General features: G+C 39.4%; 1 protein-coding gene and 1 long non-coding RNA gene across 5 annotated transcripts in view; both read right to left on the bottom strand.

Annotated features, from left to right (window-relative positions):
• Positions 1-34903: 34903 nt before the first annotated feature.
• On the bottom strand, positions 34904-117751 carry LOC121948471. The gene is made up of 3 exons (XR_006106149.1): positions 117671-117751; positions 116626-116750; positions 34904-36198 (listed from the first exon to the last, which is right to left on the bottom strand). It is a non-coding gene; the product is annotated as an uncharacterized LOC121948471 (long non-coding RNA).
• Positions 117752-140275: 22524 nt separating this feature from the next.
• The window catches only part of LOC121954181 (plexin-A1-like), a 230490-nt gene continuing 226586 nt past the window's right edge, over positions 140276-144179 (bottom strand). For all 4 annotated transcript variants that reach the window (XM_042501521.1, XM_042501533.1, XM_042501523.1 and 1 more), the window contains exons 29-32: positions 143213-143382; positions 142711-142923; positions 142470-142620; positions 140276-141105 (exon numbers count right to left, since the gene is read on the bottom strand). In XM_042501521.1, coding sequence (XP_042357455.1) covers positions 141010-141105; positions 142470-142620; positions 142711-142923; positions 143213-143382 — 630 coding nt within the window. In that variant the 3' untranslated portion in view covers positions 140276-141009. The remainder of the gene's footprint in view (positions 141106-142469; positions 142621-142710; positions 142924-143212; positions 143383-144179) is intronic.

Below are 144179 nucleotides of genomic sequence, written 5' to 3'. Positions count from 1 at the left end.
TGCAGGTATGATGCCCAGAAGACTACTCAGAGTTGTGATTTTAACTTTAGGAGTGTTGTGTATGATACAAGCCACTCTCAATATCTCCCTGCGCCTTGCATGTAAGTTGTGAGCAACTTTTTTTTTCTTATAAATACAAGATAGGTCACAGCACATGATGTAATATGTTTCCACAGTGGGATGTTTTGCAATCATAACCTGCAATTTCTCTTGTATGACAGTTTATTCCAAAGAAGATGCAGATCAGTTTCCTTTCAACGTCTCCGTAATAACAGACGTATGCCAGATTGACCAGTCTCAGCAGAATTCAACTCTGTCATGTACCTGCTACAAGAAACTGCTAAGGAGTCTACTGAGGGAATTTCAGACCCTGAAAACAGAGAGAGACAATCTACGCCGCAAGCTTCAAACAGCTGAAGATAACTCTTTCCAAGAGTCTGGATCTGGTACGGGAGGGGAATTCTCTTCTTATGAGATGAGCTGATATACACAATGTTTAGTGCAAAGCACACTCAAGCCTTCAGAACAAGAGTAGAGAGCTTCAAGCATGCAACAGCAAATTGTCCACTGATGCCATCTAAAATGACAGTATGCTATCACTAACTTGTTTTCCAAGTTGTGCTGACATCAAATGTAATCTGCATGTTCCTTTAAATCAGGGAACTTGGACTGTTTTGACATAGTGGAACCTCAGTTTCATAGAGGGCCAATACCATAATTAACTGGGATGACATATATTTTTGAAAGTGCTGCACAGTTGAATTCTATTAGACATTTTATTGCTGATTTATTTGCAGTAATAGTGAACTTCAGTGTTTAAATACAAATATTGCATATTAAAACATTCACATTGGATTTAAAAGATATTATTTAGTGAGCATTAAGTGACATACCATCTCATTCCCCTGCTATCCCACCATGGAGCTCTCCTCCTGTTTGAAGATGCTGGCTTAAAAGCTGCCACAGTGTTTTTACAGTACATTAACATGGACATGGGTGGTTAGTAACACACCACAAGTAGTTCAACATTAGTAAAAAAAAAAGAAAAGTTTTTTAAGCAACGAATACTTTTTAAATTCCATCTTTTAAAATTTACCTCTACTTTTTACTCAAGTATAATTTTGAGACAATCATTTATGCACAAATAGCACCTTTACTGCAGATGCAAAGTGGCAGCTGTGTGTAAAAAAAAAAAGAAGAACCAAGTGTCTGTAGACAGCAATGTCATGGTGGCGGAGCAAAACCCAGAACAAGAGGCAGCTTACAGCAACACTTCCTGGCCGCATCTGGCCTCACTTTTTTTAATATCAAAATCTAAAAACAATAACTGTTACAACAGTTGAAATGCATGCTGTTTCCAGAAAAACATTCAGTTCTCTGCTTTTAAAAACTCATTTTCTAACTTTGCAAGCTCATTAAAGTAAGTCGCACATACTTGAGGCAAAAATGTTGTGAGATGGCTAATAGGCTAATAGAAGCTATGTTAAAGTAAGTTCATATGTAATGTTAATCTCTGATGTTATGATAAGATAGAGAGGAAGAGGTGAGTGGGAGATTCATATCTGCTTCTGTTTTACTTCATTAAAAGAAAAAAAACAAGTGCTGTTTTTTTCATGATTTTGCACTGGCGGGCACACGCCACCAAAGTTACTTGTACTTAAAAGTAATTTATGAACCAAGCACTTTTTTTTACCTTGAGTAGGTGTCTCAAATTATAATTTTCATATTTAGTTGAGTCATTTTTAATTGGTGTAATTGTACTTTTACTTAAGTTTAGAATATGGTTAAAAGGGCAATGTGAAAGAGGTCACTTTTTTGTGAGACATCCACAGAAAATTATCAGCCAGCTCTATGCAGCTTTATTATATCTTTCACCTCATTGTTTTGGTTTCATGGGCCCAAAATTACTGATGGTTCACCCTTTAGGTTCTCAGTGTAGTTTTCAGCCAATGCATGCAGCTATTTTAGGTTTAAACGCTTTGATAAACATGCACTGACTCTATGCTATATGCCTAACACCTTATGTAAGACAAAGTTAGTAACTAACTGGATAAGAGCTAATAGTAGCACCTAAAAAGCCAGATATTTACTTCAGTTTTGGTGGAGACCCAGCGAACATTGGACTAACATTCATTATATGGGCACTAATACAACTCCAAATAAATCCTAATTTTAGTTCAATCTCTGCTGGATGTGTAAATAAGCAACCTTTAGCTACCATAACAATTTATGGTAATTTAAGGACCATGTCCGTTTTTTCTGAGACTGTGATATTCCTATGAAATTTCATGTTTTAAGTCTCTTCTATTTGTTTTTTTAAATTGAAACCTTGCAATTTAAGTTATTTTTCACTTTAGTGTGATGGTGATTTTTCACTACATCAGCAAGAGTTTCACATGAATTTCTTATTTCGAAGAGCTCTCATCACATCAATCATTGCTGCAGAAGAGAGAAGTGAAACAGATTAGTGATTTTGGACTCACATCCTCTAAAGAATTGCCCACTCAGCTCTTGGTGACCTGTATAGCTGCGTCAGTCACACAATGAAAATAAAAATACATAGCAGTTGAGCTTAATGTAGATGTAGTTGTTATAGATTGCAGCTCATTAGGCAAAGCATTGCAGAGGGCAGCTCTGCAGTTACTAAAAGTACCTTTACCAGCTCCTCATTTCATTAAGTGGTGGTGTAAAAAAATCTTCTGAGTCTGATGGTCCTCCTCTGATCCCTCTCACTAAGGTGAGATTGGATGTAGTTGTGTGACTCAGGATGGCATCTATAGACTAAGCACTTCCCCGAAAGCCTCTGCATACATAAACCCAGAGAGGTTGTTACTGAGCTAACCTTAATTGGCTTATTTGAATCATAAAATGAGGTTTTGCTATTCTCTTCCCATATCAAAGGCAACCTGCATCACATGGGAAATGGCCCTCAGTGAGTGAAGTGCAGAGGAGCTTTCATGTCATGCTTGGAGTCGTCGTTGTCTTAAATTTAAACATGCATATAGATGAGTAGTAGAATACAACTCAGGATTTTATATTGCAAATCTGATGTTTTTGATGCCATGGAAAGTGGTAATGCTAATCCAACACCACTCTGTTCAGTACCAGAGTGAGATGATTGCTTGTCAGAGTCAATTAATTCTCCTTTGTCTACAAACTTTCTTGAGATCACAGAGTCTTTCTTTGCTGATAGGTTTGTCAAAGGTAAACTGGCAGAAATGAGAGCTGCAGCACATTCACTCATCATTTCTCATTAACACTGCTGGCTTTGTTTTAATTAGCCGCTGTGACTGACACCTGTGTTCCTGTGACACTGTATTCCAGGCTGGTGTTATCCTCCTTCCCAGCTGTTGCTTGTCAATCATCCCAAAGTTGTCTCTTGTCTCTATCTCTCAAAATAGCTCCACGTGTAAAGCTGCCTGCGCTGATCGGTGGCCCTCGGTGGCAGTGAGGGACAAATGTTTGATTTGCTTCTCTTTTATAGCTTAATGATTTTGCTGCACAGAATATGTATAATGTTTCCATTTAAGGAATGCTCTGCTTGTCTTTGTATGCTCACCAACACCGCTAAACGCCATGAACACGCAACACTAAAAACATAACGAATGGATAGTGCAAGATTTTCAAATATGTCACTACAAGCGCCACAATAATTTTCTTTCTGCAGCTAAAGTTACAATGATTTATTCTTTTTGAGAGTTCCTGCTGTGCTTGAACTGTTTCTGTTTTTGCTTTTTAGATTTGACATGTGGTTAGAATGAGGGACAGTGTGGTGTGAGGTTTGGTGGCTTCACTACCTGTTTTTACTGCAGTTGTTTTGGTGCAGTAAACACCTTACTCCATTCGCTAATGTGGCTGCAAGAAAATCCTCCTCGAGAAATTTCTACATTAAATGTGATGAGTGCAACTTGGCTTGCAGCCTGTTAATATGTTTTTGCAAAACATACAAAACACATTTTTCCACATTATTTTTAGTTCTTTTTTTATTACTGTACAATATCTGCATATGGTAGATAAAGCGTGATTGTGGTCATGGGCAGATTATGATAAAATGGGCCCCTGGGCATAGATACACAAAAGGACCCACCCTGCAAGTGATGCAGACTTTGTGGTGGTCTTGTCGTTAAGCATCTTTCTGTGGTTTTGTTTCACTAGGAAGTAATTTTTTTGTCTTGTTTTTGGTTGTCTCGCTTCTTTTTGTAGTCATTATGTGCCTCTTTGCAGTTGTTTCACATCTCTTTTTATTTTTTTATGTCTCTTTTGGGTCCGTACATGTTCATTTGAGTACAATTTTGTCAGGCCAGAGGGGCCTCTTGACTCTTGGGCCCCTGTACCTGTGCCCTATAGGTCTGTTCTGTATTCTTTTCGTGATTATGGTTTGGCCACTTGTACAATTTTGGTGATCAAAGTTTATTGCATCTCCTTGCTAAAGTGTTAAGTAACAACACCATTCCAAATATAAACATTCATTTTTAGATACAGACTTTGTTTTTATATGTTATATATGTTCATATGTAACTTTCAACATTGCAAAATCAGTGAAAAAAACTCCATCACTATTTACCCACCCCAATCTTATCCTGCCCAAATCTGCTAGGCGCTCTGGGGTTGCCTCATTCCTCATTTCGTATTAACCTTTATTCTGTACTATTTATCAGAAACAAGTACAGCTTTACAGAATACTATATGTATATGCAGTAAATGAAATCTGCTACTGTCCACAAAAATTGCACAAGGAGTGCAACATAAATGATTGACACTTTAACACTCATATCACAGCAACATTTAAACAACTAAAATAGATAGAACAGATGCAGACCACACACAGAACTGCAGAACAGTGTAATACTAAGACCAGTCGTACTAAAAAATGGCTATTTGTTAAGTTGACTTACATTTGCAAATGATAGTTTCAGGTGGCAGTTTGTGGTTGCTTGTACAGAGTACAGAAAAAAAAATTAACCAACCTGAATTCTCAGCAGATTTTAAACTTTCTGTCACCTTCTACTTGCCAACTGGAAGATTAGTGGAAAATTGTGCTTGTCACAAAACTTGTCAATGCAGATGTTAAGTCTTAAAACAGAAGCAAACCAACTGCCACTCTAATCTTAAATATAGACTCTAACTTTAAACATTTTTTTTTTTTTTTAATTTTGGTTATTTTGGTTGGTGATGTAAGGGAAATAAAATATTTTTGGATTCAGGATCTACAGAAAAAGCTCATATTAGCCAACTTCTGTAATTCAGTTCCTTTAAGGCCAAACTGGGACTTAATTTGCTGAAGGACAATAACGCCACAGAAACACAATTATAGTGTATAAGAAAATCTCCACACAAAAGTCGCAGGCCCACTCCAGACTAAGACCCACACTCCTCAGCAGGGAGATACACAAAGCAGTGCCCACGTATAAACAAAGGCCATGACAGATTTCGCACCATGTTCCTGTGCAAACACAGTGGGCTTACTGTTAGCCACTGCCATTCTGTCCAAGTCCCTCTGTGGATGGAGAGAACGGCCACAGATGGTCAAGCATTTTGAAATGATGCAAGAGAGACCTACTTTAAATAGTGATGACAGGATTGTGCATATCCTTGTGTGCTCAGTACATGCACACACAAACACAGAGTCACACATGTGCTGTGCAAACATGCAAGACTCTGCTGCATATCTGAGATGTAAGATGCCAAATCAAACTCACAGCAGAACTAAATTGTTTAAAGATAAGGTGAAGAGGGGGGGAAACTTTCATCATTTTAGTCTGGCTAAAGAAATAGAAAACATAATAACACTTCCATCTCAGTTATGGTTTTATAATAAGATAATGTCATAACTCAGAGCATACTCACTGATCAAGATTTGAGTGACTTTTCCCTAAACCTGGGGATCAGCTGTCTATCACAGTATACAAAAAGTCTGTCAAGCTTTGAATTCCTCCACATGCCACAACTCCTAATTACCTCATCACAGTAGAAAGCTAGTGTTATTTCGAAGACCAAGGGGTATGCAGTTGTCTAACTACATGTTTATGTGAGGTTACATGCTACATTATGAAAATATAAAAATTCCTACAAATTAGATAGTGTTTGTGTGTTCCAGTTTTCCAAAAATCAGTTCCCCTCCCTAAAACATTTTCTTTTGTAAAACATATTGTGAACAAATAAACAGAATATAGACAGAATACATAATCACTGTGCTGCTTGTCCAAGTATGTTTATTAATAGTCGGTTTTCTATCAAAGTGTAATACAACACGTACAAATTTTTTAAAAAATATTTGAATGTAACACACAGTTTAAAGGAGAACTTAAGCCCCCAAATGACTTTGTATATCAGACACTCGTCCTGTGTTACATTAAATTTGTGAAGAAAACTTTAACTTACTTTCTTGCATGCCTCTGGTAAATAAAGACTCCAAACATGGAAATTTTTTTTGATGAATTGAGGTCATAAGTGAGCATTTTTAACAACAGCAAAACAATATTAATTACCCAGTCGTATGCACAGTACTTGCCAAAAAGACAGCCCTAACAGCTAAAGATGAAACTTATCTCTTTTCTCTTCAAAGCCAGACTCCTTCGATAGTAATTCTACCTTGCTGAACACACGAGCTGCTGATCAACAAATGCCTTGATTAGTTAGTTTTACTGAGTTATTGCGTGACTTTGTTGTTTTATAATGGTTGGTTCAGATTCACAAAAGTCACACAATAACACAAGCAAATTACAGATTGAGGCAGCTTTTGTGTTAACTGAGGTAAAATTGCTGTTTTCTACAATAGAGTCTGGCTTTGATGAAAGTATAGATAAGTTTCATTGTCAGTTAACTCATCTGTTCCAAAGAGCTGTCTGTTTTTGTGAACTGCCGAGCAAATGACTGGATAAATGAGACCTGGTCTATTCTGAACAAATTGTGTAAGAGTTTGTAAATAGATGTTTTGTAGTTTTGCGGTTGATACAGATACAAACTGCTTTAGTCCAATTCATCATTAATTTCCTCAGTTTTTAAAAACAATTCTTCACCTCAGTAATTCAAAGTAACACAGGGTGAGTAGTTCACACATACAGTATATAGTAATTTGTGGGGTGAAGTATTACTTTAATTAGCTCTACTTTGCAATACAAGACCAACGGTGCTCCTTTATTTCCATGTTTTCCACATGGACCATCACTTGGTGGGGATGCTGAGTTCAAGTGGCAAATCGATCACAACTATTATTGTGTGACAGCTGTAGCAACGGTAAGGGAGGCTTACTGAACAGTTTATTGCAGCTTTAAGTCTAGCAGATTGATTTCTGACTAAAACAATTACAGCATGAAAGTTAAATTTAATCATTGCATGAATATTGTAACTTACTGTTGAACAAAACAAACATTTTCATAATGTCACTAATGCTGATAATAAATTGAGGGGTTGTAGCACAGTTACACATGCCCACACAGTTATGTCACTATAGTTGATCTATGTCTCAGAGAGAAATACAGCAGCAAGTCACACATAATGTGTCGGGCTATTCTTGTGTTACATACAGTTTAATTTTTTATAGAAAGAACCCAACACAGTCAACTGAAAGATTCTTAAACTGCATTTTGTAGGATGAAGATAATTCAAAAAATCAAGTGGCAGCTTAATGTTCTGGAATTGCCTTTATTTACTAAACACCAGCAGTTATTTATTTATTATTTATTTATTTATTTTTCCTTTCTTGATGGGAGAAGAGACAGACAGCTTTGGGTTTGCAGGTTTTTTAATTGACACACATGCACAATAATATCCCTAAAAAAGGCTACCATTAAAAGGGAACTGATGAACAGCACCAGCTGAATTCTGTCAGGGTTTAATCAAAAGTAAGGGTCGGCTGTTTGTGTCTTTAGAGTAAACGTGTTGGTGAAGCCTTGACAAACTATTCACTTATAAGATAATATAAAATCCAACATCATATTAACCTTAAAGGAATACCTCACCTACAAAATAATCATTTGTATAGCAATTATTCATATCATGATAGGTTGAATAAGTGAATAAGATAATATCAGCCCATATCAATCGCAGGCCCCTAAGTTGAATCGAATCAAAATCGTATCATGAGAGACTTTGTGATATCGGCAAATATAGTTTTGATATAATATTGTATCGTGATGAAACCAGTGATTTACAGCCCTATTGACTGATTGATTGGGGATCACCACAATTTATATATGTTGTGGTCATATGATTTGACCACAACATTAATGAAGTCATATGATCAGTACTTCCCAGACACATGCATTTTTTGCCCAGATTGCACTACTTAAAACTTAAATGTTAGTAAAATGTATGTTTGCTCTCTTCAAAGCCAGACTCCAATAATAAGATTTTTTTTTTTTTTAGCAAATACGCATTTGTTTGGAAACTACTGAGCATATTTCTGAATAAATGAGACTTGAAATATACACCCTGTTCTCATTCTGTAGTTATCAAATATCACTGCTTTGTCAGTGATTTTGGTGTCAGACACTGATGCTAAAAGCCAGCTTTCATATGTAAGTCATTTTGTAACGTGACCGGACAGAACCTTTTCTGGTTTTATTATACACGGCTGTGGGGCCAGACGGCAACTGTCACAGCAGTGATACCCTGCTGGACGTCATCAGGTTAAAATGCCGCCAGTAATGAAGTAATGCAAGGAGCTAGAAAGTTACTATAAGGCAGGTTGGAGGGGATGAATCCAAAAAAGCCCAGACTTTCACCCAGGAACCCACTGTTTGCTTCCTGTACGAATGTAGAGCCAAACAATTATGTTTTTTTTCTAAACCTAACCACTTGCTTTTATGCTTAACCTAACTATGTGTTTTTGTTGATGTCCAGGCGTTGGTTAAAGCGTCTCAGAACCTCAACAGCAGACACAGGGGGATACCTAGCGTCTAATTGGTAGACGTCAAAGTCCACTGACAAAGTGGAAATAAGTGACGACTTGGGATGAGAATGAGTTGATTATACTGCATGAGTTGTTGAGAGTTTGAAAATAGATATTTTGATGTAGTTTGCTATTATTAAACATGGTCTCCAGTCTGTCAATAAATGTTTGCTGCTTTCTGTAGTGGTTTGGGGGGAAAGCAATTTTTCTCCACAAATTCAAACAAAAACAGCATGACTAATCGTTTAAAATCACACAAATCATAACCTGTCAATATGATAATAATTTTGGACCACAGAGGGGAAAAGTTTACAAGATGCCCATAGAGTTGTACGGATTTTTGTCTTTCTAAGAGAATGTACTCTCATGTTATTTCTTCTGTACAAACTCTCTTCTCTCTCCCTCTCTTCTAAATGTCAAAATGCCGAGTGAAATTGTAATTGGACCATTTGTGGCCCTACCCTGCCTCTGATGCTTGTGTAATAGCAAGCTGTAGACAGCAGAGAATATACCACACTGGACCTAATGAACAAAATCAGATCTCTCTGTAGAATGAAAGTACAGCAGGCAGGGTCAGAGTTCAACACTAGCCTTTCAGTGGCTAATTGGCTGAGCTTGTGATCTCTCCCAGAAGGTCTCATCATCAGAGCCTTCAACTTCCTGCTTTTGACTCTCTTCTTGTGACAGCTTAAAGCCAGCAGCTGACCCAAATCTACCGTACGACTGGCCATAACTGATCTTTTAACAGAACATATTTCCCTGTATTGTATTTTTATTAGAGCCTGACATCAGAAATCTCTATGAAATATACATTAGGGATGGTCTGAGCTTCAGCTGAGGAGAAAGGAATTACAAGTAGGATATATGGAGGTCTATAAGGACGCGCCGTATGTTCCCAGGTGAACTTTCTTCCTGCTCCTCCCTGTGTAATTACTCTGTAAAAGCGAAGGCTTAAACTAAAGAGGTTCGACCTTTACCCTAGCCACCACTGCTCCAGAGGACCTCCAGAAAAAACATGGTTAGCACATCCACAGTACTAGCTTAATCTTGGCTTATGTTGGGCTCCTTTCTGTCTTCACTGAAGAAAAAAATCAGGAGCTGACAAGAGGTGCAGAGCTAATCTTCCCGCAGTCAGGTTGCAGGGACAAGCTAGAGATAAGACGGGGCTGCAGATAAGGCTGGGGACCCCTACAGCAGAACCGCGAGCTGCAAGGGCCTAGATCCTTGGGCCTGATATAAAATGAAAGGAAAAGGCTCTCGAGCTCTGGGGCCAAAGCTCCCAGAAAATTAATTACACTAACACCCTCACACCACCATCTTCAGCACCCACTGACATTCTGCTCGCCTTCATTGAGTGCCTTAGTTGGAGACCACAACAAGCTGTCGGGGAGATTCTTGTGTCAACAGACAGGGTTAATCTCTTGTTAGAGAAATCAAGTTGGCAGGGACTCACACAACATGAATGTAAAAATGGACTTTGGACATCACTGAATCTCTCTCATGTTTTTCTTACAGAGCTCATCCCTTAATCACATCAATGTACATACATCAGAATAATACTTTTAGTGTGTGTAGAATTAAATAAATTTAATTAAATTTAGTGGCAACCTCATATGGTTGAAGTTAAGATTGCAACCAACTGAAACTTCTCCCATGTGCCAAGCATTTGTGGCATAAAAATAACGTAAAAATGCATAAGTCCCCATCAAGAGCCTCTGTTTGGATATGAACAGGTCATTCTAATGTAACAAAAGAATGAAATTATTCTCAGTTTCAAACTATTATACACTAATGAAAACATCATTATCAGTCAGTCATCAGTCAAATTTAATTTATATGGCATTTTTCAAGCAAATCCAATGCAGTTCAAAGTGCTTTACAGTTTGAAGAAACAAAAACAAGTACAACATAGGAAATAAGTGAAAATGGATCTTTAATAAAAATGGATCTTAAAAAATAGAACAAGTATATACCATAAAATAGTGATAGAAAGACACTACATGAAAGCTGGGCTAAAAAAATACGATTTTAGTTTACGTTTAAAAGTATGGCACATGGGACAGATAATCTGTGAAAAAAATCATGTTCCTCTGTCTCCTTTTAGATCTTTTAATGGCTTCTGCTATTTGGAGGGAAACCAGCCAATCACAGCAGAGTAGTGTGTAACTTAGCTGTCAGTCACTACTCATAAACTTTGCTATTTCAAATATGAGTCAAGATTTCATTACTATGTGGCCTGTTTCTTGACTGAAATGTGTTTTTATAAGAAACATATTTAAGTGTACTGTTAAAATGAGTCAAAAGGAAGCCTTTGCCCACTCTCCGGACCAAACATTCCCAGTTTAAGACTAAAAACTACAAAAACGTGTTTCTGAAAACGTTTGAGGCTAGAAAGAGGAAATGCAGTAACACAATCTTGATTCATGTTTGATCAGCACTGCCTAGTTTGACAGCACTTCACAAGCAGTGATTAATGATTTGTTTTTTTCACAGAATATCTCATGCACTGTGTGGACTTTAAGTTATTTTTAGAAAAGTAACCCTAGCTTTACTGAAAACTAACTCTTTAAAGAAATTAACCATCTACTTCCACCTAAACAAAAGACCCAGCATACAGTATGTACCATTTAGCTGCTCTAGAGAAGAACTGCATACTAAACCAGCAACTTCCAATATCCTTACATCACACACGTGATGTAAAACAAAATGTCACCAGCTCAAGTAAAGCCAAGTGTAGTGAGTGATGAACCATTATTGAATCCGCCGTCTTATTGCAACCCACTGCATTTGGCAATAACATGTCACAGAGAAGACTGCATTATATTAGTGATATTAGGTCATTATATTATAACTGTGAATGTTCACACTAGCTTATGCAGCACCCCAAGCCCCCCACCCCCACACTCAATAAAAAGTAGCTACTAGCGCTCTCACTTTGCAAACGGCTTGCGTGTACTTGCAGCAATATTCAGGCAGGTCCCACAGGGGCTTATTAGAAGGAATGGTAGAGCTTCTCACAACCTCTGCTCACAACAGCCAGTAGAGAAAGGGGAGAAAGGTTCACTGTTACCAGGCTCATGTCACCCAGACTTCAGACACATTCTCATTGCAGTGGTTCTGAAGCAATGAGCAAAAAGGTCATCGTTTAAAATTGTACTTTTGAAGGTTTGAAACATAAAGTGAACTCTCCATTTATTTTACAGCTATATGAAGAAAGAGAAACCTGTCAGCATCTTATTAGACTTAACTGATGGCAAAATCTGTGGATGTTTGCCATAGTTGATAAAAGAAATGACATACAATGTAACAGATTTTGGTGGCATTTTTGGGGCATTATTTAACCACATCAGGAAAGATTAGAAAGATGATAACAAGAAGGATTGCATACAACGAAGGTCCTGAAGCCACAGAGAGACCCAAAGCAATGATTGGCAAAGAAGGGGCTTGAACCAGCAATTAATACTTGCGTCTATGTCTTATGACATTATTATAGCATACTGTGATTTGGCAGTTTATTGCTAAATTATTGACTAAAATCAGTTTAGAAGCATTGAAGTCAACATACTATACTATGATGTTTTTTTTAATGCCATTTGGAACGACATTCTGTACTATAAAATTTTTAATTAATTTTGGACGACACACTATACTATGGCGTTTTTCATACCTTTTTGCATAACATACTTCACTATGTTGTTTTTATGCCACTTCGGACAACATACTTTACTATGATGTTTTGATGCCATTTTGGACAACATACTATACTATGAGGTTTTTATGCAGTTTTTGACGACATACTGTACTATAATGTTTTTGTGTTTTTTTGGTTGATTTGGGACTACTTACTATACTATGACTTTTTTGTGCGATTTTGGACAACATACAATATTATGATGACATAGTATACTATGACGTTTTTTTAAGATTTTGGATGACATGCTATCCTATAACGTCTTTTTTGCGATCTAGCATGATACACTATACTATAATGTTTTTTGTGCAATTTTGGACAACATGCTATAAAATGACTTTTGGTGCAGTTTGGCACGACTGATATACTATGATGTTTTCTGTGCAAGTATAGATGACATGCTATACTATGACGTTTTCTGTGAAATTTTGGACGACATACTATACTATGATGTTTTCGGTGTGATTTTGGACGACCTGCTATACTATGACGATTTTGTGCGATTTTGGATGACATATGTTTTGTTTTGATTTCAGACTATGACGTTTCCAGTCATTTTTTCAACATGCTCTTTCATGGCTTTTTAGGCCATTTTGGAATGTTTTTCAACACTGTATACTATAACTTGCCTCTACAGGCTATACTAAGTGGTTTCAGCTGTTTTTTGGACATGTCAAATTTTGACATTTTTGCCATACTATAACTTTGCTTTTTGGTCATTTTTTCAACATGCAATTTTATGGCTTTTTAGGCCATTTTGGGATGTTTTTTTTCAACACTGTATAATATAACATGCCTCCATGGGCTACACCAAGTGCTTTTCAAGTGTTTTTTGGACATGTCATGGACATTTTCGCCTTACTATAGCCTTGCGTTTTTCTCATTTTTTCAACTTGAGATTTTTGGGATGTTTTTTCAACACTGTATACCATAACATGCCTCTACATGCTATACTAAGTGGTTTTCAGCTTTTTTTTTTGGACATGTCAAACTTTGACATTTTCGCCTTGCTTTTTGGTCAATTTTTCAACATGCTATTTTATGATTTTTTAGGCCCTAGCTCGGTCCGCATTGCCAGCAGCAAGTCAGACTTGTTTCCGGTGAGGGTTGGACTCTGCCAGGGCTGCCCTTTGTCACCGATTCTGTTCATAACTTTTATGGACAGAATTTCTAGGCGCAGCAGGGGCGTTGAGGGGGTCCGGTTTGGTGACCTCAGGATTGAGTCGATGCTTTTTTCAGATTGCTGTGGTCCTTATGGCTGCATCAGGCCTTGACCTTCAGCTCTCACTGGATATGTTCGCAGCCGAGTGTGAAGCGACCGGGAAGAGAATCAGCACCTCCACATCCGAGGCCATGGTTCTCAGCCGGTGGAGTGCCCTCTCCAGATTGGGGAGGAGATCCTGACCCAATTTGAGAAGCTTAAGTACCTTGGGGTCTTGTTAATGAGTGAGGAAAGGATCGACAGGCAGATTGGCACAGCGTCTGCAGTAAAGAAGACTCTGCACCAATCTGTCGTGGTGAAGAGGGAGCTGAGCCGAAAGGCAAAGCTCTCGATTTACCGGTCGATCTTCAGTCCTACCCTCACCTATGGTCACAAGCTTTGGATAGTGGCTGAAAGAACAAGATTGTGGGTACAAGCGACTGAAATGAGCTTCCTATGTAGGGTGGCTGGGCTCTCCCTTAGAGATAGGGTGAGAAGCTCGGTCATCCAAGAGGAGCTCCGAGTAAAGCCGCTGTTCCTCTGTGTTGAGAAGAGCCAGATGAGGTGGCTTGGGCATCTAATTAGGAATGCCTCCTCGACACCTCCCTGGTGAGGTGTTCAGGGCACGTCCCACCAGTAGGAGATGTCAGGGAAGACCCAGGACAAGCCGGAGAGACTATGTCTCCCAGCTGGCCTGGGAAGGCCTCGGGATTCCCTGGGAAGAGCTGGACAAAGTGGCCAGGGAAAGGGAAGTTTGGGCTTCCCTGCTTAGGCTGCTGCCCCTGAGACCCGACCCCGGATAAGCGGTAGAAAATGGATGGATGGATGGAGAGATGCTATTTTATGACCTTTTAGGCCAGTTTGGATTGCTTTTTCAACAATGTATACGACAACATGTCTCCACAGGCTAAACTGAGTGGTTTTAAGCTGTTTCTTGGACATGTCAAATTTTGAAATTTTTGCCTTGTCTTGTCTTGCTTTTTTGGTCATTTTTTCAACATGCGATTTTATGGGGTTTTGGGCCGTTTTGGCTTTAAAACCCAAAAAACAGCATGTTGAAAAAATGACGGAAAAAAGCAAGACAAAAATGTCAAAATTTGACATGTCCAAAAAACACTTGAAAAGCACTTATTGTAGCTCATAGAGGCATGTTGCAGTATCCAGTGTTGAAAAAACACCCCAAAATGGCCTTAAAAGCCAAAAAACAGCATGTTGAAAAAATGACGAAAAAAAGCAAGGCTATAGTAAGGCAAAAATGTCAAAATTTGACATGTCCAAAAAACACTTGAAAAGCACTTATTGTGGCCCGTAGAGGCATGTTACAGTATCCAGTGTTGAAAAAACACCCCAAAATGGCCTTAAAAGCCAAAAAACAGCATGTTGAAAAAATGACGAAAAAAAGCAAGGCTATAGTAAGGCAAAAATGTCAAAATTTGACATGTCCAAAAAACACTTGAAAAGCACTTATTGTGGCCCGTAGAGGCATGTTACAGTATCCAGTGTTGAAAAAACACCCCAAAATGGCCTTAAAAGCCAAAAAACAGCATGTTGAAAAAATGACGAAAAAAAGCAAGGCTATAGTAAGGCAAAAATGTCAAAATTTGACATGTCCAAAAAACACTTGAAAAGCACTTATTGTGGCCCGTAGAGGCATGTTACAGTATCCAGTGTTGAAAAAACACCCCAAAATGGCCTTAAAAGCCAAAAAACAGCATGTTGAAAAAATGACGAAAAAAAGCAAGGCTATAGTAAGGCAAAAATGTCAAAATTTGACATGTCCAAAAAACACTTGAAAAGCACTTATTGTGGCCCGTAGAGGCATGTTACAGTATCCAGTGTTGAAAAAACACCCCAAAATGGCCTTAAAAGCCAAAAAACAGCATGTTGAAAAAATGACGAAAAAAAGCAAGGCTATAGTAAGGCAAAAATGTCAAAATTTGACATGTCCAAAAAACACTTGAAAAGCACTTATTGTGGCCCGTAGAGGCATGTTACAGTATCCAGTGTTGAAAAAACACCCCAAAATGGCCTTAAAAGCCAAAAAACAGCATGTTGAAAAAATGACGAAAAAAAGCAAGGCTATAGTAAGGCAAAAATGTCAAAATTTGACATGTCCAAAAAACACTTGAAAAGCACTTATTGTGGCCCGTAGAGGCATGTTACAGTATCCAGTGTTGAAAAAACACCCCAAAATGGCCTTAAAAGCCAAAAAACAGCATGTTGAAAAAATGACGAAAAAAAGCAAGGCTATAGTAAGGCAAAAATGTCAAAATTTGACATGTCCAAAAAACACTTGAAAAGCACTTATTGTGGCCCGTAGAGGCATGTTACAGTATCCAGTGTTGAAAAAACACCCCAAAATGGCCTTAAAAGCCAAAAAACAGCATGTTGAAAAAATGACGAAAAAAAGCAAGGCTATAGTAAGGCAAAAATGTCAAAATTTGACATGTCCAAAAAACACTTGAAAAGCACTTATTGTGGCCCGTAGAGGCATGTTACAGTATCCAGTGTTGAAAAAACACCCCAAAATGGCCTTAAAAGCCAAAAAACAGCATGTTGAAAAAATGACGAAAAAAAGCAAGGCTATAGTAAGGCAAAAATGTCAAAATTTGACATGTCCAAAAAACACTTGAAAAGCACTTATTGTGGCCCGTAGAGGCATGTTACAGTATCCAGTGTTGAAAAAACACCCCAAAATGGCCTTAAAAGCCAAAAAACAGCATGTTGAAAAAATGACGAAAAAAAGCAAGGCTATAGTAAGGCAAAAATGTCAAAATTTGACATGTCCAAAAAACACTTGAAAAGCACTTATTGTGGCCCGTAGAGGCATGTTACAGTATCCAGTGTTGAAAAAACACCCCAAAATGGCCTTAAAAGCCAAAAAACAGCATGTTGAAAAAATGACGAAAAAAAGCAAGGCTATAGTAAGGCAAAAATGTCAAAATTTGACATGTCCAAAAAACACTTGAAAAGCACTTATTGTGGCCCGTAGAGGCATGTTACAGTATCCAGTGTTGAAAAAACACCCCAAAATGGCCTTAAAAGCCAAAAAACAGCATGTTGAAAAAATGACGAAAAAAAGCAAGGCTATAGTAAGGCAAAAATGTCAAAATTTGACATGTCCAAAAAACACTTGAAAAGCACTTATTGTGGCCCGTAGAGGCATGTTACAGTATCCAGTGTTGAAAAAACACCCCAAAATGGCCTTAAAAGCCAAAAAACAGCATGTTGAAAAAATGACGAAAAAAAGCAAGGCTATAGTAAGGCAAAAATGTCAAAATTTGACATGTCCAAAAAACACTTGAAAAGCACTTATTGTGGCCCGTAGAGGCATGTTACAGTATCCAGTGTTGAAAAAACACCCCAAAATGGCCTTAAAAGCCAAAAAACAGCATGTTGAAAAAATGACGAAAAAAAGCAAGGCTATAGTAAGGCAAAAATGTCAAAATTTGACATGTCCAAAAAACACTTGAAAAGCACTTATTGTGGCCCGTAGAGGCATGTTACAGTATCCAGTGTTGAAAAAACACCCCAAAATGGCCTTAAAAGCCAAAAAACAGCATGTTGAAAAAATGACGAAAAAAAGCAAGGCTATAGTAAGGCAAAAATGTCAAAATTTGACATGTCCAAAAAACACTTGAAAAGCACTTATTGTGGCCCGTAGAGGCATGTTACAGTATCCAGTGTTGAAAAAACACCCCAAAATGGCCTTAAAAGCCAAAAAACAGCATGTTGAAAAAATGACGAAAAAAAGCAAGGCTATAGTAAGGCAAAAATGTCAAAATTTGACATGTCCAAAAAACACTTGAAAAGCACTTATTGTGGCCCGTAGAGGCATGTTACAGTATCCAGTGTTGAAAAAACACCCCAAAATGGCCTTAAAAGCCAAAAAACAGCATGTTGAAAAAATGACGAAAAAAAGCAAGGCTATAGTAAGGCAAAAATGTCAAAATTTGACATGTCCAAAAAACACTTGAAAAGCACTTATTGTGGCCCGTAGAGGCATGTTACAGTATCCAGTGTTGAAAAAACACCCCAAAATGGCCTTAAAAGCCAAAAAACAGCATGTTGAAAAAATGACGAAAAAAAGCAAGGCTATAGTAAGGCAAAAATGTCAAAATTTGACATGTCCAAAAAACACTTGAAAAGCACTTATTGTGGCCCGTAGAGGCATGTTACAGTATCCAGTGTTGAAAAAACACCCCAAAATGGCCTTAAAAGCCAAAAAACAGCATGTTGAAAAAATGACGAAAAAAAGCAAGGCTATAGTAAGGCAAAAATGTCAAAATTTGACATGTCCAAAAAACACTTGAAAAGCACTTATTGTGGCCCGTAGAGGCATGTTACAGTATCCAGTGTTGAAAAAACACCCCAAAATGGCCTTAAAAGCCAAAAAACAGCATGTTGAAAAAATGACGAAAAAAAGCAAGGCTATAGTAAGGCAAAAATGTCAAAATTTGACATGTCCAAAAAACACTTGAAAAGCACTTATTGTGGCCCGTAGAGGCATGTTACAGTATCCAGTGTTGAAAAAACACCCCAAAATGGCCTTAAAAGCCAAAAAACAGCATGTTGAAAAAATGACGAAAAAAAGCAAGGCTATAGTAAGGCAAAAATGTCAAAATTTGACATGTCCAAAAAACACTTGAAAAGCACTTATTGTGGCCCGTAGAGGCATGTTACAGTATCCAGTGTTGAAAAAACACCCCAAAATGGCCTTAAAAGCCAAAAAACAGCATGTTGAAAAAATGACGAAAAAAAGCAAGGCTATAGTAAGGCAAAAATGTCAAAATTTGACATGTCCAAAAAACACTTGAAAAGCACTTATTGTGGCCCGTAGAGGCATGTTACAGTATCCAGTGTTGAAAAAACACCCCAAAATGGCCTTAAAAGCCAAAAAACAGCATGTTGAAAAAATGACGAAAAAAAGCAAGGCTATAGTAAGGCAAAAATGTCAAAATTTGACATGTCCAAAAAACACTTGAAAAGCACTTATTGTGGCCCGTAGAGGCATGTTACAGTATCCAGTGTTGAAAAAACACCCCAAAATGGCCTTAAAAGCCAAAAAACAGCATGTTGAAAAAATGACGAAAAAAAGCAAGGCTATAGTAAGGCAAAAATGTCAAAATTTGACATGTCCAAAAAACACTTGAAAAGCACTTATTGTGGCCCGTAGAGGCATGTTACAGTATCCAGTGTTGAAAAAACACCCCAAAATGGCCTTAAAAGCCAAAAAACAGCATGTTGAAAAAATGACGAAAAAAAGCAAGGCTATAGTAAGGCAAAAATGTCAAAATTTGACATGTCCAAAAAACACTTGAAAAGCACTTATTGTGGCCCGTAGAGGCATGTTACAGTATCCAGTGTTGAAAAAACACCCCAAAATGGCCTTAAAAGCCAAAAAACAGCATGTTGAAAAAATGACGAAAAAAAGCAAGGCTATAGTAAGGCAAAAATGTCAAAATTTGACATGTCCAAAAAACACTTGAAAAGCACTTATTGTGGCCCGTAGAGGCATGTTACAGTATCCAGTGTTGAAAAAACACCCCAAAATGGCCTTAAAAGCCAAAAAACAGCATGTTGAAAAAATGACGAAAAAAAGCAAGGCTATAGTAAGGCAAAAATGTCAAAATTTGACATGTCCAAAAAACACTTGAAAAGCACTTATTGTGGCCCGTAGAGGCATGTTACAGTATCCAGTGTTGAAAAAACACCCCAAAATGGCCTTAAAAGCCAAAAAACAGCATGTTGAAAAAATGACGAAAAAAAGCAAGGCTATAGTAAGGCAAAAATGTCAAAATTTGACATGTCCAAAAAACACTTGAAAAGCACTTATTGTGGCCCGTAGAGGCATGTTACAGTATCCAGTGTTGAAAAAACACCCCAAAATGGCCTTAAAAGCCAAAAAACAGCATGTTGAAAAAATGACGAAAAAAAGCAAGGCTATAGTAAGGCAAAAATGTCAAAATTTGACATGTCCAAAAAACACTTGAAAAGCACTTATTGTGGCCCGTAGAGGCATGTTACAGTATCCAGTGTTGAAAAAACACCCCAAAATGGCCTTAAAAGCCAAAAAACAGCATGTTGAAAAAATGACGAAAAAAAGCAAGGCTATAGTAAGGCAAAAATGTCAAAATTTGACATGTCCAAAAAACACTTGAAAAGCACTTATTGTGGCCCGTAGAGGCATGTTACAGTATCCAGTGTTGAAAAAACACCCCAAAATGGCCTTAAAAGCCAAAAAACAGCATGTTGAAAAAATGACGAAAAAAAGCAAGGCTATAGTAAGGCAAAAATGTCAAAATTTGACATGTCCAAAAAACACTTGAAAAGCACTTATTGTGGCCCGTAGAGGCATGTTACAGTATCCAGTGTTGAAAAAACACCCCAAAATGGCCTTAAAAGCCAAAAAACAGCATGTTGAAAAAATGACGAAAAAAAGCAAGGCTATAGTAAGGCAAAAATGTCAAAATTTGACATGTCCAAAAAACACTTGAAAAGCACTTATTGTGGCCCGTAGAGGCATGTTACAGTATCCAGTGTTGAAAAAACACCCCAAAATGGCCTTAAAAGCCAAAAAACAGCATGTTGAAAAAATGACGAAAAAAAGCAAGGCTATAGTAAGGCAAAAATGTCAAAATTTGACATGTCCAAAAAACACTTGAAAAGCACTTATTGTGGCCCGTAGAGGCATGTTACAGTATCCAGTGTTGAAAAAACACCCCAAAATGGCCTTAAAAGCCAAAAAACAGCATGTTGAAAAAATGACGAAAAAAAGCAAGGCTATAGTAAGGCAAAAATGTCAAAATTTGACATGTCCAAAAAACACTTGAAAAGCACTTATTGTGGCCCGTAGAGGCATGTTACAGTATCCAGTGTTGAAAAAACACCCCAAAATGGCCTTAAAAGCCAAAAAACAGCATGTTGAAAAAATGACGAAAAAAAGCAAGGCTATAGTAAGGCAAAAATGTCAAAATTTGACATGTCCAAAAAACACTTGAAAAGCACTTATTGTGGCCCGTAGAGGCATGTTACAGTATCCAGTGTTGAAAAAACACCCCAAAATGGCCTTAAAAGCCAAAAAACAGCATGTTGAAAAAATGACGAAAAAAAGCAAGGCTATAGTAAGGCAAAAATGTCAAAATTTGACATGTCCAAAAAACACTTGAAAAGCACTTATTGTGGCCCGTAGAGGCATGTTACAGTATCCAGTGTTGAAAAAACACCCCAAAATGGCCTTAAAAGCCAAAAAACAGCATGTTGAAAAAATGACGAAAAAAAGCAAGGCTATAGTAAGGCAAAAATGTCAAAATTTGACATGTCCAAAAAACACTTGAAAAGCACTTATTGTGGCCCGTAGAGGCATGTTACAGTATCCAGTGTTGAAAAAACACCCCAAAATGGCCTTAAAAGCCAAAAAACAGCATGTTGAAAAAATGACGAAAAAAAGCAAGGCTATAGTAAGGCAAAAATGTCAAAATTTGACATGTCCAAAAAACACTTGAAAAGCACTTATTGTGGCCCGTAGAGGCATGTTACAGTATCCAGTGTTGAAAAAACACCCCAAAATGGCCTTAAAAGCCAAAAAACAGCATGTTGAAAAAATGACGAAAAAAAGCAAGGCTATAGTAAGGCAAAAATGTCAAAATTTGACATGTCCAAAAAACACTTGAAAAGCACTTATTGTGGCCCGTAGAGGCATGTTACAGTATCCAGTGTTGAAAAAACACCCCAAAATGGCCTTAAAAGCCAAAAAACAGCATGTTGAAAAAATGACGAAAAAAAGCAAGGCTATAGTAAGGCAAAAATGTCAAAATTTGACATGTCCAAAAAACACTTGAAAAGCACTTATTGTGGCCCGTAGAGGCATGTTACAGTATCCAGTGTTGAAAAAACACCCCAAAATGGCCTTAAAAGCCAAAAAACAGCATGTTGAAAAAATGACGAAAAAAAGCAAGGCTATAGTAAGGCAAAAATGTCAAAATTTGACATGTCCAAAAAACACTTGAAAAGCACTTATTGTGGCCCGTAGAGGCATGTTACAGTATCCAGTGTTGAAAAAACACCCCAAAATGGCCTTAAAAGCCAAAAAACAGCATGTTGAAAAAATGACGAAAAAAAGCAAGGCTATAGTAAGGCAAAAATGTCAAAATTTGACATGTCCAAAAAACACTTGAAAAGCACTTATTGTGGCCCGTAGAGGCATGTTACAGTATCCAGTGTTGAAAAAACACCCCAAAATGGCCTTAAAAGCCAAAAAACAGCATGTTGAAAAAATGACGAAAAAAAGCAAGGCTATAGTAAGGCAAAAATGTCAAAATTTGACATGTCCAAAAAACACTTGAAAAGCACTTATTGTGGCCCGTAGAGGCATGTTACAGTATCCAGTGTTGAAAAAACACCCCAAAATGGCCTTAAAAGCCAAAAAACAGCATGTTGAAAAAATGACGAAAAAAAGCAAGGCTATAGTAAGGCAAAAATGTCAAAATTTGACATGTCCAAAAAACACTTGAAAAGCACTTATTGTGGCCCGTAGAGGCATGTTACAGTATCCAGTGTTGAAAAAACACCCCAAAATGGCCTTAAAAGCCAAAAAACAGCATGTTGAAAAAATGACGAAAAAAAGCAAGGCTATAGTAAGGCAAAAATGTCAAAATTTGACATGTCCAAAAAACACTTGAAAAGCACTTATTGTGGCCCGTAGAGGCATGTTACAGTATCCAGTGTTGAAAAAACACCCCAAAATGGCCTTAAAAGCCAAAAAACAGCATGTTGAAAAAATGACGAAAAAAAGCAAGGCTATAGTAAGGCAAAAATGTCAAAATTTGACATGTCCAAAAAACACTTGAAAAGCACTTATTGTGGCCCGTAGAGGCATGTTACAGTATCCAGTGTTGAAAAAACACCCCAAAATGGCCTTAAAAGCCAAAAAACAGCATGTTGAAAAAATGACGAAAAAAAGCAAGGCTATAGTAAGGCAAAAATGTCAAAATTTGACATGTCCAAAAAACACTTGAAAAGCACTTATTGTGGCCCGTAGAGGCATGTTACAGTATCCAGTGTTGAAAAAACACCCCAAAATGGCCTTAAAAGCCAAAAAACAGCATGTTGAAAAAATGACGAAAAAAAGCAAGGCTATAGTAAGGCAAAAATGTCAAAATTTGACATGTCCAAAAAACACTTGAAAAGCACTTATTGTGGCCCGTAGAGGCATGTTACAGTATCCAGTGTTGAAAAAACACCCCAAAATGGCCTTAAAAGCCAAAAAACAGCATGTTGAAAAAATGACGAAAAAAAGCAAGGCTATAGTAAGGCAAAAATGTCAAAATTTGACATGTCCAAAAAACACTTGAAAAGCACTTATTGTGGCCCGTAGAGGCATGTTACAGTATCCAGTGTTGAAAAAACACCCCAAAATGGCCTTAAAAGCCAAAAAACAGCATGTTGAAAAAATGACGAAAAAAAGCAAGGCTATAGTAAGGCAAAAATGTCAAAATTTGACATGTCCAAAAAACACTTGAAAAGCACTTATTGTGGCCCGTAGAGGCATGTTACAGTATCCAGTGTTGAAAAAACACCCCAAAATGGCCTTAAAAGCCAAAAAACAGCATGTTGAAAAAATGACGAAAAAAAGCAAGGCTATAGTAAGGCAAAAATGTCAAAATTTGACATGTCCAAAAAACACTTGAAAAGCACTTATTGTGGCCCGTAGAGGCATGTTACAGTATCCAGTGTTGAAAAAACACCCCAAAATGGCCTTAAAAGCCAAAAAACAGCATGTTGAAAAAATGACGAAAAAAAGCAAGGCTATAGTAAGGCAAAAATGTCAAAATTTGACATGTCCAAAAAACACTTGAAAAGCACTTATTGTGGCCCGTAGAGGCATGTTACAGTATCCAGTGTTGAAAAAACACCCCAAAATGGCCTTAAAAGCCAAAAAACAGCATGTTGAAAAAATGACGAAAAAAAGCAAGGCTATAGTAAGGCAAAAATGTCAAAATTTGACATGTCCAAAAAACACTTGAAAAGCACTTATTGTGGCCCGTAGAGGCATGTTACAGTATCCAGTGTTGAAAAAACACCCCAAAATGGCCTTAAAAGCCAAAAAACAGCATGTTGAAAAAATGACGAAAAAAAGCAAGGCTATAGTAAGGCAAAAATGTCAAAATTTGACATGTCCAAAAAACACTTGAAAAGCACTTATTGTGGCCCGTAGAGGCATGTTACAGTATCCAGTGTTGAAAAAACACCCCAAAATGGCCTTAAAAGCCAAAAAACAGCATGTTGAAAAAATGACGAAAAAAAGCAAGGCTATAGTAAGGCAAAAATGTCAAAATTTGACATGTCCAAAAAACACTTGAAAAGCACTTATTGTGGCCCGTAGAGGCATGTTACAGTATCCAGTGTTGAAAAAACACCCCAAAATGGCCTTAAAAGCCAAAAAACAGCATGTTGAAAAAATGACGAAAAAAAGCAAGGCTATAGTAAGGCAAAAATGTCAAAATTTGACATGTCCAAAAAACACTTGAAAAGCACTTATTGTGGCCCGTAGAGGCATGTTACAGTATCCAGTGTTGAAAAAACACCCCAAAATGGCCTTAAAAGCCAAAAAACAGCATGTTGAAAAAATGACGAAAAAAAGCAAGGCTATAGTAAGGCAAAAATGTCAAAATTTGACATGTCCAAAAAACACTTGAAAAGCACTTATTGTGGCCCGTAGAGGCATGTTACAGTATCCAGTGTTGAAAAAACACCCCAAAATGGCCTTAAAAGCCAAAAAACAGCATGTTGAAAAAATGACGAAAAAAAGCAAGGCTATAGTAAGGCAAAAATGTCAAAATTTGACATGTCCAAAAAACACTTGAAAAGCACTTATTGTGGCCCGTAGAGGCATGTTACAGTATCCAGTGTTGAAAAAACACCCCAAAATGGCCTTAAAAGCCAAAAAACAGCATGTTGAAAAAATGACGAAAAAAAGCAAGGCTATAGTAAGGCAAAAATGTCAAAATTTGACATGTCCAAAAAACACTTGAAAAGCACTTATTGTGGCCCGTAGAGGCATGTTACAGTATCCAGTGTTGAAAAAACACCCCAAAATGGCCTTAAAAGCCAAAAAACAGCATGTTGAAAAAATGACGAAAAAAAGCAAGGCTATAGTAAGGCAAAAATGTCAAAATTTGACATGTCCAAAAAACACTTGAAAAGCACTTATTGTGGCCCGTAGAGGCATGTTACAGTATCCAGTGTTGAAAAAACACCCCAAAATGGCCTTAAAAGCCAAAAAACAGCATGTTGAAAAAATGACGAAAAAAAGCAAGGCTATAGTAAGGCAAAAATGTCAAAATTTGACATGTCCAAAAAACACTTGAAAAGCACTTATTGTGGCCCGTAGAGGCATGTTACAGTATCCAGTGTTGAAAAAACACCCCAAAATGGCCTTAAAAGCCAAAAAACAGCATGTTGAAAAAATGACGAAAAAAAGCAAGGCTATAGTAAGGCAAAAATGTCAAAATTTGACATGTCCAAAAAACACTTGAAAAGCACTTATTGTGGCCCGTAGAGGCATGTTACAGTATCCAGTGTTGAAAAAACACCCCAAAATGGCCTTAAAAGCCAAAAAACAGCATGTTGAAAAAATGACGAAAAAAAGCAAGGCTATAGTAAGGCAAAAATGTCAAAATTTGACATGTCCAAAAAACACTTGAAAAGCACTTATTGTGGCCCGTAGAGGCATGTTACAGTATCCAGTGTTGAAAAAACACCCCAAAATGGCCTTAAAAGCCAAAAAACAGCATGTTGAAAAAATGACGAAAAAAAGCAAGGCTATAGTAAGGCAAAAATGTCAAAATTTGACATGTCCAAAAAACACTTGAAAAGCACTTATTGTGGCCCGTAGAGGCATGTTACAGTATCCAGTGTTGAAAAAACACCCCAAAATGGCCTTAAAAGCCAAAAAACAGCATGTTGAAAAAATGACGAAAAAAAGCAAGGCTATAGTAAGGCAAAAATGTCAAAATTTGACATGTCCAAAAAACACTTGAAAAGCACTTATTGTGGCCCGTAGAGGCATGTTACAGTATCCAGTGTTGAAAAAACACCCCAAAATGGCCTTAAAAGCCAAAAAACAGCATGTTGAAAAAATGACGAAAAAAAGCAAGGCTATAGTAAGGCAAAAATGTCAAAATTTGACATGTCCAAAAAACACTTGAAAAGCACTTATTGTGGCCCGTAGAGGCATGTTACAGTATCCAGTGTTGAAAAAACACCCCAAAATGGCCTTAAAAGCCAAAAAACAGCATGTTGAAAAAATGACGAAAAAAAGCAAGGCTATAGTAAGGCAAAAATGTCAAAATTTGACATGTCCAAAAAACACTTGAAAAGCACTTATTGTGGCCCGTAGAGGCATGTTACAGTATCCAGTGTTGAAAAAACACCCCAAAATGGCCTTAAAAGCCAAAAAACAGCATGTTGAAAAAATGACGAAAAAAAGCAAGGCTATAGTAAGGCAAAAATGTCAAAATTTGACATGTCCAAAAAACACTTGAAAAGCACTTATTGTGGCCCGTAGAGGCATGTTACAGTATCCAGTGTTGAAAAAACACCCCAAAATGGCCTTAAAAGCCAAAAAACAGCATGTTGAAAAAATGACGAAAAAAAGCAAGGCTATAGTAAGGCAAAAATGTCAAAATTTGACATGTCCAAAAAACACTTGAAAAGCACTTATTGTGGCCCGTAGAGGCATGTTACAGTATCCAGTGTTGAAAAAACACCCCAAAATGGCCTTAAAAGCCAAAAAACAGCATGTTGAAAAAATGACGAAAAAAAGCAAGGCTATAGTAAGGCAAAAATGTCAAAATTTGACATGTCCAAAAAACACTTGAAAAGCACTTATTGTGGCCCGTAGAGGCATGTTACAGTATCCAGTGTTGAAAAAACACCCCAAAATGGCCTTAAAAGCCAAAAAACAGCATGTTGAAAAAATGACGAAAAAAAGCAAGGCTATAGTAAGGCAAAAATGTCAAAATTTGACATGTCCAAAAAACACTTGAAAAGCACTTATTGTGGCCCGTAGAGGCATGTTACAGTATCCAGTGTTGAAAAAACACCCCAAAATGGCCTTAAAAGCCAAAAAACAGCATGTTGAAAAAATGACGAAAAAAAGCAAGGCTATAGTAAGGCAAAAATGTCAAAATTTGACATGTCCAAAAAACACTTGAAAAGCACTTATTGTGGCCCGTAGAGGCATGTTACAGTATCCAGTGTTGAAAAAACACCCCAAAATGGCCTTAAAAGCCAAAAAACAGCATGTTGAAAAAATGACGAAAAAAAGCAAGGCTATAGTAAGGCAAAAATGTCAAAATTTGACATGTCCAAAAAACACTTGAAAAGCACTTATTGTGGCCCGTAGAGGCATGTTACAGTATCCAGTGTTGAAAAAACACCCCAAAATGGCCTTAAAAGCCAAAAAACAGCATGTTGAAAAAATGACGAAAAAAAGCAAGGCTATAGTAAGGCAAAAATGTCAAAATTTGACATGTCCAAAAAACACTTGAAAAGCACTTATTGTGGCCCGTAGAGGCATGTTACAGTATCCAGTGTTGAAAAAACACCCCAAAATGGCCTTAAAAGCCAAAAAACAGCATGTTGAAAAAATGACGAAAAAAAGCAAGGCTATAGTAAGGCAAAAATGTCAAAATTTGACATGTCCAAAAAACACTTGAAAAGCACTTATTGTGGCCCGTAGAGGCATGTTACAGTATCCAGTGTTGAAAAAACACCCCAAAATGGCCTTAAAAGCCAAAAAACAGCATGTTGAAAAAATGACGAAAAAAAGCAAGGCTATAGTAAGGCAAAAATGTCAAAATTTGACATGTCCAAAAAACACTTGAAAAGCACTTATTGTGGCCCGTAGAGGCATGTTACAGTATCCAGTGTTGAAAAAACACCCCAAAATGGCCTTAAAAGCCAAAAAACAGCATGTTGAAAAAATGACGAAAAAAAGCAAGGCTATAGTAAGGCAAAAATGTCAAAATTTGACATGTCCAAAAAACACTTGAAAAGCACTTATTGTGGCCCGTAGAGGCATGTTACAGTATCCAGTGTTGAAAAAACACCCCAAAATGGCCTTAAAAGCCAAAAAACAGCATGTTGAAAAAATGACGAAAAAAAGCAAGGCTATAGTAAGGCAAAAATGTCAAAATTTGACATGTCCAAAAAACACTTGAAAAGCACTTATTGTGGCCCGTAGAGGCATGTTACAGTATCCAGTGTTGAAAAAACACCCCAAAATGGCCTTAAAAGCCAAAAAACAGCATGTTGAAAAAATGACGAAAAAAAGCAAGGCTATAGTAAGGCAAAAATGTCAAAATTTGACATGTCCAAAAAACACTTGAAAAGCACTTATTGTGGCCCGTAGAGGCATGTTACAGTATCCAGTGTTGAAAAAACACCCCAAAATGGCCTTAAAAGCCAAAAAACAGCATGTTGAAAAAATGACGAAAAAAAGCAAGGCTATAGTAAGGCAAAAATGTCAAAATTTGACATGTCCAAAAAACACTTGAAAAGCACTTATTGTGGCCCGTAGAGGCATGTTACAGTATCCAGTGTTGAAAAAACACCCCAAAATGGCCTTAAAAGCCAAAAAACAGCATGTTGAAAAAATGACGAAAAAAAGCAAGGCTATAGTAAGGCAAAAATGTCAAAATTTGACATGTCCAAAAAACACTTGAAAAGCACTTATTGTGGCCCGTAGAGGCATGTTACAGTATCCAGTGTTGAAAAAACACCCCAAAATGGCCTTAAAAGCCAAAAAACAGCATGTTGAAAAAATGACGAAAAAAAGCAAGGCTATAGTAAGGCAAAAATGTCAAAATTTGACATGTCCAAAAAACACTTGAAAAGCACTTATTGTGGCCCGTAGAGGCATGTTACAGTATCCAGTGTTGAAAAAACACCCCAAAATGGCCTTAAAAGCCAAAAAACAGCATGTTGAAAAAATGACGAAAAAAAGCAAGGCTATAGTAAGGCAAAAATGTCAAAATTTGACATGTCCAAAAAACACTTGAAAAGCACTTATTGTGGCCCGTAGAGGCATGTTACAGTATCCAGTGTTGAAAAAACACCCCAAAATGGCCTTAAAAGCCAAAAAACAGCATGTTGAAAAAATGACGAAAAAAAGCAAGGCTATAGTAAGGCAAAAATGTCAAAATTTGACATGTCCAAAAAACACTTGAAAAGCACTTATTGTGGCCCGTAGAGGCATGTTACAGTATCCAGTGTTGAAAAAACACCCCAAAATGGCCTTAAAAGCCAAAAAACAGCATGTTGAAAAAATGACGAAAAAAAGCAAGGCTATAGTAAGGCAAAAATGTCAAAATTTGACATGTCCAAAAAACACTTGAAAAGCACTTATTGTGGCCCGTAGAGGCATGTTACAGTATCCAGTGTTGAAAAAACACCCCAAAATGGCCTTAAAAGCCAAAAAACAGCATGTTGAAAAAATGACGAAAAAAAGCAAGGCTATAGTAAGGCAAAAATGTCAAAATTTGACATGTCCAAAAAACACTTGAAAAGCACTTATTGTGGCCCGTAGAGGCATGTTACAGTATCCAGTGTTGAAAAAACACCCCAAAATGGCCTTAAAAGCCAAAAAACAGCATGTTGAAAAAATGACGAAAAAAAGCAAGGCTATAGTAAGGCAAAAATGTCAAAATTTGACATGTCCAAAAAACACTTGAAAAGCACTTATTGTGGCCCGTAGAGGCATGTTACAGTATCCAGTGTTGAAAAAACACCCCAAAATGGCCTTAAAAGCCAAAAAACAGCATGTTGAAAAAATGACGAAAAAAAGCAAGGCTATAGTAAGGCAAAAATGTCAAAATTTGACATGTCCAAAAAACACTTGAAAAGCACTTATTGTGGCCCGTAGAGGCATGTTACAGTATCCAGTGTTGAAAAAACACCCCAAAATGGCCTTAAAAGCCAAAAAACAGCATGTTGAAAAAATGACGAAAAAAAGCAAGGCTATAGTAAGGCAAAAATGTCAAAATTTGACATGTCCAAAAAACACTTGAAAAGCACTTATTGTGGCCCGTAGAGGCATGTTACAGTATCCAGTGTTGAAAAAACACCCCAAAATGGCCTTAAAAGCCAAAAAACAGCATGTTGAAAAAATGACGAAAAAAAGCAAGGCTATAGTAAGGCAAAAATGTCAAAATTTGACGTCTCAAATAAACAGCTGAAAACCACTTAATATAGCCTGTATAGGCCAGTAATCGTGTACAGTATTGAAAAAACATTCCAAAATTGTGTGAAAACCCATAAAATTGCATGTTTAAAAAATCACGAGAAAAAGCAAGGCTATAGTAAGGCAAAAATGTCAAAATTTGACATGTCCAAAAAACACTTGAAAAGCACTTATTGTGGCCCGTAGAGGCATGTTAAAGTATCCAGTGTTGAAAAAACACCCCAAAATGGCCTTAAAAGCCAAAAAACAGCATGTTGAAAAAATGATGAAAAAAGCAAGGCTATAGTAAGGCAAAAATGTCAAAATTTGACATGTCCAAAAAACACTTGAAAAGCACTTATAGTGGCCCGTAGAGGCATGTTACAGTATCCAGTGTTGAAAAAACACCCCCAAATGGCCTTAAAACCCAAACAACAGCATGTTGAAAAAATGACGAAAAAGAGCACGGCTATAGTAAGGCAAAAATGTCAAAATTTGACATGTCCAAAAAACACTTGAAAAGCACTCATTGTGGCCCGTAGAGGCATGTTAGAGCATCCAGTGTTGAAAAAACACCCCAAAATGGCATTAAAACCCATAAAAGAGCATGTTGAAAAAATGACGAAATAAAGCAAGGCTATAGTAAGGCAAAAATGTCAAAATTTGACATGTCCAAGAAACACTTGAAAAGCACTTAGTATAGCCCTTAGAGGCATGTTATAGTATACAGTGTTGAATAAGTATCCCCAAATGGCCGAAAAAACCCATAAAATCGCATATTGAAAAAATGACCAAAAAAAGCAACGTTATAGTAAGGCAAAAATGTCAAAATTTGACATGTCCAAAAAACACTTCAAAAGCACTCATTGTGGCCCGTAGAGGCATGTTGCAGTATACATGGTTGAAAAAACGTCCTAAAATGGCCTTAATACCCCTAAAAGAGCATGTTGAAAAAATGACGAAAAAAAGCAAGGCTATAGTAAGGCAAAAATGTCAAAATTTGACATGTCCAAAAAACAGCTGACAACCACTTAGCATAGCCTGGAGAGGCCAGTAATTGTGTACAGTACTGAAAAAACATTCCAAAATTGTCTAAAAACCCATAAAATCGCATGTTCAAAAAATGACGAAAAAAGCAAGGCTATAGTACGGCAAAAATGTCAAAATTTGACTTGTCCAAAAAACACTCGAAAAGCACTTCTTGTCGCCGGTAGAGGCACGTTACAGTATACAGTGTTGAAAAAACATCTCAAAGTGGCCCAAAACCCCATAAAAGAGCATGTTGAAAAAATGACGAAAAAAAGCAAGGCTATAGTAAGTCAAAAATGTCAAAATTTGACATGTCAAAAAAACAGCTGAAAACCATTTAGTATAGCACATGGAGGCATATCATGGCATACAGTGTTGAAAAAACATCCCAAAACTGCCCAAAAAACAATTAAAGAGCATGTTGGAAGAATGACCAAAAAAGCAAGGCTATAGTAAGGCAAAAAATGTTGAAATTTGACATGTCCAATAAACACTTGAAAAGCACCTATTATAGCCTGTAGAGGCATGTTATGGTATACAGTGTTGCAAATACATCCCAAAATGGCCCAAAAAAACATAAAATAGCATGTTTAAAAAATGACCAAAGAAGAAAGGCTATAGTATGGCGATAATTGTCAAAACATGTCATGTCCAAAAAACACCTTACAACCACATGAAATAACATGTCGAGACATGCAATAGTGTTGTAAAAACAGTCAAAAAGATCATAGCATCGCAGGTCAAAAAAACGTGACACGCCTTTGCATAAAATGTTGCAAAAACTTCCAAAAACACCATAAGATAGCACGTTGAAAGACAGACTGAAAATGCAGTAATATACTATGGCGAAAAATGTTAAAATATGACATGTCCAAATAACAGCTTAAACCCACATAAAATAGCATGCCAAGAGCCACAGCATAGGATGTTACAAAAAAGGCCAGAAACAACATAATATTGCATGAAGAAACAACTGAAAATGCCATAGTATGGCGAAAAGTGTCTAAATATGACATGTTTAAAAAACAGCTGAAAATTACATAAAACCACATGAAACAACATGCCGAGGCATGCCATAGCATAGGATGTTGAAGAAACAGCCAAAAAAACACCATAAAATAGTATGTTTAAAAAATTACAGAAATTGCCATACTATAGTTAGGCGCACAATGTCAAAATATGACGTCCAAAATACACCCGAAAACCACAAAAACCCACATAAAATAGCGTGTCGAGAGCCAGACAGCCAAAAACACCATAATATCGCAGGTCAAATAAACGGCCTAAAATGCCATACTATAGTATGGTGAAAAAAATCAAAATATGACATTTGCAAAAAACAGCATGGCAACATGGCTGAAAACGACATGTGTAGTATGTTGACAAATCTCAAATTTGTCCAAAAAATGGCCGAAAAAGACATTTTATAGCTTTTAAAGAGAAATCATAATATGTAATGTCAAAAAAGGGACAAAAACGTCCGAATGTAGTATGTCAAAAAAAAATGGCCGAAAATGACATATCATGGCTTGTAGAGATATTACATAATAGAGCATGTAAAAAAAAAAAACTCCCAAAATGACACAATATAGCACGTTGAAAAAGTGGCCCAAAAACAACAGTATAGTATGTCTAAAAACAGCAAATTTTGACATGTCAAAAAATGGCTGAAAACTGCATATAATAGATTGTAGATACACTTCAAAGTAAGCATGTTGAAAAAAGGCAAAAGACATCCTAACACAGCATGCTGAAAAAGTGGCTGAAAATGACATAGTGTTGTATGTGGAAAAAAAGTCAAATTTTGACATGCCAAAAAAAATGGCTGAAAAAGACAACTTGAAGAGACATGTCATAGTATACCATGTCAAAAATGAGGCCAAAAACATCATAATATAGTATGTTGAAGAAATGGCTGAAAACTACATGTTTTGATGGGACTCTGTCCAAATGCCCCTGAATTCTGCAAATTCAAAAAATGCAGGAATTGAACGATGCCATCAGCAGCAACATCACCAAGCAACCGAATGTAATCTTCATAGTAGCTGCTGGTTTTAATCAGAGCCCTTAGAGAGAATAGTTTATTTTAGTGTGCTAGTTTTAATCAACTCGGCCTTCAATTTCAGGATGTAGAAGTACCAAAGAAAAATGTAATTTTGTTTTTTAAACTTTGTTTATAAAATGACCAATACATCCACGTTCTACCTTCTATCTTCTAACTTCTATTCTATGAATTTTTCATAATGTTTTGGATGACATAGTTTACTATGACTTTTTTGTAATATTTCTGGAAGACATTTTATTCTATGACTTCTTCATGGCGTTTTGTACAACATGCTATTGTATGACCTTTTGATGCCACCTCAACAACAAACTATACTTTGAATTTTTTTTTACAAAGTTTTTTTTTTCAAATTTCACATTATAGTATGACTTTTTATGAGTCACTATATTTTTAATTATTTTTACATATAAAATTCTCATTTCTAAATGCATATCATACTATGATTTTCTTTTTAAAATTAAATTCATTATGGCATGCTATACTATGACTCCTATTGTGACATTAGGTATTATGAAATTCATTATGGCATTCTCTGCCATGATTTAATTTTTTTTTTTTTAAACTATAATACTATGGCCTTTTTTAAAAAAAAACAACAAAAAAACAATACGACCCTCATCACCCTTGTGACCTTTTTATGGCATACTATACTATATTACTATACTATGACACTTTGCCTTTTTGGGCATACTAGTCATTGATTTTTTAAAATGTTTTTTTATGGCATACCATACCAGGGGTTTTCAAAGATTTGATAACTGAGTGCCAATTAAGTGAGACAGCATGTGATTGAGGGTTGAAGAAAAATATCTATTCCATCTTACTTTCCCATGAAACTACTGAGTTTTCAGCTCACTTAAGACACTCATGAGCCATCACTAGTTGCTGTGCAGAAAGCAGCTTTCTACAAGTTGTCATCCCTAACCTCGTAGGGGCATGAAGTATATAAGTATAGAAATGAACTGCAGATGATCAAAATATAATGAGGGGTATTCAGCTATGGTTTAACAAGATAAAAACAGCAGTAAGAATATGAGGATAATAACAAAATGCAAGGAATTAAAAAAAAGATTTACCATTTCACTTGAAAATTCTGATTTTCTCATGCAGCAACATAAAGTTTTTGGTTGTCTGTTTGTATTAGTTCACGAACTGTGAACCCTTAATTATTTTTGTTTGAATAGGTAATTTTTATGTAAATCTGTAACTGCCAGCGATATTTTCTCTCCTTACAACGCCCCCTTATCTCTTCTTTAAGTCTAGAAATAGCTGGCGTTATTGAAAATACAGATCATGGGCATTTTGACAGGAAACTCTGTGGTAGCTGTGAGCATTTCCCCTGTCTAGATAATGGGGTTTAAATGGGATATTCAGTTGTGTGCATTCTGGTTAATTGGACATCAAACACTGCATGTACGTGAGAGATTAGACTTCTGAGGATATGTCAGAATAGAAGAGAGAATACCGTATTTGCTCTCTATCTGATACTTTGTTCTAAATCTGTATTATTGGACAAGAAAAGCTTCTAATTCAATTTCTCACTTTAATTTACTAGGGGAGGCTTAAAAAGAAGTCCTGAGAGATGTTGCAGGATTATGCTATGGCACTTTCCTGCTGGTAAGTTTTTACTTGTTCGAAGAATGGGCCATGCTGACAGCTCTTACAGCTGTGGGAAGGTGTAAAGGAGACCAATACCCAAACAATGTTGTTGATTTTAATTTATATACTGGTGTATAAAGTTTACAAATACCAAACGTTTAAACTTATTTAGGAACAATTAGAGTTTTATTGATGGCTCACTGATTGTTATGACATTTATAAATGCTACATAATGTCATATCCATGCATTGTGTAAGTAAAGGATATTGGGCACACATATACAATGTTCAAGGTTGACATTTGGGCCTGATGGCTGTGCTAGAGGAGGGCCAATGGACAGTCCAAAATAAAGAATGAATGAAAAGTCTGTCCTCTGGAGAGCATGAATATGCTCAGTGCCTCTCGATGCAATCTGCCCATTAGATTTTGAAACTTAAGTGGAAAAACCACATAATATAAGGAGCGAAAGTGCTTTTTTGGGGCAGGCAGGTGGGGAGGTGGATGGATCCCACAAAAAACTGACTTTTGTGTGGGACTGTGGAGTTTGGTTCCCGTGTGGATATGTGTGTGTGTGGTTTTTTTTCAACACCTTACCATGTGCCTCTTTTGCCTGAACCTAACCATCCGTGGCTTTGGTGCCTAATCACAGGCTTCGTGACAGTCCGTGCTGTTGTGTAAACATCGGGACCATGCAGCTTGAGAGACGTCACGATAATCGGCTGTGTCATCTCACCACGTGCATTCGTTGACATCACCATAACGGCACCCCGTAGCATAAACAGCTGAGGTACAGGGATACCTAAAGCATCAGAGGTTGATGCAGGAGGTCCTGAAAGAGCAGCACAGCAGGTCAGAGTAAGAAAATGTTGGCTTGTCTCACAAGCAAGTTGACATTTTTGGCTTTAGTTTTTCAGTGAAATGTCTCAACCATTTTGGAATTTTTGTTCACTATGTTGGTTTTTGACCAAATACCTGCAAAACTAATAAGTTATGTCAGTTGTACTTTGTGTTTAGAATTAATTAGCAAATGGCAGAATGCTAACTTGGAATTAAAAACAAATTTGCATTTTACCGCGCATGTGCGGAGAGGACGCTGGCTGTTCACCGCTTCTCTGTCTGCTACTACCTATGTGTTCTTGTGAGACTCATTCTTAATGAAAAAAATAATCACTCCCGAAAAAAAAGGGGGATCCCTCTTCCAGGACAGACAGACATGCAATAGATGTCAATATAACAATAAGATAACATGTGTGCATGACTATGAGAAATGTTAAGTCTTTTAGATCCCATAATGATGGTATATAGGTGCAGAAGGTGTTGAAGCCGCAGTAGAAAAGGGTACCCCCCATGGAGTCTAGACGCTGCTGGTGGTACAGTTGGTGATGGGATGAAGAGGGGGCTGAAGCTCTGGATGTAAAGAGGAGCTTTTGATGAGCTTGTCCTGGAATACCATGACTGGAGGTGAATGGGGTGGAGAAGGGTGTGATGATTCTGCCTGAAATGACAGCGGCAGACAGGAGAAAAGATTTAAGATTTGACAGCAGCAACATGATTGGCGGCTACAGACTGGACAAAAATTGGTTGGTTTACTGAGAGAGCAAACATCCATGATTAGCTGATTGGAGTAAACAGGGGTAGTGAGATAGAGAGAGAATTGTGAATGAATGAAGAACTTGCATGAAGAAAGTCTTCCTGATTGACCTTGCGCTGAGCTTTAGCTAACCTAAGTACAGTTTTCCATGAGAACAGCCTCACAGGGCTGCTGGCATGGCTGCTACTCTTGTACGCTCAAAATAATCATACATACATACATATTGTGTACACACACACACACACACACAGACTATATGTACAGACATGTACAAACACGTATATACAGATGGTGGATACAATAATGGGAACACAGACAATATGACACCACCTCAAAAATACTAAAAAGTCAAATCAGCATCTTTTAAAGCACAAGCCTCAACAAATATTCAACATAAAAAATATACAACCCATAAGCTTCATGAAGGCAGACTTTTTTAGGACTTCTGTATTGGGTTGCATTATATTATAAGAGTTTTTATATTATTGTGTCCACCCCCAGTAGAGGCTTCTTTATTTGATAAAAACACTGTGCCAGCCCTGCACATATACACACTCCCTCATTTCTAAAGTATATTGTTCAGCCTTCCATAACAAGCAAACACAATTGTGTGCACGAACACACACACACAAAAACGCACACCTTTGTTTGCTGATCCTTTCTAGAAAAGTGTCTAAACTTTCCCCATTCCCATTTCCACAGGGCCCCATATCTCACTGTGGGAAGGGAGAGAAATAAGCAGCAGCGTGCTGCCTCTGCCAGCCTGTCGGATTTGAAGTTTATTAAGTATATCAAACCAGGGCCGGCCCCCTCAGGGAACATTTGCAATCCAAAGCTCTGCTTGCTGTTGCTTCCGCCAGCATCAAGCTGTCACAAACACTCCACTTAATTTGCAAAGCAGTGCACAGAGGGGGGAAAAATAAGAAAATAGGAAACAAGTGTCATTTTCCACCACGTGTGAGTACACCATTTGCATCTAAATCAATCTGATGAAAGTTGTTGGTTTTTGCTCTTGGGGAGAGGTGATGCATTGGGTTGTTAAACAGCACTGGGTTTTACAGTTTGTTGTGCTGTATAAAGTAGCCTCAATATGAGGACTCTGTGTATCTAGAAGAGCTATATTTACTCTGAGATTACATTTACCAGCAAAAATGCACAATTCAGTGGTTACCTGCACTGTGTGTCAGACCCAATACATGTTACTCATACCCATCCCATAAAAAAGAGCTCAGCTTAGTGTATATAGTGTGTTTAATTTGTGGTACTGTATTGAGGTTTATTGACTGATTGATTTTGAGCCTCTCATGACCAACCAAGCAAACATCAGCAGCAAGTGAATAAGTGAATTTTGAGCCGACACCCCCACAGCCACCAACAGCATCGCCACCATCCTACACGCTCACAAGCTGAGCGCCTCTCAACTCAAAAAACTGACGGACCGTCCCCACTCCACAGTCCCAGACCAGATATGCAATTTATCAGCTGGAAAACATGCAGGAGGGCTAAAGGTGGAAGAGCCTTCTATCTGGTCTCGCTACACCAGCCACTGCTCAGTATGCTCTACCTGGGCTCATTTCACCCTCCAGCGGACAGGAGAGTCTATATGGGCCCCTCTGTAAAAGACCTGAGGCACTCCCACCCAGAGTCCCTCCACCTCTGCGCCCCCCCTCCCATTGCCTGAGGGGGAGAGCAGACTGACAGGGCCAACAGGACAGAGAGTTATGATGCTCCTAGCTTGTGTGCATGTGCATGATTGTGTGACTGTTATTACCACTGTGCATTCATGTGTTAATGTAGGATTTGTCCATCACAGTGCGCGTTACATACACTTACAATGTTCAACAAGCAAGTCTAACATCTTCTCTCAGAGAGGATGTGTTACAGTGAGATAATGGAACTTTTAAGCAGGAAAACGGATTACTCTCGCTCCAGAATTAAACAATTCATTACCGCCTTTCTTTTTATAACTATAGACTAATTACATTAGCCACGATGGTTATGTCATAAGTCTGTCGTGCTGCTTGCACAGTGAAAATGGATGGACTTACTGGGGAATATTTGAACCATTTTTAATTGGTTCCGGGAACCTATAAAGCAAATGTATAAGCCTATAGAGCATACGCTATGCTACGGCTCGAGGTTATGACACCGACACAGGCGATGAACATACAGACTGGTTCCACTACTAATACATTAGTCATGTGAAAGAATAAATGTCCTACCAACACATTTCTGGTGTCTTTTATCACCTGCCAATTCAACTTCTGTGTTTTTTTCTCCTTACTGATTTTGCTGTTTTTGCTATCCTTTTTTCCATTAGGATACTGTCTTTTGTGAGCCACACAGGACTCAGTAGACAGAGTGTTTTTACTGGAGTGTGGCATTGTCCTAAGCTGCTCCTAACAGCCTCCATCAGGAGGGACAAATTGTGTGTTCTTCCTCTAATGCTGTATAACATTTAGCATGATGACATATGACGTAGTATGATTTCTTTTTTCTGTTGTGTTCTCTCAGAGGAGAAATGCTCTAGGGATGGCAATGACAGTCTTTCAGTCAGCTGGTCCACCACTGTGGTCTGAAATAATTCCACAACTGTTGGATGGATTGCCATGAAATTTAGCACAGACATTAAGGATGTCTCGAGGTATATGAGGACAAAGTCTACTGACTTTGCTGATCCCCTGACTTTTCTTTAAGTGCCAACAAGATGTTGACATTTATGGTTTTGAGTGAAATGTCTTGATGGCTGTTGGATGATGAATTGCCATGGAATTAGGCATGGGCACTCTTGTCCTCCACAGGATGAATTGAAAATACTTTGGTGCCTTTTAAATTGACAGTTCACCCCCAAATCAAAAATGTATAACTTTCCTCATACCTATAGTGCTATTTATAAAAAAAATTTTGGTGTGACTTGCTGAAATTGTCAGAGATATCTGCCATGCAGGTGTCTGCCTTCAGTCAAATATAATGGAACTAGATGGCACTCAGCTTGTGGTGCTCAAAGTGCCTTTACAAAATATTTATGTAATACTCTACAGACCTTGTTGCGAGCAGTTTTATGTAGGAACTATTTCAATTATATATTTTATTTTATACCATACTAGCTTACAACTAGGCTACCAATTAAATTGCCATGTAGAAAGAGGCATGCATCTACAGCTAACGCACCTTGCTGTAACTTTAGCTAGTGAATGGTCCAGCTCAACTGAGGAAGATGCAATAAATGCTTACATCTCACACTGCCATGAGCATGAGCCTCTCATCCATTATAAGATGCACTTGACCAAGAAAATAAAAAATTGCAGTTTTGTTTTGGGGGGGGGGTGAAGTGTCATGCTAACACATTAAACTAAGATGTTGAACTTGGTAGGGTAGCCTACCTGAGAAACATCAGCATGTTAGCATCATTAGTGCGAGTATGTTGCTAGCATTAGCATTTAGCTCAAAGTCAAAAAGGCACTAGCATTGCTGTAGAATTTTAATCTTGATAAAAAAGCAAATGCAAATTATCTGTTTTAACTTCTTTGTTTGGATCAGCCACTCACTTTTGTTCATGTCATGCCTGGGCAGTATACCAAAAATAAACAAGAAAATGATGACACCCTGTTCAAAGGTCACATTGATTTTTTACATTTGGAATTTCTTCTGTGATTGTCTGCTTGCTTAGAGAGAGTTGATTTGGTGAAAGTCATTTTTGTGAACTAGGTGGTGGAATTGGGAACTTGGCAAAGAGCTTGCATTTTGTGGGATGCTTGGCATGATTCCTTCTTTGGTTGTCTCTGTCTCTCTTACACATACAAAACATACATTTTTTGCAGTTCAAGCTCAAAGTAGCATTCAATAGACCACAGTATCAGTCTGCATATTGGCTTCAATGGCAAAGAGATGTAAGAATTCACACAGACATGCCTCCCTTTGATCTCTCAATGACACAAGTGTATTCTTATTGTCACACAATGTCAGACCCTTAACCAGGTTCTGAAAAACACACGCACATGTATGCACACACACACACAAAAGATCTGAAAATGTACAAAGTCTCACTGGAGCTGTGCATGTAATGAAGAGAGTGTGTGCCTGAAGCCAACACCAGCAATGGATAAAAAATAGAAAGAGGAAACTGTCTACTTCGCTGGATAGTCCTTTGGTTCTATTTTATTTCAGAAATGTTGAATGGAGTACGGCAATGTAGAAAATCTGGCACTATATTAAAGGGAGTGCTGAAGATGTGGACAAATGCATCTGCATTTAAATACGGGGAATTTTAATGGTTTTGTTGCATGCTTTGGGGTAAAAACAAGGCGGGCATAACAGTTTAGGGTCATCAAAGAAGATTAGAACAGGTGCACTGCAATGATTTTACTTGCTTCAAGCTTTGATGTGCTAAAATGAGCAATTTTTAGTTGCAAAAAATGTTTCATATATAATACATCTCTCATATTATGTGATGTGCATGTTAAACATTTTGAAATTCATATATTAACAGTGCTATTCCAATTGATCTACACAGCAAGATGAGAGGGGCTATTTGCATAAGGCAACATGTGTACTGCACTCATACATAAGTAAATATCTGTTGCTTTTCTTTTAGTTAGCAACCTAAGGCAAGGGTTAGCCCCTCAGCAGGTTTATACATGCAGATGAATGCTAATGCTTTTGAAGCCAAATTATGCATTGCTTTAAAATTTTAACACCTACAAAGCTACAACAGCATACGGTATGCAGCAACATGTGGTGGAGTGTTGACTTCGGAGAGGTTTGAGTATAATTTTTCCTCACAGCTGGGAACGGCAGAGGTTAATTAACCTTCAGTGAGCAACATTCACTTAATGACACATTCATTTTCATATTTTTCAGCAGTTAAAAATAGAATAACTATGAATGTGTTTCTGATTGATTTTTTTTAAAAATATCATTAAGGACTGCTATTATGACTGCATAAACAATAATGACAATTGAAACATAACATATCAAAATGTAACCACATGCTCAAGTACACATTTTAGTTATTTATTCAAATATTTCATGCTTTTGTATACATTTCCCCTAATACAATTCAGAGGGAAACGTTGCAGTTTGCTCCATAGCATTTATCTGACAGCTTGTGTTTATAGTTTCATTACAGATTAAACATTTATCTTATAAAACACAATAAATGTTTTGTTCCTTACAGTCAATGGACTTCTTCAGTTTAAAGCTGCATAACTGTCTTTTTTTACAAAAAGGACAACCAGCCAATTTGAAGGACAATAACTCGCCTTACAAATGTGTTTACACATTAAAATAGAACAGTATGCATATCAGATAATTAGTACCATTAAACAGGAAACCAATGTATATCAGCAAGCAACCTCTTTACATTCATACTGACTGTATAATACAAAACTATAATCAAACTCCTGATATTCAGTTATGGCCAAGGTTTTCAGAGGCCCCATCTGGCCACCCTTTTAAATACAGAATCTGGGAATTCTGGGAGCGCAAATGCATGTATCTAGAACAGATAAGAGGAGACATGTACAGAAATTATAGAACCTGTAAGACTCATTTACCCCTAAGTGGCCCATACTAAACCCAGTAAATGCTAGTTCCTATGAACTTGTAATATTAAAATGTCATCAATAGGCCTGGTAGATAAAATTCAACTTAATTGCTAAAAGCTGCATGTTGGGCAATACGTGTAATTAGCATTAAAAAGAAATGGCTATCATTTTACCTCTGATTAACTTTGTAAGTTCATCTAAGGGTCCCTGTCCATGTTTATGATGCCAAGAAATTTATCTGTTATCATTGTGTAGTCATGTAACCTTTCCTTAACATAATTTCCATACATTTTCTGAAAAAATATAGGTAAAAATTAGGAAATGGCTGTATTTTTTTGCTTTTTGTCAACTAAAAAAGGGGATCTTGGAGTCTTTGTTTTTTTTCACCTTCAGAAAAAAAATTTAGCTGAGGTGACCATCACTACCACGAAGACCCCAGTTCTTTCGCTACAAAGTGCCTTTTTTATATTGATTTTGTAAGTAGCTGTTTTGCACAAATGGTTCAGTCCAGTAAATCATTTCTATCAGCTCTCAGCATCATCATTACAATCTTGCTCAGCATTAAACTGTTGGCAATATCCCCAGTGTTTTGACCCACACTGATGTTAGTCCAGGACCTCCATTCCACAATGCCATTATCACCTCACCAGATGTCCACAAACACTCTCAACCATCATGCACCATTGGAAAACCCTTGACCCCTTCTGGGGAAAAAAAACAACTGTGTTGACTTGAGAGGGGAGACATCTCTTACCACCCTGCTGTTTGGAGCAGCACGCCATGCCGTCTGCTTAGAGCCGAGGCTCGCATTGGCAACACCAACACTTGTATTAATGCGCAACCATCACTCTCCCCTGCATCTAAATGTTTCATTACAGACTAGGCGCAGACACAATTTCGCGGCCTATATGGAGCCGCTCACCAGCAAGCGTGCTCTCTTAAGGGAAAAGTAAAGCATGACAAATTGAAATAAATGAGAGAGGGAGAGAGGAGAAGAGATGCGGAGGAGGAGGAGGAGGACAAGGCCTTTACTCCATATGGCCTTGCAGGGAGGATAACTCATGTATTTTTCTAACATCACCCTCTTTCTGTCTCTAACAGTCAGTAGTCTTCCACTCTTCTTCTCTGTCTTTTATTCATCTATACTAGAGGTGACAAGGCTATTTTTATCAGCTGTCTTGCGACTGATGCAGTGATTTTTTTTGACAAGATTGGAGGTGAAAAACTGAAAATGGTTTTAAAAAATTAAATTCATGTGCCCCCAGGATTCTTTTAAGATTTCTAAAATGTGATCACTTTCTGCATCATACATGGAAGCAGTCTACCAAGGTTATCTTCCACCATACAGTCAGAATAATAAATTTCTATGACGGTTGATCTTATCTTTTCATACAGTACATATGATGCTAGTGTGCCGGGAAATTGAAAAATGGCTGCTGTAAAAAGCCAAACAAATATATTATTCCCTTATCAGTTGTAAACCATGTGGGATTTACTGTATGATAAGTCGTATTATACATCCTTGATCAGTGCTATCTGTGTTTCTTTATCAGTTAAAGAGCTACGACCCTTGGAGCATCAAGGAAATGACAACTCAATTCTGATAATCCAACCAATTATTTAGCAGACTCGTGACCATGAGAGGACGATCTGTTCAGCCCTCAGGTCAGTCTTTAGAGACAGTCTGATGAAACAGGACTTGTGAGACTGTGTGAGCATCTGTAATGTTTTTATAATGTTTTCATGAATGTAAATGCTATGTCATAAAATAAGACTGATGATATTATGTCATGATACTTCCAAAAAGATGGCAGATATTTTACTGTCAGATATATGGATTGAAGAAAGAAAAGAGAGGGATAAAAAAATAATGTGTTTGGTTCCTTACATCAGAAGCAAAGAGGTTGCAGAGAAAGTGATAGATGCAGTGTTTTCACAGGTGCATTTCAATTCAGTAGGTGGCAGGGTGTTTGCACACATGTACAAGTACACACAAACACACACAAATGTGCGTGAGCTCTCCACCCAACCTCACTCAAACCCCCATGGCCTAAAACCCTGTAGCCCTCATATCAATGAAACCACACCGATATTCCACCACGGCAGGTGTGTTGCCATGGCAACAAGGCCCTTTCATCTTCTGATTCCTCATTGGGTATGCATATTCCGTTTGGCGCCCTCATCCCCCCACTTGGCCGCCCAATCGCCCCACCACAAGCCAGTCAATCACAGTTTCGTCTCATCTCTCCCCTCTGATTGGCTTGTTCCTCTCGTGCCCTCCTTCAAAGTATTGACCTTCATTCACAGCTGACTGCTGCATGGCAATGAGGAGAGAATCACCTGTACTGCTCTCAGTGCACAAAAAAGAAACAGTGAGAGAGGGAGGAGTGCAAGAGAAAGCACACCTGTTGCATGTTTGAGTACCAAACCGTCGAGGCTCAGGAGGCGCTTGAAGCTGGCTCTTCTTGAAAATAATGCTTTAGCTGAGAACGGAGATCAAAAACAGAGAGGCTTAAGGATTTTTCTCTATGCTTCTCTTTCCATCCTTAGTTAAAAATATATATATATATACACAGCTTTTTCTGTACCTGAAAGACATGGTATACTGTAGAGATGAGACGGTGACGAGACAAGGACAAAGAAATGGTCCGAGTACTTCTAAAAATCACACTGGATTTTTGACTGATGTTTTTGATGGAAATGAAAAGCAATGCTGTAAATTTATTGATTGATTTATCATGTCTCAGAGTGCACATCTGTATGTAGGTTTCATACCATCTCTGGATCTGTTTTTGTTTTTTCTGCTTCTTTGGGGGTTCCCAAGGCAGTCAGATGTATTGACTTTCTCTTCTCTCTTCTCCCAACCTGTGAGCTCAGGTTGTCTGCTCCGCTGAGCTCCAAAGGCCAGCTGCTGCAGTGTGGGAGGGGAACAATGCGGAAAAACTAAGTCCTGATTATCTGGTCAGTTAGCTCCTCTTATCTCCCCACTCGCCTCATCGCTGACAGCAACCTTGGTGTGTGGATAGTCAGCCGGAAGATCTTTTAGCGGCTTCTATTGGAAATCCTTCTGCTGATAACTACGTGCTCTGAAGGCAGCAGGTCGGTTAGAGAGGCTGCTTATTAGTTCAATAACCTTGTCTGACGTAAGATGTTGTAAGACAGTGATTGACACTTGCAAATCAGGTAGCAATTTGATCAAATCTAATGACTATAGAGCTACAGCAGGTTACCAGCTGATTTTTTTTCCTCAGGCTTTTGGGGTGCCAATACATACTCACCCCAAGTCATCACATATTACCACTTTGTCAGTGGACTTCCTCATCTATATACTACGCTCTAGGTATCCACATCTGCTGGTGACACTGGTTAGGGGACCAATGCTGGGATGTTAGCCTAAGCCCATGGTTAAGATTAGGCTACAAAGGCACAGGTTGTTAGGTACAGAAAAAAAACATCATGGTTTGGCTCTACATGCATATGGAAAGGAAATGTTGGGCCTCCTGGAGAACGTTCAGGGTTTGTTGGACCCATCCACCACTCCTGCTGCTCGCCCTATAAGTTGGTACCAGCAGTGGTTCAACCTGACGCCATCAAGTGACATATCATATGGCCATGCCATCTTCCATCTGTCCATGTTAACAACTAACACCGCCCGTCCGCGTATCATATAGCCATGTTTAGTGCCAGCAGCCTGACTGGTGGTGCATCATAACACAACAAAATCATACTGCTACAACAGATGGCTGTTGGCGTCGGTATCATGCGCTGATGTTACTGACAAAGCGGTGGTATTTGACAGCTTCAGAATGCAAATGGTTGGGGCACATATCAAACTGATGCACTTGGTAATTTTGCCAAAAATAATAAGGTTTATGTTTAAGTCTTTAGGAGCAAATTTGTAAAATGTTACCACACCTGCGTTGGTCTGTCTTTACCAACCTGGCACTTCAATTTAAGACACGGCTGAAGTCAAATTAAATAAGAAATGTGTCTGTAGAGGTTGAGAAGCGACAAGCTCATAGACTTCACCTCAACTTATAAAGAAGAAAAAGGAAGGGAAAAAAATTAAAAGAAAAGAATTTAATTTAAAAAAACACAAAAAAAGATAAATGATAGCTGGAGGCACTGAGCTGAAAGCAGAAAAACTAAACTCAATTTCTTCCATGTGGACTGTTAAACCTTAAGGTTTCTGTTTCATTGTTTGTCATAATGCACCTCACCTTAACCACAAGCCACAAACGGCAACCATGTAACTTCTATAGAGTTGTTTTTATTTGTATGTTTGCTACCAACTGATTACTACTTTGTGTAATGACCAAAACATTACATTAAACATTTAAATTCATTTAAAACTAATCTAATCAATATTTCTGTGCTAACAAGGGGTCTAATGTGCAATATGAAAGGGGTCACTGGTAGCAACAAACACACAAATAATTAGAACTCTGCAGTTTCCCTCAGATTCATTTTATTATCTTCAACTCTTTGCTTTGGTTTCACAGCCTGCAACTTTACTGTTTTGTTTCACTCCAGTGCTCTCATATGCCTCATTTCCAGCCACAGCAGACAGCTGTCAAACTACAGACTAAGTTAATAACTAACCAGTAAACATAACAACCAAAAAGTCAAATACTGTATTTCCCTCAGGAGTTGGCAGAGAACAAAACAGAGATAAATCAAGAATGAACATTGAAGTTAAATTCATCAGGTAGACACAAACATGACAGCTTGTTGCACTACTTTTAAATGGGGAATAAATAATGCCGGTTCAAAGTGCAATGGATTTATGCAGGGTATGTATTAAATTAATTAATTAAATGTGATTGGATTCACAGCCTCGGATTTATTTTTAGACATAGAGGTGTTAACTACTGCCAGTTTTCCATGCATTGTTATTTTTATAGTGACACATACAAAGAATTTTAGGCAACAGTGTTATTACACAAGGTTAATATAATTAATTCAAACTAAACTAAAAACTAAAACTTGGTAAGAAAAAAGTTTAGAATAATAAAATAAAAATATGACTATAAAAAAAATTAGCAAAACAAAAAATGACATAAAATAAAATATGCAGGGAATGTAATTAGTTTTAGTCTTTCTCAATCTGGTCAAATTTGTCAACACAACAAGCATCAAGAGGTATGGGTGGATTTGACTGGGATGTCTACAAAGGTCTGAGTTTTACCACAAAGCAAAAATATAAAAATATACAACTAATAAAAATGCAAAACTATAATAACTCTGGTTCGGGCATACCAGTTTTCATAGAAGGTTGCTAGTATGCAGGAGACCATCTGTTGCCAGTGGGTGCATACATTTTTTATGATTCATACATTCGTCCAGTTTTAAACGATGTTAAAATGTTCTTGCAGATTTGATGTTGGCTATGGCACGTACAATATTAGAGCCCATTCTCCTAACTCGTTGGACCTCAGTGTCAGTAGACCTTGGCGTCAGACACAACATACAGCGTCACCCTTAGTGTCAGTATGAAACATATTGGGTGGAAGCTGTGATGCAGTGGGAAACCGTAATTTAAAGAACAACAAAATCTGTATATGGTGGGTTGGAGATGACATGGATGACTCAGACAAACTCCAAACTTTGAGCCCTAGGCCAGCTGTTTGTTTCCAATGCCAAACCAAAGGTCAATTGAATTATTTCATTAACAATGTTGTGTGCTAGTATTTGTAACATGTAATTCTAGTGACGTGTCACATGATATTACGTCAAATAAGTAACAAATGAACTTATTTTGTGCTAAACTATTGTTGTTATTGTTTTTTAAACCTAACCACATACTTTTGTTGCTTAGACCTAAGGAAGTACAGCTTAAAAACGTGTTTTACCAACATTATGAGTTTATTTTTGAAAAGACTCTAGACATTTAACAAGAGGAAACTGAACAATTCCTGATGAAACTGAAAGTATACCTTGAAAGGCACAATGCATGTAGTAAGGATACATTGACACGTTGTCCCCGAACATCTAAAGCTAACGCAGGAGTGTAGATATCGCATCATTTTTTAATGTGTAGGGCACTGGCAGAGCGTCGATATTTGAAGAGCTGGGATGAGAACATGTCTTGCTTTTTACAAGGAACTTCCTCTTTCACTTTATTGTCAAAAATTATATTCCCCATTTTTGGCCAGTGTGCAGCAAGATAGCAGTACAACCTGCGCCAACATGGGCACCTTTATTTTTTTTAAATCAGTAAGAAAGGAGATTCCAAAAATATACAGTAATGACACTAGTCTGTCTAAATAACAATACTCCAAAGTAGTAATAGGTTTGGCATTTAGTAATTAATCTACACATGAAACACATAGTACTTGTAAATACAAATAAATTCAGATGGATTTTGCATCAGTATAAATCATTAACATCATGTACTGCAGATAAAAAAAAACAAATCCCCAAGTTTATACTAGTTTGGCATACACAACATAAAGAACTATTTATGTGTTTGTTGTGCATGCTTCTATTTCTTGCAAAAATGCTAAACTGCATGGACTGATAATGTATTTAAATGATCTAATTTGTCCCTGACTTACTTTCTCATTACTTTGCAAACTCACCACATTGCAACAGAATTCAATTAGTGGAGACGTATTTATCAAGAAGCTTGTGTTGCCTTTGATACGGAGGCTAATAAACTTTGTATTTACATCGTGAGTCAACATGCCTCCATTACTGATGTTTGACTATTTGAACCCAGTATTTTAGTCACATCTGTCTTCATAAAACCTTAACAACAGTGCTGTTATCTCTGTCCACATTCCCTTCATCTTCACCCAATTCATTACCAAAAGAGAAAGGCACCTCAAACACCTCTCTCTATCCACAGTCCCCCACTCCCACTGATCTGACTACAGATGTATCTGGTTTGAATCACAGAAGGAAAAAACTGGATTTGTCGACACACTGGCTCTGGCATTTTGAGACAACAAGAGACAAAGATATATCAGAGATGGGAAGAAGTGCTTTGTTCCATCTATCTCTGGTCCAAATAATCTGATCAAAAGCAAAACAGAAAAAGAGCCTGTTGGTTCTGTCATAGACAAGCTAAATTTGATTCACAGCAGGGTTTCTGAAACTTAAAAACAAAGGATGAGCTAATTTGTAGAGCTTTAGAGGTGTGTTTGTGAAATGTAGACATAAATTGAAACTGTATTAAAGGTTTTAAGCGTCACATTATATTTTTCTAATTTATGTTAAAATTTTAACTTTGCAGTTTGCACCTTTAAAAACCGTCTCTCTTTTTCTTTTTTCTTGCTCTGTCTCTTTCCCTCCCTCTCTCTTTGCACCACCTGGCTCCTTGCTGTTGATGGATGGGTCAATTTGGCCAAAACTGAGTAGATCATAACATGTTAGTCTATGTGATGTGACATGGCATCTCTTTATGAGATCTCCAGGATTACCTCTCCCCACCCATCCACATGCAGAGAGACACATATTTGCTGGTTTGCTCGAGAACCTGTCAGCTGCAAAAACTAATGAGACTACAATAGCTGTCTTTCTCCCTCCAACCTTTCCCCTCCCCCTACCCTGAATGACATTTAGGTCTCACCTAGTCAGGCAGTTCTCTAAACTCTACATTTTAGACTGAAATATTCACACATTTTCAAATAGTTTCTGTTCAGATCAGCATGGAAGTGACCAGACGCAGAGTCAAATTGGTTGTGTTTGCTGGGAGATTTTGAATTATTTCTCGTCCCTCAGCATACAATCACTTGCCATGATGTAAACATGCATGGGCCAAAGCAGTATGCCTTCCTGTATACATTTTGTTTGCACAGTAGTGATGCATGTAGCTGTTAAAGGAATAGTCAGATATCCTATAGCCAGGGACTTTTTTTCCATAGTTGTAGCTAATAAAGCTTTTGGTTAGCAAAAAAAAGAATCAAATAAATGCAATCTTTGTAGATTTAAAGTGAATTCTGGGAACCATCCTCATTCACTTTCTTGAATGAGTGAGATTTTTCGATTGACACAACTCCCCATGCCATTGTGTTACGTATGGAGCTAGAGCCAGGAAGTGATTAGCTTAGCTTAGCAAGACGATGAAAGCTGGCGGAAAAAAAGGAAAAATAAATATGCCAACCTCTAAAGCTCACTAATAGAGTGATGATGCGCATGAATGATACATTTTCGGAGGCCGACCCAGAAGTTAGCATCGCCCTGGTTCCCTTGTCAGACGGCCAACAGGATTTTTCCATTTGTTGTAAGATTATGGCAGAAAATAAGTTTTGTGGCAAACAAAAATTTATGACACCTAAATGTTTCATTCAGCAAAATCATCTTCACATATAGACACCATTTCTATGACATCACTTCTAAACCACAGTCACATAACTTCAATGTCACCACCACTATGAGGCTGTAAAGTCAGGAGTGCTAAAATGCTAACTCATGTCTACGTTTTTGGACTCATTCCTGCAAAACTCTTTTGAAATGGTGTATCTCATTTGTTTATTCCAACTGAGAAGTTAAAAAAAGACCAGTTATGGTTTTACAGAAAATTACTTGCTCAACTAGGCACAAAGTGGCCATTCTCCAAAAACATGTTTCATGTCATTTTTAAATTTCTCTTTGTGAATTGCAACATGATAATTATTGAGCCAGAGATGCCGTTTCTTCTCTATTTGTTACAATATGCTAATCACAGTCTGCCTCATACTGTGGTAATAACTTATAATGTTCACCTTTATGTAGATCAACAAATACCTGCTCAGGATGTCTTTTGGTTCAGGTAGGACTTCTTTAATAGCTGCCAGGAGCTCTTACAGTCTTGCTAAGGCAAAAGGTAATTATAGGTAATGAAATATCAATTTTTAGTATCTATGTTGCAAGATATTGCAGTCGAGAATGTCGTTCAAAGTGTCCATTTATGCTATTTTTGCAGGAAAATGTTGTCTCTGCCCTTTTTATGACTGACACATTTGAACTTCTGTCTTCCGGTCTGGCTGTAATTATTAGGATGTTCCCTAAAAAAAGCGTCGGAGATGCAAAGAAAGAGAAGCGAGATTTGAAACATTTACTCACAGAGGGTGCCATGGTAACCATTTGGTTATAATTTAATGTCTCTTTATTGTGCAGCTGCTGAATGGAAAGAGGAACTCGCCGCTGAAAGGCCGTTCATTGCACCGCTGGATGAATTCTAATAATCTGTCATTTTTCTCTGTTCTTTATCCTGTATCCTTCAAACCCCCACGCACTCAGTTCGGCTTTGTAAAAAGGGTCAAAGAGCAGCCTCATCAAAGGGTCATTTGTGAGTCTCAATGGGGAAGTAGGTTTGCTCCTTTCCCTAATGGGTCCCGGCTCTACAGAAGCATTTCGGAGGGACCATGGAAAGGGTTTTATTCCCAAATGGAGCTTTATGAAAGAGTACAATGAAATCAGGGAACTTTGTTTCCTACTGGTGGGTGGTGCCTATAGAGGGGACTGAACTGGATATGTCACCACAAAAGTGTGCTAAGAGGCACTTCAGAGCAGAAATGTGTTCACTTATGGAGAAAAATTAACTACAGGAAGGCTGGCTCTTACAAGTACTGTGTACAGAAAATATTTGCCACAATGTATGAAAATACAAATTCAAAAGGAAACACCACCTAAATTAAGAATTCCAATTTGGCCTGTTAAGTTCAATTAATATCTGTGAACATTAGCTATTCTCTATCAAAGCCAAAAACCAGAGAAAAAAGTGTCAAACTTGTAATGTCACGGGGTATAAAGTCTGGAGCTCCATAAACAATGAAGGGGATCCTGATTTTGTGGACCCAAAAAATGTTTGTTGTCTTTTTTATACCCAAATGAGCTTTACTTTACTGAAGAGGTATTATAGACTGAATTCCAGTGCTTGTTTGCAATGATTTCCAGGTAGAAACCCCCTGCATATTGTGCAGAGCAGACGCTGCCTTAACTGGTTAGTTTTAAGCCACCTAAACAAATCAATATCAGTTTAAGTGTACACTAATACTTTTAAGGCTTTACCATGCAATCAGACAGTCTTTTGCGATAGGAAACTGAAGCTATTATCTCAAAGCCACCACACTCCAGCAATCTAAGTCTACCAATGCCTTCACTGGGCTGTGTGTAAGGTGTGTAAGTGGTGAAAATATAGCATACACTTGATATTGCTATTTCTAGGTGGGTCTTCTTAGGTAGCGAAAATACTTTTTGCAGTGACAGCCATCCACAGCAATGCATAGCTTCTGTGTCGGTAAGTATGACCACCATGTTTAACTAACTTTAAAGTTTATGGTTACAGCAAAGAACAGAATTAAACAAAAAGGCTAATTAATGACTCAAATCAATTGTCAGTTGTCTACCTGGGAGTGATTGTAGTTGGTAGTGTGTCATCTGTAACATCTTTCCCAATTAACTGTCTGTAGAGTACCCCAAGAATGAGTATTTAGCATTTTACCACTCCAGATTCCTTTGGGTTTTTTTTATTGTTGTTTGTGTGTATGTTTGTTTGTTTTTTTTTAATGGGTTTTTGGTTAAATGTCTGAAATAAGGTCCATGGTTAACAAGCTTAAGAGATTTTCACTTTTTTTTCATGAAATACGTCTGTAAATACCACACTCGCAAATTTTGAAGTTGTGGTTGCTACCAAGCAGTTAATGAAACTACAAAGTGTCTAAATTGTGATCACAGCTTTACAGCTCCACTGTGGTAGGGATGTTAAGTCACGTGCCTGTAGTGTAGTATATTTGTAGCCTAACGTTAGCTTTTTACTTGTGGTGATTGCATTTATGTTTAAAAACTCATGAAAGTGGTGTTCATATGTGAAGATTATCTTGCTGAACAAAATGTGTAAGTACCATAAATGTTTGCTTACCACAAAGGTGATTTTCTGTAATGATTCAAAACTCAATGGAGAAATTTCAATAGCTTTTTGACAAGGGAAAAAGGGGGATTATAACTTCCACGACAGCCTACAGTGCCTGGAGCACACTATAGAGTGACTACAGGCCTACACTTGATGACATCACAAATTTGACTTTCAGCACTCTAGTTTGTGGATTTGGCAGAGAGTTGTTCATGTCTGGACTGTCTTAGAACACGTATGAATTTTGAAAATGGGCGTAGTTCCCTTTAAATAGCACATAACCATTAAAAAGAGACACTGTAAGTAGGCTGATTTTACATTGTTGTACATGGGTCCGTGATCACAGCAATCAGCGCAGTGATAAAGTTTATTTCCTTATATCATTACCACAAAGTCATTGACTCATTTACAAGAATACACACACACGCAAGCACATCCGCACACGCCAACAGCACCTCAGGCAACAATAATCAATTAGAATATCCTGGCAAAGGCTGGCTGCACCATGTAAATGATTTGATACAAATGAGCTTTTCCTAATTAAACGGTCTAATTTGCTAAAAGGGGTATGAGAGGGAGGCTGGCGCTGGAGCCAGCTGAAATGCAGAGCAACAACAAAACGCCCCAGGTGCAGTTGAAGATGATAAATGTGAGCAAAGCTGTGTGTTTTTGAAATGAGCTGTTACGGGGAACATGACACATGTGCTTTATGTTTCATAGGGGATGATTTATTTCCTGCAATCTATTGTATGGCTGAAAGAGATGCTTTCATTATTGCTTACAAAACCAGCAACAGACAGTTCAAACATTGTTTATTGTTTAAGTCGTGAGATTCAGTGTGCTCGCAAAAACATCAAGACAATTCCAACTGATGTATTTGAAAATCACTTTGCCAATTTAATATATTTTCTTCTACAAATGCTTATAATTAAAGATAGTTGGAATTTTTGGAAGTGGTTCTTTAATTTTTGACTTTGAAATATTTCTCTTCTTCTCTGAAGCTTTGTGTTATGCCAGGCTAATATTGTATGTCCCCCACCGACACACAGTGACTGAATATGTCAATTTTTGTGTGCATGTTTTTTCATAGAGTACAAATACCATAAAGAGTTTGCTTACCTTTGAGTTTAAATTTTTCCCAAAGCATATAACAGCACACCTGCCACATGAACTCTTCTCTTCTTTTCATCCCCTAAAAAAACCCAAATGTTGTTGAGTGGAACACTACTGTATCTTTAATCTTCAGGCTGAAACATACTGAATCTTTGATTGATAAGATTTGTGCTGTCTATTTTTATGTTTGGTTGAAACAGTATCTAGCATCTGTACTGTTCTGTCTATAACATGCTTTAAAGGGGCTATTTGTAATTTCCAGCCACCCAGTCCAGCTGATTCTAAAAGTAACATTACGAGTTCAGTATAAAACTGCATCTTTTTACTCTACTAGAGCTGTTTCCAGGGTTGAAAAGCCATACCAATATTGCTGCTTGTGATGGGGATAACGTCGTTTTCCCAGAGCTTATGAAATCGCTGTGTTTTTTTACACACTAACTTACACCTGGCTTGACATAGTTGCACCTTCTCATCCTGGTTTAGCAAATGTGCAACGAATTAAGCCGGGAGGCAATGATGAGACTAGGTCAAGCCCCCCGGTCCAATATATAACTCCTTTAAGCTCTGGTTAAAAACACTTTCTTTTAAAGTACTGAATTTTTACAAATCAATTAAAAAAAAAGTCTAAACCTGCATTATTTTCCCTAAATCTCAATCATATTTCAGCTAATGATAGATATCTCAAAGTTAATGATATTTCATTAAAAAAAAAAGTCACAAATGGTTTATTGTGAAGTAAACCTAGCAGCTACAATAAAATAATGACACAAAAATAGCCTAATCATACGCGAAATGGCTCCTAATATTCTGGGACATCAATAACATGAGGGGCAGTTAACAGTAGGTAGACATGCACAGTTTAGTTTGTGTCATTTCCTTCTAAAAATTGTTATTTGTACATACGCATAATAAAAATCAATAGCAAACCACAAAACAACAGGCTTTTTTTGTTTTGTTTTTTAACTGAAAACATTCTTCCATGCATGTCAAACTGTCATTGTTAATGTTGTTAGTAACACTTGTACTTTTCCTACAAATTAGTAAGAAAAACATGTTGATTCCAAATGTCTGCTGTTTAGGCTTATGGAGAGATATTTGACAAGCAAATGCAAAACCATAACAGATTAAACTGTTACAAGAGCACAGTCAGAAATATGACAATTATAATAGTAGGAAGGAAATAATGATAAGCGCTTATGAGGATTTAAATATTAATATTTTGTTTCGCAATCTGTGTTTTGGCTGAAATAAGCAGATCATGTCAGATACATTAGATCAAAACATAACCCAGACACCAGATCTATACCAGGTGTAAAGTGGGCGCTGGTCTCTCGAAGGTAATTAATGTTCCGCCAGTGAGCTTTTAGCAGCAGTATGTTTTAGCATATCAATCAGCAAGAGATACACAGCACCAGCAGAGCATACACACTATGTCCAGTTGCCCAAAAGAGAAAGAGTGTGAGTGTGTGTGTTTGGTATATTAGAACAACTAATGAGGACTAGTCAAAGTAGCCGGGGTGTGAGGGTGCCGGCTGCCAGGTGATGTGATGGAGAAGGGCCTAGAGGGCACTGGCAGGCATTTTAATAATAAAGAGATCCCCACTGTGAATGATGCATATGTGCGTATGCATGCGTGTGTGTGTGTGTGTGTGTGTGTGTGTGTGTGTGTGTGTGTGTGTATAGAGTCTGGAATAAATTCTATATCAGGTGGTGTTAGTGCACTGGGCTCCTGCTCATGCGCTTCTTTCTCATTTCTCCCCATCTGTCCAACATCCCTCCTTCCCTCTGCTCCTCTCCACTTCAAGACCAATGGATGAAAATAACAGGAAGGGATATTTTAAAAAAAAATCAAGATAGAAAGGCACATTAAAAAGGACATGGAAATGTGTTTGTAATGTACATATTCATAATGGACATCTTTGAAGATGATGCATGCAGGTGCCCTTTGTGTGTATGCGTGTGGTCTCCTGGGAGCTACGATGCAATATCACAATGTGATAAAAATATCTCTTCAGAGGAAAAAATAACACTGGCGACATAATTACAGGATCACTGTCTGATAATTTCTCCTATTAAACAATGTCTTTTCCCCACAAGCACCATTGTTTTGTATTTGTTGTAGAAAGGAGACTGTGCATATTTTTTTTTCTAACCCTCCAAAACAAATTTAAAAATAGACTAAAAAACTAGTTTATATGTCTGAAAAGACATATAAACTAGTGAACACGACATTGGCATACCCACACCTTTTATGTTGAAATTGTTTCTGTGCCATTTCCTGTTAAATCACCTCTGAGGTGTTTGGAGTTATGGTCATACACAAGCTACTGGAGAAGTTTCTGGATCATCTGTCTATTCAGCTGTTCAAAGTTTTACTGCACTCCTCATTCCTTCAGTTGCAGCCTACATCTTCCCAGCCACTCAGATTCTCTTTTTGACTTGCTTTAAAAGCCCGTCTCTGCTCTCCACAATGAAGTCAGCTGACAGAAGTCAGCATGGCAGGATGAGGCCCTGAGAGGTGTGCGCACCTACATGTGCTCCATTCATCCTTCCCCATCATACCTTTTCTGCTCTGTTCACCCTGAAGGCGCATGGAATGATGGGTAATGCGTGTATATATGACAGATCTGGGTTGACTTCTTCCAGTCACCTCCTCTGGGGCCCCTGTGTCTCCTGCTGTAGAAGAGCAAGGAGTGGCCTCCTTCGTCTTACAAACACCAACAAATGAACACATCTGTCCTCTGACTTTGCAACCACAGACTTCAGAAATGCTCCTCCAGCTGTTTTATAGGATCTCTCTTCTTATGTCTCTGACACGCAGATACACCTGAGTTTCCCTTTCCTCTCTCTGTGGCTCTTTATATCCTCTACATCACACTTTCTAATACTCTCCCCATCTCCCTCAATATCAATAAATCATTCCTGGGCAGCTCCAGCCGACTAAATCAGCCACTATGTAAACATGGCTGCTAATCCATCGGCAGCCAGTCTAACTCCCACTCCCTTATATCCTCCTCTTCACTTTATCTAGCAGCATCCACCAGGGAGTTTCTGATCAGTCAAGCTGGGAGAGGAGCGATCTCTATGTGTTTTCACTGTCTGCAGTCTTCAGTAACCGGCTACACACAGAGAGACGTGTGAGACTCACAAGCACAGAGGAAGACAGACAGAATATGGACGCATGTCTCTAACAGTACATGCAAACTGTGGTTATTTTACACATATGAGTGATGTCTATCTAGCGCTGGAAGAGGAGGCTGGGTGAGACAGTTGATAACTACAGGGAATAAGAGGATACCCGCTGTACAGCTTGGCGCCACAGTAATAAGGGTTTAAGGGTCACACCAGAGAACAGTCATGCAGTAACTAACTACATTCAGTGCTTGAAGTACTTAAAGTCCCTCTCAAGACAGAAAATACTCATAATATATTTTGTTTAACAAAAAATCTAAGCTTTCTCCCCTGAGAAATCTGGCACGCAGTAAGTTTCACTTTCTGCTTTCTACAGTGCGGCTTGCGCTTGGTCGACCAGTGACTCAGGTGAGGAGACCTTTGTACACCTCGATAGGTGACCAGACATATCAGAATACTAAATGTAATTAGCATCTTTTATTTATGCTGTTTGTCAGCTTGATAGTTTCAAACTTACTGGCGGAGGCTGACAGATCATTAGTGTTTCCAAAGAACACAATACTATCTGCTACTGTATACTTTGTGGTAGATAGTGGAAGTAACCTTCAGCTAATATTAATGCAAACTCTGTGCTAGAGGTTTCAGGTTTCATTGCCGGTGTTGTGTTGAAGTCTGTTCCCCCGTCCACACGTGTTTCCCGTATAAGACGGAGATTGACTTTTGTATTGGTGAATAGTGTGTATATTCGGATCTCAGATTTTTGGGTGGTACACAGACATCGCTCTCCTCAGCAGAGCAATGTGAAAGCAACTCTCTGTAGGAATAAAAGTCAGTATAGTAACGGTCAGACATTCTGTGGGACATAAACATAAGAGAAACACCTTTTTGTGTGGAGCTGGACTTTAAGTAAGGTACTTGAGTATTTCAGTGTAATGCTATACTTTTACTTCGTTTAAAAACAGATGCAGTACTGTGACCCCAATAGATAATTTCTTCATATATTAAGATTTTGAAACCTGCAGTGACCTTAATTGTAAATATAACAATCAATATCAATATAATCTGCATTATGATACATGATAAACACCATATATTATTTTACAAGTGAAGTCATTATTTTAAAAAAAACTATTTTATTTTTCATTATGAAATAAAATATCTGAATACCCAGTCAGACAACCATACTAAAATGGTTTATTATTGGTCAAAACTAATGTCAAAGTTAATCCTAGTTTCAACTTTGTTTAGTTTAACTTGTGCCTATTCTCATACTGTGGATGAATCAGTTCTATTACAACAATTCCATTCACATTAATTGAATTTAGTGTGAAATTGTGCCGTCTGTAAATGCCCGCATGACTAGGTCAGAGAACAATGTGACTGCTGTGGCTGCTCTGATAAAATGTCCTTGAGCATGACATTTCCTTCTAACTTTTGGTGTGTTGTTTAGTAGTGAACCTGACCTCGATGTACATGATAAAAGTAAAATGTCTAAACAGCTCTGATGCATGGTATCAAAAGAGGTCTAGAATTATAAAGTGACAAAAAGTGACATTATAAAGTGTTAACTTAGAAAATTACATTATCTGTTTAGAAAAATGCAAACCTTAAAGCAACAAATGAAACTTTCTCCAATACAATGTTAAACATGTTATCCTCTACATTCAGGACTTATTGAACATTATACCACAGAGCTACAGACATCAACTGAGTAACATACCATATTTCTGTACACATACGGCTACCTATAAAATGATTTTTGTTTTCCGATTTTTCGCCCCTCAGTCCCAAGACTGCAACATTTTCCCTGCTGGGTCTCCCAAGGCTTGTATTGATTTTCCACAGGCTTTATCTTAACCAGGCCCACTGGACAGCACAAAGAGACCAACAGGACAAAAAGTTTAAAATAGATGATCCCAAAGAAACTGAGCTAACACTACTGTGGATTTATCTTAGCTACACAAATTGCAGCATGCCCGTGGACACATACACATGCAGACTGAGCCTATAATGTCATGGTGAATCAAACCTATTAAATTGCATTAGTTGCAGTGAGGAAAGGACAGAGGAAAGAGGGTCAAAGTACACTGCTTTCATTTTTTTGCCACTATTCTTCCTCTGTATTAAGAGGGAGGGGTAGATGAATTAAAAGGAGAGGAGTAGTAGGCTATGTGCTGGATCAGAGGAGAAGCAATTAAAACACAATTGCTTAATTTTCAAGGGACTCATCTTCAGCAGCCGCCTTCATTCAAAACATGTTTTTGTCTAAAGAAACGGTAACAATTGCATATCTGATTGCACAGTGGGATCAGCAGAGAGAGATAAAGTGAAAGGACAGAAATGAGAGGAGAGATACATGCTGAGAAACAAAACTGAGCTCTACTCTAATATGCTCCTCAGAGAGACGGGGAGCTTTGCAAATATGACAATGATATTCTCCTCTGCATCTTCAAACGTTTTCTGAAACTGTTGGAGCAATGTTTTTTTGTATTAAGTTATGGATTATTTAAGCAATAGTTCACGCCAGGCCAAGGTATGTTTGCGCCAGCTTGCTCTCATTCCGCAGTCATCAAATACTGCTGTTTGCAGTGCTTTCGGTACAAGATCTTCATGCCAAAAGCCATGTCCACATGATATACCGCTGGATGGCGTTAGCTGAGAACGCAGCTGGGCAGAATCGTTCACAGCATTATTATGCGCCAGCATACGGCACCTGCCAGAGCAGCATGATACATGGACAGCAGGCTTCATATGAAAATGTGGCCAGATGGAACCTGTCGTGTGCGCATGATGTGCAGCTGGACAGCATCAGGTTGTACCATACCGGTACTGACATAACATAAGGAGTGCTAAGGTCCCAAAAGAGTGGGCGGAAGGGGTGGTGGATAGGTCCAACAAACCCCAGACTTTCATGCAGGAGTTTGGAGTTGACTTTTTCTGGCTGAAAGTTGTGTTTTTTTCCCTTTACCTTACCATGCACCCCCTTCTCCTCATTCTAACCAGCCTTGCCTATGTTGCCTAATCCTAACCATTGTGCCAGCATGTGTGTTTGTTGACATCCAAGCATTGGCCATATGCTTGTGGTACCTAAACATAACCACGTGCAGCATAATCCCACCATGTGCTGATGTTGACATCATGGTAGCAGCATCCTGGAACGCCAACAAAGAAGGATTACCTAGAACGTAATGTGTAGATGCAGAAGTCCACTGTAAAGTTTGTGTCAGCTTAGGACAACAACGTGCTGATTATGCCTATATCACAGCTAAGGGGTGTTGTTTGGCCAGATGCAAAGTGTAGGGCTGATAATACTGCCTGGAGTGAGCTATTGCTTTTATAAAATTGTTACAAATGGCAATATGAGAGTTAAAGACATATTTTAATTTAAAATGCATGATAATTAATATGTTCATAAAGCATTCATAAAGCACTGTTCTTACAAAGAAACAGGCCCTCCTGGCTGACTGTCCATACTACAAGACGGTTGTAATGCAATGCACTGGCTTATTTTATTTATCACCACGCGTCCCTCCTCACCAGCAGGATAGCGGAAGGCAGTTCCGCAGAAGTAACTTCTGTTAACGGGTGTAAATTACAGATGAGGAAGACACCCAAGTAGGGTGGGCATTAGATGAAAGAGTTGCATCTTATGTCCCACAGCTTCAGTGTCAGTTTAATAAGAGAACAGCTTGACAGCAGTTATGACACTCTATGGTTAATAATTTTAAAAGCTCCCACAGTTACTCAATATATTAATCTGTGTCCAGAGTATTCTAACTATAGCCTCATTCCCACTGCACAAAAAACCCACTAACACCTGCTAACATCGGGCTTTTTAATGCAATGGGAATGCGTACGATCAGCATTTACACCCAGGTCAAATGACTCATATTTAGTGGGTTTACCCATGTTTAAAAAGAAAGAAAGATATTGAAATTTGCCTGTTCTGTGCTGCAGGAAAGTTTTCAATGTTGATGCTAACTGTTTCCATTTCATTGCAATAGCTAACTAGTTTGTTAGGTTGTGAGTAAACTTGAACCCCTCATTTCACTTTTTGAATGTCCGAAGGGCATTATCAATTGGTGTAGACCAAAATGCCTCTGGACACAATTAGACAGACCTATAACTAGTCAGAGTAATAATGTAATATAGCACTGCAACAGACAAAGGCATACAGACTACAGCGTACAAGATGAAATGTAAAGGTGTAGCGTCAATATGTCCGTGACAGTATTGGAGTTTGACACAATAGCGGTTTTAACACAAAGTTCCAGACCAGCTGCGACCATCTTGATAGTTTTTGAAAATGTCTCAACGGTGCTCCTCTTTCCAAGCTAGATTTATGCTCGCTGTCATGTCCCTGGAGCAGGGGTGTGCAAGCCAAACAATACATCATCATATAATTTTCATAAAGTGCACAAGTTGTCAGCCATTGTCTTAAACACACCTCATATTAGATAAACTCCCATGATGGTCGGAAATAAGTCTGAACAGGAAGGAACCTGATGCATCAAAGCAGATAAAACCTGAGCTCACAGATTCACTGATTCCCAAAGTGTAACTGGTAAAACAAATGAGTAGTGTGAAGTAGTAACTGGAACAAGGTTGAAGAAATTTCTATCAAAGATGAGAGGCAGTTATCTGAAATCAACACACCATAATATGCAGCATAATATGTAATACATACCTCATTTGGTAACTGAGCGCTACAGGATACAACAAAGCAAAACTACGGATGTTATTGTATTCCAAAAACTGCTTTCCCACGAGAGGCCAAACTTGAAAGGAACTTGTTTAAATTAAGTGAGTCAGGTGCAGTGGAAAGAGAAGCCTGGTTTATAGAAAAATGTGTATGTGTGTGTGTTTGTGTGAAGACAAAAGAGTGAGAATGCATGTGCTAAAAGCAACAAGGCGCATCTCTGAGTTATGAAATTCAAACGAGAGGGCAGACGAATATGTCTCCTTTTCATTAGCGGACTGTTTTGGAGCTCTCATATCATCCAGCGTGGAAACAGTCCAGACTCTCTCTCTGTCTCTAACTCTAAATAACCAAATGCATTATTCAACAACGCCCTGTGCTCTCTCTTCTCTTAAATATTAAACTTTGGAAATTGATTTATCTTTCAAAATTCATCCCAATCACAAAAGTCATTCCTGCGCAAACACTTGATTACTCGCACAGATGAATGGGTCTTGGGGGGGGGGGGGGGGGGGGGGGGGGGGGGGGCTGGCTGGCTGAGTGTAAGAAGTACCTGAGGGCAGATGTAGGGCATTTCTAAGGGTTGGCATTAAAACAGAGAGGCTGCAGTGGTAGCAAGGGACGTAAACTGACAGGTGTTGGAAATACATATTCACTTCAATGATTGGAAAGGGAACATGCATATCATATCAAATGTCAGAGTAGAGAGGGAGATCTGGAGAGGAATAGAAAATCTTTCAGTTTCCAATCCAAGTCTGATTTTTCTACTGCTGGCATAAATAATATGGTAGAATCCACCAGGCCTGAAGCACTGTTTAATGAAAGGTGTAATGCAAATGCTGCGTTCTTGGCATCTCACCTTGAGTAAGCTATCTGTCTGTGTTGTCTCACTGGCTCTAACTGGCCTTTTGCTTGTTTACAACTGATTTATGTTTACATGATTTATCAATTAGCTAAATTCTGCTGTTGATAGATGTATTAATATCATTACCTTGAAAGTGGATAACTTTAGGTGGGTATTTTAACCTACTGATATATAATTATAGTTTTCATGTGATGTTATAGAGCTTAACTGTTCTTCTATAATTAAAAGTGAGATGAGTATGTTTTAGTTTCATGATGGTGCTAGGCAGATAGTATACAGGGTTTAAAAAAAAAAAAATCTAAAAGAAATCTGAAAACAGCCGCCTGCTGCATCTAAAAAAAAAATGCTGAAGAGAGCAATAAGAGTGAATCAACGCAGTAAAGTTGCTGTAATAAAAAGGCGTTTCCAACAAGAATACGGAACGTTCGTAGTTAGAATGCCATTTTTGGGGACTTTTTTAGCCCCTTTTGTGAGCAGGTACTTATCCAGCAAAAGAGGAAGCTTGAGTTGCAAAAGCGCCAATCCATATTTTCTGCCTCCGCGTGACTTAATTGTAGTCATCCCAAAAGTCCACAAGTATCCACACAGACCCTATGTTGACATGCCTGCACACCCCATTTTCTGTGACTGCATGGACCTCACGCACCACAAGCCCCACACTGTACATGGTCCAATCTCTTGTTCCACAGTCGTGTCCATTCCAAAACATTGTGGCAAAGCCAGCCGCATCACCACGGTAAAGTTAGTCTTAAGTTGAATATTTGACAAACATTTACTCCAGACCCACTTGTGTCTTCCTTGTCTCAGTTTCACAATGTGGCAGTCGGATGGTAAACTCACCTCCCTGCCAACTAGTTTACTGCTGAGGGTGGACTTGGACCCTAAATTGCACTATGAATAGTCTGAGCGCAGCTGTCAATGGTTGTTCATTGCGGAAAGTATGTAGTTCTCAGGGGAAATTCATAAGCATTTTCTTTTAGGAGGTCACAGAACTTGTTGGTCTCTGTGATTTAGTCACCACAAGCACACTAAAAAAAACTGACGAGAGCACCTTTTAGAGTGAGGACGCACAAGCATAAATTCATGCATTATCAGATCAAATTGAGAAGTCTAATGGAAAACTGCACTATAAATTATCATAATGCTGTAAGTATAATTTTGTCAGGTGCCATTTCTGCATTACATATGGCAAGTTTTCCAATGTATGTTGTTCTTCAAAAATTGAATTGGCAAACTTTTCTATTTCATATGAGAGCAGAACGGAGGACTGAGAGGAGACAAAGGATATTACTGTTCTTTCAATAAGAGCTATCAAGTGAACAGACTAGGGCTTGTTAGTGAGGCTGTGTAATCTCAAATAGTGAAAATGTACAACAAAAAACAGAACTGGAGGTCCTAAAAAAAGCATCACAATGGTCTTGTTTTTGTCTCTCTGCAGGATAGCAATGACTTTGTCATCTCCCATCTGTAATCACTGCCTCAATGTTGGACACAACAGTTTTCATCTCGTCAAACAATGTTTTCATGTTTGCAAAACACTGTTTTGGAGTCTGGTTTAGTTTAAGATGGTTAATGCAAACCATACTAAGCAGAGACAAATTATTTTAAACTGCGATAGTGTTAAAGCTAAAACTGCATGATGCTCCTTCAGGGATATGATCCACCTAGATTTACAGAGACTCTCTGCCGCTTTTGGCTGAATCAGATATTTGGCCAATCTTCAAACAAATTACACTGATGTTACCTTGGAGAGCCTTAAAGAGAGACTGGAGATACGGCTAATTTTCATTTGAGCATTTACTAAGGATACACTGCGTTTATTTCATTATCTTCACAATGACAGCATCCGTCTTTGTAGTGGATTGTCACTAACATGACTGAGAATGAAAAGAAAATGTATTATCTATGGTCACTCTACCATAGCAGCATTCATCCCTCTTTTGTTATTTGGAGTTGGTGTAAATAATGACCAAAATACCCATGCTCTTCTTTCTTCATTTCCTCTGTCTCTCTCTGCCTCTCTCACTGGCTTCCTCTATCTGATTCCATGCGCTGATGATGATAGTGAGATTAGCTTTTCCCTTTGTCTGCCTCCTCACTCAGACAAATGCACTCATCAGCTCAGACCTTGAGGTCAGGCTCTGTAAGCTGCTATTTATTAAGCACATTGATTCCAGAGCAGCTGGTATTAAGAATACTGGGACCAACTGAACGATTTACATCCACGTCTCTAATGAAATACTTCTGTATGAACTCATCTGTTTGTGTCTGCAAGGGTAAATACTGTATCCCTCGGCAGGCTAAAGTCAAACTCAAGTCAATACCATCCCCCAGGTGTGTCTCTAGTTAAGGTACTGTCATTTGAAACGCAGGTTGGGCGTTTAGTAATAGAGTTGTCCTCTAGTAGCCGGGTACGAGGAATTTTTAAAAATTACAGCGACGTTTAGTTTGAATAATGCCACAAGTGCAAGGATATTTTTACAGTTATGTTCACTGCAAAGTTGTTGTTGTTTTGTTTTTTTTAAAACAGACCTCAGTCAGTTTGCCTCAACTTTGTTATATTTGGCTAAAGCAACATTATATAGCAATTTAGTTCAGTGCGCTTTTGGCACCCACCGAAGATCTCTGAGTGTACTGTTGAATAACACTCATAGTGCTGTTATGCCGTCTCACTCATAGACAACATGCATTTGATGACAATCTTAGGGATGCGGAGTGGGCAAAGATCTTGTGAGATGCCAAAGAACTATGTCGACTGACAAGGTACAGTAATATTACCAGACTTTTCTGGCTATGCAACATTAAAGGTCTGCGCAACTGCTGCACAAAACTCTTATAGGAAGCATGCATAGACAGTAACGTTATACTGCCGACATCAGGCTGTAACATGCAACTTAATAAACCTCTTTCCAGATTGGCTGAATGGGTATATATATATATATATATATACTGGCTTAATAATTAGGATTACAGAGCCGTACCGTACCGTAAAGCTGCATGCACTTCTCACCAGAGAACTGCGGCCCGCTGGCCAAGTTACATAGTGCTGTGGGAGCATGATAGATGCCATTCTCCATGCTGAAAGTTAGTGTACCATTAGATCAACTTAGAAATTGCTATTTTTCAAGGTGGAAAAACTACATAATGCTGCTTTAAGGGAAGAAGCTGTTGTAAAATTCAGGTGGGAGTCTTTGGCTTGTTTCTGCAGAACCTAGTACAATCTGGCATCTGCACCAAATGTGAAAGGCATCCTCTCCTCACACTTAAGGCTGATGTGTGGGTGAATGTGTTACATTGAGACTGTACATCACGACAGTATGAATCATGGTGGCACCATGCTCAAATAGTAAAACAAAATTTCAGAGGATAACTGAGATAAAATTAAGTCAAATTAAGAACTGTTTTTCAACTCAATTTCTTGAATAAATGTTAGCAGTGTACACTTGCAAAAACCAACAATACATTTCATATGTCACTTTATGTTTTACTTTTTAGTTTTGTTTTATGACACTGTGAGTAATGTATGATAAGATTTAAGCACAAAAACCAATACCGCGAGGATTGGGAAACATGATGTTTTGGCCTAAAATACCCAGACCCTATTTCAGAACGCAGGATTATGTTTCACGAAGCCAGTTCAGCGCAACCCTGAGTCAGTTACTATGGCAACATGCTCTGCCAGTCAGCAGGTTTGCTTCCTCTAAGAAGCAAACCTGCTTCTTCCTCTAAGCCTGAGGCCAATCGCCTGCTAAGCGTGAAGCAGACTGTTGCAACAGGAGAGGGTGACTAGACCCCATTTGGATGTCCTATCAATCTGGGAATTTTATTAAACGACTATGGTCACTGGGGAAATGACATTCAGAATTCCAAAGTGATTTTTAGGCCATAATTTAGCTGGCTTTGCAATGGTGATATTTCCATCCTCTGAAATGTGCAAATAAAAGCCTTTAATTTAGAGCCTTAAAATCATAAGACCTAAATCAGTTTCAAAGCCCACACGCCCAATAACGGACACACTGTCTGATTGTCTACACCACAGCGTCTTTAGGGTACTGTTGCTGTCTTTGTCATAATCTATACTTTGCACCTGTAAGTGGGTATGTGAATGAGGCTACAGTGAAAAGCGTTATGTCTTTATTTGACATTGACAACTTCTCCCTTTACAATATCCTGAAGCTTCTTGTTGGCAGCTTACAGCATATAGAGCTTGTATTGTATGACATATTAACAAACATTACATGCATTGAAATTGTGCCTTTGTGTAGTAACTTTGAGGAAATGTTGAAAGAAAATGATAAAATTTTTGATTTGTGACTCTAAGGTGTTGTGATTGCATTTTAGGTGGTTGAAAAGAGGGTAAAAAGGCGTTGAAAAGATGGTGACAAGACGTCTATTCATACTGAATTAATATAGATAAACGGAATATTCATGCTTAATAACAGCCAGTTTTTGACTAGAAAGTAGTGTCTCAGTTGGTTCTGAATGGGATGTCAGACACGTCACCCACTTGCCATCATTTTGTGAAAGTGATTGACGAATGAGTGGACTTTAGAAACTCATAGTATTGAAAACATTAAACATAGTCAGCAGTCTTTCGCCATGCTATCTCACTCTATTTAGCTACAGCTGCCTTATTAGGTTTTTTTTAAAGATATGTTCATGTTCTGCATACGCAGTCATTAAAGTCTTCAATTCAGTTGGGGTGAAATAAGTACGCTTTCTGCCATTGTGAATCATGTTATCTGCACTCCACTGATGATGGCTTTTTGTGCTCACCGTGAACGCGCCTCCCTCAGGCTGAACCTACTCAGAGTTGATTTAGCTCATTCTGATGAGCTGTTCTGGAACCGAAAACTTGATGTTTCCCTGTTCAGGCTCAATCAAGTCTGAGGTTGGGATTAGGCTCAGAGTTTGTTAATCCTGCTTTCTTATGTAGGGCCCAATTTGGTAGCTACAAACATGGCTGGACATGTCACAAACTGTTGTCAAAATGCACAACACAATTTGTCATTACAAACACAGCTGTATACGTCCCAAACTGCTGTTAAAAAACACCTGCTCTTGTCACAACAAACACGGCTGGACATGTTTCAGCTGTTGTTAAAAAAACACCTGCTTTTGTGGCTACAAACTGGGCTGGACGAATCCCGCTTTTGTTGCTACATTGTCTGCTGGAAATGTTTCGAACTGTCATTAAAAAACACTTGCTTTTGTTGCTTCAAAATCAGCTGAAACATAGCTTGACATGTCCCAAACTGTTGTTAAAATGCACCCACTTTTGTTGCCACACATTGGGTTGGACATGTCCTAAACTTTCGTCAAAAAAACACTTGCTTTTTGTTGCGACAAACACTGCTTGAAATGTCCCGAACTGCAATGTTTGTTAGTCTTCTGCTGTCTGCTGATTGTTAGTTGTTTTGCATAGATGTCACCCCATCCACCATTCCTATCCTCCTCCTGATGACAAACTCAGTTCATATTCGTGTAATCTGAACGTGATATGTATGAAACAAACAAATGTATACCCATGGTTTACAGAAACATACAATGCCAAGAATTTAGTCTGTGATTGGGCTGCTTTTTTAAGGATTATTTTTAGCATGTGTCATGAGATTTCTTAAGCCTAGTTTAAAAAATGCATTAGGGGATTTGTAAGTGTGTACCTTCAGTTTGAAAATTAGTATTCACAAATAGCTGAATGTTGGTGTAAGTGTGTGTGTGTGTGTGTGTGTGTGCGGTGGGGGGGGGGGGTTATAGATTTTTAATATTTGGATTTTATGCTCTTGCAAAAGTAGGTAAAACTACAGGATCTGACAGTAGATTCTGAATTTAATATGACATTTTGAAATCTCTACCTTTGCTCTCTCATCTCATCTCTTTCCATTTTCTCCCACCATGACTGGAAACACTACATCAGAGCCTTAATTAAAAGCAAAACCACCCAGATGATTGTACTTGATTCATGTACCAAAGAAAAACAATGAGTCATCATTGCATTTTCTTATAGTGGGCATATGTAAGGGCATTGATGAGCACATCTGTGACTGGCCATCACAGAGACCACAGCTCAGTAAAGTGCTGTTGAAACAACCATTAACCTATCTATCACTCCGTCACGCTCAAACAGAAAACTTCCCCAACTTTGACTCCCTGTAGATGTTTCAAAAATTGTGCTTACATAACTGGCACACACACACACACACACACACACACACACACACACACACACACACACACTTGCTGTATCTCTCTGTTGCTCACCCTCTTCTCTCTCTGGAGCGCCAGTGTATTTTCTCTTTGATAAAAGCACCTAAATGATGAATCGTACAGCATTCCTACGTCTCCCAGCACCACTCCAACTGACAAAACATCAAGTGCCTCGTCCTGCACCATTCTGTCACCGCACATCTTTTGATTAGTACACACAGCGAGACACCTGAGTGCATAAAGGATTTCTGCCTTTTCCATAAATTACACATCAGGGGTTGAGACACCAGTTTTGTGTGTCACCCAATCACAGCACACCAGGATTTCAGCTCAGGAAGGAGTCACGTTTGAAGGAATCATGTTTGAAATGGCATTGCTGTGCTTTTCAAAAGTGTCACAGACAGGCGGGCATTCTATGGAGAAGGAGAGAGGGGTATGGCAAAACACATTATTGCATTTTTAATCTTAAATTACTTGACACTCAGTGGAAGATGACATGTTTTCATTCTAAAATGTTTTCATTATGTAATTCTTTCAGGAGTTTGTTAGGCAACATCAAGAGCGGTTTGACTTTTAACTCTGTTCCACTTATTCAAGATGTTACCATGAAAACAGAATAAAAGTATAAAAAGCCTGACAACTGATGACAACTATGCTGACAATTGAAACTGCTTTGCCCTTGGAGGAAATCATGTTCTGCAACAAACACATGGGATTAAATGATAATGATGAACCAATGCTGCCTACACAGAAATCGGCATTTGTGTGATACATGCGGTCACGATGTACAATATTGGATTTAAGGTGACACCAGATGTAGTTAGAGGGGCGGCTTGTGAGATAAGATAGCAAAGAAGGGCTGAGATATTTAATTTCTCCCTGAGGGTCAGACTGTTGAAATGCTTTTTCCTCCTCTGAAACTGTGACATTAGAGCTTCAACGGGTTTTGCTAAGACAACATAAACATCTCCTAGAGAGGTTTTACACTAACTAGGACTTAGGTCCAGAGGGATATACTGTAAGAAATGGCATTTAAAATATTAAGTATGTTTCCTTAAGTGGATAACAAGTAAAAAACAAGAATCGTTGTGTTTTTGTTACTGTAGAATAAATTGTGTGCATCTACATAAGGAGCAGGTCCTTATCATTGGAGATCACCATGCTGCCACTTTTCTACAGAAGCCTAGAATAAACAAACCAAATATTGGCTCTAGGTAGGGCCGTTTATGTTTGTGTCAGCCGCCATAGTTAGTAGCCACTCTATGACAACCTAGGTCAGAAAACACTAATATTTTTCTGTCTGAAATGGCTTTTTTCAGTGTTTTTCCCAGATTAAATCATCCGGTCCGTTTTTTAGAGGAAGAGAGACCTCTGTGGATAATTACATTCATTGTAAAAACCTCATCTGGTTCTAAAGTCATTAGAGAAAAAAGGTGAACACACATTAGCAGGTGCTAGGCTAGTGGCGTGTCTCCATTGTACCAAACAGCTGTGGAGAAACACTGATTTTACCAGTTTTTATCACAGGGTGCATTTGTTTTTTGAGAGGAAGAGACCTTTGCAAATAATTTGGCTCACAGTAAAAACCTCCTGAACAATGAACACTGAAGAAACTCTGAGAGAAATTTCAGCTGGTCTAATCCTCACCACAATACGTCACTGAATCACCCTAAATTTTATACACTTCTCCTGTAAAGTATGAGAAGCTGAAGTGTAGCTGTCAGCTGTAAAAGAGAACCATTCAGCTAGCTGATATAGATTTTAAAGGCAATCAGTGACAACAAACAGAAATACAATGCCAAATTATGTGTACATAATGCAGACGCACAGTAGATCGCAAAGCTAGCTTTGCAAGTTGTGGTCTGGCACAACTCAAAAGGCATTTGCTTGGAGCAGACATCATTTTGCATACACATTGCAGCAAATGACTGGCAGTGCTCTTCCCTGAAACACTGAGTTAAACTTAGTTTTAATCCTTTGCAGGAAATTCTTCTGCAGCAGGAGAAAACCTTGGCCTCCATTCTTGAAATGTTGTCAACACTCTTCTTAAACTGTCCATCCAAATCTTCTGAATAAATCTGAAGCAACACATGCAGTTTTAGAGTCATGGTTTATCCTAAATTTGCATACTGTCTTTATATAGATGTAAGGAGGCCCAAGGGTTTGAAGAGGTGGAGAGTCACGTCATCACCTTTACCAGGCCCAATAGTTTGTTGATTAGACCAACTTTAAGCTGCCAGGCTCAATATGCTCTTAGAGAAAGTTCTTTAGACTATCCATCCTAACCATACAGGCTGTTTTGCAAGGAAAGTTTATTACTCAAAAAAACTGCGGGTAACTGAATATATCATCTCAAAATGGAGAAAGAGAAACAGCAGCTACAATTTCATATTTGTCAACAATGCTGTGGTCGATTTGCGGTAAGGTTAAGGCACAAAAGCCACTTGGTTATGGTTTGGAAAAGATCAAGTTTTTGCTTAAAACACACACAAAAAATGTTGGAAAAGTAGGGAGGGGTCGGAACTGCTGCAGAGGGTCAGGAAAAGCAGCCAGGATTGGTGGCTCACGCACTGCTGGAAACTGAAACTGACTGCAGGAAGAGTGTATTTTTGGAGAAGCTGGACTTCTGAGCCATAGGCGTTTGTTTGCAGTCGGAGAAACAGTCTTCTGGTCCACTTGGACATTTTTTGAACTAATGGGGCTTCAGCATTTTGGACCATCAGAACAATTTAGCGAAGAGCCAGATATTTGTTGGTTGGTTGGGACCAAAAACAGAGCTAAAAGAAGAGTGAAAGTTGGACTTGCATTCAGACTCACACACACGACTCCAGATGAATGCTAATGTTGCTGTGTATCTGTATAAGTTTATGTTTGAAGCTTTTTTTTCTGATGCCTCCACATGGCCTAAAATCAGTTGATTTAAAGTCGTTATTTCATGGTTTTCTTATTTATTCCTATGCACTGTATAAAGTGGTTGTAGATAGACAAATACAGTCACACACACACACACACACACACACACACACACACACACACTGCAGACCATGAAGTGAACCTTGAAGAGCCAGTGCAGGTTTGCTCATCTATATTTTATCAATTATACAATCCACATCACATTACTGCTGAGCTGAACAGCTGGTATCCTCCACCATTAACACAGACATAAATAACAGTATAAACATAAATGAATATTAATGCACATCTATTAGCATTAGCTTTGTTGCTACGGTCCCTGTGGGCAGTCCTATTAGCTTCAGCCACACAGTGGGCTTCAGCATCGACACCCATCATTGCAGCCTCAGCAGACGCAGGTGAAGCGCAGGTTTTCCTCTGAGAAAACAGCCTCTGCTGTCTGAGTTGTGACAACAGCTTGTTAGTCTTGACGGAACAGCTTGTGCGAGACTGTTTTAAACGCTTTGTAAAAGTAGTTTTTGTGTAAGTTGCCACCTTTCTTAAAGGCTACGGATGAAAAGCAAGCCATCATGAGTACTTGTTGGCAGGTACTTAAAATGCTTAGATGATCTAAAGCTTGATATTTTGTGTTGCTTTGTCACTCTACAGAATAGAAGTCAAAACAGTAAGTTATTGATGTTCCACAGAGTTTGACCACTTGTACTATATAGTGCATCTAAGTTTTCATGAGATAAGAAGATGAGGTGCAATCAGGCTGCAGAGACAGATTTATTGGTTGTTAACTAATTTTGCTACATTGTTTTGTTTCTTTGATTATAGCAGCCAAAGTCTTCGTCATAACATCACCCAAACTGTTCTTCACTGCACTCAATCATTTGTGGTAAGTTTCTTAAATGCCTAGTGATTAATTCAAATCATTATGAGTGTGCTTTATGTACACGATTTGATTGAAACATGCATTGCATTTGCATAATTACAGCGCTGTAGAGTAGGGCTTATTGTTGCGATCCAATCTAAACCACTCAGACTTGGAGCTTTGTGCATTCAAGAGGACTAATATGAAATCACACAAATGTATTGTGTACAGTGTTCTCAATTATGCACAATTACAGACTGGCCTTTCAGAGCCACAAAAGCCTATTTTAGGGTAACATTGTTCAGCAGAAATGGTTTGTGGTTGTTTTATAGAGCTAACTGGGAGAATAATGACGAGGATACACTGACTGATGAGCAGGAGAAGATAAACATGGAGAAAAATAGAATAATCTTGCTACAAAAAAAGAAAACTTATGATAAGTGTAGGAGAGACTGTGTTAAGTGTATACTTTAAAGAAAAGGCAAGAAAGTTAGGTCTTAGTATAGGCTAAATGACATAGCACAAATGCTATAATAAAGGACACTGGCAATTTTGTTGTTTTAGCACAACTATCAAGTTGTGTCACCGTCAGCCATTGTGTAAACCATATTTCTGGATTAAGAGATGCTAAAGAACTTTATTAGCATTCCACACAGCTGTTTGTTTCCATTCATTTCTATAAAGAATGGAAATCAATAAGCAAACTCTTTAAACTTGCTTGAGTTGAGTGATAACACCAACTCAGCATAATTTTGTGTTTTTAAGTTTTCAAGTTTTCAATTCAATCTGTACCTTAACTACATTACCACATAGGGATGGATGATATCAATTAAGATATTGTCAGTTGATAAAAGTGCCAGACAATGATGTTTTTAGCTCATCCTGAAAATACCTTCAAAGTACTTTGGTAGATTATGCAAAAATCCAATATTACCTTAATTAAGTCATTCTCATGGATTTATAACATGGTTCACAATGGCGAAATACACTGTATTTATGAATACTATGGTATAAACAATATGGTAAACTCTCTGATGGTAGTCCCCTTTTTTGTCTTTAATGCCAATTCAAAAACACATACACAAATCCAAAACAATTTCAACTTTAGAAATGTGTTGAAACTGTGTGCTGCAGAAGTCAAAACAAATACATTATCAGCAAACACACTGCAAATATAGAAATTATGCAAAGTCAAAAACACACATACACAAAAAATACGCAACAGGAAAACGATGCATACCCAGCTAACACAACAGAAGTTCTCCATGCCTCTAGGGGGAGTGCTAAATAGATTGATTAAGATTTAGTAGCTTGATTGTCTTCCCGAGACAGATTGAGTGACCAGACAACAAAGTGGAGTTATTTTTGAAGCAAGTACAAAAGTGGAGTGAAGAGGCGGTCATATTCTTTTTTATATTTACCTTAGTCTTAAATATTTTAAAAGAGCAACAGATTCATCTAGCTCCCCCTTAACTGGATATGCAGCATTTTTCTTCGGCATATGTTTTTGTCTGGGTTTGTGGATTTTTGACTTGGCATCGTTTTTTTATTTGCAGCATTTTCGCTGTTAATGAGGTTTTTTTTTTGGCTTTCTGCAGAACGTTTTGTCATCTGTAGCATGTTTCCATCACATTTGTTTTTGACATCTACTCTGAAGTTGTGGCATTTTTATCTTAACTGAAATGAAAAACCCAAAAAACACTGGAATTGTCCTTCACTATAGGTTTCACACTTTCTGATTAGATTGCCAGAACAAGCAGTGCAAATACCATTCTAACTGTACCTACATACTAAATAACTGTCTTACACACTGAGGGATCTTAAATAGTGAAAGCTTAAAAATACTCAAACCCTTCAAGGAATTTCGATGCTTCCAGTCTGCACTGACACCTTTACTAGCTGTTAATCTGTCTCAAATCCTTCGATTGACGGCCGACAGATGCAGCATGCACTGATAACATGTTTTTGAAGTCCTTATCTAGTTTCCACACCATCAAAGCAGTGTCTGGTTCAGTGTGAGATGCAGCTCAGGAACCACAGAGTCCCAGAGTTAGTCAGGGAGCGGCAACCAGCCTGCTGAAACATTCCCCATCCTGAACACTGGAGTGGAGCCCAGCGTTTTGGTCTTGCATGGGGAGATAAAAAGGTAGAATGTCCATAGTGTCATACACTTGCAGGCATTATCAGCCCTACTGGTGCAACATGATTTTTCATCCATGTGCTAATCAGTGACGATACATGAGAGGCAACAGGAGACGACACTTGAGAGGTAGAGAGGGAGGTCTTGGTCTTACAAATTTCTAAACAGCATTGTAGCTGACAATTGTTTAAATGCCAAACCACTCCACCTTTCTTTCTCCACTTAGAGCAGTGGTTTTAAAAAGACGCAGACAATGTTGCCCTCAAGGTGGAAATGCAAAGGTTTATCTACAGGCAACTCATCAAAACCAACCTTTTTATCATCTAGATCAGAAGCAGAGAATGATATCACCCCAGCTTATCTTTCATTTGAGACAGGATATCAGTTGACCCTGATACAGAGCCTTTTTCTCATCACACACAATGTCTCTAGGTCTCTTCTCCAATTCCACATATATCCTGAGCTACGGTCAGAGATGACTCAAATTCTCCAGAGACACGTGATGATTGAGAATTTTGTGGCAAAACATCAACTGATAGTTGAAGTATTTTTCTTATTTTGCTAAATCAATTAATATTACATACATTAAAAGGCATTGTCTTTTGTGTCTCCATCTGCTGCTGGGCCATCACTTTTAAAGGATGCATAATATGATGTCAATTCCACATGATGATCACTAAAATTAGGTGGGAAAAAAGTGAATATATATATATATATATATATATATATATATATATATATATGTAATCAGCCAAATGAGTTGTTTTTTAAAATGGATATCAGCAAAACATCCAATATCGTGTATCCCTACTTAATTCATACCAGACTTTCCTAACCCTATTACCCGCATGCATTGTAATTTGTGATTAATACTGCTCCTCTTTGTAGACTGTTTTGTTCTGTCTATTTTCCTCTTACTTTTTATCATTGTCTGCTCTGGCTTGTAATGCTCCCTCTCTTATATGTCTTTTTTTTTTTTGCAAACCAAATGGCATCTTCAGCATGCATAGATGAATTCCTCCATTATTTTGAAAGTGAGCGCAAACAGCGTTTTCTTCTCTTCCTCTCTCTCGCTATTACTTCTCATCTGTGCTCTCTCCTCTTTCCGTCTAATGCTGTTGAATAATGGAGAGACTGCATGCAGTAGTCATGCTGTCACTCAGCCAGTGAGAGGCACGGGGCCTGCACTGAATACATACATGTGTGCCTCTGCTGTGTGTTTGTGTGTGTCTGCTGTGTGTTTGTCGGCCTATCTGTCTGTGCCGAAGATTAGCCTCGAGGGCACAGCCCCCCCTTTAGGCGCACACACACACACACACACGCATACACAGCACATACACTCATATACATGCACACAGATCATGCAATCAGTTGTAACACTTCATATCTTCGGTATCTGAGTGTTGTGATTTCCCATTTATTTCATTAATGTTAAGGTTCGCAACAGAGACCACTCCATGATGAAATAAAATGCACTGCCTGATACCTCATTGAATAGTAATGTAAGTATTGAATATGGTAGCACTACATAATATATGAGTGTGTCCCTATAGCAAGAACACAAAGATCACAAATCAGGGTCAGAAAAGAAGACAAGAAAGAGAGCCACGAGCAGTGTACAGGATGATGAAATCCATGGTACTGTGGAGCAGACATGCAATTATTTTGCATCCGATACTGCTGTCCTTGTGGCAAGGCTGGGGGGCCCCCTGCTGCCAAAAACAGCTGGTAGGTGGACTTGAGACATCCAATCCCTATCTTCAAATTGATAGACTGGCAGAAATACATGCTGCAATAACCAGTGCAGGCCTCTCCACACGGTCCTCCTATTTAGTTGGCCAGATTGCCTGGTTGTTGGTAGTCTCTAGACAGACTTTAAACTCAGAGAGAGCAACCAGGCGAACGCAACATCTGGGGTTCCCTACCAGCTGAGCCAATAAAACAGGTTGTGCATACAGAATGGAGAGAATGTCAAAAAAAAGGGGGGGAATACAAAATGGTATTGATCCAATGGGGGTTCATGTAAATTGATGGTGGGGTGGGGGTGGGGTGTAATCTCTCTCTGTCTCTCTCTTCTTCCTCCTCTCCATCCCTCTCTTTTCTCAGTCCAGTGCCCGTCACAGCTGGGAAGGGGCTTTTGCTTGCCTTTGGCCCAATTAGCCTGGGCTTAAAGCGCAAAGCATGTTGAGCGGAGTGGGTCCAAGCTTGGTTTAGTCTAGTTCAGCATGGCTTGGCTTGGGCTTGGCTCGAGTTCCTGCTTTGAGCTGCTATGCAATTATAATTAAGGTTGTCCTCTGACACGTACACACAAAGAGGAATTATTTTCCCTCAAAAATGTCTGCGTCTTACATTTTCACATAGACTTTCTCTCCCTCTCTTTTGCTCGTGCCATCTTTTCCACATACACACAAACTTGCCCCCACAGCACATGGTTCGGGCTCAGCGATCTGGCATAGCTTCACAAAGACACAAAAACTCCCAAAAGGAAAGGGGGAACAATACCATTTCATCCTTCTCTTTAATAGCCCCATCCTTTCTGCTCCCATAAACCTCCCTGACTCCCCCCACCTCTCTCTCTCCATTTTTTATCTCTCTCTTACTGTCTCTCTGTTTCCCTCTCTTTGCTCTCTAATCTCAATCACTTTGTTCTGTGAATTCATTAAGCCCCTATTCTATATCGCCAGTGTCAAGGATCAATGGTTGCCATCGGAACAGCTCCCAGCATGCACTGCCACGCGTGGCCATTTTTAATGAAGCGCGGTTCCATCTGTCCTGCATAAAGAAATAGAAAAACTCAATTTTCAGTACCAAAGTCTCACAGAGATGTTAATCCTAAGGGTCCTTTATCTGTCTACAAATGTGATAAATTTAATTAAATACCAAAAACATGTACTTATTATCACATTATATCTGCTTCAGGTCGCTTTGGGGTGAACCTGTACTCCTGCTGTTTCATACCTATATTTGCACCTTTATTCCGCCATAAATTTGGGAGCAAATGCTCCAGGCATGTCTAATATTTTTTTTATGATGGGAAGGCCCATCCTAAGTCTTGGTTGGATTATGGGAAAGGGCTAAAGGGGGTCTTGTGCATCAGAATTTAACCAAGCATGCTAAAAATATGACCTCAAACTAACTAAACAGAGGCAGTAATTTAAAAAATGGCACTGTGCTTCTAAACACTAAAGTCCCAGCTTCAGACTGTGTGGAGCTGCTGGTTCACATCCAGGAGGCAGCAAATAGAGGAGGAGAAACGACACCTGCATAGACGATAGGCTTGGGCAATATCTATTTTTTCATACCTTCCTAGAATTTCATCGGGTGTGACGATGTCAGTGTGTGGCGCTTGCAGTTCTGCAGGTTTGCCATTTCTAGTTGACCTAATAGGCAATACAATCATCAGATGTCAACAAAAGGTCATATTTTTAACCCATTATCCTTAGTAATTAGAGAAAAACAACCATACACCTTCTGAATTAATGTTTCTCTCTTTCATCAAACCTAGGCTAAGACTTTCACGTTGTGAAACCTGTTTGGGGGGGGGGGTTCCAGAGAAACAGGGTCTCACTGATTTTTTTACGCATGGCGCGTGGTTTCCAGCAAAAGTAGGCAGTGAAAATGGTCCTTTTATAATCATATTGACTCTATACTACCTCTTACTACAGTTACAATGTTTTATCTGTCAAAGACATGAGGAAATACAAATACATTAAATTTACTCAATGTTTATGTTATTGACACAAGGCATTTTACTGTGAAATATTTGCAGGACCCCGCTGCTGAATGTGCAGTAGCTTGCATGGCTTCATAAATGCACGGAGTATTTTAAATCTGGAAATACAGTAGTTATAACAGTAGGCATTTATGTAGCAGTGCCGCAAAAACTAATGCTTCCAGCATGAATACACACTGCTCACACATGAAGTGAGGCTTGCGCTTAACCTCCAGTGCACGTGATGCGCACTGCATGCAGAATCCTCAATACAGCTGTTGCAGTATGACCTTAATAGAAAGATCAGGGTCTTTATTTTTAGGGGTATTTTATATCACACCGTTTGTAAATTAAATATACTGGTATACCATAATACATAAGCATGATAGCATGATTGCCACATCCAGGTCACTACCGCTGACCTGGTAAAGATTATGGGTCAGTCTATTGTCACCACTGCACATGAAGTTCAAAATCCAGGGTCTCTAATGGCTTGGCTAATTTCTGCACACACAGACACACAAAAAGACACATGCAAAGACAACTTCAAGCACACACACACACACAGAACCAACAGATAATTGGGACGGAAACCTTCATCTAAATCAAAGATTCTGTGCCAGCTGAATTCAAGCCTAGTCCACCAATGAGCCTCCGGATTGTGAAAAATGTATGAAAGAAAACAGGAAAGAAAAAATAAAAGCCACAATGACAAATCACCAACGTTCGGTCCAAGGAGAGAGAAAGATTTGTTGGAGACGCAACGTGATGCATAATGAAAATAGATGCCTGTGCCGAGGCTTTCCGGGCACGCTGTTGGTCTCCATTTAAAATCAATCCTGTCAATGCATCATAAGTTATTTTGACAGGGAGCAAGAGGCACTTCAGGAAACACCAGTTTAATGATGTCTTTAACCTGCCTGTAATTGACCTCCGAATTGAAAGGGAGAAACAGTATTAAAAGCCTGGGGCAGGCGATTATAGTTCTCTGCTAGTTGCGCCTGCTATACATCATTTCTGATCAGACCTGGGTCAGCATAAACCACAGCGTTTTTCTTTCCCTTGTATAGAAAAAAAAAGAGGTCTGTGTACAGTAGAGAATGGCTCCGCTGCAGGATGGAGCTTGGTGCTAGATTGGATTTATGTAGTGTGTATACTGCTGCCGTGTGTTTTCATACCCTGCTGTACATCAGACAGTCACAGCGTGAGCCAGGTTGGGTCGTTTCTACCTGAGATATAAAGAAAAAAATAAAGAACGAAGAATAAGAAGCCAGAATATTTTGTGAATTTTGAGATAGCTGGATCTTCGGAGATGTATTAAAATTCTTGTAGCATGCCATCCAAACTACATCTTCTGCATGAAGAAGCACTGGAGAGGCTTTCAAAGTGAAACTTACTGTACTTGTCTTGCATTTTCTTCTAGTCAAATGAAGGAAAACACAAACACACAAACACACACACACATGCACAGTGCACATGCCGGCTTACAATCACCATCAGATGGCAGAACACAGCGACTTAAACACATACCATCTGGCTGCATTAGGAATCCAAATGACATCTGATTTATGCGTGAGCTCAGGGAGCAAGGCATTACCCCGCTATCAATTTACTATCAATTTGTCAAGTTGTTCAAATTTTCACCATAAATCTAATCATATTCATTCACATTTGTGTTGGGAGCAACCGCCAGAGCTCCACATACAGCACTGTATCTCACAGTGCCAATTATATCAACACCCTGCACAGCCAGCACCATACAGACATCAGCTGCTCATGTACGCTGACCATAGCCAGCAGCAGCTTGCAGCAGCATCCGTGCTAGCTAATGTCCACAGATTATAGAACCTGCTCCAGTTTAATTAATACTGGAGCGCTACATCCCGCCATCCTGAGCCACCAACCTTCCTTTCTGTCGTCTCCAGATGCCTTAAACCCCTACATCCCTGCTCCGTTCTGCCAGCCCGCTAGATGGAGGTAGAATCAGCCGCGGGTGGATGTGAGCGTGTCATTGAATTTTTTAATATGCTGCAGGAAGAGATCAATCTAGGGCAGCCAGAAAATGAATGAAGACGCCTGTGTGTGGGGACTCTGGTGCTCAGGCTAGGGCGGTGTGTGACAGAGCAAAGGGTGTGTGTTTGATTGTAATTACAGTCGTGCTTTGAGCCCTCCTCGAGAGTCAGATGGTGGAGGTAGGAGGGGTGTGGGGGTTTGATTGAGGATGGAGTGGAATGAGGGATGATGGGAGAGGTGGAGTGTAAGCATGTGTCCATATGCTGCTGGGATGGAGGGAATCTCCAAAAGGAATTTTCACCTTGGCCAAGTCTCCCCGAAGCCTCAGGATGTTGTCCAAGGTTGAGCGGAGTGACGAAGACCGACATACAGACGCAGAGGGATAGTAGCAGAGGCATCACGGCTGCCTGACTTTGTATGCCAGAAAACAAATCAGAAATTAAGTAGTTGTGAACACTGACAAAAATATGACAACCTAATCAACCACCCAATGATACAGACTGCTGTGTGGTGATGGTGTAACTTTCTCCTCTACATCGTCTTCCTCCAACGAGTGAAAGTGGAGTAAACATTGTGACGCTGCACTCACTCAGTGGTGCTAATGCTTCTGATAATCACATCAAACTAATGACATCCGGATATATCGAGGGGATTTTAGCATCTTGACATTCAAAAGCACACTTGACATTTCCTTCAATGTGACAAACTGCTTCATGTAATGAGTCAATGCCATTTCAGAGACATTAGAGATAAGTAAAGTTAAAAAGGGTATTTGACCAGACACAATCAAGTAAGTAATCAAACACACTACTGATACAAAAGTTTCAGAAAAAAGACTCCAGGGCTATTGTCATAGGTGGCAAGATTCATTACATTTACTAATATTACACTATTATTCTGAATATGACAATATTAGGAATATGATTCAGAACATATAAACAGCCAACACGTTCTCATCCCAAACTGTCAAATGTTGCTGCTTTATCAGTGGACTACCAAGTCTACATATTACAAGTTAGGTATCCTTCTGCGTCTGCTATTTATATTCTGGGATGCCGCGAACATGATGTCAACAAATATGCACGGTGGGATGAGGCAGCATGTGCTTATGTTTAAGCAGCAAAAGAACATGGCAAACAAGGCCAGAACATCAACAAATGCACATGCTGGCACAGATCATTAGGTTTGGGCAACAAGGGCACAGATGGGAAGATTGAGGGGAAGGGGGCACAAAGTGTGGAAAAAAACACAAACACTGGACTCCTGCATGAAAATAATGAAGACGCTAATGTAATCAGGGAGAATAGATGAATCAAACAAGCACCAGTTTGACCCAGGAGACTTCTGTTTGTGTGCCATGTTAAATCCAAAGTGCACATTAATTTATTTTGACGTTATGCAAGTAATGTAACCATGACATGTCACATATTTATGTTACATTATGTTATATATCTAACCATAACCCCGTAACAAACACTTACTTTAACCCAAACCGTTAGATATTTTTCTTAATCTTACCAAGTAGTTCCATTTCTAACTGCAACCATTTCACAACATTAACCAAACATTACATTTCACCCAGGAGACAGCTGTGCATCACACAGAGACGCTAAAGGGTGCCTTGTACATTGGTGCAGGGGGGGGGCTGACAAGCGTTGTTATTTGACGACCTGGGAATGAGAAAGTGTTGGCTGATTAGACCTCTAACACTTCATTTGAATAGTCCGCCTATAGATAATTTAGAGAGTACCTGTAACATTTCAACAGCTCATTAGTTGTGATTCAGCAATTCAGCAGACCTTCGCTCAAGTTTAAGTTGGGTGGAAGCTGGTCACCAAAATCTACATCCTAATGAAGCTGATAAGGTGTTGTCACGCCTGAACAGATGCTAGAAAACTAACAGGGAAGTGAGCAAGCTGTCAATCAAGCACACAGTCCTGAGGAAAGGACTAATAAGGCATTATACGTGAAAGCACCTGTGTGGGTGGAATGAGGGTGTGCAGGGCTTTTTAATAGCTGAGTAACCAGCTGTCTGGAACAGTTGGGGCATTCACCGCCTTTTAGAAACTTTTAACCAGGTTTAACACACTGTATATCATGACAGTCCTGACAATGGCACTCACCAGTGAGAATACAAAAAGCTAATAAGTGACACTAATTAATGGAATGTAAAATTAATGTAATGTTAAGTTATTCAGTGCTATTCAAATTGTGGTGGTTTAGCAATATCATATGTTTCCCACTTGGGGGCAGTGCAACAACTTGTAGCACATAGATACAGTATATAATAACCTTGTTAACTGTTATAGAAAACATGTTAGCTCACAGTATATTTACACATATAGCAGACACTGAGCAACATGAGAGTTTGGAGTCCTTTTTCTGGCCACCTGAGAATTGTAAGTCCACGTACTTATGGCATATGGCCTATATTCACTATACATTTAGCTCTGTTTTTGGTCTCCACCAACTGCTGAGAGTTTTGTCTGACTCCTTAGGCATGAATGGAAAACTAAACAGGCCTATTGGGCACAAACCTAAAGGGCCAAAAGTATCATTTATGAATAGCTACTGTTGTCAAGAGTAGTAGGGGCGTAGGTCAGTCTGTCAGGAACAAATATCGATCAGAATGGATTACTTAGGTCATTCTGATAGGTAAAAATATACATCAAAATGGATTACAACAAGTATAAAGAGGGCCGGAGGTCATTTTAACAGGTAAAAATATCTACCAAAATGGACTACATATAAAAAAAAAAAAAAACTCTACATAAATAGACAGAGCTCTTCTGCAAAAATCCTGATAATAACAGAACAAGTAAATACAGACATTGTTCTGCCAACGGCTGTCCAATCTGTTATTAGTGCCTAATGCCCAGTGAAAGGCATTCTAGCCAATACCAACACGGCTGGCTCGATACTGTACAAACACAGTCTTCCTGTCGGCAATGCTGAGAGCAACAGAAGGGACAACACAGGACAGGTGGCGGCTACATGTGATTCATTGTTCCCTTAAGAAAGCACAAGTCCCACTGGTGGCCAGTCTCTCCTCCCTCTCTTCTTCTCCCTCCTTCACTTTCTCTCTTTCTTCTCTCATCTGTCTCTCCTTCTTCTCCTTCTCAGATTAGGTGTGAAGAATAATTAGCGGGTACTGAAGAGCCCCGGGTGGACGGGATACTCATGGGAGCCTGGTCACTTTCTCCACCACCAAATGTCCCTGGCAGCACAGCAGAAAGTGGGCCGTGCTGTATTGGTAATTAGAGTGCTGCAGTCACGTATGTGTGTGTCTCCATCACTGATGTGTGTGCGTGTGTGTGGTCACTGTATGGAACAGGTTTTTGGCCCATCTCAGATCTGTTTGTTTCTTGCCACCATTTAGAAAAATACAAAGCTCCATCGGAAAAGCATTAGATGACTGATAAACACATTTACATGGTTTGACACAAAGGGGCTCGCAGATTCTATCACCATGTCCTCAAAGGGAAACACGCTCAATAAGAGGAGTCAATTAGTGCTATAAAAAAAAAAAAAGACAGGCACTTCATAATAGTGGCAATTAGTTTGCTCATCTCCTTTTGGCTTCTTTCAATTTCTGCTGTTCGATATAATTACATGTGACATGGCTGTCATAACAATTTGATGACAAAATTGTCTGCAAGAAATGGCGGGAACAACTAACAATGCCTCATAATTTTGTGAGAACTAGTGCTAATTTTGATGAGAATTTTAAATTTTGTTTCACTCAGTCGCTTACTGAATATTATAATATAAACAGTTGGTTTAAAGTCACTTTTTGTGTTTTATTTAGTTTGGTCAGTGGAACTTTAATTTTAACATAGTTTTAGTCAGCATTTTAATCATAAAGACATTTCTCCTGGCTTTAAAATTTTCAATTAGAAGTAATACCATGAACTATGTTTTTAGTATGACAATGTGTTAATAACTTACCGTAAAGTTATGCCCAAAGTTATTTATATTACGACTAGGCTAATTTATATTACTGGTATAACATATCTTCCGCTAAATTCAGCATCATCAAATATAAACTGTGTCATTCAGGCAGATAAGCATCATCTGGTAAACATTCTGTTTATTCACTCTGGGTGGAGCTAAAAGTTCACCAAATGAGCCAATATCTGTTGATGAGTTGCAAAGAAATCATAAATAATCTTTCAGGAGTAGATGTTTACTGTAAGCTTACTTAACTCTATTTAAGTTAACTACATTTTAACAGAGCATGGTAAGCTGATGGCTAACACAATTGATTTAAAAGAAAAGCATTCATTGGTTTGAAATAACTACTGTGAACTTACTTCAGTTTTCTGCCCAATCAGTGCACACTATTTTGTCTCATCTTTACTTGTCAGAGCATAATGAACAGAGAGATTTTGCCCTAATTTTAGTTGTGATTTTTTTTTTTCATGAAATAACAGGAGGTCAACTTATCGTCAAATTTATTGTTAACAAATTAACACTAGTAAGAAACCTTTGATATCCATTTTTTGAACTGGACACATTATAAACTGAGAAGGAATGCAGACAAAGTAAAAACTTTACTTGATAGTTGTATTACTCATTCTATTAGTAAGACAACTTTACATGAAGTGAGCTGTGTCATGAAAAACTAATATTAACTTTATTATGGAGCATTGTAGCACTCTCTAGTATTTTAGATAGAGACAGCTATATTGGAGGGACATGTTGAGATAGAAGAATAAAATGTTTCCCATGCTTGGAGGCTTTCTCTCAGGAATCCATCCAGTACAAATATGCCTGTCTCTTGCCAGCAAAGTTCCTCAAAGTAAGGGCCCTGTCATATCCTTGAATTAAACCACATTTATGTCTTTCAATATGGTCATTATGTCAGATTAGGTGATAATCGTTCCTAAAATTACTGTGGTTAGATGAACAAGAGAAATATCAAACTACATGTTGATACCCCACCAATCACAGCTTGAGGGCTCTCTCTTTGCATAATTTGCAAAGTTGAAAGATATAGAGAGACATTTCTGGGATCAGAGTAGTTGAAATACTTGCTAGCAGCTCTATGAGACTGCACCATGAACAATCAGGCTTTTAGTTAATGTAATGTCAGCATGCTGATGTTTAGAAGGTACAGTATAATGTTACCATGTCCATCTTCATAGTTTATCTTATTAGCATGCTAACATTTGCTAATTAGCACTAAACCCAAAGTCTGATGGGATTGTCGTTAGTTTTGCAGGTATTTGGCCTCAAACTAAAGTAGTAAGCAAAGTGAAAGTTCAATCTGATGCTGACACTATGTGAGAAATCGGTGGGTAACAAAATGGAAATCCATCCCATATTGTCATTAATCTCATTGTCTACCTGCTGGTGGTGCAAGAGGACAGTTGGGATCTCCCAAGTCAATAGGATACATCATACATACATACCTCTGAAGAGCTACTGAGATAGTTCACTCAAAACCAAAACAACCAAAATCATGGTGTCATTACAAGATGCTGATATTTAGTTAAATTTAGGTTGTGATGTCGGGAGAGTCAATGTCAGGATGTCTGATGCCAACATCAATTTGGCAAAAAATACTTATGACCAATGACGTCGATATTTTGTTGGTCTTAAGTTGTATTTAAGCAACCAAATGGAACGTCTCCCAGACATCTCATGCCAACATCATCTTAACATAAAATAACAACATTTAGTTATAAGGTATGGGCAACAAAACCCAATATCTGCAAAATGTCTTATTGTTAACATCAACACATGAAATTCCAGCACGTTCTCATCCCAAGTCATCACATACTGCCACTTTGTCAGTGGACTTCCAAGTCTACATATCACACTCTAGGTATCCTTCTGCATCTGCGTTCGATGTTCCAGGATGTCAACAAAAGCACACGGTGGGATTATGCTACAAACACACATGGTTATATTTAAGCAACAAAAGCGCATACCAAGGTGCAGGCAAAAAGGCACATGGCTAGGTGCAGAAAAAAACCATCACATTAAGACAGGAAGCAAACACCGGACTCCTGCATGAATGTCCAGGATTTCTTGCCAGCTGGGAGAGTTCATGTCAATCCATCTGGTAGTTTCTGAGAAACTTCAGTCTGGACTACTGTTGCTGCAAATTTTGAAGCCACACTGTTAACACTCCAACAATTATGACATGACAGTCTTTCTTTCTTTTGCAATTGGGGAATTACACCATAAAAACTGTCTCTTTTTTTCAACTAATTTTCTTTCAAAAGGCTCTAAGTGTGTTGGATTTAACCATGATCAAGGTACTATGATTACATTTTATTTCAGCTTTCCAATCTATTGAACCCAAGGGAGTCCAGTTCTGATTTTAGTTAACCCAGTTTTAGCTTCCTACCAGCCTGTTAGGTGCCATTCAATATCCAACAAACAGTAGTAAACCAGGCTATGAAATATGAGGGCAACAACCATTTAATTTCATATCAAGCTGAGGAGGAAGCACTTGGCCTGGTCTCCAGATGGCAGGAGGAAGCAGAGGAGACGCAGCTTTGCAGTTGCATCCATACAGATGAGTGGAAAGCTGTGAGTCTGTATAACGTTGGTGGGGGGTGTTCCTGACACCCTGGCACGTCCCATAATCGGCTTTCCTCTGTGACAGCATGGAGCCCATAGGAGAGTCCTGTCTGTCTGTTTCTTTCTCCCCACACACACACACGCACACACACACACACACACACACACACACACACACACACACACACAAACGTATGGATACAAATACATGTGCACATGCACACCTGGCTGGAAGCGCAGGGGGTCTTACACCGCCAGCTGTAGAGCGGGATACACACTGAGCCAGAGAGGAACACACACAAACACATGTGCATGCATGAAGCAGCTTCTAATCCACATGAGAAACTGTAATTTTTACTGCAGGCAGGATATTTCACACACTCAGATTCAACAAGTCGTAATGTGAGAATCATCATATACACACACACACACACACACACACACACACACACACACACACACACACACACACACGGTTGAAAAATGAAGCATTGAAAAACAAAAACATATATTCCCAGTCTCACACTGTGAGGCTTCATTACACCACCTGCACACCAACGCCAGCAGGCAGCACTCAGAGTTATGAAGGGGACAAGCATACACGTATTCACATTCACCTCACACACAAAGTAATCTGGGCATCACATAGAGGTGTAGACACTTGCCGCAGACAGTGAGGCCTGCCATTCATACAGCCATGGGGAGTGCGGCTGGGCAGAGACCTGGAGCCATGCAGGGAAAAGCTATTGAACAGAACAGCAAGGAGTGAAAGCTCTCAGATGCCGCCACAGCCCCTGACCTTTCTCACCAGCTTACATCACCAGAGGCTCCCTAACCTGCAATTGCAGGATTAGTTCTACAATGCTATTTATAGTATGTCACAAGGAAAATGCCATTTTACTTTTTACAAGAATTAGGAATTTCTTGTTCTACCAGCTTGAATACACATACCCTGTGAAAGTCACAGAACCTTTTTTTTTATTTCCTGCGGCGACCTGTGGAAGTCACAAGTCACTGTGTGCGACAGCCCCATGAATAACTGAGGACCGTTATCTGTCCCAACTCACCCGGGGACACTGCAGGGAGGAAACAAATGTGAAGGCCAGCATGCATCAATAATGGCCAAAAATGTGAAAGACTTTTGAGAGGAGACAGAGGTGAAACTACTTTGGCCTTTTAACATCCAAAGCAGGCACTGAAGGAGACACTGATGGTCTGAGAAATATGAGAATTGATTAGTGAATACTGAAGAAAAGACATTTATTTCTCTTTAATGTTGGGAGCTTTGTGCGAAATTCAGAGCATAGCTATGATTCAGAGTCTGAGCCAGGATTGCATGCACAAAGCTCTCACCATAGGGGTGGCTGAACCAGCGGCTAGCAGTTAACTATGCTAATAGTGTGAACACTGCTAGCAGAACTAACAGTTTACCTGAGGGGGAACAAGTGGGTGGGTGCTTTGCAACAGTGCTGTTGTTATCAGTGATAACAGCGCACAACTGCTGTATGAGAGCAGTGCAGAGCGGCGGTGATTAGCTAACCAGTGGGATACACACTCAGGGACACACACAGACTAACATGCACGCTCAGCCAGACCATCTACCAAAACAAACAACAGAGAAGCTTGGATTACAACACACAGAGGTAGCATTGCTTCATTCTCTGTTCAGGACGCCATTACTGCCCTTTATCTTTACATAGAAAATTGGGTTTTGCTGCTATAGTAACAGTGTTAATGTTAATACAGAACCTTTAAAGTCCTTATTCGACAAAAAAATAACTGTAGGCTTTCAAGTTTCTTTTCCATCATTGACAACACATTTTTAATCTTCTACTCACGTTGCAGAGATTTGATCAGTCTCACCTCTCTGCGCTATGATCTTGTCACATGCTTTCTTTCTTCCCGAACCACCCCTTTAAGCTAAAAATACAGTCAAGTAAACAGCTTCAGATGGGTGAGTGAGATCTTGTAGGCTTCATGCACTAAAATTCAAACGCAAAGCTTGAATGGATCTACCAATTGTGCTGACATGCTTTGTGAGTCATCACATTTACATGCACAAAGGCAATGGGGTTACTGTAATCAGGTTGTAATCAAGTTTAAGCAACAGATGTCTTAGGAAATGCACATTATTTGCTTTCTTTTCAAGAGTTAGATGAGAAGATTGATACCACTTTCCTGTTTATATGGTAATAATATCCATCCAAATATCCATCAGCTGTTTAGCTTAGCTTATCTTAAATACTGGTAACAGGGAAATAACTCGACTGGCTGTGACCTCATATTCTCCATTAACTGCAAGTCATTGTTTTGAATTAGATTTTTTTGTACAAAATAAACATATAAGATGTAATATTTGAATTACTGAGATTTCAGCGCATTGTCACTCCGAAGTTGTCAGTTACCGCCGCCAAAAGCAGCCTTTTGCGTCATCATGATACACTGCTGAATCTTGTCAGCTGAGAACGCAGTCGGACAGAACTGTCTGCTGTGTTATTATGCACTGCTGCATGGCCAGACTGAACCTGTCTGCTCACATGATACAGCGTCAGGTTGAAACACTGCCAGTAATAATGAAATATAAGAAGCACGGCAGTCCCTAAAGTGTGGGTGCGAGGGGTGGTGGATGGATCTAACAAACCCCAGACTTTCATGTGGGAGTCCAGTGTTCACTCCCCATCTCAACTGAATTTTCTTTTCTCCACCTTACCATGTATTCCTTTTGCCTAAATATAACCATCCATGCCCTTGTTGCCTTATCCTAACCGTTGGTGCCAACATGTGCATTTGTTGACGTTCCTGCATTGGTTGCCGTGTGCTTGTGTTGTGTAAACATAAATGTATGCAGCACAATCGCACCATGTGCTTGTGTTGATATCATGGTTTGCGGCATGCCACAACATTAACAACAGATGCAGAGGGATGTGGAATGCGTGGAAATCCACTGCAAAGTAGTGACAATTTGGGATGAGAACATGGGGCTTTAGAGGTGCTGGTAGTCAGCTGGTAGTATTTTAAAACTTGGTAAAAGCCAAGCTAGTTATATCCCCCGTTTTCACTGCATAAGCTTATCTAGACTAACTTGCCGTTGATGCCGTTGCCGGTAGAGATTGGTATTCATCCTCACAACTTTCTTCAACTAAGCAAAATAACGCAATTCCCAAAATGTCAAACTATTACATGAAGGCAGGTTACCCTCACTTATTTTCTAATTATTCAGGACAGGAGGATACATTGCTGCTAAATTATGCTGCTGCACTGATGTCACAGCCACACTTTAATTGTCTAAAGTGCCCATGGATGATGCACTCAGTGCATGTTAAAACCTTTTTAGAAATCCAGTTAAATGTATTCATGGCCAAGAAATCAGGCTTCTCCAGCAGCAAAACGGTAACTTTGATTTCTCTCATCCTTTACCCCAATTAAGGAAAACACCTTTTGCTCTAAAAGTGCCAAATATGTAAAATTACCAAGATACTACAGTGAACTGAGAAAAACACTGTTCAATTTGTGTAATCAGTTAAGCTGTAGGCTACATCTGACATACACAAATCTTGGTGTGTGTTTTTCTATTGTGTAAGACTTTGAACATATCTATTTTCTATACATTCCCCAAATAACCTGTATATCTAGTGACAATAACAATAAGTGCACATGCAAACTGTCTCCCCTTTGCAGCCAAACCAAAGCCTTAACAAACAACCTCAACAGATAAGTTCAAAGTACTTGTTTTTCATTAGAGAAGCTCTCTTGAAAGCAAAATATAAAAAAGGTAAATAGTCATGGCGGGTGTATGCGTTTTACATTTGTGTGTGTGAGTGTGTGTGTGTGTGTGTCCGTGTGTACGTTGAGCTCATCCATCCTGAATGAGTTTGCTCTGTCAGGTCTGTATTCTTAATGAACCGTAGGGGGACCACATCGCAGGCACTCGCTCGCACTCCAGTCACTGCTGTGCAAACGTCCTCTAGTTGCTGCTGCCAATGACTCAAGGTAGAAACCAAACACACACTGACTTGCGCTCATACCTGCTCTACATGATGTGTGTGTTTGTGCGTCTGTGTTATGATTGGCCCACAGAGCAGTTCGGTGGATACAAATGTACACTCGCTCATGCACTCAAGAGGTAATTGCCTGCCTGGTGGTGACACTGGTATCCCTCAATCCTTGTGGTGATTAGTCTTATAGAAATAGGTAAACAAAGCTGTGTCTATGTCCTTTAAAGCAGTCTATCTGCCCTTGTTAAGAGGCACAGCTCCTTTAAATGGACAAATGAGGGAAAAAAGAAAACGCAGCTGACTTGGGAATAGATTCATATTGACCAAAAGCAGAGCATTCTTTCCCTTTTGCTCCACAGCGGAGTAGCCATCCACAGCTAACTAATGCGTCATACATCAAGCCTATCATGTCTGACTGGAGATTGCTTGTTACAGATATGATGAAGAGTTGCAGTGTAGCCACATTAATTAGGCCCCCATCACTGGCAAACACTGAGGACTGAATCAGTGAGGTGCTTTTTTTGTGTACGCCTGACTGTGTTCCTCTGTTAGTGTGTGTGTACTCATTCGCACACGAGTTATGAATATAGATTTGTGTGTGCGTGGCTGTTGAGATCCAAGAGTTTGTGTATGTGTGTGCGCAAGCGCCACATGGAGGGAGAGACACACCGAGAGTAAAGCCATGACTTTGGTTAACAGTAAACACACCACTGAGAGCTCATTAGAGGAGCTCTCTCCTCTCCTCGCTGCACTGCTCCGGTGACGGGGCTTTAACTCCAGCCATATCTGGCATCCAGCAACAAGCTAATTAGCGGCTAGCACTCATTACAGTCAGGCTAGTGAGCGCAGCCCCTCTCCAACACATCATCTGTATCCTGTCAGAAACACAGCATGCACGTTACAGTTCCAAACTGACTCAGATTGGAAGAGGCTAAGTAAAGTGCTTTGCTAAATAGACAGTGTTCACCCCCATTTATTCCAGGCTCATCAAAATGACATCCATGGGTTGTAATGGTTCATGTTGCGTCAGTTATTAAAGTTGTCTGACATCCTAAGAGGGTCAGGAGCTTTTTTATTGGGTTACTATCAACTTAATCACTTGAAAAATACTTTAAATTAAGGACTGCACCATTGTTGCATCAACTGGGAATACCTATGTAGGAACATTAAGTGGTTTTGCCTCATAGATATTGTTACCAGGACTTGACTGAGGAAAGCAAAAAGTTACACCTTTAATTAGACTATGCTCTACCACCTAGAGAGCTGCTTTCACTCTCCAAAAAAATGACAGAATTGGTAATATGTTTAAACAAACAACAGTGTTGGCATTCAGAGCCAAGTCAGATAGTACAATGTTCTTATAGGGCAGCAACGGTCTGGATGTAAAGACTTGAGGTCATTTTCTTTCTCTTACTAACAGTCAGTATTGGTTTCCTTTAACCGTGACAGTGATCTTCAACATTAATGGGTCGTTTTGCCTCAGTTGCTCTCTCCTTACTTAAACCCTACTTAAGATATAAAGGCAGTATATCACAAAACCTGTCCTTGGGATGCTGCAGCATTACATACTAAGTGCTTGAGACTGCATTTAAAGGCCCAGAGACACCAAACCAAAATCAAAGAACCAGTGGCGATGAAGGCCGACAGTTGCCTTGCCTCATGTGGCTTGTGTCCAAAAAGTTGCACTTGAACACACTGGGAAGACTACAGCAACGGCCAATTAGCACAGTGCATTCTGCACCTGGCAGTCTGTATTTGTCATTATAAAAGGGAAACCAGGAGAAAGGATGGATTCAACATGCTAGTTAGGGAAAAAACAACAACAACAAAAACAATTATGCACCATTTCTGCTAAAGCGCTCAGTGGCTAAAAACATAATCTTAGCTAATATAATGCATTTGTTTGGATCTCGAGTCCTCGTAACTTTAGCCATCTGTTGGCTTTCTCCTGCACTCAGCTGAATGAAAATCTGAGTGCTTTCATTCACCACTGTGCTCTGCCTGCTCCAATGCAGATTCAAAATGCTGAATCAGCCAAAAAACAGGTAATAAAGGCTGATAGGTGCGTATGGTGCAGGACACACCGCAAAAACGAGGGCACCAACACTGAGCAACAGCTGAGTGTCAGTGTGGTGTGTCAGGGCCCTTGCACAAACTGGCATTGGTAGAAGAGGCATTTGGATCTTTTACTTAAGTAGAAGTATTAATACCAAAGTATAATAATACTCTATTACAAGTGAAAGTCCTGCATTCAAAAGCACTCCATAATTCTAAGTAATATACTGTAATGTAGTTTAATTTATAAGCATACATAATTTAAACTTTAAACAGATCATACATTTAACATGTTACATGTTCACCTCAAAATAAACCAATAACTAAAGTTGTCAAATAAATTTGGTGGAGGAAAAATACAATATATCTCCCTGAAATGTAATGTAGCAGAAATATAAAGTAGTAGAAAATAGAACTACTTTAATAAAGTAAAAGTACATGAAATTTGTACAATACTTAAGTACAGTACTTGAGTAAATGTATTTAGTTACACTCATCCACTGCAAAAGGGGGTTACTTAGATGATCCGTATTTTCAGTGAGCATATTTCTCTCTGAATAACACCCAGTTTCGAGGTATGCAGCCACCCGGCTGTTGCACTTTTCATTCGGTCTTAAAACCGCTCAGCAGCAGCAGCTCACATTACTTTTGTTGCATTTTTTGTTGCATGGGCGCTCCCTGTGTAACATGAAATACCGTTCATAGGAAAAGCTTCAGCAAAATGCTAATCTGTAACTGAGTGCTTATTAACCTTTGTCTGAGCACCAACATTCATTTTAATAAACCCCCATGCAGTCATTTGTCAATACGCAGTAAAATGTGCCAAACGTGTATTGATAATTTGTCAGTGTCTGATGTCTTTTCTTTCATTAAATACAGTATTGTGCACTAAAGTATGAGCTCCAGGAAACAAATATACTGTTAACTGCAGGGAAAAGTAAGAAAATGGAAAGGAATTCTGATGAATTTTAATCATGTGGTGTGGCATCAGATGAATCAGAGACTGAAATTTGTTTCATGTGAGACTACAAAGCACTCACGGGAAGTTGGAGAGGCAGACGGCTCAGGCATTTCCTGGTGATGAGGACAAAACATGTGGCACCAACATGGCCGCCGCAGCCAGACTATTTTTACTGGATCCAGACACTTGTGTCCTGATCACACTTTTCATTGTTTTTAACCCTCTAACTAAGCAGTACTATGACTTTTCATCTGCTGTAATTTCACCCCTCATTAAGAACGTTGCACACCAGGTGAGTAACATTAACCGAGCCCCAGCAGCTAGATACATTTTCCTGAAACAAAGATTTAATAAACACTAAACAAGACAGCTGAAGATGCAATCAAAATTGCTAGGTAAGACTGCTAATAGCTTATTAAAGGGAGTAACTCATTGGAAATAAGCAAAACAGTCTCCAAATAACTGCTCCACAAGGTTAAAGATCACACAATTAATATACATTATCATGCAGCTGCTGTTAGAAGCTGGAGTGCAGCGGCAGACGCAAGGCTCGCACCATATGTTAAACGAAAGGAATCATGCATCCTTAATCAAAAAGGCTATTCATCACACAGGCTACATCCACCATAATGATGCGCATAGATAAGGAGATAATAAGGTAAATGAGAGGGAGAGTTAAAATAATACCGTAGCCAGCACGGTTCACGCACTGTTGCACAGCTGATGAATGATACAGGTCCCTCTCCTCCTTCTGCAACTCCTTCCTCTTTTCTCCCTTTTCCCTGCTGCGGCCCCTCTTACCTTTTTTTCAGATAATGAAGGAAAATAGGAAGATACAGTCGCACAGGAAAGTTCCCGCATTTTATGTTGCAAATGCATTTTTTCAAAAGCATATTGATTTTTAAAAAGCAGGCGTAATCGTGCCAGTGCCGATAAATATACAAAGACCTTAAGACAGATGCAGACAGACACATGAGTCTCTCACGACTCACCTGTTGGAGCTGGCAGATGGTCCTGCCCTGGAGAACTGGTAATAACAGAACAATAGCCAATTAAGGAGTGACGGAGAAGCTGAGGGGGCCAAGACAGTTCACGGATAGATTCAGTCAATTAGTCAAACGCTCCATTAGGAGACTGTCCAGAGACACCATGTTGATTGCCTTCCATTATCCACACTGATCCACAGTTTTTGATTGGTATTATGTGATTATAGCGTGTATAAAACTCCTAATGTCACATTGAGAGGTATTTCGAAAACTAACAATGGCGTCTGTTCCCTTCATGATCTGTTTGACAATCACTTTGAGTCAACCTTGGCAAACTGAATTATAGGTTTTCATTGAAGAGTATAAGAAAGAGCAATTGTGCGACATCCATGAGAACCTGTAACCTTGTGACTACACCCTATTAGGCATCGTCTGCACCATATCCTGACACCTATGCACAGACACACATGTCTACACACACACACTGAGAACTCTTCCAAAAGCTTGGAGAAAAAAAAATGGCTTCCCTCTTCCTCTCACACGTACACACAGAGATGTAATACAAACATGTTCATGCATTAAACATGCACACGCATGCATGCCAAACCGCATAAACACACCCACACACACAGCTTGCTGACTCTGCCATCTATCTCCTCTACGAACAGCGCATGCCGGTTCATACACACCATCACACATTCCTTGTGTTGAGATCAAAGATACACTGTCTTCAGTTGTGCCCTTCCCCTTCTTCATGACCTTAAGCTGTCAGTGTTATCTGCTCCAGACATAAACACAGACACACACAGAGCATCCCCATAAACTCACTTTGCCTCAAACACACACACATACACACATGCATACTAACGAATCTCATGGAGGCAATTACGGAGCCGAGTCCTTCATGTTGGCTGGCTATCAAATGTTTCCCCCCTCTCACAATACTGTGTCCTTTTTATTTTTTTTCAGCAGAGCTAGCAATATTTTTACCTCCACAGCCCTGTGTTCGTATGAATGACTAACACAAACCCAACAATTTGCTTGTTTAACTGCTGTTTTAATGTGTTTTCAACACTTTTTATACCCTTAAGTGTCCATAACTGTGCAACGTTAATGTTTTTTGTCCCTCTCTGTCTACATCTCTATTGTTCCTCCTTCCATTGTGTGCCGACTTGCGTCGTATTATTGCCTCTTCAGCGCTATACCTTCCCACCCTGAAACCTTTACAATGTCACAAATGAGAAGTAAAGCAACTTGCTGCTTCTTGTCACATAACCTGGTAACAGCAACCATAGCAACCCATCACAGCCAGCCACTTTGCATACAAATGATTGTGACAGAAGTGTGTATGCATGTGTGAGTATGCATGAGAACAGCCGGTGCCAGTTTGCTGGTGGGTGGCAATACAAATTTAGTTGTGTGTCAGTGTGTGCATGTGTTTATGCGTGTGTTCTCGCCTGCACACATACGTAGACATGCATATGAAGGGGGAGAGAGAAAGAAATAGGGAACTGGTGAGAAAGAGAAGCCAGTGAGAGCACAGAGACCAATTAAATTTTTACTCTCCTTTTGATTTCAGTGTGAATACACTGTGAGTGGAGGCCAGCACTTGATCTGTGCATCAGATGGTACTTACGTTCCAGGCTTTTATGTACAAAAAGGTGTAAGAGATGGGAAGCCTCTTTGCTTTCTCCTGAAGTTTAAAATAAAGGCCTGTTTGATTTTTAATGTGCTTTAATAATTAAAATCATCACTACATCAAGCCATATAATCTGGATAACAATTAGAAACATGGAGGAGGGAAGGTACTTTGTGACCTCCTGTAGTTTTCATAAAATAAAGTCTGGATTCATTACATGTACCAGTACCTGCCTACTCCATATTGTTGCTGCCTGGCAAAACCCCAGAGGGGATCATGTGTTTGTGTGCGAGTGTGTGTGTATCTGTCTGTCTGCAGCTAATCTTGAATACTACTGGACCAATCAGCCTAATATTTTGTGTGTACATGTATGGTTGTATGTTCAAAGAGCCCTTGTGGTAGTGGTGATTCACCGTTGTTTAAAAAAACAGTTTTATTCACTGTTTTATATAGTCTGACTGCTGCCATTGCCAAAGGGCTCCAAAACAATGTAAATCCCCTAGACCCCCAGTGTTGAAATGCCCAAATTTACAGCAGAAATAAACATGTTAACAGCCTAGTACAGAAAAGGGTTATGCTCTCTCTGGATAATTTCTACATTTATTACAACTGTAGGGGGGGTGAATTTTTTTCATAACTCACTAGTTTGTCATTTTAACAAGGCCCAAAGTCAAGCATATTTAAGGGCGGGACAATTTGAGTGACAGGCTGTCTGGAAATTAAATCCTGTCCTTGTACATCCACAGCTCCAACCTCTTGCCCAAATATGGATACTTTTTGCTCCAAAAAACCAAGGCCACAACAGCTGAAATGACGAACTCAAGGCTTCAAATTGGCAGTCCACAAACCAATGGGTGATGTCACATTAGCTACATCCATTATACAGTCTATATTTTTAAGAATAGGCAGGTGAATTCCATAGTCAGTTTTTTAGGATCCACTAACGTTAGGCATGAGTCAAGATGAATGATTCCTAATTTTTGTCATCTTTTGCACCAGCAGTTTCCATCCTACGCATGGCCTCATACCACACTGAGAGCATTCCAGAAGCGGAGCATTTTGTGTGTTTGATTTGCAGAATTAAAGATTTTGTTGATTTAGTCAATTTTTCTTAATATTTATGTTTCTACCATAAACATGTAAGCAAGTAATGTAGTAAAACATTTTTTTGGCTGTTTTAATTGGGGTCATTGTTGTTATTTCCAACCTTGTTGTGTTGTTGCCTATAGACAAATCATCCTTCAAAAATAGACAAATAGTTTTCTTAGCATCTTTTGAAATAAGTCTGCTGTAATAACAAGAATTGACCAGGATAACCAGGATAACCCCGGGAGGCTACTTGGCCACCTGGTGAAGATCTGAACTCTACTGAGTGCACTTTTCCAGCTATATCATAAAATCACGTAGAAAAACTACACAAGAAAAAAAGAACACATCATCTTCACCATCTGCTGCATCACAGTGCAAATTTTAAATTCGTCATAAGAGCTTTTGATGTGTCAAGTTGCCTGAAAAACGATGCAGTTTGGCAGCTAATGGAGTTCTAAATAGTTCTAAGTAATCTCGCCTAATTTATAGCAGAAAGTGACCCAGCATTGTTACAGGGCAAACTAACAACGCATAATAAAGACACATCTGTGATCGTCAGCTTGCATATCTCGAGGATGAGTTTATGTGTGAAGGCATGCACATGTGCCTGTAAGGGTTTATTGTGTGCGTATATGTGTGTGACCATAATCAAGTCTGCGCGTGCATGTGATTTGCATCTGCCTGTGTGTGTTTGATTGTGTGTAAGAGAGCGGGGAGGCGGCAGCATTTGTTAAGCAGTGGGGGGAGATTGTGTGTATCGTCTCTGCCTCCTCTGGTCCTGGCAGCGTGCCCAACATCGGCAGGCCTGTGTTGTAGCTCCGCTGTGATACCAGGGTGGCACAGCCCATGATGGATTATAGTCATTGCACAGGTACCCATGCAAAACTAATGTGTATATAAGCAGGTGTTAACAGCTACAGTGGTGTGTGTGTTTACATGCAGTGTGTGTGTATTGGGGGGAAATTTGGTGTTTGTGAACATGTGGAAGGCTGTAGAAATGGGCTGTTTGTAGTATGGATGTAAATTAATATAGATATATTATTTGTGTATGAACAGCTAATAAACTACAAACAGGTACTGTATGAATAGTGTCCAAACTGAGTATTGGTATATACATTTTTCTTTTTTGTTTTTCTTTTTACTTTCTCCACTGCATGGACAACTAGTGCCAACAGTTACATACACTCCTACGCAGAATTATCTCATAATGATGCAAAATGCATAGCTATTATTTATTGACTATAAAGGAGCAGTCCTCTGATGTTACACATAAAGGCCAGTTTACTCATCATTGGGAATACTACTCAGCCAGTGGTGAAAAAAGTTGTATAATGTCTTTATTGTTCTTGGAGGAGCTTTCCATTGTCTGAGGAACCTTGTTAATGACATCAGTAATCTTGAGCAAAGAAACACTTTCTTTACATACTGCCAGCATGGGGCTTTAAAGATGAAGACATTTACTAACAGGCAGGGAATGCCTTCTGCAAGATGCTTTTAAGTTGCATTACGGGATTATAGGATCCAGCATATTTAAAGCTGAGCTCATACTTGGGACTAAAAGTAAGGATATCTGCTTCACTGATTTTAACCACTTTTTTGAATCTCTCCTCCAACTTTATTAATGTTATTGAAAATGCTGGATTTTGAGTAATAATAATAAAAAGAGTAGAATAGTCAATGGTGAGACACAAATAATTTTTCTATCCTGTTTGAGTTGTGCAATGGATTATACATGTTTGTCAATTTAAAAGATACATTTGCAAGAAGAGTGGCAGTCTGACATAGTACCACTTTTTTTGTGCGTGAACACTGCTCAGTGAACTACATCTCTCGACTTGAACAATGTATGTCACCTACACCAGCTAGGTAACTTAGTTATGTTTCAAACACAATTACAATGTTATCTTAGCTCATGTGTTGGATCCATTATCAATTGGGAATCAAAAGAATGAGCAAAACCTGCTGCTTGTGTGAGCATATCTCTGTATGAAACATAGACAATTTAACTTCAGCGAGAGCGAAAGCTATGATGTCACTTAAGTGACTTGTGTAGTCGTTCTAGTTACATCTTTCACAGTCTCATATGTGTAATTCAAAGATCAAATCAAACAGGATCAGAAAAAATCATTTGTCTCCCGTGTCTGTCTGTCTGTGTGTGTGTGTATGATGCAGTCATGACACTTTACAGCTGTGTAGACGGAATCTAAATGAAGGCCGCAATCAAAGACGGGTGTGGTCCAAGAAAGGGGACTGGAAGTGGGGGTTAGGAAGCACCGAAGAGGTCATTGCCCCCCAACTTTACGCCCCTGATCCACATTGGTTTAACTTGCAGACTGCTGTGCTGCGTGTCGAGTAATCCCATCACAAGATGTTTTCTAGTTCTTTCTTGCCTCCAGTTTTTGCCCTACCTACAACTTGTTTGCATCTAACTAGAGATACAAATAGACTACTTTGAAGTTTTGGGAAACATGCTTATCTACGATCTTGCCAAGAGTTGTGTGTGTAGATCGATGACACTTTGATATCTGAACACTATAAGTATGGAGCTGGACGAACAAATTTGGCAACATGTAAGAGAAATAGTCTGCATCTGAGCATCTGCATTCATGAGTTTTCTCCATATATGCCAGTGGTACCCACCCAAATTCCTCTTATCAACCACAACATATAGTGAGCGAAACAGGCCACCGACAGTCCTAAAACACTAGAAAGTACAACCTTTTCAAGCCCCATCTTGAAGCTTTTTCTGTCAGACTTCTGGCTGTTTGAGTGTGTTTGGTTTTCCCCTTGGCTCTCCTTTCTCTTGATATCACATGCATTGCACTCCGAGTAGCCCAACCGGCAGTGCCTGTCTATGAAAAATGGATTTCTCCCAGTCCGCATTGCCATGGCGATGCACAGCTTACCCGCCAGTTCTGCCCTTTTAAGGATTTGCATCAAAGTTCCTGCAACGATGGGGAGGTGAGGAGTGTGGGTAGAGAATGATTTCTCCCCTCACTTGGCGTCTATGAAAAAAAGCTTAATTTAATATTTTATAATGATATGATATACAGTAGTGTTCTGGAAGCGATGTAGTTCTGTGTATGCGCATGTGTGTTTGACAGAGAGAGATACTGTAGTTACTACGGGATAGGTATTATCAAACAAACACTCATATAGCAGCACAGTACACAAATATTTAAAACTCAGTGGATGTTATTCACTCAAACAAAAGGGGTAAAAAAAATTTAAAAAATTTAAAAAAAAAAAAAAAAAAACGATGCAGGAGGATGAAAAGGGAAAACTGCAGTAATGTTTCAGAACCTGTCCAAAAGAGGGAGCACTCTGCCACAAGCAACAAAATCTGATTTAACTTGAGGTCAAAAATAGAGTTTTGCAAAACTGGGGCAACATCATCCTGAATTATGCAGATGCTGGGGCAAGTTTCAAGCCAAAGCCAGTCAATAACATTTCATCTGATTTCATCTTGCACCGCTCAAATAAGATCTCAGGCATTCTAAATTTTGCCACATGCTTCAAGAAATGTTGAGGTCTGATGTTTCACTGAAAAAAAACAAAGACCCACAATTCTTTGTGGATATCTGCCATTCTATCAAGACAAGGCTGCGACTTTCTTTTTCATGAGCAACACAAGACACATTGTAAATCGCTGTGAAGTGTGTCGCTGGTGGGTTAAGATGGATTTGCCGAGCCCTTATCTTACCTTTGAACACAGCTCTGATTAAGACAGAGATTTCTGATGGCTTGGATAAACAACCTGAGGTATTGTGGAAATTGTAAACAAGTGTTTGAACAAAAAGTGCAACAAAAAAAAAAAAAAACATCACAAGGTCTCGAATTCTGTTGAGGGTTGAGAAATCGACTGGGTCCTCAAAAATCTCATCTGTGTTTTTGATAATGAAGTTGTCTTTTATTACGCTGAGACAGGGGGAAAGGAGACAAAAAGGAATCAAAAGTAGTTTTGATCAATATTTCAAATGCTTCCATTTTTTAGCGGTGCCTGTATGAAAGAGTTGCTGAGACTGTGTAACTATTTTAGGGTCATGTTTTAATGAGGCGATGGCAAGACAGTGTTGATCAGACACATTAATTGTCACTGTCTGTCTTTGAAGAAGAACATCTGCATATAGCTGTGCACTCCATAAAGTGCAATTTAGCCAACTGTGTTAATAGATAGCATTTTTCACTGCTAATTATTCTGTCCTAATTGTTGTGTCATTTGGGTTATTCAAAGCTTTTTTGGGGGGGAGCATGGGGTGATGATGGTGCATGGTAGGGATGTCAATGGTTAAGAATAGTTTTGATCAGTTATTCATGTCAATCTATAGATTCATTTTGCTATTCTTCAGTTTATTGCACTGCACCCCACTTGGGTCTGGCTGGAACTAGCAAGCTACTGACACTGCTAATTTAGCGATAAGCTCTAGCAGTGACACCCTGACTCAGTGTTGATGTGGAAACATTGTGCCCACCCTCCAGTCACTCCCAAACAGCAACCTCTGAGGCTACATGGAAAATTAAACCAATGGGAAAGTACCAAAAACTGTAGTTCATCAAATGGCCACTTGAGGGGGAGAGTTATAACTCAACCATTAACATTTTATTGAGGCCAAAAGTTATGCATATTTAAGGACGGGGCTGCTTAAATGACATGGCTGTCATTTAACCCCCTCAACTCCTCCACATATCCACCCTCTTGTCCAAACATGGTCTTTTTTGGCTCCAAAAAAAAAAAAAAAAGCCAAATATGGCGAAGGCCAAAATGGCAAACCTGAAGCTTCAAAACAGAAATTCACAAACACCTGGGTGACGTCACACTGCATCCATTATTTATACATTTTATGGTCACTCCTTAGCCCGCCTCAGTGAGTAAGAAGCTCAGATTTGAGCAGTAAGACCCCTTCAGCACTATTAACTTTTTTATCACTGTTAGCTCTGTTACCACCATTAGCTAAAAGGGATCTGGAATCAAAATTACTTCACTTACTCACCAGGGTGACCAGAGAATGGGCATAATGTCCTGCTGCTGGATGGCGTTACCAGCTGTTATCACAGAATGACCGGCACCACTAGCAAGCTAATGTTAGCTCCCACCTGACCCAGGTGTGCGTAGTACTGAGCAGTCGAGGAGCCAGTGGAGACCAAAGGCTGGGTGATGGGCATGCTTCCACATGTTGAAGCACCTGGCTGTTTGTTAGTAAAGCCAACAGAAAATAAATGTCAAGACATCTACATCACAAAACATTCAAATTTTACAACCTCTATATAGAAAGATGCACTAAAACTCACAGAGGCAAAGGATCACTGGACTAAAAGAAAAGGCCGTTTTGTATTTCATGACAGTTTTTCCTAAGAATTAAGCACGTAGTTACAGGTTAATGGGTGTTAGCCTATTGAAAGTGAAGTTAGCCAAAACTGACATCCCTAGCATATCACTTTCCATTTACTTGACAGTCTGCTCTCTTCCATACACTTTACATTCAGGAGGGAGTGCAGTGATCTCCATGGACTGTATATGAACTCAATATATTATATAAACAGAGACAGCATCTACATCTTACGGGCTCGTAAAAGTCTACAACAATCCCTCCTTCCCTTCCTCTCTTGGATGCAGATGTAGATGGAAATGAGCACAATGATGCAGTCCAACAGTCTGTCACCTGCTCAGCCAGCCAGTTAGTCCTCCTGCAGCACCTCTGGGTGCCTAGAACTGGACTCCCAGGACTGATACCAAGCTAAGGACGTGGTCACCGGTGTGAGCACTCTCTCCGTCTGTTCCCTTCCACACCTCATTTCTCCTCTTTCATCTTGCTATTGTGTTTGTCTTTTTATGCAAAGCTTATCCCTCCCTCCCTCTCTGCATCCCTCCACCGCTGTCCTAGCGCATTGTTTCTCTCCTCTGTCCCACATCACTCCTGCCTTCCCCTACATCTTCCCTCCTCCCCATCCTTCTCTCTTTCCCTCTTGCATCTGTTTGGTGTATTCCCAAGGGCCGTGAGGGGCCAGAAGGGTCCATGAATAAGTCATTAACACTAGCCCCTCAGACTCTGTGATCATCTCCAACCTGTTCAAAAACATGGTTCCCCGCCACCTCTCTCTCTCCCTCTGCATCACTCTTTCCGCATCCATAAGCAATGAAAATATAAATAAATAAAGCATTAGGAGCTCTGTGTGGGTGTGCATGTGTGCTTTGTGTGTGTGTATTCCCACTTCAAGTTCATTCAGTTCAGTTCAGACGTTCATTGGCCAGGTGAGCTGACATTCCTATTGGTTAAGGACGACTTTGACTTTGCCAACAAGCTGCAAATTAAACATTGGTTCTCAAAATCACTGCTAACACATGTTTGAGATGAGTACTGAGTGTCAAACTTAAAAAAAACTACGTCAAGTTATAGCAAGAAAGAAATAGGAATTTTCATTATCCAACCTACTTTTCTGAGAATTCAGTGGTCTGGATTGGGCTAAAGCCGCTATTGAAAATAATTTAGGTTTATGCTTGATGTCCTTTCTACATTCTTACAAATTAATTTCAAACTTATCTGGTTGCACAATTACAACTAATCAAGACTTAAGTAATGTGTGAATTAACATCTGGGAAGCATCTGTTGCAAACAATAGAGTCTGGTTAAACAGAAGGTAACCGTGGCATCACAAGAGGTAGCTTGTAATTCACAATTTTCGCTCCACAAACAATTTATTAAACTGCAAATCCTTTGTAAAAAGTTTCACAATATAGATTTACTTGTTTTATTCATGCATGTCTGGATATGTTAGTTAAAATCTTCCCAGTTTGCAATGTTGCTAAATAGCATTTTATGAAATGTTGGTTCACATGTGCCAAACATATTCCATATTATCTCTTTTGTTTTTCACTCTAGACATAAAGTAATATATGTAGTATCTAGCTACAAATAGTAGCAAGCTAATGTTAGCATCAACTAGGTAAGTTAGTTATGCAACAACTGACAATTACAACTTTGCTCCTTTTAAACACTGCCCCCAATGACTTAAGTTCATCAAGACTTTTCTGGGTTTTTCGATGGCATGGAGGTACATGAGAAAACAAAGTTTTCCTCTTGATTCAATATAACATGGGGGGAGTAATTAATATACAAATGGTTATTCTTAAGCACATCTGATTCAGTTATAACACCCAGCTGTTGATGAAGAGAAAGTGAATCATTTTTACACATCACACAACTTAACGGTTGGTGCCTATGATTAAAAATCTGTAGACTCAAAACAAGCAAGGAATCCCTTACATGTCCTCTCTTTATTCAATAACAAATACATTTTATCATCGGGTTGGACTGAATTGAATAAAATGAATACTGGCAGAGGAAGACAGTGAGTGAGATTCATTGCTTCTATTGGAAGTTTTGGTACTACACAACTATCACTCAGACCTGCTGGTGTAAAAAAACTTTTTACTGTTTCATTGCACGTTAAAATATGTCTTGAACCTGTGACTTTCTGCTTAACAGTGTATCTGAGTAAGTGATAAGTGAAATATGTGCCCAAAGCACAGTCTCTCTGCACAACACTTAGGGACCAAAGCACTGACTCATTCATGACCTAAAATGTGATGGTGGAGCGTTCACCTGAAACAACCCCCAAAAACAGTGTTTCTCACAGGCAGCAGTAGGCTGGAAAGTTCCTAGAAGTTATTGCTGATTACGAATTAAAAAAACAGGTCGATGGGCAGTTCGTAAGGTCAGCCAAAACCAAAAGCTTGTAGTATGATGAGAATTCTAGATGTATTCAATCAATAAAAACACAGTTAATTAGTCTTCGGCTAATGAAAGAAACTAAACCTTTGAATTTCAATGTGTTGCATTGTAAATAGAAGCAAAGAGAAAAAATGTCTGCCTCTATGTGACCTCAAACTTTTGTTCTGACTACCCATGTAGTGGAGTCTGGCGGTTTTACAGAGAAATGAACATGTATAATGTGTGTAGCATGTTTTCAATGAGGTGACAGGAGACAAAATGGACAAAAATAAAGGAAGAGTTTTTAAAAAACTTTTAAAAAACTCTTTTGGTAAGTAAGTAATTTTGGTGAATTGGATGGATGCCCCATGCAGCTACACAACCTCTGCAGATAAATCAGTCCCTACAGGATCTGCAAATTCAAACAGTTCCAGTGTAATTTGCATGAGCTTGCTACTGTGTCCAGTCTTCATATTAGGCAAGACATGGTCATATCAAGGAAAAACATTCAACGTCTGTCTGCACAGACTGCTGGCTGCTACAGAAATGCCTACAAACTGCATAGTTTCTACAAAAAAAAAACACCTTCAGTTTGTGCACTAAAAGTTTTAAAGATTAATGTTTACTCTTTTTGAAATATATTGGGGTAAATATTGTGATTACTACAGGGTTAAAACTGAAATCCTTGAAGGGCTGATGAATGAAGAAGGTGGAATAAAGGTCACATGTGTGACAATTATGCTCTGTAAATATGATTTATAGGTTGAAATTCAATCAAATTTCCACAGCAGTCACAGGGCCTCTTTGGCTCATGTTGGCGGGTCACCCCATGAATTATGGATTTCTCCCCCATTTGTTAGCTATTGGACGGTGTTAAATATGAATTTGCATTACATGTTTAAAGGATAGAAAGGTGAGAGGGATGGCAAATCGTGGTGGAATTCCCAAGAGATGCATTCTGTAGCTTTTTCATGCCCCATACATTATTTGTTATTTCTATTAACAATAACACAGTTCATTTCTGAAATAATCTGTATGGAGACATATTTCATATAGGCCTTAAAGCTCATCTGGAACAATACCATTAATGTTACAGCAATATGTGAAGATAGCAATCACACACAGTTTTAACTTTTTTGAAAGTTCACCTTTTTAGAATAAATATTTTTAATTAATTAATTAAAAGAGAACATTTTCTCTCTCCTCTAGATGGGGCGAGGGTGAGCCAGGACATTTGACAGCCGTAGAACAGGGCGGGGTCAGGTATCTGACTGAGGGACTCAGCGGACCTCAGCGTATTTGTGAGAACAGGATAATGAACCTGGATCTATCAGGTGAGGGACAATCTCAGACTACCCGAGGCTCTCCTGCTGCTCCCGGTGGGGTGCTCATATATCAGATAAGCCTGCTCATCACAAGTTTCACAAGGTGCATCTCCTCCAACAGAGCTCACCTTGTTTTTATAGCTGCTGCCTTTGTGTTTGTTCATCCACGCATGAAATTGTGCATATTATCAAAGCCTCCTTTGTTATGCATGATGTTAACAACTTTATCAAAGCATTCTGATAATCAAATTAAGATTATGATTACATTATTGTATGCATATAACATGGATTTATAATTTTAATCAATGTCAGGTGGCTCTGACATTAGCTCTCTCACCTCAAAGCAAAAAAGATCCCAGGTCTAATTAACAGCACAGTCATTAATGTGTGCAAAACTTGCTGCTGAAGTTTGTGTTTGCATTTAAATAACTTCAAAAAAGAAGAGGAAAAGTATATCATAGATCTGCGAGCAAGATTTAAAAACAGGCTCCTCTATATTCTATATGTTTGGTGAGGGCAAGAACAGACTTTATCCATTGTGAATGAAAAGATCTATTGGCAGTTGTATAAAACGCTGTTATTGTGCAAGAGGCCCCCAAAAAATGTCTTCCACTACACCCATGTGAACACATGTCTAAGTGAGGAAAGGCCAAGGCAATAAATTGCATTTTTCAGATTTTTTTTTTGCTTTTTTGTTGGTGATAGGACAGCTATAGAATGAAAGGGGGAGAAAGAGGGGAAGAAATACAGCACAGAGCCCAGGCTGGAATCAAACCTGCAGCCTCTGCGGCGAGGACATAGCCTCTGTATGTGGGGCGCCCGCTCAACCAACTGAACCACCAGACACCCCACATTTTTCAGATTTAAAGTCTGGGTTAAGGAAGATCTGAGACTTACATCTTAACAGGTTATACGTGTTAGAAAACACAGGATTTTTGGGTGAGGCTAAAATCTTGACATAATGGAGCTACCTTTAGCATAACCCCTGCACCTACACAATATAAGAGCTAGAGCTGTTGATTTGAACCACTGAACTGTAAAGTTCAGTAGCTTGCCATGTCTCCCTCATTTTCCCGCAAATGCATCCTCCCTGGATATCTGAATTTGCAAAAAAGACTCAGTTGCCCCATTTAAGGAAAAGGAAAAGAAGAAGAGGTGGATTCATTTTGTGAAAAGCTATGTTTATGGAGAGCCGAGGATCACCAACAACACTCGCCTATGCAGTGAACATTTTAACACGGCGTAGCTTCACAAACTTCCGGAGACAACTCAGATTCATGGATAATAAAAAATGTGTTTTGCATTGTAGCTGAATGCAGAAAGGGTTGGCAATAAGATGGGCCTGGTGGTTAAAGCTTAGGCACCAGAGCTACTCCGTTATGGTTAGGAAAAGATTGCGGATATCACGAAGACATCTGATGTTGTCCAGGGTTTGTTGGACACTTCCACCCTGCTCTCCCACCCCAAACGAACTTGCACAGTCTTTCAACTACATCTGTTGCCTCTTATAACGCCACAGATGGGTTTACATTGAAGTTGGTGGAAAGCACAGTGCTAAATAGTGTCCCCAACATTACTGTAACAAGGGACACTGGGACACTGCCCAAGGGGTGTGTTTTGAAATTTCTGACACCAAGAGTGAGACCACGCTTGTTGCCTAACTTCCCACAAATGCTACACATTTTTTCTCTTAGTCCTTTTATTTCATCCTGAATTTCCTTGGTGACAACGCAGCTGTGGTGACACCTTAATTTAGACACTTAAATGGGGCAAGAACATGCACTCCTCTGATCAGTAAAAACATCACAGAAAACATATGAAAAGTAATTTCCATTTTTGTCCTTTCTACTCTCCTCCGCCATGTGGCTCTAAAGCTTTTAACCTTCCTCGTTTCACCTCTCCCTTTCAACTTGATTCTGACATGACCTCTCTTCTGTGCCTCATTCAGTCTGTCATGACTCTGTGTTTTTGGTCTCTTAACTCACGTCTACCTGTTAAAAAATTAACTCTTGTATTATATAACACTGACAAGTAATGGGATGCTGCAAAACAGCGCACACTCTGCTGTGGAGGGTGAATAATGACATCACTTACCCATTTTCAACCTCCTCTCTCTCTCACGCACACAAACAAACACACACACACACACACACACACACACACACACACACACAGGAAATGGAGCTTGTGGTTTATTGCAGATGATGTCTTTGACATTTTAAAGTGAAGTAAAGCACTTTTCAATTCTCCAATCATGTCTTCTGTGTTTCTTTCAACAAATCACAGCAAACTGCATTTACAAATTTCATTTAAATCTTAAGCAGGATAAAAAGCATCCACATTTACTTTAGATTTCTAGCAATAGCCTTGACTTTCTGTGGCCCCAAACGGCAGAATGACCCAGGTTACTACAAAAACACTGCACGCTGGCAAATAATTCACCAGTTTTTGAGAACCCCACAAATAATGGAATCTCAAATATACATCATTCCTCTTACTCAGAGGAGCAAAATGGTCCTTATCTCTATGCAGCAACCTATCTGTTAAGGGAATTACAGAAACAACATGTGACTTTTGTACATTTAAAACTCAGTAAGCCTAATTTGCAATTCTGTGGTCCCAAGTGGCAGCGAGAGATAACAGTTTCTCAAAAGTTTGAATGGCTTCATTACTCAGAAATGATGTAATATGGTGTTGTTAAACTCTCTGAACTAAATTCCCTCCTTTTTTACAGTCTGATAAGACTGGCTACAAAAATAAATAGCATGGCAGAAGTTTTAGTTGTTAGTGGGTCCAGCCATATATAAACTGAGAACCAAATATCCAATGTTGGGATGATTGTGAAGTTTTCATTCATCACTTGGAACCTGAAACACACGATTTCTCACCAGTGAGTAGTATAAAATCATATTTTATTAGGAGGCATTATTATTCAATAGATGTAGATGCATAAAAACAAATCTTTCACTGTCACATCACTTTCTTGTGCTGAGCTTTTACAAGGATTCAAACCTTTGAACCCCGAGCAAATTTGGTTTGAATTCTTTCAGAAACATGGGATGAAAGGCAATAAGCAACTTGTCACGAAATCTCCCACAAATTGAAAGAAATTAGTTGGTTTTAAAAAAATATTTTAAAAGATAAAAATGTCTGGAAAACCATATTTGTAAGTATATTATACATTTAAGTTAAGTTTTTTTTTGTTGTTTCTAATTTTCAGTTAATTTTCATGTACTTTTTGCTAATTTCTTGCAGATTTTGTGTCATTTCTTCTTAAGTTGCTAATTGCCTTCTTATCATGTTTTTAAAAGAAAACAAACCAACTTGCTCAGGTTTCAAAGGGTTAAGCCATTTTTAAAAACAATTCTGCCCTTTATGGGTAAGAAATATAGATTGGCCAACACTAGTGAAATGTGTGACATATGTTGTGTATTAGTTAGCACTCTAGTGGCTGCATTTTGGAACAACAGGAGCCAAGACACAGAGGAGCGACTCAGATTGGTGAACTTTCCATTACAATAGTCAAGACAGGAGGAGACACAAACACTAATCATTTTTTTTCCCAATCTTGAAAGGGTAACACAGCTTCGTTTATCAATGCTTTTTAGTTAAAGATAATAGAACTGGACCATTTGTACGCTAATGTTTCCAAAAATACAGCACAGGGGCTCTGGAAGGTGGATGCTGAGGATGCTGCAGAACCACCTATTGACAAAGCTTGTAACAACACAATCTGTAAATAGTTGTCAATTTTACCATAACTAACAGCTAGCTGAACATTTGTTTTCACTTTTAAACAGAATATGATGGACTGCCTGTAATGTATGGGAAAAGAAGATGTTACAATGTGCAATTCTTAATTCATTCCTCTGACCTGATGTGATAACGTCATCGTGTCAGGTCAAACTTTAACCATCAGGACCAGCTCATTTGTTTACTAAAACCTAGGGCGAGACATGCAAAAGTGGGAGAAAATCAAAAGTGCCAGCAGGGTCGACAGGCTGAAAATGACCAGATAATTTCCTAGGCAGTTTTGAATCTGCTTTTTAGAATTTTTAGAAGCATAAAATTCAGATTCAAAATTCAGACAGATGAAACTTCCACTACTAGGGCAAAGCCATCAGAATGAAGTTTTATGGCAGCTAATGATGGAGTGAATGTCCTGCAGATATATAATTTGCACAGGACACCCGAGTGGCTTCAGAGATAAGAGAGACAACTTGACATGTGACACCAACAAAAATGAAATAATAATAAAACTTGGCAGATGCAGTCCGATGAGGAGGGAGCACACATTCTTTGGACTAACAGCTGATATTACCACCACATAGGTGCATGCGGTCACCTGCTCAATTCATGGGTTAGATTACTCAACGAGGGGTGTTTTCACATGGAGTGTATTGCTCGCTGCAGCTTAAATGCACTCTTGAGACAAGCTAGTTGCATATTGCAGGGTTCTTTCAGGACACAGTCATAGCAGATGAGGCCTAATGCATGGGGAGTGGATGAGCAGCTGTGTGCCATACAGGACAGAGGAGGAGGATCGCGAGAGGACGGTGGGAGGATAAAGGGAGGGGAAGCAGGTGGGGCGGACGGGGTGGAGAAGGAGACGTTTGCCAGGAAGGCTGGCTTGGCTCTACATTGGAGGGAACAGAAGGAAGAAAGAAAGTCTCTCAGGCATTCCTCATTTCTCTCTACCAATTTATCAGTCTCTGCCTTTTCCTCTCCCCCGTTTTCACACCACATCTGGACTCACTCTGTTTTTTTTTCTTTTTAACACCACTGTTGGATTCCTCACATTGCCTCTCTTTCTCCTTCCTGTCCAGGCTCTATATGTCCTCTAGTCTTTTATGCTTTTCTTTTATTGCTTTCATGGTTCTGTATCTCTCCTCGGCACCTTCTTTCCACTTTTGCCTCTTTGTGTGTCTTAACCATCTTCTGGATGCTCCATCTTTTCACAGCGAAAGAGCTTGGCGCGAGATCTGTGCCAGTGCAGTCTAGATTGTGCCACCCTATCGAGAGAGTGGGTGTCAAACACAGACATTGCCACAGCTTGCCAGGGAGATGGCACCACACTGAAGCCAATGGCTGCAGAGAAACATGAATATATGTCTGCTGCCACCCACTCATCCAGGACCTGATCCCTTTGGTTCCCTGGAAGCTGAAGGAATACCTCCAATTCAAATAAAACCTCCTGAAGCTCTGTCCTTTTTCTGCCACAATAACATAGCAGCAGTTCTGCAGCTAACACCTTTCAGTCCTAAGCCCCTCCCATCATGTAACCACGGGCATATACACACGCTTCATACAGTAACCCAGTGTTTCCCATACATTGCTTTATTTCATCGTAGAGCTGCATGCAGCACATTCGCTCAGCTCTTCCTTTCTCCACTCTCTGTCTATCAGACCACAAATAATGAGGAGAATTTGCTCGCTAGCCACCACACAGTCTCACTCCTCGCTGCTGTGGACTGAATTTGCGGGAGGACAGCTGGCAGCAGCTCAGGAGACGGACCTTCAGTCGGCAGCTTTAGTGGCTCTAATTCAGCTAGTTCAAACCTCCAAGTGCTGGGTGTAATGGCAGCAACAGAAAGTTTGCTAGTTTGGCAGAGAGTCAGAGCTGTCTGGTCTCCTGATCTGGTGTTTTCACTGGCTGGATTCAGGTAGCTGAGGCTGCTGACTGGGAGTCCATTTCCTGTGCTACTTCCCGTTCTCCTCCCGCTAAAGTGGTCTGTGTTGTGGCAGGAAGTGAGGCTGAAGACACCATTAAGGACTCATCTAAATAGCTAAATTTCTGTATGAACAAACTTGAAGCTGCAGTCATGAGCCTTTAGCTCTGGTTAGCAGAAGGCTGAACTATTAGCAACATTTTTTTTCCATCTCTGAAATACCAATACTGACAGGTGTTTTATTTTGTTTATTGTCAGACTTTCTTTCAGACTCTGTCTTCTTTTTTTGGGGGGAGGTTGCATTGCAGCTTTCTCTACAGGAATTCCTGCCATTAAATAAGGCTTCCATCAAAGGGATGCACACACACATCTGCACATTTGCTCTAACAGTGCTACACCAGTGGGATCAGAACGTGTTGGTATCAGCACATACACTGACTGATAATGTACATGTAAAACTGCAGTATCGAAAGGACAAAGTTGTGTTTGAGGATATTTAGAAAAGGTCACACGATTACATAGTTTATCCACAAAAGAACGCTGATAAATTTATTTTTTTGTATTTATTTTGGTCACAAAATAGTCTAAAAAATAATTTAAGTAAAAGATTTGTTCACCTATGCTTTGTATTTGTGTAAGAAAAATTAACGTTGGCTGATAAATTGTCACTTCATATTTAAAACTCTCCAATTTCAATACTGCTATTGGTAAAAGTAAAAATCCAATATCATTCAGGCCATTGCTTTTACAGACTGAAACCCTCTGAGCCTGCTAGTAATTTATCCAATTGCAGCTGCTATTGTTTGCAAAGAGGCAAGTTGCAAACTTTTCAGAGCCAGCTTTTCAAGCCTACAGGCAGTGAGTATTTGTTACTTTAAAGACTGATTCATTGGAATATTCCTTTAAATCATCTCCAATACCTCTGCTCGTCTGCTACCTGTGTGCAGAGCTGCTGTTCGCAGCGTTTTATTCATAGCTCGCTTTTTTGATTCTATATCAAGCCTTATTGTGGCAAGCAACCAGAGAGCTTGCTCACAAACATGAACACTGCCAGAAACACTCCAGGTAATTCAAAGTAAAAAAATACAGACATTAGTTCCCCTATTAACAGGAAAAATTCACAACACGTTTAAAACACAAAGGCAACCTGCTAAATGTCAGTGCTGCAGTTCCGGAATTTGTGTGACAACAAATGAGCAAATGAGGAGAAACTTTGTGAAACAGAGAAAAGACAGAATGCGTAAGAGGTGTGAAAGATTAAAAAACAGATGACGTGAATGACAAGGGAGAGGTGAGAGATTTAAGACATTAGATGGGTGAGAAATAGTGGGGGGGGACTTGAGACATACGCCAACACATGAACACAGTTAATTCTGGAAACACAGAGAGGAAAATGATGCAATAAGACAAAGGATTTTGAAGCTGAAGGTACGGCTGATGCACATCATGTGAACTCTGTTCGTTGTGAAAAGGCTTTTAGTAACACTGATGAACAAATTTTGAAACAAATCAGACGATTTAAGTCAAGCAAATGATGTCATGTCTTTTAAGTTATGATGGAGGTGACCGTAAAGTCAATACTGCTTTGAAAAAAGGCAAATAAAGCGCTGGGAGTCAAAGTCAGTGGCAAAACACCTAGCAACATGCTCCACTACAAGAGATGTCACAAGAACCACATTTTGCCATGATGACACACACAGACTCACAAGTAGAAAACAAAACCAGCCATCAGGACATTGTCGCTGCTGGTAAAAGATACATGAACCGTACCATATTCAGAAAAAAAAAGGATGCCATGATGAATGATTATTTTATCTCACAACCATTTGCAGAAGCTTCGAGGCAACAGGTTTCAAAAGATAAACACACCATCACAACAATCATCAGCGCAAAGACAAGACAGCTGCCGTTAGTATTGTAATTTCCACCCCGAGGTCTCTCCAGCGACCCAGAATGAAAGTCTTATCCCATCTGAACAGAAATCACAAACGCTGGGTGTACACTCCAACACACACACAAAAGAACACAGCGAACACCCCAACACAGACACACCAGAAGGGACCCCTCCTGACCTCCTCAATCCCAGTGGAAGCACCCTGAGATCAGCAGCGCGACCACAGGGTGGCGAGTGGCCCGAGCCGGTGTGACGACCCTGCTCTGACAGAGTGTCAATACAAAGCAATTTACAAGCGCATGAAAAATCGACCCTCGATAACAGGCAATTTCTCTGCTCTGCTGCCTCAAGAGGCGTGACCCGCCCGCGAAAGTGAGGGAGGAAAAGAGGGGGGAGGAAAGAAGACAAAGAGGACGAGGAAGAGGAAGAGGAGGAGGAGGAGGAGAGGGGTGATTATGGTCCAGTGGATGTGATTACAGCCCACTGTGCTGTAAAGGGGGGGGTCAAAAAAATTGGACAGTAATAGGGCAGGGAAGGGAATTGGTGCAAACGATTGTAATAGTGATGTGAGGAGCGGAGAAATCACTGTGATGAATGTGATGGTTGGATTCCACTTGTGGGAGAAACAGAGATGGAGGGATGAGGGAGAAGTGAGTTTTAAAGCTCAGAATTATGCAGGTCTGACAAAAGGAAGAAGAAGAAGAAATCAGCATATGTGAAGACAGAAAAAGAGTTAGGACAAAGTAGAGAAAGAGGGAAGGAAGGTGGATTGAGGAGAGGTAGGGAGGGGCAGAGTTGTTGTTGTTGTTGATGAAATGTGGATTGAGTGTGTGTTTGCCTGTGTGGACTAGAGGCCACAGGTGAGGACAGAGATAATGACCTCATTCCTCTTCTCTTTTGCCCAGACACTTTCTTCCACACCACTCTATTCATCAAGCCCCTCTATCCATCTCTCCATCCCTTGCTTCCTCTCTTTCCTCTAATTCTCCCTCCTCTCTGTCGAAGAAGCCAGGGGTCACACCTTCATCCAAACAGACAGGAACCCACACAAAGGAGGATGTAGCGCTATGTGTCTGTGAAATGTGTGTGTCTTTCTTGTCACAAAAAACACACACACACATACGCAGCGTGGAGGCAGATGTCATGGACTTAAAGAGAAAACGAATTTCTATTAAAACAACACTTCATCATGAGTTCAGCTGTGTCGGAATCAAAAGCTCGCCTCTGTCATTCAGCGACAGGAGGGGTCGTGTAAAATTAACCACCGCCAGCCTAAATAAAGGTTTTGGACAAAGGTAAATGACTTTTAAACTTTTTTAAAGTTTCTTTTTCAACTAAAATAAATGAGGTTCCTCAGTAGAGGAGCTGTTGTCATATTAATTCCAGGTTTCTTTGTTATGCTCTTCTTTACATTGAAAGACTTTAAGATTGGTTGTGAGCGCTGCATTAATATAGTGTGTGTGTATGAGATCGATTGTGTATTTTTATGCATACACTTATACAAGTGTGGACTACATGTGCTGACATGATGTAAATTGATACAATTCGTTCTATTTAAACTCAGCATGACCTATGACTTGATTCAATTTCAGCCTAAATCTAATACTTAACTTGAGCTGGATCAGTGCTGCATTCAGTGGGTTTATTTTTAATTTAAGCGTCTAACAACATCATGTGGCTTGTGTCCTTTTTTCTCTCCTTGCTCATTTCTGGCACTACGCTCTAAACGGTCAAATCAGGACCCTCCACCTCCTGCTCTGGGGACACATATCCTCTCTTTCTCCCGCTTCCTGTGTTTGAACAAAGGACAAAGTAGAAAAAGAAAGAAGGAAGGTGGATTGGGGAGAAGTAGGGAGGGGCAGAGGTTTTGTTGTTGTTGATGAAATGTGGATTTTGTGTGTGCTGACTGGAGGCCACAGGTGTTTGATCAAAGAATTGACATATGGCGTCATGGTGCCTCAGTGCTTAGCACTAACACCTCACAGCAACTTGGATCAATAAAATGATTATTGCCATTAAAATTATTTGCTGTTAATTTCATCAACAAACCATTTTCCCCTTTAAAAATCAGACTACAATTAAATAAAATGAGACAAAACTCAGACCATTCGATAAAAGCCACATACGCCGAATAAAGAGCTGTTGACACCACGGCGGATGCAACCATCATTATAAACATACATGCATTAAATTGGCTGCAGCTTCTTATAGATTCAACAGTGAATTAAACTTCAACAAAGCAGACAAGATGGACATGTACAATAAAAACAATATAAAATGGCTGCAGCAACAAACACACATATTAGGCCTGCAGCCATACAAAGACTGTGCAGATTTGACACACCACATAAGAACACACAAAACACAGCACTACTAAGCAATGCAGTGGATGTTGAAGTTCTCATCTGGAGAGTGAGAAAGTAAGTGTGTTGTTGTACTCACCAGTCTGGGGGTCGTTTTGAGAGATTTAAGCACGGCAAAGTCCTCCTCACTCTTCTCTGGCTGAAACTTCTCTACCTCTGTCTCAGTATGACCAGCCCACTCAGCCTCTCAGTCCAACTGTGCTCCTGAAATGCAAAAGGTTTTGAGCTGAATGAGGCTTTGCATTCACACACATCAGTGAAGGCAAAAGATCCTCATTACACAAAGGCATCACTGCTAGCAGATCACAATTAGCATTTTAGCATTTAGCATGTTAGCCTGAGCCAGCATTTAGCATGTTAGCCTGAGCCAGCATTAGCATGTTAACCTGACCCATCATTAGCATGTTAACCTGACCCATCATTAGCATGTTAACCTGACCCAGCATTCAGCATGTTAACCTGACCCATCATTAGCATGTTAACCTGACCCAGCATTTAGCATGTTAGCCTGAGCCAGCATTTAGCATGTTAACCTGACCCACCATTAGCATGTTAACCTGACCCAGCATTTAGCATGTTAGCCTGAGCCAGCATTTAGCATGTTAACCTGACCCACCATTAGCATGTTAACCTGACCCATCATTAGCATGTTAACCTGACCCAGCATTTAGCATGTTAGCCTGAACCAGCATTTAGCATGTTAGCCTGAGCCAGCATTTAGCATGTTAGCCTGACCCATCATTAGCATGTTAAACTGACCCATCATTAGCATGTTAAACTGACCCATCATTAGCATGTTAACCTGACATAGCATTTAGCATGTTAGCTTGACCCAGCATTTGGCATGTTAGCCTAACCACATGGACAGCCTGTCTCAGACATTGTGGATGGGTAGTGGGCAGGCTGAATGTACTGTAAAGACCCATGGATGTGGTTTAAGTCTAAGGTTAAAATGCTGAGCAGTTTCATTGTCTTTTTTTGAATGAGTTGTTTTTAATTTTATTGTTTTTTTTGTTTGTTTTTGTCTTTGCTGTTGTTTGTGTGTGTCATATAACAAACCAACAAAAATAGAGTGTGATGATGAAAGTAAATCAAATATGAAATATGGAAGGACATGTACTTACAGGGTGCACATAACATGGCTGGGGTCAAAAGAAAAGAGCAAAGCAGGGAAGCTGCAAATGCAGCCTCTCAGGAAGCTGAAATGTTTGAATGAGAAAGGGGTGGGGCCTTTCAGGCAGGAGTGTTTGTGCTCTACTTCCTGACTCAGGTGTGGTCATGTGATCTCCTTAAAGGGGACACTTGACAATGGGTGTTTGGTTTGCCTACCTTAGTATGTTCACAGGGTGGTGCATTAAATCAGTCATTTAGATAATGTAGAAAAATGTAAGCTAATGTTAATTATGGGAGGTTTTGCATGTAATGTTATCAGTCTATTTTGTGTTTGCTAAATATTCACAGAAAGGTTCCCTAAAGGAAATGTTTAGTTTTATTATCTGAAGTTTTAGTGGCTAGTCTCAAGCCAAACCCAGACAACAAACTGTATTTTAGAAAATAAGTAAATATGGCTTCTGCTCTACAGTAGAGAGCACAGATTCTCCTGAGAATTGTTTATTTATTTATTCATTTGTATTACATCATTTAAGTAATTTCTCAAAAATGTTATTTGTGAATTATTGTAAGCTGGCCCTAGTATACTGAGAACATGGGTGGGCTGATTCTGTTGTACAGTGCACTACATTTACATTATGCAATTAAAACCACTTGTAGAAATGAAATGTAGAATAAAAGTATTGTGCATTTTTTAACTGGTTTGTGTATGTGCATGTGTGTGTTTATGCATAATAATCTACATCTGACTCTTCCTCAATAATTTTCAACAATATGTTTCCTATCTCACGCGTTGCTCTGATTCCTGAAGTATAGAAAATGGTAAAAATATGTGAAGAAGCAAGTCTCGCTGTCCTCAACCAAGGACATAAGTTAAAATGATTATTTTAAAAGGCTTAAATATAACATATACTTCTGAAAATCTTACTATAATATAATTAAGACTAAAACAACTCTATTAACAGAAACTATACATCCTTATACATTTGATTACTTCCTAACTGGCTTAAAACATGCTTGCTGCAACTCTCTTCATTTTAAAAAGCCAAGAGATATGTTCTGCTGGTCTCATGTGCGTCACATCACTATGAATCACAGGATGTGCTTTTCACAGTTCACCAGGACTCAAATAGACTGCATGCATGGTATTTAAAATAAAGGCCTCAGTGCCATGACCAACACAGAGAGAAAATATAAATTGCTGGACTGCAGGAGGAGGTATGTGCAATAAAAGAATGACAGTAAGTGGGCATCTCTAATGACATCTGTATTTTTTGAGGACAAGCTGTTGTATTGCAGATATTGGTGAAATGTAAGGAGTACTGCCTGATACTGACAAAACCTAGACTAGAGACACGTAACAAAGTCAAGTCATCAGATGCCAAAATTGCAGTCTCCTTTCAAACACCCATTCTCTTGTTTTATCAGTAAGGAACAGCTACCTTCTGAGCTGTTCTGTAAAACAAGTCCCTCACACAAACTCACCAGGAGTTAGCCCATCATTGTGCATATCAGAGTTCAATGCTGTGATAACAAGCTGTGGGACTTATTACGTTGTATTCTGGTCTTGCTGGGATGGGAGAGTTTGAGTTTCCTGTGCACCTGCCTTGTTCTGCACCCCCCGTGAACAAAGACCCCCTGCGTGGCACACCTGCAGTATCCTCATAAAAACTCTCTAGCTTAAATATTCAGCGTGTGGGAGTGCAACACAGAGAGAGACTTTGGCCTGTATTGTCTCCTCTACACATCGTCTCTGCTCGCTCAGATCTCTGAAGACAAAAGAGGGAAGGAAAGTACTTGAGCTATTAAAGTGCAGCCTCGTCTGTGCACACATTCTGCGAATGTTTTGATCAAAACTAAAACCACTGCTCAAAACTCAAGTAGAGGTAAAGTGCATTTTTAAGGTGCATCTCAGAGGGATTGTCACATCAACATTATTACAAAAATGTCTCAAAGAGATGCAGAAAACAAAAAAAAAAAAGGGGTGTGGCTGAGTCTCTAAATGTGACATGAATTATGTGAAAGCCGAGTACAATCCCTCGTTATTACACAGGCTATTTTGTTCAATGATTTAAGACACTCATGCGTCGTGTATATCGAATGTCAGCCTGTATGACAGCTTGTTCTCTTTCCCTCTTGCCTTCCAAAGCTTTTTCCCCCATGTTCCTCATTCAATAGTAATTCTCTCTTTCTCTCTGACTCTTCTCCTCCTCCCTACGTACTCATCTTTTCGCTTGTCACTTTCCCTTCATGTCAATTAGCATCTCCCTCCATTCCTCCTCCGTCTGGCACACCGCTCGCCCTCTCTAACACCCTCTCCATTTGTATCCCACTATTTCCCCATCTCTCTTTCCTGTGCTCCCCTCCCTTCTTCTTTTCTTTTAATTCCACAATCTTCTTCTCTGCATGCAAAGCATCCTCATGTTCATCTTTTGTCCCCTCTTTCTCATTCACTGTATTGACACTTCATTTTTGTCATTCGCTTCTTCATCCATCACACTGCTCCTCTCCACTTTGTCTGTTTCCGCATTCTCTCTCTTCTTCCAAAACATCACCATGTACATTTCATCTTCCTACAGGATGCTCCTGCCTTTACCTCCTCGGTTTTTTCGTCCTTCTCATCCCACACATTTGTCTTTCCCTCCAACATGCAGCATCTTCTCTCCTTCTCCTTCTATATTCATCCCAGCGATGAGTGAGTGACCTGAATCTGTCTCTTTGCATTACAGCCCCTCCCTTCTGCAGCTCAGGAACACCTCCAAAAACCAATACTATGGCTGCCACCTTGCCTCGTGCACCCTCATTTGTGTGTGTGAGTGTAAGTGTGTGTAATTGAACCTGGAGTGATAAGGAAGCTGGCTTTTGTGTGCTAGTGCTACAAGTGCACTGGACTTGGCTGTGCTTCATCAGTGTTTGCATGTGGGAGCCAGTTTGTTGGAGGCAATGAGAGTGCGAGTGTGTGTGTGTGTACATTTTCTGTACAGCACTGTATGTTTATCAGTATGCCAAGCAGGGAGCCTTAAATGGTGTGTGGAATGGAATGTTTTGCGTTTTCCAGAAAGAAAGAAACTCAAGATTATCTCACATTGCCAGTGTCTTGAACGTATGTGCATATATTGTTGAGTGCATGCATGTGTGTGTGTGTGTGCTATCTTCAATGTGCACAGTGTCTGGTATGTTGTCTGTAATTGCCTGTGCCTTACCATCCATCACAGGGCTGTTTTTCTCACGCTTTCTTTACTCTTCAGTCACAAACTTGTTCTTTCTTCTGCAGCGAGAAAAAGCAAAAAACTTTTTTCAAAATCATTCTGACAAGTGTTTTTTTGTTGGGTTTTTTTTTTTCCAACAGAATAAAAGCATACATAACAAACTTTCTAGAAAGAGATTGCGTGGGGGGCTGGATGGGGGAGGAAGAAACATCATATCTGCCAAGCAGGAAAACAATCAAGGCAGATAGCACCGAGTTGTCAAAGAGTGTGACACCACCAAAACACTGAGGTCCCACCCTGGGAAAATGAAAAACATTGCGCTGACACAAAACACAGCATTCTCTACAAACTTTGCTTTTACGCTCATCTTCTCTCACGCTCTACTTCAACTTTAACTTTTATTTTTGCAGCTAATGTTTCCAAGATGCTGCAACACCTAACTTTTCTGGCAAATTTACTTGATGCCGGCAGACTAACGGATGCATTTACTTGAAGTTTGGTCTTGTAATTTGTTACAAGTACGAAAAAGTACGAACAACAACATACATTAAGGAGACTTGGATTCAAACTTTGAAAAGGTGAGTGCAAGTTGGGAATGTCAAAAATGTGGTACATGACAGTCAGACACAAGTTGGTCCTATTAAAGTTTTGTAAGAAAACATGTCTTCTTGCCTCAAGTAACCAAACACATCTCACAAGCTTCGTTTTTGCAACAAGATTTAACTCTTGACTGTTAAGATGTTAACATGAGTTGCTGACTTTCGAAACTCCTAATCTGTCATTACCAGGCCTTGTAAACATGATTCTGCAACTGCATGGCCCATTTCTCACCTAAGATGAATTGATTATTATAAATTTAGTGGACAGTAAGGGAGAAATGTGGAAATATTTCCAGAACAGTCACCAATATTTCAGTTTCCAATTTGAAAAAGAAGCAAAGGCCAGACCAGCCTGGCCAGTAAATGGTATGCAAGAAAGGCTCATCACCCATTTCAAATGTTTTAACTAAATAAATGGGCATTATAAGTGTTTAACAGCCTCTTAGATATGGGTTAGCAGTGGCGTTAAGCCAAATAATTAAGGACACATTTTTATTTGTAATAAAGGAAGATTTCCATTTGGGTAACTGTGTTCAGTGTTTTGTTCTCGTGATCAAAAAGGATCTGAAGCCTAATCCTGAGATTCTTCTGTGAATTGTTTTCTAATATAGAAACTACTGATAAACCCAGATCAATTTCAGGCTTAAAATTCCAATTCCAGTTCACAACCAACAACTTCCTGCTTAAACGCTGCCCATTCTGAGCACAGATACAGACACAGATACAGATAATGGTGTACTTGCTCATCCCTAGTTAGCAGGACCTGCTACACAAACTAGTAGGCTGAGAATGACATCATCAGCCCATTAAATGCCCAGTAGCATCTTCAGCAGTTTTGTGTATCTCATTTTTATTTTGTTAGGTTTAGACTCCTATATGTCATAGTAGTTTTACAAAAAACATCATGGTTTGGCTTAAAATAAGTATGTTTGGTACAAAATTAATATATGACATGACATAACTGACTTGGCATACATCATGTGACATAAGTTACATAGTTAAAACAACTCTACAGTGACATGCTTTAACATGGGAACATGAGAGTCCAGTTTGACCCATCCACCACCGACTGCCTTCCCTACATGGACTTTCTTACTTTTTATACTAACATTACATCACTTGACTTCCTCTATCAGCATATAACGAAAATTAGGCCATTTAATGGGCTGATAACAGTGTACAGAACCTATCAGTCTGTGTAGCACCGTTCTAACCCATATTTATGAGGCTGTTAACCACTGATGATGCCAGCTTAACTGACTGATAGCATTCAAACTGATGTTAGTTGTCATTTAAACCATCCAGACAATAGTGAGGAGAAATTTGGGGTTTTCCACACCCAGTCTAATATCTTATCATCTATTGTATCTTTGAGAGTATTTGTAGAAAAGTAGACAGAGTATGTCTATGCTTTAATTTATTTTTCAAAGAACAATAATGGCTGCAGTAATAGGCAAAAGAGGAGAGGGTGACACAGGAGATTTGCTGCTTATTGGCTGTGGAAATGACTGCATCAGTGGTTGAAGATGCTGTGAGTCATCACTGACCTGTCCCCTCTGCTTTTTACTGTATATATTCTAACAATTTCCAGTGGCAGAAAATTCCTCTTTTCATGTCTAAAAATAAGAAAATATTCAGCCCAGAGGTATTATGACATTCAGTAGGGACTACACACAAACCGGGACCTCATACTCTCCAGGCGACAACACCACTACAGCACCTAAAGACATATTCAGCTTTACAGAGTGGCTCACGGCCTCTTCCAGATCCTCCCTGAGGTTTACCAGATTTTTTTCTCTGAATAACATCTGATAAACATGAGAGGGTGCCACATTCTAGGTGGAAATGGACCAGAGAAGTGTAACCCACAGAGGAGCACTCCACACAGCCAAAAGAAAAACTTCATGGCTAATGTTGTCCATAGAGAGAAAACTGAAATGGACTAGAAATGCATAAAATGCTCTGCATAGATAACTAATGACAATTTGACAAGGAGATAAAATTACACCAGTGGGTGTTTAATGTGTAGATTTAATTAATACTGTCACTTGCTTTGTATTCTTGTGCTGTACATGTTCCGTAGGAGTGCACCAGTCAAACTCTATCTCCATATTTTCCTTTTCAAAGAATATCAACAATCCTACCTTGACCTTTTTTAAACACAGTGAACAGCTTGCAAGTCAGATGGCTGTGCTTGTTTACTTCACATTAACAAAGCTACAGATCTCATTTGGCCCGAGCAGTAAGCAATGACTTTAAAAGTACATTAATTATGAGCACTGAAAAAACTGTGTCTGTGTGATCTCATCCAACAGAAAAAAAGTCATTACAATCTCAAGTACTGTTGTTTTTTGTTTTGTATTGTACATCAACATGTGCATTTTGTGACAAATGTCACAAAATGGTGCACTTGCTCATCCCACACTGCATGAAGAGTTGTGACATTATTATTTTCTGCATTGTAAGGTCGTTCTTGAGGTTCCAAAAAATGATGGAACCTGTACCACCACGTCCTCTCATGCCTGCTTTACCTCTGCTGCTCTTGGTGGATATTTTGCAAATTATCTGCAAATCAGTTTCTTAAGCATAACACCTCTCACATCTGTACTTCGCCAAATCCATCATTCAGACACACGGATTGGTTAATTCATGTTCCGGCCAAAACACACCACTGACTAATTCAGAGTCTAAATACAACCTCTCTGCGCCATGCGCCATACCTCGCACCCGGATTATCCATCGTTTAACTATCACATTTGACTTTGGCACACCCTAAACACATTTGCACCATGCGCTTTAGAGCTTTCGCCATAGATCCTCTAAATAGGGCCCTTAATGTGCACAGCCACACCTCACACCGGGAGACGTGTTTACAGTGTGTGTATTTAGGTCCATAGAGGCAGTGACCTGGACACGATTGTGGAGTGGGTGCAGTTAAATGGACCGTGGCTGAAGCAGTGGACCCAGGCAGTGAATGCTTTGCTTTAGGTGGTGGCACGTGGGGCCTCAAGCACTCAGACACACTGTGAAGTCACACAGTCACAACTCAACACGCCACATCAGGCACACTGCATGAAGAGTTGTGATATTATCCACATTTCATTGGCAGTGTAAAATGCTATCATTAGCAAAATGTGGCACTGCAGTAGAAACATTCAGTGATGAAAATCAGCCTTTGTATCTGTTTGGAGCTGCATAATGTCAAAATTGGATGTCAGAATCTACCTGTCTTATTAGCCTGAATCACAAAGTGAGACTGCAGCATGTCCCATCCCCAATTTGAAATCCTACAGATCCACTCAAAACTCAATTCAGATGTCAGACCAAATTCATTTTAGCCATCAAGTCTCATCACTAAGAGACAATTTTGACACATAGGAAACAGCAAGTGGTCCATCACAGCATAACTGGACTCACCAGTAATTGAATTGCAAAATGAGAATCATGTGCACCAAACATCAATTTTGTAGATGTTTATCATTCATGTATAAAGTGAAAAGCAACACAGAGGAAATGTTAAGTATATATTACACCCTAAATAAAAAATAAGGTTTAAGTTACATATTTTGGGGCATATTGTCCTCAGAGTTATCACTTGTCTAATTAGGAGATGACAATGTGACATCACACAAATTATATTCAGTATACTGTTGTGCTTACACCATCTCCTTTACATGAACACACCTGCTGTATTGTAAGACATTTTTAGATAGAGTAAAAAGTAGAAGTAGGAGTGAACAAGCAGTTTGGGTATTTTTTGTCTTTCAGTGCATTTAATTACTCTCCAGAACTTGCAAACACTTTCAAGGCATTATAACGCATTTTCTCAGTCAGCGTCTTACCATGATTTAGTGGTTTCTACATGAGCACATTTTCTGAAAAAATTAGAACAGTTGTGTTTATTTCACATGAGATTCTCTGAGATTTTAGTTTCACTGGTCTTCTCTGGGCCCTTTCCATTTGTTAGGATTTGGTTGGAAAAAGCTGATGTCATATATATCAATGCACCAATCAGGATTTAACAACATTCAAATCTGAATCTGGTGACAGTTGGTGGATGTGTTTGGTCACTGTCAATCAAATCTGATACTCACTCACAAAGTCGTGATGAGCTGACTTTGATAGTCTATGAGGACAGAAGACGAACCCTTTCTCACAAACTTTAAATGCTTATTTTACGGGAGCTTAAAAGAATGCTTAACCCACAAAATTACCATTTGTATGTCATTTACCCACCCTTTGTTGCACTGAATTTGTGGGGAAAAATGTTTTTCTTGCATGTCTTCATGGTGAAGGAATAATACAAAAATGGAAAACGTTCTTGACAAATTTAAGTAAAAGGGGTCTGGGTTTAACAACAGCATAACTATATTAAAAATATGATTGACAAATTCTTGCAGAATTCATGCAGCCTCATTTATCCAATCGTACTCTCAGTATTTTCCAAACACGTGCATTTTCGCCAAAGCTTGCCCGTGTGTGAGACTGTTTATGTGGAAGTGTTTTGAATAGTAAGGTTTCAGTACAAAAAGCAGGTGTTTTGGAAATACTGAGCATATGACTGAATAAATGAGACTTAGATTATTCCACAAAAGTTGTGTGAGAGTTTGTAGACAGATGTTTTGATGTAGTTTTACTGTAGTTTTTGGATTCTTCATTCTCTGTGAAAGCATGCCAGAAACACAAAGTTTTCTTTAAAAATTCAACACAACACGGACTGAGTAAACAAATGATCTTTTCAGGAATCAAGTATTCCTTTAAGGAAAGACAGAATAAAGACTCTTTTAAAAAGAGTAAAGACTTAACTTAAAAGTGGACATGTTGACTTGTCAAACGCAGATGTAACTAAGAACATTATTATGGCTCTCTTCCATTCAGGTGTTCTAGTTATAGAGCTGACATATTGTGCATGCTGTCTCACTGGCATGGCTTACTCACATATTTCAACGGAACTAAGCCATCGTTAATGTTATTAGCTACACCTGTGCTTCCCTGCTGTGACACGTCAAAACATCTGCGCTGAGATGGGTGTACGGCTAAGGAGCATAACAAGGGCCTGAGGAGCACAGATATGCAGAAAATCTAACAAACTGTGACATTCAGGGCATCATATCAAGCGAGAGAATTACCACTAATCCTGATGATGAAAATGGCTCACTGTGCTGTGGCGCCACGTTGCAGGTTTTGGTTCTCATTTTTGTACTCTGACAGTCCAGTCATCGATCTGGCTGAGGAACCCGGCTTTGACATGAGCTCAGGTGTGGGAAGCGATGAAAGGGGCAACAGAGATTGAGAAAAAAACTGATAGGATGACTGCCTCATCTTGGCAACACCTCCCTGGACTCTCAGCTCCCTTCACCTCCTTCCTCTGCTCCTTCCTGTTTTTCTCCCTCTGCCCTCCACTTCTTTGCCCCACAGGACTCAGCGGAGCAATGGACAGAAACAGAGCCCAGCCACCTCCACCTGGTTATTATCAGCCACACACCTGCTGCCTCTTTCCCTGCGCTTGCTTTCCTCTCGTGTTTCAGTTCTTTCCTGTTTTAGGTTCCTCGTCCTCACTCAACCCTGAATAATGGGGATATCTCATTTTTGATTTTTGGCAGCGTATGCATATGGATGTGCAGTGAGGCAAATTAAACAGTCTGTGTCTTCAGTATGTGGTCTTGAGCATGCTGTGTACCTGCATTTTCTGTGTATCTTGCACTGTTTGTTTCTGCATGATGACACTGACTTGACATTATCTACAATCCTCTGCTGGAAGACAAAACGCTTTGCCTTTGCACAAAGTGCAAGGTGAAATGTGCTAAACCAATCGTTACCATCACTTTCTACTCTCTCTCAACAATCCTGTGATGACTCCTGCGTGACAGGTTACCATGACGACCTAACATTGAAGGCACCTCTCCATCCATCTGTGCTGCAGCAATTGCTTCCACCTTGCCCCGCTTTAACCTTCCCTCTCTTCCTTTCCCTCCTTTCCATCACTTCTTCATCCTGCAATACAAATGCTATTCATTCAGACGAGAGAGGAAAGGGTCAAGGCTGCCGGCTTTTTGAATGCTCCAGAAGAACTGAACTCTGCCGACAAAGGCGGGAGAGAAGGAGCGACAAGCAACAGGGGCTATAAAAAATTCATAGCCAATGGAAAGGCACAGGGAGTGCCACGGTATGTGAACTGTGCGCTGTAAACTTCTTCTCTCTTTGTTGCCTGGCTTTCTCTCTCTGTGTTACAGTCATTTTTTTCCTATTAATGTCCTCTGCAGGATTCCAGGCCTTCTGACCTTTATTGCATATTCTTTATTGTAAAAACTACTGCAAGAAAATTCAAAGTAAAGTCAGTGGCACTGCTGTTAAAGTGAATTTTAAATAAAAGTGTGCATGTAACTAGAGACTAGAGGGCATGATCAGATGAGAAGCACCATATATCAAAATGTGCACTATTATTATTCTCACACTTCTCTATAGCACTATTTTTGTCAACCAAGTACTTTATGTGTTTCAGTAAGGCCAACATGAATTTATTCTCAGTAATTGTACTGAAGAGGAATGACACAGCAAGATGTCTTTTGGTGTTTGGTAGAAGAGAATAGTCATTTTTATGTACTCTCTGCACAAGCTGATGTATGAGCTACCAGGGAGTACACACTGAAATGTCCCCACTACAGTACATAAAAGCACATCTGAACATTTGGCAGCTGGGCTGGCTGCTGGATGAGCAGAAGCAGCAGAATTTTCATATCACGCAGTAATTCAAGCAGCAGTTTACAGACTAGAATAAGCAGCAGCCTGGATGAGAACCAGATCAATTTAGACAGACCTCCCCATCCACTAAGAGTGCAGCTAATAATTAAAATGCTGCTAAAGAAATCTTAGATTACTGACAGGGTTTGGTTGGTTACAGTTTTGCATTTTTCTGTTTAATCGCTTCATGTGCTGTCAGTGGGCTATCTGAGCCCGGAAGCAATAAGCTTAGTGTAGCTTTGAACAAGGGTGGATATTTCATTTGTTTCAGGGGTAATAAACAGAACACATTCTCAAGAGCAAATCATCAATGGGACACAAAGAAACCACGATTTTTCATTGTGTCCACGGTGCAAGAATGCTCCTTTTCTCAGAGTAGGTTCTCTCCCAGAACAAGAGGAACCATGACATCAGTGTCTGGTGATCAGTCCAGGCGTCATAACTGTACATGGACTGGTCCAACATAGCCGAGGCATCACCAACAACAGACATTTTTAAGAAACTTTTAGCTGTTTAAACAGAAAACACAAAACACCAACAACAGCTCGTTATGTAAAAATGGAAGAAAAAAAGGCAAATGAACCGACAGTGAAGTCCAGGCTTTACTGTGTGGTGACACTGTGTGAGGTTATCGCCACAACCTATGAGTTAGATGCACCCCTCCTCCTATGGTTATTTCTACCTCCAAAATTCCAAGATGGCAGCAACCAAAATTCCAAACTCAATGTTTCAAAACAGAAGTACGCAAACCAATGGGTGATGTCAATTATTTTTATACAGTCACAACTCACACAACTCACACAATTTGTGAGATCCTATCCCCTGTGATTTCCACCCATGGTTAAGAATAAAAACTACCAAAGAGTACAGGAAGCTTTAAATGATTTGCTTACCACCATCTTCTTCATTGTGTACACAAACAAAACTGTAACAACTGTCAGGTTTTGGTTTTTATGGTAAACTCTGACAGAGCCATGCTTGCTGTCGCACTGCTTCCAGGTTTACTGAATGGACAGACATGAGAGTACTGTAGTATTTATCTTCTCATCTAACAGTCAGCAAAGAAGGGAATACATGTATTTCCCAACAATTCCTATAAAGCCACGGGTATCAGTGCACTAGCAAATGTCAAATGTTTATATGACCCAAACACACACAAGAGACCGCAGGGAACCACTACATTCACAGACCAGAGGGCACAGACACCAAGCTGTGGTTTATGAGTGAGACACACAGCAATAAGTTCTCACATGTGGGGGTTGAGGTTTATAATGATGATGACATTGTCCCATGTGGCATCTGCAGTTATGAAACCTAAAGGTCACTAACACATATCCTTTGCTGTAGGTAATACAGCATGAAGTGATGCCATGAGATCCACAGCCTCCCTGAGCAGCACCAACATACATTTATGAACCCTTTCTCTTATCTTCCTGCAACAACCGCGGCGAAGAACTGTACCAGCAGTTAAACCTCAATCTCCAGGTAGCCGTCAACTCTGTTATGCATACACCCACGCACACACGCACACACATACGCCTCCACCATGGCCTTATCCCCATGGTAAATTAATTGAGCTAATTAAGGGTCCTTGTGTCAGTTCCATTGCCAGGCAATGTCCGTGCCTTATCTCAATCCCACAATGCACTTGATCACAAGCTGCTGTGTTTGAGACATTCCCAAGAAGTGATTAATTAATTCATGAGCACCGGGTCGTTAAGACACACCGCGTCCCTCTGACATCAAAGTGATGGCGGTGAATGCACGGGAGGATGGCGGTTGTGTTGAGGCGGAGTGAAAAGTAGCATGTTTAGAACTACTCTGTTGATCACACATGAAAGGCTTACAGACGAGCTGAATGCAAGGGTTAAAGGGCAAAGCTTAGGCTGAATCTTTGAGGGATTTAAGAAGCGCCTGGCGTTGTCTGATATGTCTAATCAGCACTAATAATTTATCATAACATTTAATGTAAGTTTTAAGCCGATTCACATATGCGCGCCTCTGAATAAGAAACAAAATGTAAACATACTCTATTCATTTCATCTGTTCTGCTTTGTTATCTTTAAAGAACATGCAATGCAATTTTATCTTTTTTTGACTGCTTCGCATCGTAGCTAATTACCAAGCCGAGAAATAACGGAGAAAATTATTCTACTTATTGTCTGAGGAGCTGCTCTTTCAAGAGCCATTCAAATAATTGGAGAAAAATAAGCAACTGAAAAATGTGTACATATCTATTTGACTTCTTTGTTGTGCCCCCTCAAAGCTTAATGCCACAATAGACCTAAAGAGATTCATTCTTCTCTCCAAGGGAAAAGCAGCAGCTTTCAAGTTCGGTTCACTGAAGCTGCAAGACACAGGGAAAAAAAATTGCAGCCAAAGACACACATTTGAAGATCAAAGGGTGCTGTATTGTGTGTTTGTGGGTTTGTTTGCATGTGTGTGTATGACGGCGAGAGAAAGAGAAGGAGCCAATGTGGACTGCAGCCATAAGCAACAATTCTTAAGCTTTTTATTAATCTGGTGTGGACCCTCAGCTGGTTGAGCTATGATTAAATTGACTGACAAAGTCTTGTGTGGGAAGTCTGAAATTGACCTCTCTGACCTCCAGACTGCACACAAACCATCCATGTGTGTGCACACACACAGAGCTTATAATAAAATGCATGCATGTGAAAGCATTTCTGCACAAGCATAAAGACGCCCACACACACACACACACACACACACACACAAACTCATGTCATCTCTCCATCCTTGAGTGGAGGTGTGAGGGGTGGATGGGCTAATCGGACAGACTCCTCAGGATCCTGTGGGATGTGACCCATCACCTTGCAGGGAAGACAGGCGAATCCGACAGACCACCTCTTCCCATTCACAGCAGGGGGTCTCCTCGGGGAGCCATGCATGTTTGTGTGTGTGCACCTGGGGAGGTAGGAAAGCTCAAAGGTGAACAAAGGTGACACCTGGAAGTCAAGTTCAGCCCATCATCGATTTGACTTTGGCTCAAGGGGGAAACATATCAAATAAGAAAACAGACCATCATCCTCAGAAACCATCAGTCATGAGTGGCTGGGTTGTGTTCGGCAGATTAGGTCCAGAAGATACTATAGACAACCTCTTTCAAAGCTCTGCAATGCTCCATATAGATTGTCAACCCATGTGTATTAATCAGCCATCAGGAAGCTTTAGGTCAGTGGAGCAGGGAATGGATTTTCTCTGGCCCTGATGGGGAGATGCTGTCTGTAATGGTTTCTACCTGTGGAGAAATTAACAAGCCAGTCAGAACAGAGGAACATCAACCAGTGAACTTTCACTTCACCTCAGACGCACAGACGTGGTAAAAGATGCCCTTAAAATGCACTCACTGGCTCAGAGAAATTGCCTTGATTTTGTAAAGAACATTTCAAGTGTTTAATTGAACTGTGGAAAATTTGCTAAGTATTAATGCAGGGAATAAATGAGGTACTGTGGAGCCTGTAGGAGGCTGGTGGCCATGCAAGGAACTGTGCAGGTACTAGTACATCAAACTATGTGACTATGTGCAAATTGAGGCCTTATTTGAGAGACGTAGCTGTGATTGTCAGCCTACCTGAGCTGTCCTGTTGAAGGCGTGAATCTGTGGGTTTTTGCCTTTCATCATAGATTTCTAATGGGGTTAAGGCATTATAAAACATGAGTGACACATTAAAATAATAACGTATATACAATTTCTTACGTGTAAGTCATTTTGATTTAGCTGTCTAAAAGTCTGCAAGTGTCGTAGCAGTGATGACTGCCTTTTCTAATTTATAACTATTGTACTTACGGGTTATATTCAAACTTACAGAGACCTCAGATACTCCACCAAACAACTGAATTGTTTGTTATTTCTACCAGTAACCCTGAGGACAAGCACTAATCAGGCAAGAAATTAATTCATTATAATTATGTGCAGCTTTATTTGAATAAGCAATAATAAATCATGTTTGGTTGCTAATCTGATGGCGCCCAAATTGGTGAGAAAAACAAAAAGTTTGGAGCAGGTTCTTTTTTAATACAATAATTACAACTATGTATGTTGAATGAGTTAATAGTTGCTGTATTGATTCCTCTTCCCTGTAATGATCCCTGAAGCATGTCTTCTCTGGAAGATGTACACTGAGGACAAAATCCAAAAATCTAAAGTTCAGCTGAAGTTGGGAAAGACATCAGAAATTAAAGTAAGCCATATCAAATGAGTGCTTCTGAAGCAAGATTTATGTCTATGTGATGTAAATTTTGTCATATGCCCTACTGTCTATGTGAATCATCTACGTGCAGTCCAAAATTTATGTAAGTGCAAAATGTACACCTAACAGCCTCAATTTAGCTTCAGCTGAACTTTAGAGTTAATTTGTGCATGAAAAAAGGGACAATAGATTTTGTCTCCTGTCTTCTGCAATGTAGCTTTGTTTGGAGGGTATTACTTTTATGGCCATTACAGACACCAATAACTCTCTCAATGTAGATATGAAATGGAAATTTTGTATTATCAGAGTTAAGACTACAACAAAATTAACCTGTCCTTTAAACTACTTCAACTAAACTAAGTTCTAAGTACTAAGTTCACCAGTTAGTTGGTCACTTAAGCCTCATTCCCACTACACAAAAAACTTGCAAACAGTACATCCACTTATATCTGGCTTTCTAATGCAATGGCAATGCTCACAATCAGCATTCATAACCAGGCAGTGGCTATATAAAGGTGGGGCTAATCCATACACTGGTGGGGCTCAAATCAATGTCAACATTTCAATATGAATGTTGACATTGAAGTAATACTGCAATATACCATACATACTCACAACAAGCAGCAATAGCCTAATACGCCAGTTGAGATGATTATTGTAGGATGATTGCACTGACTCCTTTTTCACACGCAACCCGAGTGGTAAATGTTTCGGGGGAACATGGGTAAAGACGCGGCTGCATGCGAGTGATGTCAGTGACGTGTCCGAGCTTTCCCACTAATCTCAAGTCAGTGATTACCTTGCGTTGATTACCAACCAGGACATTTAAGGAAAGAGGGGCAATTCTACTGCTGAACTCAGATCAGTTTAATATGTGAAGCTGTCGCCATCACCACATGACGTTGCATTACTCTGTTAGGATGCGGAGGCGCTGTTGGGCCTTGTCAGGAGGAGAGCACAGTGTACAGGCAAACATAAGAAAATTAAAGGAGCTGATATGGCACTTTTCTTGGTTGTTCAGAGGTAGGGCTAAGGTGGGGCTATGGCAATTTCTGGTAGGGCTGTAGCCCAACCAAGCCCTACCCTGCCGTCGCCTGTGTACCCAGGTCAAATGACTCTGAGGTAGACACGGGTTTTTATCACCTCTGGCTCCAATCCACATTGATGGGAACACAACACCCGAGTGAATGCGGTAATTTGGGCTCCTTGTCTGGTGAGATGTAATGACATGCCGCCACTAATTACTGCCCGTCTCTTCCTAAGCAGCGCTAAAACATTATTCAGAGTCAGTCTACCACAAGTTTGAAAGATGGACTGAATAGGTAAGAGATGTATAAAGAGAAGAAACCACTGAAACATTTTCAAAGACCTCAGACACACACACAAAAACACACACACTGAACAGAAAGGCAGACTTGTCTGCTGCAGCAGTTTGCACATGCTAATTTGGGTGGGAAATTGGTCTTTGTTTGTCTGCAGTTTGATGCTGTGCAGGTAGTGGACAATGAAAACTATCAATGCCCTTTGCTAAGAGAAGCTACCTGTTGCATCCCAAAATGACAGTAAAGCAACAGTAAGCCTAAAGTTGGGGGCTTTAATAATATGCTACAGAAAATAAAAAAGCTCTATAAAGTGTGGGAACTGAAGAGTTGGGTGATAATTCTGTGTATATTCTTTGCTGCAAAAACACCTTTCACATTACACATTGTCATTTGAACCATAGTTAATATAAATATATTGATTATATTGATTAAAGCAGCTTTAACTTCATCGCTCTGGTTATAAGTTGTCAGCTGGCTTCTGGATCCATAGCAAAGTGGCAGCTTTTACAGATAACCGAACACATCACATCACAAAATAATCACTGTGCTGCAGACTTGCTGCCTTGAGGAGCTTTGTGTGGAGTGACTGTGTATGTCTGAGGTGGGCTGAAGGTTGGCAGCACCTGTACTCAACACCCACTCCTCTCCTTCAAACTCACACACAGCTTTTCCCGTGCATCAAAAGTTCAGAACGGTGACAGTAATCCATCTTGTAGCATCCCCCAACCAGTCACGGCTGTCACCTTCGCCTCGCCAGGAGGAACTGAGCCGCTCACCGGATTTAGGGGCCCTATAGATACCAGTGCCACTTATGGCGCCCTGGTTCTGCCATGCTCTTGATGCAACACACATTGACAGATACCAAAAGACTCCTCAGCTAAAATAGAATTCCAATTTCACTGGGTTCAGCGTGTGATAAAACACAGAGCCCTCTTCAATTGTAACTAAACGAGATTAAAGAGGAAAGGGGAGGGGAGGGGGGGCAAATACAGATCATGGCTTTATTAACTATGGCAACAGAATTTTGCATGCAAGGAGAGGTGGAGGAGGGAGGGAGGAGTGGGGGTGAAGAAACGAGCATCTTGTGCTTTGCAAGGAATTTATCATAATGTTCGCGCTGCAAGATCATTTGCCTCTTGACAGGATCATTACGAGATTCAGTGCTCCCACGACCATTACGCAATTTCAGCGTTCCTCCTTGGATGGAATTTTAATTGAATTAGCCCGGCTGGTTACACATGGTGCGAACGATAACATTTTCTGTCTATCTGGGCTCATTGAATTCGCTTGGGGGGAGGGAGAGAGGGAAGTGCTGACGTTTTAAGGCAGGCCATGGGAAAAGGACAAGGTGGTTTTGGCTTATTCCCATATGCTTTCTTCTGGATCTCTCTCTGTTGCTCCGTGCCTTCTTGTTCAGCAACAATACATGCCCTGAAAATCACTGGCCTAGCCTTTCTGAGCCGGCTGACGCTCTGCTGTATTATACACTCAGAGCCACTCTTCCACCTAAGTGGCCATGTAAGCTGAGGGCAATGGAAGTGTGATGTATGGTTAGGGGGTAAACATGTTCGTATTAACACCTCCAGAGAACAAACCTCCACCAGCCACTCAAGTAAACTCCCATAAGAATGATTAATGATGCTGGTCATGTTATGAAAGGCAGGGAGACAGAGGAGGGAAGCTATCATGCTGCGGGCTGACAAGAAGGTTTCTCCCCTGACTGTGAACATTTTGAATCTTAATCCTCTGATATTAAATGACACAGCCTATTAAGAGGCTAATGTGGGCAGAGTATCGATAGCAAGATTTCAGTGCTGGTGCAGATGAGTTTACTGTACCAATGCCAAACTTTTCCCAGTGCCTCAAATTAAGGGTTACAAAAAATTTTCAAATGTTAAAATGCCAATAAACAGGCAGTCATAAGGGAGCTTTGCCTTAATAAAATGATTTAATAAGTCTGCTAGTGTAAATTAAAATTCATGACTTACGGAGAAGGGTTGGGATTAAATTAGTTTTTACTTCTTCTCTCTCCTTTTTGAATATGTAAACCAAGTCATCGTGTGTTTGGCCATTTATTTTGCTATATGTTTTTCATTGTAAATATTATTTGTTATTATATTACTTTTTTTGTCTGTCTGCTTTTGTGTAACCATTTCTCTATTTCATTTTTTTAAATGAATCAAAATCCAATCAAAATGATTGTTGATTGTTAGTTAACCCTTTGACACCTGGAGTGACGTCACTTTTCTTGAGCTGCTTTATGACACCTTTCACAAGTATTTAAACATTAAACCCTGAGCAAATTGGTTTGATTTCTTTTAAAAACATGGGGGAAAAGGAAATGACCAATTCGGTGAGAATTATTCCACAAATTCTAAAAAATAACATGATTTAGATTTTTTTTTCTAACTAGGGAAAATGTCTAGCACAGAACAAGAGAAAAAAATATATTCATAATAAGAAGAATTACATATTTAAAATTATGTTACAGAATTATTGCAATATCTTGAATATTGCTTTTTCCAGGTTACTTCCACGTTTAAAAAAAACAAACACTTTTTTTAATCTTTCATTTTCACATAATTTTTTAAATACTTTTTATTAATTTCCTGATAATTTTTGGGTCATTTTTTCAAAGGGTTAAAGCAGACACTGTCTGATTAAAGAATAAGTAGTGTATGAATCTGGGCATACATTCAATTCCAACTCTTGATACTATACAATTCTCGATACTTGGTGTTTTGGTAACATTTCACTCAGTGCAAAAAATATATTCAGGTACCCAGTCATACTTAAACTAAGTTTTAATTAAAATGAAACCTGAAAAAAAAGGTAATCTTCCCTGTTAAGTGCTTCACTACACAGTAAGTAGCTTCACAGTCTTGCAGGGTTAGGGTCAGGTCACAACAATGTTTCAAACAACAGATATGACAGTAAAATAACTTTATTTCAATAGAATTGCCACCACCAGTGGATTAGCTCGTGGGGGTAAAGTCAAAGCATCAAGATCAATTTTACTGAGCTTTGAGTGATGCATGCAAAAGACCAAGAGTGCTGCAGAGTCCTAAAAATTGGGAATAAGTTAAAATAAGAATAAGGCATTTTTGCACTTCCGGTTCCTTTGTCTCACAGTCACTGGGTTTACAAGCTCAGGAGAATTTCAGGAGAATATCTTGATCTTCTACATAAGATACATCGGTATAGTCCACTTGTGAATTTTGAAGCTTTTAAGTGTCTTAAAAAAGGTGGATGCTAACAAGTGGCTAAATGAGACTACAGAAACCTTACACACATAATTACCCTTTCCTTGGTCACGTAGGATGAGAATCTCTTCACGGCTTCACATCTGAATGGACAATCTGAGAAAATGGATAGTTGCAGGTACAGAAAGTAACAAACATACACATATTAGGAATCAATGTAGTCTGGGACACATCAAGAGGGTTTGAGGAATCATAAACCCCATGCTACAGTAGGACATATCAATGTATATTACTGTAAATTTTTTAAATGGGAACATATGCCAACAAACCTGCATGAATGCTGCTTTCTTAATGCGTCAATAAACGGCATAAGTCATTAAATAGAAATCACAAGCCACATTATTTAGCAAAAAATGTTTAATCTCTCCTTGATGCGTGTTTATTTACAAGTAGTAAATCTGCAAAATAGGAAATAACAGAATATTTACACAATGAATGTTAACCTGCAAACTTGTGACAGTCGCTTCAAGTCTGAAACTCTAAAAATGTAACAGAGTTATTGTATTATTAAAATTCCTTTGCCAGCTCTGTCTAAAATTCATTTGCTTTGCGTTTCCTTGGATTCTATGTAACTTTCATTAAGAAAAAAAAAAGGACAACTACCGAATTTTACAGAATGAGAATAAAGCAGGGGGGGAAAAAAAGAAAACAGAATGGTGCCAGGGCTTGCATTTGATTCAACTATGTATTTTTTTGGGAAGGCAAAAGTGTGACTAAGCATGTCTAAAGAGCTGAAAATTAAACATGAGATACAAGACTATGTGCTGACTCTGCTCACACTGAAAGTCAGGGCAGTAAACTTATTCATTTGTTCGGATTTGACAGAAAAACAGCAGCTCTGTCAAACTGCCTTCGGCATGTTGTCGGCTGATGTTCGCTTCCTTGTGATGACACCAAGCACTCTTAGACAACAGACATGCTGTATACCACCTTCACAACAATCAATACGAGTCACTTATCACACGAAACGGTGCAAAATGAAGGATAAAGTTTCTCTAAAGATGCAACCAGACTTCTCTCAATGCAGGTCAATCTAGAAGGCAAGCAGCCATGCAAACGATAAACTGACCTCCCTCAGCACTCATTCAATCAACCAGAATACGACACAAATGGAGCATGAACCTGAGAATGCATTGAGAATGTTTAAGTGTCTTGAAAAAAATCCAAAACAACCCTGACAGATCACCAACTGGGCAGAGCAGCCTCAGTTGGTTTTCGTCTGTGTGCTTTTGCAAGGAGCGAGTGGATTTGTCCCCACTGTACATTGTGCTCATACTGATCATTCAAAGAACTGCTGTTAACAGCACCGCTGAGCTCTGGCCTCAGCAGTCATCTATTTGCCTTGCCATGAGATCTACAGTAAGAGCACCAAAATGTACAAATGCAGCAAAAACTCAGCTGTATACTGAAAAAGGGAAAAAACATGTTTTGTATGTAGACTAAGTATATTTTGGTGGAGGTTTTTGCAGTATTTTCTTCAGATTAGCTTCAGATGAAAAAGAGAAATTTCTATCCTAACACGGGCAGAGTGGTCCCTTAAGATTGTTTTTGGCAGGTACAGAGTGAACTATCAAGTCCAGGTGTCCAGTTGAAGTAGGCTCATATGTATGCAGCTGAAGAAAGCAATGTCACATCTCAGACATATAAACAAAACGCTGGGTTGACATTAATTTGGGAGGTGTGCTCACTATTTCTGGATGTGAGAGATTTTTTTTAAGGAACATGGCGTAAAAATGAATAGCGACAGCATTTATGATCAGCATAAAATGACAGCCCTAATGTTTGATAGAAAAACAAGGTACAAGAGTTAAAGCAGCAAGTCACATTTCCATCACAAAGACACAGATGCTCATCTGATGCAACAATTTCATTTTGATCCTTGAGATCAGGAAAATAAAACCTCGAGTTCGGTCAAGTACTTCACCTTCAGGCGAACCGAAGAGAATTTTGTCTTCTGTGTACCGTTAATTGTACAATTTACATGTTGAAAATAAAAACAAACAAAAAAAAACAACCTGATTACAAAAAATGGCAAACAGCTTTTTGTTCATCATGAAAAAAGTATACAATTTACAAACGAAAACATCAACAAAAAACATTATACAGACCACAGTTTGGTTTTTCGGCAAGCAGAAAAAAAAATCGGAAAACATTATTTCTCACAACAAAGTCAAAAACCCTGACTTCAAGACTTCAAAAAAAGAGAAACAAAGAAATCCTCTTAAGAGAGCAGTAATAAAAAAAAAGCTTAAGCCACACATGGCAATAGGCTAGTTTTGAAACAAGAGCTGCAGGCTAAGGGGAGGATTACTCAGCCTTGTGTAGCTAATGAGCAGAGGTGTCTCACCTCTGTATCTGTCTATACCCCCCCCCCCCCCATGGATAAAAAGCTAAAACCCCAGTCTCAAATAGATAGGTTAGAGGTGGAGAGAAACACTCAGTATATCTTTTCCTTGTCCCTCGATTTGGGTATTAACATTGAGAAAATGAAAAAAAGTGGCTTCAGGCTGAAAACAGCTTTTCCCACTTTGTTTCTCTACCGAGGGGCTCGGCTAAGCTCTACCTGACCTCATTGTTGCTCCTGCAAAGACGTAAACAGCGTCTGAGAGACTCTAACAGCACTGTGTTGGAAAATGGATGACCCTTCAAGGAGAGGTAACACAAACTCAGCTCCCGTGGAATCCTAACGGTTAGATATGGTGTCTATGTGGCATCGGGGCAAACGGAAATCTTCCAGGTAGTGCAATGTAGCTACTTCATTGTTCAGTTACTGTAACATGATCACCCAACTGTCACCTCTTGACCCGTGGAGAGCAGAACCAGGTGTGGCACCGGATACTAACGTGGCCATGATAAAGCAACAATCCTTTGAGTATATATTTGGTTTTCTGAAACCAAACGATTGCACTGATTGAATTAGAAACAACAGCAACTTCATGTTATCACCATGACACCATGAACTGTCCTCGAGACGACGACGCGTCGCCTTGCTTCCCCGTCATTTTCAACGAGGATCTTGTGATGGGTCATCACTCAAACAATTCTTTTCAGTCACGAGGCATGTTCATATTTAAAATCATACGGTAGCACATTCCATCTAACAAAATGTCTGCACTAAACAACATTCAAAGAAAACATGGCACAGTACGACTTTTTTGTTTCTTTTTCGTTGTTTTTTTTTTCATGTCTACGTTCGTTTTTTTCTTTTGTACTTTGAAATATCAAATCATGTTTCATTGTTGTTATTTTAATTGTCTGTTGGTTTAAAAAGAAAAATGAAAAACAACAGAAATGTTTTCCTCCCTAATCTTTCTTTAAAAACGTAGCTGTATTTATATATAATATCTATATCGTCTTCCTTTGTAACGTTTCTGTAAATTGTGCAAATTCAGCAGTAATACAAGTGGCGAGAGATCAGAGAGTGGGCAGTTGATTACATCTATACAAAAAAGAAAAAAGAAAAGAAAAATCTAACATCCTTTAAAACTGCGACACCAGTTTGGAGTCACATGACCTAGAGAGCCTCTCTCCATTGGCTCATCGCAGATTGGTCCATCCTGCTAATGACGCCATATATGGAGTTCCTCTCCAGGCTTCCAATGTTCTTTCCTGACCATTGCTTCATCACGACAAAACTCCTGAAATCAAAATCAAGCAAACAACAAACACCAACATCCACAATAATCAAATGCTGTCAGTTGACATGTTTCTCCATGTATGCACGTGTGAAAAAAAGTCTGGTGTCCCAGTCTCTCACACAGACATGAGCCTGCTCACTGTACGGGGCTGCAGACAAACACACACATACACATGTAAGCGTACACAGGCCCGCCCATCTCTGCCGAACCCCCCCATGTTGCAGTATACTGCTTCAGTCCTTTTGCAGTTCGTCTGTCGTATTGTTGGGGGTTGGAGTTTTGTTTGTTGTCTGGGTGAGAGGAGCGAGTGAGAGAGACGGATGGAGAGGAGGAGTGAAGAGAAGGAGGAGATGGAGGTGCTGGATGGTCCTCAGCTGCTCAGGGCCATTGTGTCGATGACCTGCTCCAGCTTGCTCCTCAGTCTCTGTCTCCTCGCCTGCTCGTCCCGCTCCAAAGCCGACAAGATCTGAAGATAGACGGGGAAAGAGGTCAGTCAATGTCACAATGTGCTGGCTTTTGCTTTCACAACATGGAGTCATTCTTCCCAAAGAGAGGACACAAACATGCCATCCGGCTGCTTCACAAATGATGCATACTCTAAATATACAAGCTAGTATTCAAATAATGGCGGAGTCAAGCCATACTCACCACCTCGCTACTCTGAAGTGATATTTTTATGAACTTTTCACATTTTTTTAACACACTTATGTTTTTTTACGTTTTTTTTTCCGAATCAATGTTAAGACCCAGACACACCAAACCAACAGCAGCATGAGAGGAAATAACTCTGGATTTGCAATTCTAAGAGGGAAGGAAGACCAACGCGTTCAAGACACTAGTTAGACAGATGGTGCATTAAAAAAATAACCTGATGTTGAAAGAGCTAAGGATATTAACCGAGCACAAGAGAACGATAACACAAATAATTACAAACTGTTTCTGGTAAAAAGATCAATGGCTATGGCTATGTCTTACTTAATATAACAAGTTTGTTTCAAGTTCATGCCCTCTTGACTTCAGCTGTTTGTTTGCTTTCCTCACTTCCATTTCTCTTCTTGAACACTGAGCTGAACTACTAATTACACTCACCAATGGGCTCCGCCATCTCTTGATACCGATTCAACATACTGAGTCGTCTGAAAAAAAAGCCTACAAGGGCCAACTAGGGCCAATGGTGCAGGACACTCCGCCAAAACTAAACCATTGACCAGCGGCCAACTGACCGCTTGGTGTTTCTGTGCCCTTAAACGGCTGTCGATGCACTGCATGTTCTTTAGCTTTTTTTATGTTACATTTCCAATAACTGGCAGGCTTGAAAACTTTCAATGGAAAAAAAAATCACTGGAAATGAATGAAAATGTATTTCTGTTAAAAGCTGAGAGCAGAATGACATGAGTCTTTGTACTGATACAATCACTGTTGTGAAGATGGTACATAACACTTCAGGACAACAAGTAAACACAAAGGAAGGACTGAGTTTGCATTAACTGGGAGGCCAGAAAATTTAGCAGTGAAAGCCTTTGCTAAATAAAGGTACTGAATGACCACTATTTGAGAATACACAGTACACCTAATAATGTGCTTTTCATGTACTTGCTTTTGGTGCTTCAGTTGGACTGATCATGTCAAAACTTTAGCTGTTCAGATTAGCTGTAATCAGTCTTTTTATAATAAACCTGGATTTTCTTAGAATCTTTTCTGGGCTCAACACACTAACAAACCCTCATATGACAAAAATAACACGTCTCCATAACAGTCAAGGTTACAAAGTGAGGAGCAGCTGTGAAATGAAAATCTCTGGACTGCCCTTACAAATGGCCTACATCTCACCTCATCCTTGTACTTGACAATGTAGGAGTAGATCTCGTGTAGGGCCGACATGCTGTTGAACTGGTTGGCGTGCAGGCGGGACTGCTCTGCCAGGTAGGCACTCATGTCCTGGTCACTGATGGCCGGCATCCTGGAGATGTCAGAGTAGTACCTGGAGGAAAAAAAAACAATGTTTAGATCTTGATATTTTTTTTAAAAACAGCTTTCAAGAAGAAAAAAAATGTAACATATGCTGACGTACCTCTCTACCCAGTTCTTATAGTTGGGGATGTCTTTAGCATAGAGCAGCTTGTTTGAAGGCGAGTCCTTCCCTAGTTTATGCTCAGATGTTGAACACGAGTCCATGAAGGTCTGGGCCACCACAGACAAGCAGGCGTCTGTAATGCTGTTCTTATGGATGTCGAAGACAAACTGGGGGTTCTTGATCACGTTCACCCAGAACCGCAGAGGAAGACTGGGAGTATTGAGAGAACAGAGGGGTGAGGTGGAGGAGAACACTGCAATAAATGCATGCACACTGAACAAAGGACTCATCTGAGTGATGAAATACCTGAGGCAAGAGAAATAACAACACTGTGCATCCTGCTGCACCGCCACTGTTAAGTGTTTGCTCAAGTTAGCTGGCTTAGAGTCAAAAAGATTTTCATACTACAGCAAGTTTTTCACAACACTAATGAGGCACAAACTGGCTACCAAATACTTCAAATGCTGCCCTTTCACAGCACACACACAGACCAACTCACCAGTTGCTCTTCCAAGTGTGCCGTACATCAGAGTCTGATATGGAGTGTTTGTCCGCCTGCTCGTCCAAGAAGTCAAACATGTACTTGATGGCGAGAGGCAAGGCGCTCCCTCGATGCGCTGTGCTGAAGATGGTCTCGAACAAGTCATCCACGAACTTCTGGAGTGTACCCTGAGCAGGAGAACCAACACTTGTTTAGTTAGTTTGCACAAACCATTTGAGCTTTTCTTGTGTGCTACAGAAGATGCATTGATTTAATTTATCTTCCTAATTCCAGTGCTAAAATGTGCTAAGCCATCTTAAAACTAGAATTACCACCTCATGATTGTATGCATCCACTCACCAGACAAGCAAGTCACACAAGTCTGTGAAAACGTGGATGTTTAGCAAATATCTTCAACCCCCGGCAGCACAAAAGATCTATACAATCAGCACAGTTTCAAGGTGAACACCAAAATTAGTGTCACCGAATCAGTATCTGACTAAATGTCTCCCTATCTATTCCTGAGAAATGACGTTAAATAATGTTATGATGTCACAGTGACGTTGACCTTTGACCTTTTGAATATAAAATGTCATCACTCCATTATTTTGTCCCATTAGACATTTCTGTGTAATTTTGTCGTTATTTATAGATGAATTCATGAGCTATGTCCCAAAACGCGTTATGTGAGGTCTGACCACGTCATTATAATCACTTCAGATAGCTCAGTTTTATAGAGAAGGGCAGAATAAACCCACTGTATGTTTACAAAACTACCAGGAATGTAAAGGTGCAGCACACAGTTGAGCACCAACAGACAACAGCCTCCTCTTTGCTGCTGATGGTCTGGCTGGAGGCGATGGCTGTCAGTAGCAGGTGTTTCAGAATGACAGTGCTTTGCTTTTACTACTCCAACTTTCTGAGAGTTTGTGATGGCGCTGAGTGCTTAGTGTTCTTTACAGTATTTAGGATGGGGCCCAATGTG

The sequence above is a fragment of the Plectropomus leopardus genome, chromosome 2, assembly GCF_008729295.1.
Source record: "Plectropomus leopardus isolate mb chromosome 2, YSFRI_Pleo_2.0, whole genome shotgun sequence".
NCBI classification, from domain to species: domain Eukaryota; kingdom Metazoa; phylum Chordata; class Actinopteri; order Perciformes; family Serranidae; genus Plectropomus; species Plectropomus leopardus.
Note: the sequence above shows the minus strand (reverse complement) of the source record. Positions and strands in the feature narration are given on the sequence as shown.